This window comes from Trachurus japonicus, chromosome 17 (genome assembly GCF_045865225.1).
Source record: "Trachurus japonicus isolate A0001 chromosome 17, Traja_1.0".
Lineage (NCBI taxonomy): Eukaryota > Metazoa > Chordata > Actinopteri > Carangiformes > Carangidae > Trachurus > Trachurus japonicus.
In genome coordinates this window covers 25,361,738-25,505,406 of record NC_140923.1, presented here as the reverse complement: position 1 = coordinate 25,505,406, position 143,669 = coordinate 25,361,738, and the positions used below count along the sequence as shown (strand labels likewise).

Sequence of the window (143,669 nt, the reverse complement as noted above, 5' to 3'; positions counted from 1 at the left end):
TCAACTGGAAATACACCACAGATAAGCCAATAAAGTGGCCTTCATCACTTCCTCTGCTCTGTGTGTATGACAGCGCCCCTCTGGCTGTTTCCTACGTCCAGGCCCCTCGACTCCTCTCCCTTCAGGATGGGTGACACCCGCTCCCATCGCCCTGTCCCTCGTTTATCTCTTCAGCCCATACACATGCAGCTTGCGGCAGATAACGACTGGATGGTCCTCCACGTGGTCTGGGCGTCCATGAAGGAAACCGATTCGTACCGGTCGGGCCGGCAGCAGGGGTGGCTGCTGACCTTGCGCCGCGGCAGTGACCCATTTTCCAGCAGCGTCTTCAGTGCCAGGTCGTAATTTGTTCTTGAAGACTGGCAGGAGCCCACGCAAAACTTAAAGAGGACAATCTCATCAGAGTCAAACCCCAGGCCAAGGTCGCGAACTCTCATCTCTCTCTTCTCCACACGGCAGTCCCTGCTGCTCTGCTTCGGCCGCCTGTTTTTACCTTTACCCTTTTTATCTCTTCTTCCTGTCTCTTCTTCTTCCTCCTTTTCTTTCCTCTTCCTCTTCTTCCTTTTCTTCTGTGATCCCTTGGGTTGAGGTTCTGTGGGGTCAGAGGAGCGTGGAGAGCGCCCCGCCCAGCGACTGCTGGGATGGTCATCCACCTCATCCATTACAAATGGGTCTGAAATGAAGAAGAAAGAGGAGTGGTGAACACAGAGTAGGAGTGAATATCAGCATTTATTCAGAGTCATTTTAAGCAGCATCATTCAAATGCAACCTTTAACTTAAAGGGATAGTTCAACATTTTGGCAAATTGGCCCATTGCCATAATCGCTATAGTCATAGCAGTAGGTTCGTTACCTTTAATTGTAGGTGTAAGCTATTTTTAGTACAGCGGAGCGCAGCAGCTGGCTGCTCAGAGCTACGCTATGGAGGCTAACGGAATTTCTTGGTTTCCCTCATTAAACTCATCAAATACAAAATCCCAAAACTCCACAGCGCTTTTGTAGACAAGTTGTGACCTGCACAACCACCACGCTATGAGATAATGACGGAACGATACGAAACGGAGCCGTTTTCGAGGTAAATTCATACAAAACCGCTGATGCGCGTTGCGTTCAGGCCAGGGACAGTTTTTCAGCAAGCAGTCTCCGTATTTACCCTGTATTTACCTCGAAAACGGCTCCGTTTCGTATCGTTCCGTCATTATCTCATAGCGTGGTGGTTGTGCAGGTCACAACTTGTCTACAAAAGCGCTGTGGAGTTTTGGGATGTTGAATTTGATGAGTTTAATGAGGGAAACCAAGAAATTCCGTTAGCCTCCATAGCGTAGCTCTGAGCAGCCAGCTGCTGCGCTCCGCCGTACTGAAAATAGCTTACACCTACAATTAAAGGTAATGAACCTACCGCTATGACTATAGCGATTATGGCAATGGGCCAATTTGCCAAAATGTTGAACTATCCCTTTAACTTGTCACCTTTTGAATTACATGTAAATATATTGAGAGATGACTGAGCTACAATCTCCAGACACATGCCCTCTTTCCATTCTTATACTGCCTGATGAAGCGGGCGTGCTATAAATTACTGCTTCAGTACCGTATAGAGCATGCCAAGTAGAGTAGGGGTCACTGTCGTCTTCCTGCTCCTCGTCCTCTACCACCTCTGGCAACGTCACAGGAAGCTCTCGCTCCTCCTGGCCTCCCAGCAGGCCCACAGCGTGGCCCGAGTCCGATCTCACACCAGCAGCACCGGACCTCATGTGAGCTCCCTCCGATAGAGGCAGCAAAGAGAGGAGCACCCAGAGCAGCACCTACAGGACACAGACGGCACGTGTGAGCTGGCACAGGAGGATCTGAGGGATTTATTTAAGGGTCATTCCATTTCAAACTCACCCAGGACTACTATTCATTTCAATTCAAAACTGGTAATACCTATTGTAAAAGAAATGGCCTCTGTTACTACGGTACTCTTTAACCACTTAATGATGTGCTGGAAATAGCTATTTTTTTTGTACTTCTACCTGTTTTTTTATATTTGTACTATGTTGACTTCAAGGTTTTCTATCTGTGTCAATATCTCATGGGACTGAAAGTCTCATGAGATATCTGCAAGTTACAGCTTGTAGGCTAATGCCTGGTTTGTTGCTGACTGGATGTACCTTGTTGTGAGTGTCACAACTTCATCTATCCATCGATCTATCCATCGATCTATCCATGCAGGGTTCTGGCAGATTAGGTTGCCAGTCACAGTCGGAACACAGGACTGACATATAGAGAACCTAAATGCACACACACTCACATTCATGCCTACAGTATGGCCAGTTTTAGAGTCGCCAATCAACCTAGTATGTACTGTATGTTTTTGTGGAGTGTGGGAGGAAGCCGGAGGACACGACTAGGGACCACACAGGTAGAGGGAGAACATGTAAACCACACAGAAAGGCCCCAGGCCTGGGAATTGAACCCAGAACCCTCTTGCTATGAGGCAAGAATGGGTTTACTGGAAAATGGATAAAAACACATCAAGCAGTTTCATGTGAAAGTGAAAGTTTCTGGAGAAAGACCGTGTGAGTTAACAGGAAGAACAATGATTTGGCAATGACTTTTGGTAAGATGATATATACATGCTAAAACAGGCTCACTGATAACTTTGATTGATCTGCTATGTGCTGCTGGACGAGTTGTGTAAAGTGTATTTAGCAGACCTTGTTTTTTTTCTGTGTTTGTGTGTAATGCTGAAAAAGCAACAAGTTGCACCAAAACAGCAAATATCCAGGCCATAAAATCAAAACAATGAGCTGAAAGACACTTAAACAGTGTAGAGCAAGGTTCATGCAAATGTATCAATCAATGTCATATTATTTTAATGAAATAATAATTTGGCATTTCTTTAACGAGAACCAGAGTAACTGTTTCCGCCTACTCTCAGTTTTTATGCTCAGTTAAGCTTATTGGCTGTAGTTTTATATTTGGCATATTGACATGATGATATACACACTGAACTACCTGTTGAAAGGTCAGGATTATAGTGCGGCTTAGTCCTACATTTCTTCAGGGGAATCTTTCCTCTGTTTAGTCACATATTTATGTTACAATATCATAATGCCTTCACTACAATTGTGCTACGGATATAAAAACAACAAAAGACAATGAGATAATACACAGAAGATCTCATAAACCCCACAGACTTCTTCCAAAGATCTGTCTTAAGCCTATTTCATCAAAAGTGATCTAACTTACTCTTCAGCACGACCTAAGTCAAATAACTCTGCCGTCTTTCCGTCCCGGATCAAGCTTTGTCCAATGGCTTATAATTTAGTAATGAAAGCTTTGGTGCTGAGATGGACTTATGGAAAGCTCAGGCCTGAGCCTTGTGGGGATGGATTTCATTAACAATTTATACCTACACATAAGTCATCCCCTGGTTTATAGTGGCCGCTTGTACAGTGGAAATGAAAAACGATAAGGCTGGTGATTGTTTGCAGAGATGGTGATTTTAGATGGATTGATGGCAAATAAGCAGAGAAGAGAGTAGAAGTGACAGAAGATAAGAGCAGGAAAAAGCACAGAAAGGCTGTGATTTCTTGGCAGTGACGTTTGTGTCTGACAAACCTTGGCCCTCGCTGACATTACAGAGGTAATCTCCTGTCTATCCTTCCTCCGAACCCTCCATCTGGTCCCACCTGGAAAGAAAGAGAAAGAGAGGGAGAGAGGAATGTAAGACCAAGAACAAGCCTTCACTCTGTCAGCTTTTCTCCTCCCAGAACCCCCTTTGAAAAGGGTAACATAAACTAAGGGCACAACATGCGGGCAATATGATGTCTATACATTCACAATTGTCCATATACTGTAAAAGAAAACAGTCCCACGGGCCCCTGAGAAAGCCGACGTGTCACATAAATCACGTCCTCAATGCATGAGGACAGCATGTTTGTTGCTGCTTCAGTAAAAGACCAGTGTTTGCTGCCAGCCAGTGTGGCTAGTGTTGGCTTGTCGGTTCATACATCCTTGCAAACAGCTCCAGTCCAGCAACAAAAGGCAGCATCTGAGATATACTTGTCAAAGGCATTCTTCAGGGTTATTCCTGTGGCAGAGGCACAAGCACGGGGAACCAGGCATAGCGAGAGCACTTCGCGGAGGTCCCAGACAAAAACCACGGAGATGCAGGATGGGTGATAAGAAGTGTCACGGACGCAGATGTTTATATATAGTACGTGCAGGGTGGAGGATTGTGCTAGCGCTCGTAACATTAGGTCATCAGGTTCCATTGTGGCCAATGTAAATGTGAAAGTCAGCGGAGGTCAGAGCATCACGTACTCAGGGGTAGGGACTGCTTTAGTTCTGCACTGCTTTTGGAAAAGCCACTGTAGGACACATCCTCTGGCCGCATTAATACCTGTACAACATTTCATGGGAATCAATCCACTACTTGAGATATTTCAGTCTGGACCAATGTGGTGAACAGACCAACCAACAGACCACAGAGCTGTAATCAGTGTCTTTACTAAACAGATTCCTCTTTGTACAGAAGATGACTGGGTTTTCTCCCCAATTCCATTACAGTAGCATTGAGGTAAATGATTACAGCAACCGATCATTTTTACGATACTCATGGCCATGTCCTCAATAAGAAAAATCTGTTCTGAATCATTTCATCCTGGAGTTCCCAAGCATTTTGTCTAGTGATGGTGTTTACTTCTAAACCCTTGTCTTTGGTTGTAACCAGTGTCTTTTTTCACCCTTTGTTTGACTTGAAAACTTTTTACAGGTCTGAAGAAGTAGAGCGTTTAAGAATTTGTGGGGTAGACAGAAAACATTCAGAGATGTCCAACACAATTTCAAACAAAGGTACAAAGGAACACCTTCCAATTGTTTGATTTGTCCTAGTAAGTCCAAAACATCAAATACATCTATGGTAGAGAGAAACAAACTCAATCATTTACAGCAGTTGAAAAAACAACATCAAAGTCCATTAGTTTCTGCTTTGGAGCTTTTGATCACATATTCGGATCTTCCTGAGTAGATGGAGTTTGCCTGGTTGGCATGTATTTGCAGATGTTGAACCGGGCCTCTTGTCTATCAATCCTTATGCTTTAAAGGCCGTACCGAGCAAATGTCCATTTTACTTGATAACTGACTTGAATAAGAATGAAAACTGCTGTTGGTTCATTGTACATAAAGAGTTGTGGGGGCCTTTGGCAACTATGAGGCTCTGGAGATTTCAAGCCGTTCAAACGTGAAAGTTGAAAACTAGGAGTAATTGTGCTGTTGCTTTGGAGCAAGTCTAACAGACCACAAATTAGTGCTTAAATCCCACTTTCATCTTGCCTCTGATAGTGTCACAACTTTGTGGTTTGTTTGCTCTGTCCTCTTTGCCACTTTTTATTACCTCTTTCACTTTCCTTTCTCTTTGAAAAAAACTTTGTAACTTCTACTTTAAAAAAAAAGCAAAGTTAGTCAGGTGAAAAGGCCTTCTGCCTACAGATTACTCCACCTTTGAAGCCAGATCTGTCATCTCCAAGAGGCTTTGTATAACCTTGGTACTGAACTACAGCAACATCATATGCCCATAACAGCGTATTCGAGCGTGCTCTGTTCATGTGTCGGTAGATCTCACCGATATGTAGTGTACCATGTTTATTTAAAAGTCCAAAACAATCCCAGCAGTTCTGTCTGCGCGCTGAGATGGAAGACTGACAAGACGTTCAGGATCACAGGTCACGATAAGACCTGTTGATGCATTTATGCAATCCTGCATGTTCCAGCTGAAGCCAGGGAAAGTGAAGTTACAGACACTGAAAGAGGGGGAGAGCGAAGGAGAGGACTAGCAGAGACAAACTGAGCATAATTCAGACAGAGACACAGACAGACAGAAAGGCCACTGCTGCAACCTAAAACCAAACTGCGCTGACTCCTTGTCTGAGAGCTGATTTAAAACCTCACGGCGGTGTGAGGAGGGACGGAGGGCCACGGATCCGTGCCTGGTCTCAGGAGAGGTGCCATTCGAAATTGCTAATGCAACAGCTGGGAGTGTTTAGCCCCTTTTAGATCAGCAAAGCAGGGAGTCTACATGGGCCTATCTGCTGGTTCATTTCACCCCAGCACGCTGGAGCTGTTTACAGCCTGACGCCTCCAGCCTTTTCAGGGGATGAGGTGGGTGGGTGAGTCAAGGAGGGGTGGAGAGAGGATTAAAAGGAGCGGGACACCACCGGCCCTGAAGAGCTCCAGACTGACACAGGCCTCCTGATGATGTGTGTATGTACAGTTTCACATCCAGCGCTTGCATGTGGGCCGTTCTGTGTGTGTTTAGAAAGGTGAGCATGTGTTTCTTCCTTGTTTGGTTGATTAAAGCGTTCAGGTTGTCAGTCTGTGTGTCTGCAGCGGGGAGAGCAGAGTTCTTGTCACCTTCCATTTACATTGTTGCTCCTCTGCGCTCCAGTTGTTGTTCACAGTTAGTTAAGTGGGTAAGCCCCTCCTGAAGCAAGTAAAAGCCATAAAGCCGGAGTGAGCTTCTATTCCCAGAGTTTATTCTGCTGTTGAGAATTGCTTTTCCAAATAATGTTTAAGTGCTTGGAGGGGATGGACAAGGATTTCTTTTTGGGGATATTTATGAGGTAAAAGAAGCTCCCAGCACTGAAGGAAGTCAGCTCACTCAACAAAATGTGCACTGAGCAGGCGTATATCCTACAGCAGGGAGTTTTTATATATGATATTGTCAGCATTCAAACCTTAATCCTATCATGTGATATTATTGTTCAGACTGCAGGGCCCTAAAGCTCAAGTAGCCTACAACAAACTAAGACCTGAGTTAACACATGAATCACGTGTTTTGGCTTCTTACAACATGAAAATTATTACAGCATAGAAATGAGTGAATTGCCTGGAGGGGAAACGGCATCTTAACTGAGTTAGAAAAAAGGTTTTAAAATGGTAAGTTAGCCTTAGCTAAGAGCTTTATAGTCGTTCAGGACGTCAGAAGAAATCAACATTTTCAAGCTAAAACTGCTTTAGTCAGCTTCCTGTCATTTTGAAATGAAATCCGATGCTCCGATATTTTGATTATTGATTGACTTAAATTGATTTTCAAGGCACATGGATAAGGCATTTCACCACAAAGGATAAAAAAGTATCAGATAAACTAGTTTTGCAAAAAGCTTATAGCTTAGCAGAGGAGTCTTAGTAAAAAAAAAAGGAAACAAAAAAAGGAACATTAGAGTTGAAAAAGAAGCAGCACATCTTAAACCCTGTTTTCTCTCAGCTCTTTAGATTGACTCAGTCTAAATTCTGTATAAGTCTGTAACAATTATGCCCCAAAGGCACAAAATTCAAGTTGTACAACTTAAACATATGTCAAGCATTTGGCACAGAGTCTACAAACTTCACTGTCAAACTGTTTTTCTCACATGTAATGTTCTTTATTACTTTCAACTATGTTATTAAGATTATTATTATTGTCATTTCCAACAGAGACACATAAAGGAGGCAGAGCAAGGAAGCAAAATGTGTTTCTGATTAGTGATCTATGTGCCTACTGTATACTATTACTCCCTCAGACTTGAGCTTTGTCCTCAGAGTCTCCACAAACCTCTCAAGTTGTGAAAAAAAGTGAAAGCTATGAGCTCTCCTGTGTTTTCGCCTCCCTCTAAGAGCCCAACCTCTGTGATAATGACTCCTGTTAGAGACGCACGCTGCTCTCCGCTGGAAGCGCGTGCACGTACGTGAAATGTTCTGACCTGCAGCTTTAACCTGTCACTAACACGGTACCTGATTGCAGGAGCGAAGAGAAAAACAAGAGTACAGTAAATCACCGCTGGCTCAATAAAAGACACCTGCAGTGTAAGAGGAGATGCAGGAGAGAGAGGCAGAACACCAGGAGAGCCGTCTGATCACTACCAGACACTGGGAAATCAGCGGAGGTCCAACAAAACGAAAGCATGCTGATATCTGCTGTACATGCATGTGCCCCACAGCTCTGCATATATGCATCCAGAACAGTGTGGAAACTGAAATGGTTGTGTGACATTACTTAAATCTGGCTTGTAGTGCTCTGTTGACAAAGTTTAATGCCATTGAGATTTGTCAGTTGTAAAGCCAAGCCTTCAAATTCAGACGAGTTGAATCCGAGGTTGATTCTGAGGAAAAGCCCTGCAGGGCAAACTTGGGATTTGGAGCGATACAGACCTCATTTAACTTTTTAAGATACTAATATGATGACAGGGAGTCATGTTTTACTGCACCTTCATCCTTTATCCTCCTCTCCTCTCCTCTCCCCATTTCTCATTTTCATTACGCTTCATTTAATGTTTCACATTGAATGTCTTCTTTGCTAAACGAACTATCCTCCCCTTTCCCGACTAAACCAATTTCACTCTTCAGCAGTTAATGACAGCATGCCTTAAGTATGCAAGGCAGCCACAAAGTCAAAGGAGAAAAAGCTAGAGGAGGAGCGATAGAGGGAATGAGATAATAATAAAAAAAAGAAAATCACATGATAAGAGTGAGGAGAATTAAAAATAGAGAAATGGGTTATTGTCCAGGGGAAAGACAAATGAGAAAAAGATAATTGAACCACTGAATGGCAGAAGCCTGAAAGCAGAGACAAGGTGAACACGGGGAAGAGAGGGAATGACAAAATGAGAGTGCAGAAAGGGAGCGCAGACTGAAGCCCAGTCAGTCTGTAATCCCATAATCCCTGGCAGGCAGGCAGGATGTAATTGCTCGTTAGTGCCAGTTTCCACTCTGAGGCCTGTCACTGCTGGAAAACCACAGAGCTCCGCTGAAATGAGAAACAGATAGCAGGTCCCATGCCTCGGTTCAGATAGGCTTGCGAGGCCCCCTACCTTAAGCCCCCCTGAAACACACACACACACACACACACTGGTGCGACCACACAGTCATTCTTTCTGTTCTCATAATCCTTTCTCTGCCACAATAAAGTATATAAAGTCGCTATCTCCCTCGACTTCTCACACTCTCCAGCTCCGGCACACACACATGCCCACACATACACACACACACGCACGCACACACACAAGGAGGCAGCCGTAATCACTATCAGAGGTGTGGACACTATAGAGCCTGGAGGAGGCTGGTGAGGAGAGGGGGTGAATCTGTCTGACCTCCCCTCTCTCTACGTTTCTCCCACCAGGCTGTTTTATTAAACTATCTCGTAGGTGTCTGAGACTCTTTCAGGCCAGAAACAGAGTGAAGCAGGAGAGAGAAGCTCTGGTGGGCAGAACAACGTGTCAGGAGCAGGGTGAGATTTCTCAAATGTGCTGGTGGTTTGTGTAGAATAACTAAATAGGCTTGAATCTTTGGAAGGAGAGTGGGTAAGGGAAATGTTGTCATTGGTTTATTGTGATTTAATTATAACAAATTAGGCCTGTTGTTGAATGAAGAAGAAGTAATGTGTTACAAATTATTTGAATGATTAATCAATTATATTTAATGCTGCTCTGATTCATTTCATCTATTAACATTGCTAGTAACACCAGACTCTCCTAAGGCCAATTGGTATCTTTTCAGATGCAGTGTTCAGTGTTTCTTTGTGTTTTTTGTGCCACCTTAATGTCTTGCTTCCAGTCTATTAGCCTTGTTGTGACCTGCAGCAGGAAGCTGTGTTCAGTGAAAACACGCTAATGCACACAGTGTTCACAACCTCCTCAACAAAGTGAAGAGACTGGCTTTAATAGTGGAGCATTTAGCAGCTAAAGAAAAGATGGAGGCCAGTGACTCCACTGACACAGCTCCAAATGAATGCAGATGTTATTAACGAGGCGACTGTGTGCCGACATCAACTGTATAACATGACACGATTGAATTTATCAATGACAGGTTCATAGATACATCTTCATTATCACTGTGATTATTTTGCTGGTGACCAGCTTGTGCAGGGTTAACTATCAAGGAGAACAGTGCCTCTTTTAGGCACTGCCTGTAGGCTTAGATAGTTCAGCCTGGACCTCATTAGAAGACCCTATTAGAGGAAAACTTATTGGTTTCCTGATGACAAACCTGAGTGATTAGTGATTTACCTCACTGACCCTGAAGCCGTCTCTCCACACCAAAGAGAACTACAGAGAAACATGTCTAATGGCTCTTCAGTGGGCCAGATGAAGCACTTTTAGTGTGTCTGAAGAGGAACAGTTCTGGATTAACGCCCTCATATGTGCAGGTTCAAGTTGCCAAAGGTGCTACGGAGAGTTACTACAGGTCACGGGAGCGCTGGGATCACTGGGTCACAACAAGCACGATAAAATGGATGTTTCCTACGAGACATAAAAACGTCATCCATGACCGGCACATTAACCTCAAGCTGCAGCCCTGACAGCATCATTACCACGGACAGAGAGAAAGAAAGAGCTGCTGTCATCATTTTAAGCACCACAGACACCTGACTCCATGAGAGGATCTGAGCCTCTAATACAGCAGAAGAAATTCATTTATATATCACAGGGATATACAATGGAGTTCAGAGCACACACTGTGAAATATGTAGATGAAGCTCCACCCACCTTCTGGTATTGTACAAGTTTCAGATATGCAAATCAAATTCTTCCTTTCATGTTTACATGTTTCTGTTATGACATATTTCAATGCTTACATGCCACATATAATAGCTGTTATTGTTGCTGGTTAGGCACGCGATCAACTCCTGCCAAGATCCCTTGGTTGAGTCTCATGGCGTCATAGTTTCCATCAATCTGTCAATGACATTTCATTAGAAGAAAAAAGAGTCACTTTCCCACTAGTGGTTGGATTCACTGACACCAGCTAAGTGGATTATTTATTTCTCGACATCTATTTATATGTGCAGAACAATAAAAAAAAAATGTGTGTGTGGTGTAATACAGAATAAACAGCAATTAAAGTCTAACTGGGATTTATGCAACTTATTTTTGAAAGTCAAAGAATATTTTTGTGGTTATGCTAACAGAGACATTGCTGAAACAATTGTTTTGAAAATAGGTCCCACAGGGCAAGAAGCACATGTGCTAACACAGGTTTTACCAAACCAACACTTATCCCCATTTGATCCGCCTCGTTTGGAGGTAAAACCAAAACTGGTTGCACCTGAAATTTGATAATAATGTTGCTGCTGCTGCTGATAATAAGTATGTACAAAAACCTGCAGGTAGTCTGTCTGTCAACTTCAATGGAAATCATTTTATTGTTCAAGTGTAACAAGGTTTGAGATTTGGATCGACACTGATCTAGATTTTTTATGTAAACCGTATGCACTGTGAGAGATGATGATGATTGTAGTGATAAACAGAATTACACATTACCAATTATCACCCTCAGCTTCATGGACCAGTTTAGCATCTTTCATTCAACTGTTTTGGTTTTGCGGGCTGCACTTCCACGGTTTTGTTTCATTCTCAGCACTCAGCAGCCTCGTTTTCACACACAGTCACCAGCTGTTTTCGGTTAAAAAAAAAACAAAAAAAACCGTGAACCCTCTGTACACTACCTGCCCAGCACCATACGGCAGAAACAGTTAGCATCTCTCTGGTGAACATATTGTAGCATTTAGCAGCTAAAGACATGGATATTTCCTTAAGGAGCTGTTGGACAAAAAACAGAACAAAAAGGGTCTGAATACTAGACTGAATGAACTCTAGTGTTGCTGGAAAATTGAAATATCTCTGACATGTTTGCTACAACATCTGTGTCATTGGTTACAGCTTGTTCTCTTGCTCACAAGTTGCCAAAAACATCAGGGAATGCAAACTGTAATACTGTCTGGCTGCTTGTGTTTGTTGCCTCATTGGATCTCTTTGTATCAGTCAGAGGTTTTTTTTTTCTTGTACAGTGAGGCGGTGTAATAAACCTCCTGTAGGATTTTCCACATCAGCTGTAACTTCCACGATGTAACGGCCTCTACAAGATTAAGCGTGCAGGGTCACTGCAAAGTTTAGCTTATGTGCAGTTAGCACTAATTACCCACATAAAACCCCACAATTCAACAGACTTATACGTGTCTTGTGACCCGATCAGGTAAATTAGATGGGACACCATCATCCGCGGCCCTGGGCCTGTTTTTCCCATGAGCCCCGAGATAGAGACAGCCTCCTGATGCGACACATCTGTGTCCTCACCTTCTCGCTCTCTTTCACTTTTTTGTTTCTCACTAAGGCAACTTCCCAGTGTCCCTGACCCTAATAACCCAAATTCCTGCCTGATTAAGTTGGTTTTAAAAGGAAGCCACACAGAGAGCGGTTGGGTGAGCCTCACCTTAAATGGGAACACATTTGAGCCGCGTTGGAGCGATGATCGGGGGGTAGGATTTCACTTTCCGGTGGTTGTGAGGACGACAGCGCTTAAAAGGCCGCAAAAAGGAAGGAGGGAAAGAAGGGAGAAGAGGAATAGATAGAAAACACACACACACACACACACACACACACACACACACACACACACCTCTCAGTTTCTCCATCTTTCTTTCCTTACATTTCTGTGAAGCACTCTGCATCAAGGACGTTTGCACCAAGAACAAATTTCACACACACACACACACATATGAACACAGAACCGCTCACCTTTCATAAAAAGCCACACACACTCTCTGAAATCCCCTTTCCCGCCACTCCCCCTCCCACCCTCATGACCTTTTCATGCTCCCATCTCATGTTGTTATTTCTCCAAATTAAGCCCACACTGAGCCTGAGAGTAACACTCTGAGAAGTGGCCATCGGTGACACACACACACACACACACACACACACACACACACTCTCTCTCTCTCTCTCTCTCTCTCTCTCTCTCTCTCTGGCCATTAATAGTGTGTCTTGTGTCTGGGCGAACCAGCGCTCTCCAAAGTGTTTCCGTGTCGCCCGCTCGCGCCCCAGACAGGCTGGGTTTAATGACCTGGCCTGATAGTTCAAAGCAGCCCTCAGATGCTATGATTAATGAATCTGACCTGCTAATTTCAGAAGAATACAGCTTATTGTATCAAAAAACACTCTCACAGACACAAACACTGTGCTGGGCTAGTTAACATTCTTCTGCATTTTGAGAAAAAGTTGTTTTAAGGAGGGAGATTTTACGATAAGGACAGGAGTTAGCTTTATGTTTCATCAGCGGCTCCGAAAGTATTAACTGCTGCTTTGTTCTAAATAATTTAAGCTGTTTGAACTTGAAGAAGCCAAAGTGCTCAACAACAACAAAACAATTCAAGATCAGAGAAAGAAATAATTCCCCTAGCGTACTTACACAAGATTGTCCACTGCCATAAAAGCAAGGACCCAGAAAACAGAAGTTGCATGGGAAGCATTTGTCTGAAGGAATACATCTAACAAATTGAAATTCCTTTTTGTCAGATCATGCCTCCTTCAATTTGCCCTGAAGGAATCACTGTGGTTCGCTGCGTACTTTAAGCACTTCCAGATTGAAGTTGCCCTGCGGCACTTCAGGTTGCATAATCAATCTCTCTCAGTGCACTCTCTCCATTAGCGCTGGGACAAAACAACCAGAGTAACGTTACACACTGAGGCTGAGACACGGCCGAAGACAAGGCTCCCTGCGCAGAGCACACATCCATCTTTTAATGACAGATTTGCACTAATGTGAAAAGATTGTGCCCCAGTTTAAAGGTGGAATATTTTTGACTGCATCAATGTTACGATTGGAAGGAGCCAAAAGGTTGAAGCTGTAGAGTTGAAGCCTTTCGCTGTGTTTGATGATGCTCCATTGCTGTGTATCCACTGAGTAGTCAGTCCTTTTAATGATTTGTATTGTGTTCAGTTTTTTATCGTCCTCTAGTGGATAATTTTTTTCAGACAAAATAAACAAAGTTATATTACAACACTCACAACAAGACAGGTTTTGTTTTCACTTTTCAATCTACAAAATGTTAAATTAAGTTCAATAAAAGGCATTGCCAAATCATGAAATAAAGTAATTATTTTTGGATTATAGTCAGCAGACGCCACTTGACAAATGTGGACTGCATAGTGTATTACTTTGCACGATATGTCATAATTTATTCTAATTAGTCGAAAAGACATTACTCTTAAAATGCCAGAGTGCACATGACACATTGGATGAAAAAGTCCAGACTCAGGTTGAGGCAACAAATTATACTGTACATGTGCATTTTGTGGGAGCTCGCATTTTTAAAGAGTGACATCAAAGAATCAATAACAACATGTAAACGTCTTTGTTCATGATGTTTCTTACACATAATGTAATTAAACTGGTTATTTTTCTCTCTTTTTAAAAAAAATACAGTTACAAAACATGTATGAAAAAGTTATTTTCTCACACATATGGAGATACGGACAAGCCAATACAAAACAAAAACAAAACTAAGGATATACCAAAGCTGCGTACTGTCGACACTACTGTACGGTGCGGAATGCTGGAAGACCACAGAAAGTGACATACACAAACTATCCACTTTTCACACATCATGCCTGCGCAAAATCCTACATATATTCTGGCCCAAGACCATCGCAAACAATAAACTTCTCAACATTACCCAACAAGATAACATGTACAATATAATCACTAGGCGAAGATGGTCCTGGATTGGCCATGTCCTCAGGATGGACACCAACGCTATCCCAAGAGTCGCTCTACATTGGACCCCAGAAGGCGAAAGAAAGAAAGGGAGGCCAAAAATGACATGGCGTAGGACTATAGAGAAGGAACTACAACAGCACCACCAGAGCTGGGGAACCATCGAGAAGATGGCCAAAGACAGACAGAAGTGGAGGGACTTTGTTGCTGCCCTATGCGCCATCCGGCGTAATGGGGATAAGTAAGTCAGTAAGTGCTGATAGACTCAGATCTGACCTTCAACAGCCATATCAAATCAGTCACCAAATCAGCCTTTTATCAACTTAAGAACATATCCAGAATTAAGGGTTTTATGTCCCAAACTGATCAGGAGAAGCTGATTCATGCTTTTATCTCCAGTAGACTAGACTACTGTAACGGTCTTCTGACTGGTCTCCCCCAAAAAAGCATCAAACAGCTGCAGCTCATTCAGAACGCTGCAGCTCGAGTTTTAACCAGAACAAAGAGATCAGATCACATCACCCCGGTTCTTAAGACCCTACACTGGCTCCCAGTCAGCTACAGAATAGATTTTAAAGTTCTGCTACTGGTTTACAAATCACTGAATGGTTTAGGTCCAGAATACATGAATGACATGTTAGTAGAGTACAAACCCAGTAGAGCTCTGAGATCTACTGACTCAGGTCAGATAGTGGAGCTCAGAGTTCAGACCAGACATGGTGAAGCAGCATTTAGCTGTTATGCTGCTCACAACTGGAACAAACTACCAGCAGAACTGAGATCAGCCCCAACTGTAAGCACTTTTAAATCCAGGTTAAAAACATTTCTCTTTTCACGTGCTTATAGCTGAGAACTTAAAACTTTATCTATTTTCTTTTATTTTACTTTTATTTGCTCTTGCTTTTAACTCTGTTTTCAGTGTTTTGTTTGTTTTTATTCTGTCTTATGCTTCCTTTTTTTTTATTTTATTTTTTTTTATTTTATTTTTTATGTTTTGTCTTTATGTAAAGCACATTGAGTTGCCTTGGTATGAAATGCGCTATATAAATAAAGATGCCTTGCCTTGCCTTGCCAAGTATGGAGATACGGAGTAGGACAGACATGCTATAGGAATAAAATGTGACTTGCAACAGCGTAATTATCAAACTATAGCAGCTGAAGCTCATCTAGAGACATGCTTATTAAGATGTTTAAGGATGTAGTATGATGTGAGTGAACACCTATCTGAACGTTTCATTGGGTTGTAAGGTTTAAAGGGAAACATTAAACATTGGAGATGTGGGGAGTGAATGTTAGAGAGCAGCTACATCAGGCTGGTGGCCACTGGCCAGCTATAGATTATTAGCTAAACTTGGTCATCAAATGTGATCAAATTTTTTCGTACATCATTTCTTTTTAGTTTTCTTTTTGTATGTTAAGCTTCCATTCAAAGAAATATTACTATGAGTGACATAGCTACTACAACCCTGGGGCCATTTCAATAATGTAACAAAGTCTTAACTCGCAATGCAAGACCAAGAACCATAATCCTGAATATCAGGGATTTCAACCGTTATTGTGATTCTTTTTTATTTCTTGTTCGTTTCATGGTCTTTTTATTGAGTTTGTTATGTTTTTTTCCCTTTGATTGGCAGGTGTACTAGACTGTCTTTCTCTTGGCAAATCGAAAGATAAACAGTATCACGGAGAATTACACTCTCTGACAGTGAGTGGGTTTATCCCCAACATGTCTCAGTCGTCTCAGAGTAGTCGCCCTAAATGAGATACATAGAAGTAATATTTAAAATATCAGGCTGTGCTTAGTGAGTCATAAAGGCCGCTGGGAGAGAAAACAAACCGTTAGAGCCTGTTTGCTGCCACAGTGGCTCCAAATATATTCATGAGGATGTTTCTATATGAATGAGTAATGACAATGATTTATTTTGTCCTTTGGACTGTGAGTATTTAACTGGCTTTCTGTAAGCTTGAGGAGCAACAAAGAAGAGCATCAGAGCAAGAAAGAGTTAAACCCATAACACCAACAAACGGCACGCTAGCTCTCGTAAAGCCACATGCCAGTTAAAACAAACCAGACCACACATCGGGAGGCTGCTGGTAAAGAGAACACGCTAGCCCACAGTACCTGACCCTCGGTGGAGCCGCTGACCTTGTGACCTTTGACTGGAGGAAGTGAAAGCCGTGGCAGCATGACGGGGGAGTGTGAGATGCCTGAAGCAGAGGCCATACTCTCATGTTCGGCCTGAGAACAAACCTGAGATTTTCAAAGACACGAGCAAAGAAAAACAAGGTTGTTTCACGACATGTTTTCACACATTTTACAGGCATGTAGTGGGAGACGCCTGCTGGGGATGTGTGACATGTCTCAGGTGATGCCAAAGCTCTCGGACACACACACACACAGATTCATCAAGTGCAACAGCTTTGAAAAGCAGCGAGGAGACGAGACGAAATAAACATATAACACCAAAGCAAGATCCAACTCTGAACATCTGAGGCCGGCTGTCCTCTGACTGAGCCTCCACTGCGTGCATGAGTGACATTGTATGTACATGAATGTGTGAGTCAGTGGGTCACTGAGTCAGGGAGCAAGTATGAGGGTTCATGTGCGAATGTGTGAGTCAGTGATGCATCATGTGATAACTTCTACATCTCTGAACGGACAAAACCGGAAAAATCACATCGTTTGGGATGAAAAGACAAAAGAGTGTGACGAGGGAGAGACTTTTTTTAAAAGAAAAAAGAAAAAGGTAATGAAACAGCATCCCCGCCACCAGCTCGAGAGGCCAAGGCGATCAACACAGTTTCATCTGAGGCTGAAAAGAAACAAGCTTGACTTCCAGCACGTCAAAACACCTGAAGCTTAAAAGACTTCATCTGCCCTTGATCCCCACAGAGTCACAGGAGAGGATGGAAATGGATACAGCTCAGTGTGTGTGTGTGTGTGTGTGTGTGTGTGTGATAGAAAGAGAGAGAGAGAGCGAGAGACAAGTACTTTGATATTTAGATTTGCAGCCCACCACAGAAGAGGGTCACACTGGAAGACTTCCTGACTGCCACTGTTTCCCCCTCAGTATGAAGAACACACACACACACACACACACACACACACACACACACACACACACACACACACACACACACACACACACACACACACACACACACACACACACACACACACACACACACACACACAGTATTTCTCCACAGCTCAGAGTCACCTTCCCAAACCTGTAAACACCTCAGACCATAAACCTAAAACTTTTTGGTTTTATCACATCCCTTCATAAAACACAGATAACAAACACCTCCATCAAACACGGCCAATACACACTCCAAATTAAATCCAACAATAAAAATCCAGGCCATAGTGACCCTGAGAGTCAGATGAGCTTAAAACAGCTGGCAGGTGCGGGCAGGGAGGTTTGGAGGTTTGGAGCAAAAAAAAAAAAAAAAGCCACTGATGTGAAAAGAAATCAAACATCAAACAGTGTTGTCACAGCAAACACGAAGACAAGAGCGCAGGTCTGCTCTCACAGCAGCAGTGCGCACAAATATGTCCAACAATGTCCCTCTATATGGCACGAGATTCTTTTCAAAAAGACCATATGGAAAAGAGCTGAACCCTGAGCGGCGCCTTACCAGTTGTCCTGTGCGCAATCTTCTGCTCCCAGTGCGCACCGGAGAAGACAGCAGAGCCGCAGCTTCTTCTCCTTCTCCTTCTCCTTCTTCCGCGCTGTGTGCAACTCATGTCTTTGGCAATCCATGCGCTGGGATGTGTCATGATTTACACCTTACTGTCACGGTGACTCGCAAATGTTGATAGCAGGCTGACTCCCCTGAGGCTGGAGCAAACATGAAGAATCCATCTAAAAGCGGCACAACTTGAACGCGGGAGGCGCCTCCTTCTCGCTCTCCTTTTTTTATTTTTTTTTTACGCGGCTAAAATCCTTTTCCTCTGACCGGTGTCCTGTCACGGCTCCTTGCAGAGTCTCAGCACCCTGAAGAAGAGCAGAGAGGGTGGGCAGTGAGTACTACAGACTGTTAACCTGTGCGCCAAAAAAAACATTGCATCCTAAAGTTTTTCTTCAAGTTGAAAGTTGAAATATCACCACTGGTTTGTGGATCTCACTTATTGAGAACATTTTTTGCACATTTTAAGTCAAGTGTTTTTTAAACGCAGCTGCCAACTCTCTGCATCAGTCCCCTGTCCCCTTTCAAAATACATTTTTTTAATCAAAGGAAAATGTTGGAGATAAACAAAAGTGAAAGGCATGTGGAGAGGGGGTTACATTTTCCAAAACAAATTGTTAGTTGGATAAAAATGTGTATTTTAAAACAGAATGGAAGACCAAATGACATGTTAAGTTGGACATTGTGCAGACTGCAGAGCTGCCCAGGTCATAAACTTTACAGCTGACTGGTGCAGGCACTGTAAAGCCCTATATAAAATCTAATTAGGTGGCTTGTTTTGGGTGACACAAACAGTCCAACGCGGCATGAGAGACAGAGGAGGACACCCAAAGTGAGACGTGCATGTCCTCAATTTGTTAATTGTGCTGTCGGCTCGCTGACTCGGGTCCAAGCATCGATTAATGAAATGAAGCCAGTTTTTCAGGCAGGCATGGCTCCGCTCTCCTTACCTCAACTAACCTGTTCAGTCTTGTTTTGTCAGCCTGTTTAGTTAAAGAGTAAATAACACCGCGGGAGATTTCTCACAACACGTTCTGCGTCTCTTTAAAGTGAAGTCAAGGTCGACACGTTATCAAAACCTGCGAGGGGAGACTGTGCGCGGGCGCACGGGCTCATTTCTGACGCCTTGTTTTCTTCTGTCTCTCTCTCTTTTTTTTACGTGTCAGTTGATCTTCAGTGAATCTGAACGTTAAGTTGAACTTTAGAGAAAAAAAAATAACGCGGCTCTATCGGTCAAATATGTTTCTTTAACGTTACAAGTCCATGCGTCACGCCTTTACGCAGCTATACAGTCTGCGTCTCCAAACGAGCGCTTCTTTTATTTCTCTCTCTCTCTCTAAAAAAAAAAAAAAACTCTCTTACTTTTGGACTCAGGTATCCAGGTTATCAGAGACTGTTCCGCTCCGCTGTCTTCTCAGGAGTCTATACTACACAGCTACTAAACAATGTCTACAACGCCCCGCAGGACTGGAGGCTATGCGTAAAAACAGTGCGCCGCTCCGCCTGTCAGAGACTTTTGTGAAATCGGAGCACGGTGGCCGCGCTACAAAGTGCTGTGATTTTTCTTCCCCATCCACATAGCTCAGATGTCGGTTTTGTTCCTGCGGGTGGGAGGGAGGGAGAGAGGGAGGCAGGGAGGGGGAGTGACTGTCACAGAGGACGGTCATGGAGCGATTCTGGAAAAGTGTTCCAGTGGAAGAGTCTGCAAAGTGACATCTGTCCTTCAGTTTTTGTACACAGACTCATCAGTGTCCATGTTGCACTATTTTCCGTTTGACAGTGCAAACATGGAGAGACACATGCATGGAGGAGCTGAGACATCTAAAAGCCCCCCCTCCGACATTAAGGCATGTCACTGAGACTGGATGAAGTTTGTCTGTGGAGTGGTTTTACATTTCTTTCTTTACTTTTTTTCATTCTTTTGTTTCTGAGACAAGAAATATTAGAGTTAGGAGCTCTGACCCACGGCCTCCTGACCCCTTGGGTCTCTGCCCAGTAGGCCAGTTAACTAATCCTTTCATGCTCACATGCATGATTGAGTGCACACACCTGGCCTTTATTCTGTGTGCACACACACACACACACACACACACACACACACACACACACACACACACACACACACACACACACACACACACACACACACACACACACACACATCCATGTTTGCCACCCTGCTCAGTCAGTCCTGCCCTGGTCTCTTCAGCTGACTGTGTCACCTGCTGTCACAGGCCTGAAGGATGGACAACACCACATATCCACGAACCACACACCCTCTACTGGTGGAGCTCCTGGACCTTCTCCACCCTCCAACTTGTCGCTTCACTCCACCCACCCACCCACCCTCTGACACAGGGAAAGGCCCTCCAGCTGAGGCACTCCCTGCAGGGCAAACACTGAGGCCTGGCGAGCACAAAAGCTGGGTAAACAGCTCCTTAGCTTTCTTCTCCAGGCCCACTTTCTGCACCGAGGCAGAGACAAATGCAGGGAGGATCCTGGTCTCTGCCACGGTGCTATTTATAGTAGGGACCAACAAGGCAACAATGCACACAGCTGAGGTGCATGACACGCAGGAATGTACGGTCAGATAATGAAGATGAGCTCAATAACAACAGGAGGGGAAAGAGATCTGCTGGGACCATAAACATCCAATATTTGTGACAGCGATTAAAACAAGATGACACCAAAAGCTTTGAAGCATTATTATGTAATATCAACCAAAACGCAGGCCTGTTTTCACTCCTTCAAACACACTTCGAACTACTGCACACATTAAAAACTAACAGCACTGCCAAATAATGCACCACTCAAAGAGATGAAATGATCACCTCCAGGGTGAGACACGTCCTCAGTGGAACCAGTCACAGTGGAAGCTCTACGTCATCAGCCAGGTGGCAGAGACTCAGCAGAGGGCACCACACATTTAATAAGTGTGTGTGCTCTTCAGGAGTGTGTCTACATCATCCATCACAGCCAGCGATGACGATGAGCTTGTTCGGCTTTGTGAGAGGGATTTACAGCATGACACTGTTTGTACAATCACAGTTAAACCCCATGCAAGCACAACACACACTGTATATCTTCAGCTCACACACACACACACACACACACACACACACACATGCATGTGTGCACGTTTAGTCCCTGGCAAGCTGCAGAAACGCAATGGCTGCTGTGGAATTTTTCATTTCCTTGCAAGAATATAAAATTGGACATATGAGGAAAGATTTTTTTTCTAAACATATGAGATTTTTTTTGATTTTTATCGTTTGTGTCCAGCCAAAGTCGACTTGCTGCTCTCCAACGACCACAGCTGTCCCTTTGGGACGTGTACACCGGTTTCCATGGATGCAGCGTGCTGGTCTGTGCTGTTTGCACTGTCATGAGTCCATCCAAGTTCAGGACCGGATGGGGAAGAGGGTGGGTGGGTTTGGATTTTGGGTGGTGAGACTGAAGGGAGGCAGAAAAAGAAGAGCGCCTGCTCCAGATGTGAAGCTTATAGTTTAACTGTTTTTTTTGTTTTTTTTAATTCCCTGTTAAGTTTCTCAAGTTCTTCTGCAGAAACAGCTCAGTGCCCTCGCTGCCTGTATCCTACCTCTCTGTTTTCTTTGTGCTTTCTCCATCCAAAGGTGACTTTCTTTTCTTGGGCCTCTTCCAGCTTTTAAGTTTGTTTTCATTTTTTTTTCAAGTGGAAACTCCCCTCATCCAGCACACTGTCCAAAGCCCCCCAGGCCAAGTCTGTGGGACAAAGTCGCACTGTAGCTGGAAGAGCAAAACAGTGAGCTCCATAACAACGCGTTTCCACATTAGCTGAACAAATATAGCACAAATAAATCTGCGGTAATCAACGCTTCATCAGAGCCTCTCGGAGCTGCATTCCTGCAGGCCTCGTCCAGGTTTGTTGTATCACTGTTCATACAAACAAATGATAAAGCAAAGTGTCGGCATACAGCCTGATTAGAGGTGTTGTTATGAAGATGTATAACTGCAGCGCACAACATGGGCACAGCACAGCACAGCAGAGGAAAGCAGCGGTGAAACTTCAGAGCTTCACTCTGACCCCTGTTTTATCTGAAGGAAGTAGCCTACAGCTAAAATAAGCAAAATAATAATAAAAAATTAAACAGCAACTATTTCTATAATCAATTAGTCGTTTAAATTATTTATCAAGCAACAAGACTAAAAGTCTAGAGCCATGCTAGCAGCTCTGTGAGGCCGTATATTAGGCACACTATATTGCTTTGAGCTAAATGCTAATATGCTCACAGAGACAATGTTGAGCAGGTATAATGTTAAAGTCCTGTTTCTATCTCAGTTTAGCATGTTACTGTGCCAATGTTTGCTAATTAAAGCAGAAGTAAGCGATCCGGTCGTTTTGGCTAACTTCCTGTCAGCCGATGGAGTTAGCAGCCCCCGCCCTCGTCCCTACGTCACCACATTCACGCGCATCCCTTGGCTGCACACACACAGAGAGGACCGCCCCTTTATGCCGTTCTCTCTCATCATTGGATAAAGGTTGTAGGATACAAGGAAAGTTTTCTCCTCGGCTTACAGCAGAGCAGAGTGACTGACAGACACGTGTTTCGGACCAAACACTCTATGTAAGTGATTGCTGTCGGAAGATATAACTATTTAAGACTTATATTAACACAAATATTCCGCTTACTTCTGCTTTAACATGACCACAAAGCAAAGCTCAGGCTGATGGGAACATCATTGGTTTTCCACAAACCAGTGGTGGAGCAGTTGAAACTCTTGACATGATGATGGAGAAAGAAAAGTGAAAACAGACATCCAGACTCCAAACCACAAATGTGGACCTCATGATATGGCTAGAGTTGATCGCTGCTAGCGTAGCTAGAAATGCCAAACATTCACTGGTGTCAGAGTGGGGATGTGGGATTTTTTTTTTTACTGTTATGTATCAGTTAAAACTGAATATTTTAGGTTGAGACATTCTGCAGTCTCATTCACCATCACATGATCCACCAGCAGGATGGAGTTTATTCAGAACTGAAAAACTTCTTTCAGATTTTTTTCAAATTCCACATCCATGTTGCCTTAAAACTGAGACGGTTCATTCTTGATAGTGGAAGCAGCGGCTGGCAAAACAGTCTCACCACATTGTGAGTTTGGTGGTAAATTACAACCGCCGATGACAATCATGTGATATAATTGAGAGCTCCACAACAGCAACTTCCAAGATGAAGAATGAACTTGAATCTTCACCTGAACAGCTACTTGATGGTGATATTTTCTCAACCAAATCTTGGATGTAAAGCAGCTGGTGATACCTTAGCCTTTAGGAGATTCCAGTGGGTATTTCAGACTATTTTCATGCTTAAATTAAGTCGGATCAAAAACAAAAACTGAAATTTCTGGTAATACAATTATTTTTGGAACATGGGTTGTATTCTGGTCATAAATAACTACTGAGATAAATGCATTTTCTTTTGTTTTCTATGAGCAAGGTGCTATAAATGGTCTATTCTTAAGTGTATTTGCACTGTCTCATCCTTCAAAAGTATAAATTTGACAGAGCGAAATGTTTTGTTTCCTCCTGTCTAGGCCCCTTTCTGTGTGTTCATGGAGCTGCAGGGTCTTTGTGTCGTTTAACAAATTAAATGTTTTATGTCACCCTGAAACGATCTTTGTCAGTATTCAGTATGACTTCAGAGGCTGACAGGACAAGAAGAAACACTGAGGGCCCTCCAGTGATTCAGGTCCTTGACAGCTCTGTAGGTGTGACCCATCCTCAGACAAAGGTAGACTGACAGAATGTGGGACACGGTGTGGAGAGGGGAATGTTGTTTCCCCTCCTCTCAGCTGACCCGGCATTAAGTAAACATAGGGGGGAAAAAAGGGTGTTTTCTCTCTTCATTCCAACTCTTTTTATGAGGAGTTTAAATTTCAGGCCCGGAGGTCATGGCCTCTCCGTTCCAACCCCAGAGAGGAGGTGGGGCGGGGAACCTGTCGCCCAGAATAAAGGGCCCACCGGCTGAAGAGGTGCAGGCACGCTCATACCTCTGTCTGCCGGACAAACGGGAGCGACCGCCTCCGGCAGGCCAGCTGCCTCGAGGGGAGATCCCTGGTGGCAAATATCCTGCAGCCGAGGGGGAACGAGCGTTCAATCCCACCCAGTGGAGGCCAGGAAATCTGTTGAGTCAAGAGTAGCCAAAGTTCGGTGGTTTTGGCGACCAGCGAGGCGTGACTTGTGGGAGCTGAAAAGTTTCTGGCACCCCATTAACGGCAGGATGGGACGGTCCAGTGGTGCTTTTTAGGGCCCAGAGCATCTCGTCCTCTTTCACCTCACACCAGCACCGGTTTAGAGCCGCTCACAGCTGGACGGCCGTCTCTCGCTCATTCTCAGCAACACTCCTCAGGTTTATGGTGATGTTGCGGTGTGTCAAAGTGAGTGAGAGTTTCACGGCTGCAGCTGAATAGCCTGTGTGTCAGGGCTGTGCCTTTAGTGCACCCACATGCACGTGTGTGTGTCTGTGTGTGCAACAGGTTTTGAATGAGTCCCTTAAGGCTACAGCAATGAAACAAGATCCACCGCAGACTTGAGCAGGTGAAGAGAAAGAAATACACGGCTCAGAGACGGGAACAGGAGGCAGAACAGAAAGAATGAGGGAAGGAGAGTAGGGGAGAAGGTGAGGGGAGAAAAGTGAGAACCAGAGAGGGGACACCCGAGTGGGACAGACATAAACACACAAGAGAAAAGGAGAGTACATTAGGGAGGAAGTCCGGTGGATGGAGGATTGAAAAATGATTTCCTCTGGCTCTGCAGGTAGGAGATACAGAGTACAGAGCAGCAGAGGAAATCCCCTTCTCCACTCAGTCCCTCCTTCATCTTTAGTGTGAGCTTCCTGCTGCTTGTAACTATCTGAGAGTGACAAGCCGACTGTAGAAAGCCAAACCAACCAGCACTATAAACTCACTGCACTGTGGCACCGACGGCCACCCTGCTCTCACATCATCTGCAAACATCTTCAGGCCACTGTCACATTTTGACAATGATGATGATGAGTCGGAGGACGAAGGCCTGAAAGTTGAGATAGAACAGAAAGTCGACTAAATACATCAAAATATTATTTACTATGTATACTGAAAATTCACAGTGTACAGAAATATGTTTATACAACAAAACAAATACAAAAAAGAAAAAAAAAAATCACTGTTGAGCATTGGGAAAAATATATCCAGTTGCTCCACAGAATTAAACAATGCAAACATGCACAGGCAAATATCCATTACAAATTTATTTATTGAGATGCATAAAGCCATTTATATATATATTTATATATATATATAAAAAATAACACTATTGATCACTTTAACTTCCCACTGATGATGTTGAAAACAAAAACAAAAAGACAATCAAAATGCTTTATAAGTATGTTGAGCTAATACATTCTGCTGTTATTATGTTAACAGAAATAGATTTTGAAAAGAGACGATTTGGGTCCAGTCCATTTGAACTCCTCCAGCATTCTCAAAATGAGGGGCGTGGGGTTGGATTTTAGATCAATTTCCAATCATTTCTGTACACTTTAACAAAAATATAACTTGTTTGTGATACATTATCAATGAGAGCTGCCTTCACGTCCTGTCAAAGGTATCGTTGTACGGTGCTGTGGCAGTCAGTGGGGAACATAAACTCTCCTGGCTGGTGCATTCAAGGATGCTCAAACATTCAAGCATTAAGGTGACACTCCAGTGATGTAGCATAGCTCCTCCACAAGACAGAATGAAAAAGACTGAAAATCAGAGCAGCAGCAGAGGTTGAGTTTAAATCTCTAGTACAGATTCAATTATAAAATCCTCAGGGTTATTACTTTTAAACCTTGGAGAGCTTCCTCCAGAACAGCATTAGACAAAAAGGCTGCTGTGAGATACTGCTCATAATTAGTATTCTGTAGTAAACTTGCGTAAAATCAGCGGAGCGCCCCTTTAACAGTCAGCTGGCAAGACCCACAGAGGTGATGAGCTGTGATAAACAAAAAGCAACAACCACACATGAAATGAAAAGTGAATCTGGCCAGTTTTATAATATAATGGTAACTGTTTAGCAGCGAACATTTAATTAACTTATGAACATGTAGTTTTATGGGCTAAAACATACGGAGCCTCACACTTGATATAATGTGCATACAGTATAGATATGAAATGAACTGGTCCCAGATGACACGAGTGAGGAGCGACCCGTCCTGACCCGGAGCTGACCGTACAGTACATACTCAATCAGCTGCCGTTACTTTCTTGCGTCAAACTCTTCGCTACAGTTTTCCAGGTGATGAGGTGTAAGGCACTGACAGCGCCTTGTGATAGTGCAATGGTCAGCTGTTCCCTGTACACTAGCTCTTCAAAAAAAGAACTCCTAAACAGCGTAGTTCTCCAAAAAATAATGATACATTCCTTCAAACCCAATGGAACTGCTCTGAAGAGACTGGGTAAAATACGTTGGTGTCCGATTCCAGCAGTGTTTGTGGAAACTTAATCATGGAAAGTACCACAAGATGGAGAATTGTAATAGACAGTAATAACAGCAGCTTATTGATTGCAAGCACTGGAAGTGGATCTAGTATATGAGTACAACGTACAGTAAACATGCACTTCCAAAGAAGAGAGAGTAACAACAGAACATAGGTGAGTCTCCCAATGATTATTGTCTGAACCAAAAAAAACAAACAAAACAATACAATTTGTTTTGAAAATGTACCATGACTATATAAAGCTGATTTTTTTTGCATTCATGTTATAAAATCACGATGAAATGAGGGAAGTAAGAGAAGAAGCAAAATGCTTACTTCAACGTCTAATGCTGAATACTTTCTAATGTATGTCAATGTAGATAAATACTTAGACGCATGTGACATGACCCTCGTCTGCAAAGCGCAAATGCCTGATCAGCACATGTGATTTTCATTTGTGTGTCAGCCTTACCACCTCGTAGATCAGGAAATTATGCTTATGCAAGTTGCACAACAGACAAAAATAAAGGGCTGCTGACATTCAACACAAAGCCAGTTTAAAACAGACTCTTCAGTCACAACACTGCTTCTGCTAGAACATTTTAAAGATGCAGTCTGAGGAAGCACATGGTGGTGAAATCAAAATACAAACTCTAACTTTTGTTTTCTCTGAAGCAGGGATGTCACGATGCCAAACACTTGGTTCCCTGTAACAATAACCAACGAGTTCCATTAGTCACAATACAAAAAGCACGCGCACTGGTGCACACAGCCTGTTGACACACACATGCAGACACCTTTATACAGTATAGTCATTGTGCAAGTAACTCTTTAAATTGACCAACATGGAGAAAAGATTCATTTGTCAGTATTATATTTTCAATGATATACTAATTCTGCAAGTAGCCACATCATGATAGCTGTCGCTAACTTAGCCTCAGTGAGCTAACGTAACCTTTATGAACATTGTGCGTGGAGCTTTGCTACAACAGATGCCAGCTGTCGCAATTCACAAACAGTAACATTTCATGTTGTCAATGTAAAGCTAACAACTGAAACTCACGCCCCCTGAATTCTGTGTACTGATGTGGATGACTGTCTCTGAGGTGTTTAGATAAGTTTGAGGTGTTTTCTCCTGCTCTGTTCTGGCTTTTGGTTGTCTGCAACTTGTCCCTGCTGAACCACGTCCAACACAAACACCTCCATACACTGGTCTGGGGTGATTTTCCACAAGTCAGGGCAGACCTGCACCTGCACCTGCTTCCATTCAACGTGTTGTTGTTCACTGTGGCTGCCTTCTCGTTCTTCTTCTTAGGTTTGTTGTCAGACTACAACACTTGCATGGTTTTTATACAGTTCCTGTTTGTTAGATAAGAATCACATCTCCAGTACCCATGATATCTACGGTACCTTTGGTGCATAAAGTACTGCAGAAAAACAAGTATCATTGCATTTTCTGAATTTTGGCATCGACTTGGTATCCAAGTATCGGTTATCGTGACATCCCTCCTCTGAACAAAAACAATGGAAAGCAGGCCTGCCTGTGACCAAAACACTGGGACTTTGTAACAAAATAAATTATTAAAATTAACCTAAAAACAAAAAATATATATTTATATTCTACAATCCAAGATTTCACCAGATAATTTAGAGTAACAAAGTCTGCAGCAACCGGAGGTTGGGATCCAACATAGTCTCTGCTCTCCTTGACCTGTGCGTTTCTGCTGCAGCTTGAGGACTCACATCCCATGAAGTAATCAACACAGTACCGTGACATGAATCAACCCAGGGGCGGAGGGATTTGCAAACAGACAGAGAGGAGTAGGAGAGATGCAATGTCCAATTTTGACCTCAGGGCTCACCTGCCAGAGCTTGTTAAGGTGTCAAAAGATAGACCCCATCTTGGAAATGGTTGTAGTAATGCATGTTTTCAAGGTAATGTAGTGTAGAAAATTTGAAAAGCTAAATCATAATTACAAATTTAGAGTTTTGATTGAACTCTTTAAATAATGTATTCCCATCAAGCTTTCCTGTTTTCTCAGGGATGGCCTCTCACCTGATATAACACCAGCCACATGGAACAAAAACAAAAAAACAACAACACAACCACTCGGTGTGGAGCCAGAGCACCAAGCACCTACTATGTGAGTCACTATTACAATTCCTCGACAGAGACTTCACACAGAAAACTCATAGTGTCTCGAAGTGACACCAGGCTGTGTGGCAGGTGACCCTCACTGATTTATCTGCCGTCATCTGGCAAATGTTTATTTTGGACCCTGGACAGTGAGTAAAAAAAAAACTTGAATGAATGAATGGACAAATGGCAGGTGTGGGGTGGGGGAGAGGATGGGGTTGATGGTGCGGGCGCTGCTGCAGCTTGTTAAAAAGCACAGTAAAAATCTTTGATATTTACACTGAGGAAAGTGAATACATTCAGGCAGCAAAAGGAGAGGCGGGCGTCCTCTCCCCTGTACGAGGTACGTTTGGCACTGCTAATACTCAACCCATCCCCCCGCACAATCTCTGCGACAGTCCTCCTTTCATTTCTCACTCTTATGTCCCTTGGTCATCTGACGGCTGCATGTCAACATGCCACACCTCTGCTCTTACTATTAATTCATGTGATACTCAGGTGTTTGACGTGGTAAACGCTGAAGCGTGGGGCTGGCGGAGCTTCTCTGCGACTGTCTTATGATAAAGACAGGAACCAGGCAGATCCAGTCCTCCCCAAGGCCCCTCGCCACCCCCGCTTCAATCAGCAGGAGTCTTTGGTTCAGAAGGCACATGTGTGCATCTCTCAACAGAAACCCTCCTGTACCTTTTTTTTTTCTTTCTTTCTTTTTTTAAATAATCTCCTTTGATATAAAAAACCCCGGCAGTGTGCAGGCCACCCGGATTCTAAAGGTTCTTTCTCCCCAGGACGATCCATTTCCCAGCTTCCTGTTTTGTAGTCCTTTGGGAAAGGTGGAGGGAGACTGTGGGTGGGTTGTAAACTCAGATACCATTGGTCAGGTCTGCGATGACTCTGGCCTTCACCAGTTTGCGAAGGAACTCCTTCTCCTTGGATATGTTGTGTGTCCATGACTGTAAAAGATCAAGAGACAAGATTCAGCTCAAGTAGAAGGACAACTGCATACGCCAGACTCAATAACACTTATTACAAAAGCATTATATTCACTGAGCTACAAGCCCGTGTGTTAGGTTAAGATTTTCGTATTCCAAGTGTCTATACATGTGTACATTTATTTAATGTACACATGTATAATGTTTAAATGTACACAGTGGGTCACACTGGGTCAGCTTTCCCCTGCTGTGCTATGAGGATTTGGTCCTATGGGTCAACATGTACAGTAACCAGAGCTGCAAGTTCCGGTGTGGTGCTTTGGGATGGAGGAACGAAGAACCGGCCAGAGAGCAGATGAAGGAGGAAAAGGGTGGAGGAAGAAGGATACAGGAGGGAATAGCAGGAAGAAATAAGCGGAAAGCTCAGCCGGGCCCTACAGGACTTGGACTCAATTTAAGACTCTTCTGCAGACTCTGGGCCGTTCAGAGTCAAACCTCCTACCACTGTATGATGGGTCACACCGGGACCACGAGGAACAATGAGCTACAGTTTTATTGGAAATTAGCATTGAAACAGGCCTGCGGCGTTTGATTTCCAACTGAAATCCATTTGGAGTCGAAAAATCTTGTCAGATTCATTTATGAACTGATATAATATGTAAAGTAAGTCTTAAATAGTTATATCTTCCGACAGCAATCACTTACATAGAGTGTTTGGTCTGAAACACGGGTCTGTCAGTCACTCTGCTCTGCTGCCGAGAAGAAAACTTTCCTTGTATCCTACAACCTTTATCCAATGAGGAGAGAGAACGACATAAAGGGGCGGTCCTCTCTGTGTGTGCAGCCAAGGGATGCGCGTGAATGTGGTGACGTAGGGACGAGGGCGGGGACTGCTAACTCCATCGGCTGACAAGAAGTTAGCCAAAACGACCGGATCGCTTACTTCTGCTTTAAGTGAATGAAGACTGGGATAAATAAGCATCAACTGTCAAGTTTTTAAGCTTTTCTAAATGCTAGCAGTGACCAGCTAATTATCTAGCTTGTACAGCACAGCAGGTGACCTCAGCAGCACCACTGTCTAATGCCTGTCACATGTGTGACATTTTATTATTGATTTTTTTGTACCTTGACGGAAAGGAAACAAGCTGTTTCTCCAAAGCAGTGGAATCATCCACTGGTCAGATAATCAAACGGGCTCAGGGACTGGCAGTGGTTAAGGCCTTCCAAACAAAAACGTCAGACGTATTCCCATTAATTAGCCATGTGTGGCTGATGATGACAATGTTGATGAAGATGGTGATAATAAATGCCAAAGGTTCGCTGGGAGTTTAGACAAAGGTTATCGTCATACTGAGCTCATGGTTTACAACCATCAGCACATGGGTGACATCTTTGATTCCACTGGGTTGTAGTGTAAACACAGAGAGGAGGACTTGACCGATGGAGGGGAGAGGGGTCTGTCGTGTTGCTACGGTGACTGATGACAGCCTAGTGGCACTTCAATCCATCCATTTCTTGATGTTTTATTTTGTATGTTTAAAAAAAGGATAATTTATCATCACATTTTAGTCTAGTCTCATTTCAAGTTTTAAATATGAGCTTTCTAATGTGCGCTGAAAGTTTTTGTTTCATGGGTTGGGATGAAAAGAAGTTTTGATTTGTTTCAGTTTTAATTTAATACCTTCTTCACCCGCATATCCTAAGGACTTTTGAGGCAGAAGGAAACAGCAAAAGAATACAGATGTCTATTTGTCCATAGCGGCATGTACTGTCTTAAATATATACATTGTGTGATTACGCAGATAACACAAAGGGAATCTCCAAAGTTACTGAATGGGAACATTTTGAGCCCAAATAGTGAACGCTTTGTAGTGAATTTATTTTGGCTGTAAGCCATTTAAACTCCCCCTCAACCTCTTACAGAACAGGTGGTCCCTCCTCATCAAATACTACAGTTTTGTCTCTTCACTTCTTTTTCAGTGGGAAGGGAGAAGCCGTAATATATTGCTCTCAGGATAGACATACTGTCACACTGATTATTCAAAACATAGGGCAATGAGTTCTGCTTTCAGACATTTGAACACTCACCTCTTTAATGGCGGACATCTTGACAGTCTCATAGTAGTGCAGGGGCGCGTGGGGAGTGTTCATGTCGTAGCCGAAACCTGCCACTGCCACTTCGTCACAGTTGTGCAGCGCCATCGTTATAGCAACTGTACCTAACGTTGGAATGTTCTGTGGTGAAGGCGGAGAAACGGGCCGTCAGATCACAGCAGCATATAGACACACACACACACACACAACAGGAGCATTTATCAGTGAAAGTGCACATGCTGAATAACACAAGGATTAATACTGACTAAAACATGCAGTATTTATTATCATTATTTCCAGCCAAGTCTGAAACTCTAGTTCAGAGACAGACGTCCACTCCCTCTCATGTATCTGCCTTCCTCCCTCCTTTATACCTCTGTCTTTGTTCTGCCCCACTGCTGCTAACTGACTTTGAACACTTGGTGATTAACTATTACCTTTAAGACACGACCCCTGCAGACCCCTGCTATGACACAGTGATCTACAGGGTTGCACCGTGCTTCCTAACTGCCCTGGGCTGCCAGAGATCTGGGGGGTAAAGGAGCTGTGTGTGTGTGTGTGTGTGTATAAGAACAAGAGAGAGGGGGGGAGTGTGTATGAAGGGGAAAAAAGCAGGTCCTGAAGAAAGAGTGGAGGGAGGCCCCATTTAAACCATTACCCTGATTTGCAGCCCTCAGGGTAGGTGGAGCTGAACTAGCAGCTGGCCAACCCCCTACTGCGTGCTCTAATACAGATTAATTTACACACACTCAGATACACACTCCGCATAAACACTTGGATAACAAATAGACCTTCTCATTATTTTTCACATACATAAACATACACTCTGATAGTCAGAGGACAGACAGGAAAGTGTTTGAGGGAAATAATGCGCCAACTCATACAACTCTGTGGCTTGTATTGCATGAGACAGCACTGCAAACAGACACAGACACAAATGACCACGCACTCTCTCCCTCTCCCTCCCTCTAACACACTCAGGGGCCAGATGCCCACATGTTGAACACATGTTGCAGAGGGGAGTTCATGCTGGGGTGCTCTGGTGGCCCCAGAGGGCAGAGCAACACTGATGCACTCCTCATTTCTCTAATAATATTCCACTCTCTAGCAACAGATCACATAAACAATATGTGCATATGGAACCATGCACATACACACACACCGAGGATTTGACTATAATCTCTGACAAAATGTTCTCTTCATACTGCACACTCGGGTCCAAACAAGCATGATTCACGACCAAAGTACGTACATCAACTTTTGAAGCATACTGTAGAGTTTAGAGTGAACCAGGTTTGCAGCAGGTATCCAGCACCTTGGCAATGCCTTGGCATTCCCTCTTTTTCTCTCTCTCTCTCTCTTTATAATGTGATAAATGGTGGTGGTACGCAGCCTTCCTGAGGTTAAGAACCTCCCAGAAAGGCTTCAAAAGCTAGATTTGAGTACAGAGTAAGAGTCATATACATCTGAAGAGCAGATCATCTCCTACATGTCGGAGGAAACCTACAATTTTGACAAAATGGGACCCATATCTTTGGTACAAGTGTTCCCTAATCAAAGCTCCTCACTGGTCTTACCCCTTTGCCCATGAGGCCGTTGTTGAAGGGCAGGCCGATGAAATGGAAGGCGGCCTCCTGGATGAAGTAGGGGTTCAGGATTCTCATCTCAGACGGCTGCCGAGGCACAGAGTCAGCCACTGGCTTCCAGAAACCCTCTGTACCCCTCTGAGGAAACAGACAGAAGGGACGGTGGGAACAAAAAACAGAAAAAAGAGCATTAGTTATGAATACCGGTCCGTTTTTGTCTCTGCACGGTCAAAGTTATGTACATAAAACACAACTGTGACACTCACATGATGACTCCTCCATTGTGAACAGCCAACTGTGACTTACCACCAACATCAAAGCAAGCTTATCCTCTGCAACACTGACATAAAACACAGAAGCCAACCAGAGGCCAGACCCCTACTAGCACTGATTAGGAAAATGGCTTTTGGGCCTTTAATGGATAAAGTCAGGGTGAGGGGCTCGCAGGACATCGGTAATTATGAGCCCTGGTAGGAGCACAGTGGGTGAGGGGGGCATCCGAGAGGGAACTGGTTAACACACATTTTGTAGCATCTTTTAAAAGTGACAGCAAGAACAAACTCTTTTTTTCATTCTGTTTTGTGTATTTAAGGGATAAAAAACTCTTGTGCCCTTGATTTACAACTAAAAAACAGAAAACCAATCATTATGGTCATGGAGCTGGTGATGAACATTTAGGAAGTTCATGTTTTGCACACTGACGCAGGAACAGGATTTTCCCTTTCCATTACTGGGTTGATCTTTCCTATTTTTTTCCCCTTCTGTCCTGATAAGATTTCTCTGACTTTCCTCTCAGAGCTTTCTGCTTCTAGACTGTGATAGAGCAAAAGTTGTTCAGATGATAAATGGTTATGTTTGTTCGGTGTAATGGCTTTAGTCTATTAGTTTGTTACATGCTTTTAATTAGAGAAACATGTTGAGAAAGTCAACTCTGATTTGTTATTTGTCATGTAGTTGGGAAATCACAAACCCCAAAACAGTTTTGCTAGCCAGCATCCAAGGTTAAATAAGGCATTTGACAGGAAATGGTTCAAATCACACCTTGACCTGAGGGCGTTCTGCGAGACCTCAGGTCTTTTTACACAAGGCAATCATAATCAGTCGCCAGGGCAACCTGTCAGACAGGCCTGCAGCACCACCTGTATAAAATTATGTAACTTTAATGAAACACATTCACTCAGCCACAGCAGAACAGCTACTGATCCACTGAATTGTACGAAACAGAGAAACCTAACCTTCAATATAATTATGCAAACAGATACCTATGAATTACAACTCTTACAAATCACCCCCCTTGTCAGAATGACTTTAAATGATAAACCTAAAGACATGCAATGGACTGGCAGTGCGTGATTTACTTGCCTGACAGTGTGACTTCCTACGAGGCATGAAGCCAACAGGGTCAGCAAATGTAAATGGGAATCACCTGTTCAAATAGTCAAGCACCCACCCGGTCGCCTTTGATACAGCAATGCATGACTCTGTGTGTCTGTGTCTGTGTGTGTGTTTGTGTGTGTTGGCAGAGGCAGTAGCAACAAGTCTGCTGGCTTTGTGGCTTCAACGGTGGCGGCTCTTTTTGAACGCGGGCCCAGCTCTGTGCCTTCGGCAAGCTGCAACAGGAACAGCAGCTCATCTCTCCTGTCAACACAGCTTGTGTTTGCCAGGAATCTATTTAGCAGCGCTGTTTGGATGTGTGCGCGTCTGTGTACGCTGAATAAAGAGAGTGATGCATTTTTTTCTTTATTCTAGGAAGGAGAGGAGCTAATGACACACACACACACAACACACACACACACACCCCTGGCTTTACACAGCTATGACCTGACATGTACATAGACACAAATGTCACAGGGTGGGGATCTCTTTGAAGATATTCAGACGAGTACAGGTGGCTTTGACAAATGTAAGAGCAATTAGTATGTAAGGATTGAGGTCTGGTGGGTGGGAGGGAATGGCAAATGCTGTTGCGAGACTAGGAATGTCAGAAATTGCTTACATTAAAAGGTTTCCAGCTTATCCTTCAGCAGTTAGGATGATCAGTGAAAGTTAATGACAACACTCAACCCTGCTTGGATAGAGCATTTAGCTGTACAGTGTTTGCAAAGACAACAGAGTTACTGGACATGAATTGAATGATAAAACTGCAAAAAGGGTGAGTATAAATAAGGAGTTCAGTCTTATGTGAGTAAATAAAGTTAAAAGCACGACTGTTCAGTCACTGCACTATCAGTCACGAACACTGCAGTACTCAAACCTCTCGCAAATAACCTCCAGAGAACAGGATGTGACTTCCACTGTGGACTGACCGCTGACCTCTCTGCGTGAGTGTGTATTGGTTTGTCAAGAGAAACAGCGGTGCACCAGTAGCATTTGAACAGTGACAGAACAGGAAGCTGCAGAGTAGTCCTACACCACTTACTCACCGAGCCCTGACACACACATGCTCAAAAGGTGAACACAAGTGTGTAGCTTGGCTGGTTAGGCTGTCGCTGGGCTGTGGTCAGAGAGGAAATGGCTGTTTCCCTTCTCCTGCAACAGCTTTATGGTTAAATTGGTCTGGATTATTAGATTTAAGTGTGTGCACAAGGCAGTGCACTTCAATAAAGCACCTGTTAAAACAACCTTGAACTTGGAGACTTAATTGTTTGCATTGCAAGGAGGGGAGATGGACGATGGAGTGGCCAACATAATTTAGTTCGAAGTGGTGGTGAAGTGGAGTGTAGCAAAACATTTTAACTAGTTTACCAGAAAATTTGCAAATGAAAATGTAAACACATTTTCACATCCGGAGAAGCTGTTGATGGCACCAATTTGCCAGGCAACTGCCAATGAATCACTGCAGAAGGAGACAACACTGAGAGTTTATATAATTATAGTGTCAGTCAAACCTCAAACAGCAGGTTGATGGTTGTTGTTGTTAAAAGCATCAGGTATGTGTGGAAAGATGAGGAAATGGACCTTCAAAATAACACATCAAATACTCTCCACCATGTTTTCATCTGTTGTGTTTTCTTTAATTGATATGTTAACCAAGTATAAACATTTTTTTCTTTTTGGAATTACCAGTGTTTCCATTCAGGTTTTACATCTAAGTGGGGAAGCTGATAAAAAAAGAGGTGGATGGGAGCACTTACTGTCCACATCTTCACAATTAACTATGAAATAACAGCGGAAATATAAAATAAAAATCTTTAAAGACAAAACAGGTGCAAAAAGCACTTAGGTGTGTTTTGGAAGTTGACAAACTTTTACCTCTTAACGGGCATCTTAATTTGCGGCGTTACGAGTGGTACTGTTGCATATTCCCAGTGGCGCCCTTAATGAGAGCCTGGTATTGTCAAGATGTGACAGTTCTTGGCAGTGCCTCTGAGATTATGAGTCAATGAGGAGAAAAAATAGTTGTGATGAACAACATGGCACAAGAAAAGAACAGTCACAGTGCCTTGCTTCAGACATTTAACAGAGCCTGACCAAACCTGGTAGGCCACATGAGTACAACCATTTAGAAGGGACTGTATTGTCAAAATAAAGGTCCTACACCACTGCATCATCAAAACACAGAAGACAAAGCTCACAGGTTTTGAACAAGTTTCAAAAAGCAGGTTGGGTAAGTGAATAAAAAGGAATGGTCGTCAAAGAAGTACACCTATTCATACATTACTTGATATCTGAGTGGCTAGTGGCAATCTGCTGTACATTGCTAACTTCAGTAAACATGTTCTTCCATACACAACGAGCTGGGAAGTTGGGTTGTGTAGTCGTAGGTGATGTAATGTGTGAACAGATCTACAGAGTATAAAATGAGCGATACCGATGCCAGTCTACAGTGATGACTCCTGTTGCTGAGAACTTGAGGTAGTACCATTACTGCATTTGCCACAAACAGACTAAGACCATGACAACACTGTCTCTTCATGACAGTGTTGTCGACTACACCAGAAGCTTTGTAAAGGCTAAGTGTATTTGTCTTGTAATTGTACAGCTGTAGGAAAAAACCCAGCTATACAAACCAACACCAAAGGAGCTTAAAGCACAGGATTAGATGAAGACAGTGTTAAGAGGGCGAGAGGAGCTACTGTAAGCCAACAGAAGTGATGGATCAAACAGATGGAAAAAGTGATGCAGACTGAGAGATATTGTTCAGGATGGTGACTAAAGGTGTGCTGAAACGGAAAATGTCAAAATTACTATGATGGGCCCTTATCTCCTTTACAAAACATAGCCTATAGCCACAATGAAGATGTGCAAAACCTATAAAAATAGAAAATGTCAGACAACCAACTAAGGGTTAGTGCTGGTTAAATACTTATATTTGCCTGGTCATAAACAGCATGACATGAATTCCTTTCCAGTTGCATAAAACTTAAAATACACCTTAGTTGCACTTCACTCCATAAATGTAAAAATGCCCAAATAAGAAACAGCATGGTTTAGAGTCTTGCATTTATAGTTTTCAGTGTGGTTTGGTTTCAGTGTAGCGTTAAGCACAAACCAATGAACCTTATTCACCTTTAAAATAACAGGTCTCTCTGTGTTGAATGAAGCTCAGTTTATAGCTCCCGCAAGACTGAATGTAATGTGTAGCAACACAGAACACTGAATGGAAGTGTAATAAGAGGAGGGGGAAAGGGAAGAATAAAACGTTTCACATCTGCTTGGTTACTACAGGTGGCCTTAAAGCCCCTCAGTGTAAACAAACACAAACATAGTGAAGCCAGACCGTCTCTTCACAAGATACAGTGCATGCTGGGTATTGTCCACAATAACCTCATGATACATCTGAAATGACATGTCGGACATCTCTTGATAAGCGGCTATCATACAAGTGGCTCTATCCATAAGTCGCTGTGTGAGATGTGGTAATGTTTGATGTTTACGAAGAAGATGACTGAAATGAGGGTGACTGGATTCCGGAAAGTAGACCTAAGCAATTTAGAAGCAAAAACAGCAGCCACCAAACTGCCAACAATCACAATTAAGGTTGTCTGGAGGTCATTAGCACTGTATACATGTAGGACCTTTGAGTTTACAAGTTGCAGTGTCTCACCACATAAGTGCTCCACTGAAGAGGAACCGTATCAGCAAGAATGTTTGAAAGACAGAGAGGTTTCCCTGAAGTAGGTGGCAAATGGTGAGGTGCAGGGTAGGGGACTACGGTTTCTTAGATCCACAGAGGTAAAATTGTGGAAAGCTTTGGTTATTTTATAGGGGTGGGAATATTTTACTATCTCACGATTCGATGTGATTCGATTCTGATTTTTGGGGCTACGATTCGATTCAAAATCGATTTTGGATTCAAGATGATTTGATTCATAATGATTTCTGCTTCAGTCTATCGCTGTGCAAAGGATCCTCATGATCTACTCCAGTCTGCTTTGCAAGACAGAATGACTAAAGTGTCTTTTTCACATATATTGAGTTTTAAACATGCATCCATGCTTAAATGGAACTGTTGAAACTGTTGCATAAAAGCAATATCACATATTGCTTAAGTAACAAAATTATAAGTGCCAGCAGATTTGTTTCATATTATTATTATTTTTTATTGATTTTGGGACATTTTATATCGATTCTGAATCGTATTAAATGAGAATTGCGATTCCTATGTGAATCGATTTTTTGGCACAGCCCTATTCATTTATTTACCTATGTGCCAGGAATCTGAAGCACTCCCCGGTTTGCTTTAACACAAACCGTGACCTTTGCCCTCATTGAGGTCGCAGCCGCTTCACTTTCCTTTCTGAGGTAAACCGCTGTGTTAAACCCTTGTCTTCATATTCCCATGATTGCAAACTCAAAAACTGTGCCAGCACTGTGACCTCTATGTGCAGAGTGGCCTCGGGCTACTAACAGGTGACATCTTGGGAGATCACACAGTTATCGCTGCTGACGGGACCTGTTCTTCTTGTATCTGGCTAGAAAACAACAAAGTGTTTCTTTTGGCCATTTTGACTTGTCAAAGTCCTCAAACTTCCCTTCATCAGATGACAACGTACTACTAAAGAAACAAAGTGTACACGTCTGAGTGTTAATCACTGCAAGGTAGGTAGGTGACTCATTTCTGAAACACAACACCCGCAGTAATCAGTGACATCCGGACACCATGTTAGTCATTTGGTTCATGTTCAGAATCCATGTTTACAAGTATATAAATGTTTATGAATGCATGTATGCATGCTACTTTGGGCTTCTGCACAGATGTTTGGGCTTTAAAAAGAACCATATAGCTGTTATTTTTGTCTCACAGTGTGTTCAAGTTACAATAAACTTTTGGGGCTAAACTGGCATGTCTATAAACTGAAAAAAATGGGCATTACACAAACTGTAACAACAGGAAACACTTCCTAACCACACTCCAGCCGGATAGAGTTGATTAGGAAATTTGTCCGCGATATGAAGCAACAGGCTATTTTAGTCATTTCTCTCGCACTATCAATTTCTGGAAGTGGAGATGCGCAATGTTTTTAAAATATTGGCTTTGCTACAATATTTTGATACTTCTGAGTTGGAACCCTGGCTGTATTTCTATTAAAGGAGAAGTACTCTCTTCCTCAAATTGTCTCCATCCATCATTTATCTCTCTGGCCTGAAGAGAGTCAGGGAAAGCTCCTGTAAACAAACAAGAGAGATAGAACACCGACACTCCACCTTCGAACCCCGTGTTTACCACCGGCTGTATATCCTTCACAGGCTCTGTTTGAAAAGATCCCCGCATATACAAACAACTGCGGCTGTGTGTGCATGAACCGTGAGCGTGCGCTGTGCATGAGGGCAAAAATCAAAAGTAGACACATAGGGAAAAAAGGACATATCAACAATCGTTGGAAATCATGTTTGAGCACAGTTGCAAACAGCATGTAACCGGGCAATCAACCAGGCTGCTGCACATGTGGGGTCAGACTTTCAAGCAGAGTGACAAAGTTGAATGGTATAATCACGTAGGTCTGCGGTAATGAGGGATTACAGGCATTGGAAGCTTTGTGATGCTGCAGCACTGCGAGGGCTTCACTGAGCTAAAAGATGAAAGTTGGGGAGAGACCCATACAAGTCTACAAACTGAAGAGGACCAAAGTCAAGTTTTCAAATTTAGACTTCATCTTAATGTTGCCCTGATGTTTATGACTCGGTGCGCGTGTGAGTGAGTGGGAGGCCATGTGTGTGTTTGTGAGAGTGTACAAAACACTAAATAACAGATTGTGAAATTGCCTCGCTAATATCTATTTAGTTCAGCCATCCAAGACTGCACTGTAGGCGTTTGAAAAGCCACAATAGTGCAGGATAGTGAAGCACGCTGACCACAGGCAGGATGAGTCACTTGCGGCTGCACTACAAGTGTGTACCGCCCACTAACCTTTAAAAAGAAGACGGCGAAGAAAGACACTTGCTTTCATAACCGCAGTGGGTTGAAAAGGTTTTGCATCCCTTCCAGCTGTGAGTGTGCAGGTTACACAAAGAAACCCCCTTCTCGGCCAGCAGATGTAAAATCTCCCGAAGGACAGCTGTCCATAGTTACATTATGTCTCGTTCTGGGGCCGACTAAATGGACAGAGCAAGAAGAGGAAAGCTTCTTGCTACTCGGTCCCACTGTGTATCCTGGAGTCTACAGTATCAGTCTCTGAAGCAAATGTCTCTGGACCGTTTCATTCAATTGATTTAGCTACGGATTGTCTGGTAATAAGCGGGAAATTGAAAGGAAACATTTGGTTAGTGTTTTTGGAAATGTCTCCCTAAGTTCACCGGTGGCACATATCAGCACTTAGTCTAATGTGGGTGTGAGTCAGATACAATGAAGCTAGTGTAACAGCCTTTTAACAGGTCTTCAGATCCTTTCATGTTGTTGCTAAGACTTAATATCCTCTTGTAAATAGATATCGTTGCTCTGGAAACACAAGGCAGCAAACACTCATTATAATAAGAAAATGGCACTTTGTGTGTTCTCTTAAAGTGATCCTTTTCACTTGATATGAAATAAGCGCATAAGTGCAACTGCATTTTAAGTGAATTCAAACGGTCATTTATGAAAAAAATGACTGAGGGAGTCACACAGTGGGTTGAAAACCTTCTAAACACCAACATGCTCCCCCAACACCTAAAATCTAACTGCACAACAGTGGGCGCCAATGAGCCTGGACTCTTACTAGCAAGGTTAAAATAGCTTTTGGATCATTTTGGACTCCGAGTCCACACACTGCTATTCCATGTTTCATTCATCTGTGGTAATGTATAATATTGCAGACACTGAACTAAGCTTATCTTCAATGCCAAAAACTAATTCCAGTGACCTCAGCCAGCTATTAAAGTGAATAAACTGCCCATGAAACATTAACAAAAGGGTGATATACTGTATTTATGTGGTAGTAAATCAACTACTGCAGATGTATAAAAACAAACTAAAGACTAAAGACTATCCAGAGGTCAAACACGGGTCTTTGCACATCTGTCAGTTCTCTTCTTCCATATTATCATCAAGGCTTGGATCAATGGACACTGATGATTTTTTTTCTTTACTTTTTGTTCCCTGATTTTTAACCCATGGGAAACATTCTTCCTTCCTCAGCAGATCAAAGAGGGGCTGAGTCAGATGCCAGGGGCCAGATCAATTATCCCAGGCAGCCATTTCCACTGTCCTCTCCCTCTGACACACCAGAGAAATCTGGGCCCTATCAAAGGCTGAAGGGGCCATCAGCCAGCCAAGCAAACTATTTTCCTCCATTTTACTTTACCGTTACCTTCCACTGCTCATTTTCTTTTCCCCAGCTATTATCCCTTTACTCTATTTAACTTTATCTTTTCCATCTATCTTTCCTCTCTTCTCTCATCCTTTAATCCAATGTCACAGCATTACTTAGTTTCATCTTGCCATTCTATGCCCTTTCTATTGTCGACTATAAAAGTATTGTCCTTTCCTCTGAATTTTCATCCCCATTTTCTCACTCATGACATATTCCCCCTGATCCCTCAAAGTCACACAGCTGGGATGGAAAATAAAAATTGATTGCCCGACTGAACAGATGCACCATAAAATGAGCAAATGTGTTATTAAGTTTTTCTGCCTGAGTAAAAGAAAAGCTTAATGATGGTTTAGCTGCTTATGCATGATTTAGCTCATTTGTTACAACACTTTTGAAGGTCAAGTTTCAATCTGAAGGTTTTTTTTGTTGGTATAACTAAAATTAGATATAGTATTACCCAAGTACTGTATAAGATGGGTTTTTTTTGTTTTGTTTTTTTACTTAAATCTTAATTAACCATGGTTGATAAGGGTTCCTAAATGATGGTGAGTAATTATAATTGATAGGAAACGGGCTAAGACATAAAAGAAAAAAAATGATGGTATGTTTCTTTAAATACCACCAATTTTATTTTATGGACACGTGATGAGCTTTTACTAAGTGTTCCCATTGTCCTTGAGTTGAATAAGCTCAGAAAAATCTTGCAGAGATACTAAAGACTGTTCAAGAAGAACTGAATGAGAGTGCTTATGAAAGCTTTTTTTCAGTGACAAAGGTTTTCAAATAGGGAACATCAGAGCCATTAAAAATGAATGCTTTCTGAAACACATTAAGAGATATGGGAGACCCTCTTCTGTCATTCATTCTGACCCTTGTGATAAGAGGCCAATTCACAGCCTGCCAGTTAACTGTGGCAATGAGAATGTTTCAAAGGACACCCAAGAGATTTGTTATGTGGTGAATTAAGCCATAATTATAAGTGTGGCGCTACACAAACATGAGTGAACAAGTGAACAGGAGAGAATGATTATTCAGGATAAAATTAAAACATGGTGTGAAAAGCCAGGGCCAGAGCCGGGGGGATGTGTGTATACATGTACCAGTCATTGGTTTTTCTCATCTGTCCTTTCCACATTAAGTATCTAAACCATTCAAAGCATTTAAAACATCCACACTATATCGTAGAGATCTGTGTTGTCCTCTGAATCCCTTTACTAAAATGGCTTACATTTCAACAGAAAGGAATGTACAGAATGTGATCAGAGGTTAGACTGCTGCACACTGCTAAATATTAAAAAAAACACATCACAACTCAGATATTCAGGCACATAGTAGTAAAAAAAATACTTTTAAGTGGTTTAAGTCCTAGAACCGAGCTTTGTTGTGCAGCAGACGCTTCTCTCCTTTTGGACCTTTTTATATTTGAACACCCACTTAAAGTGTCTCAGATTTTTCCGCCGAGAGTCATCCTTCTGTTATCTTTACTGGTGTTGTGTGTGTGTCAAATATGTTCTTTTTTCCCACTTTCCTTACTTAACAATGATCTAAATACAAGCTTACCGGTTTCTCCTTGAAGACCATCTGTCGGAGCCACTTGAAATCCAGTGGTTTGAAAGCCGAGAAAACAAAAAGTGAGTCTTTTTCATAGTTTGCAGGTTTCTGGATAGCCCCCTCTGGATAGGTTATCCTCATGGTGGTTTTGGTCCCTACGTCTCTGCCGTATCCGCTTACTGGTGCCTCGTTTAACCTGCCAGCAGAGAAAAAGTTTTAGTCAGCGGAATTCTTCAAACAGCCAACAAGGTCCATGGCACAGAAAGTGAGGTGTCAAGATTTTAGATTCTCATTTACACTTAACCAGCTACAGATTATGCACTCATCGGAGGAGTTGTCTCACCTCACTACGACATCGTAGTCATCTATGCGGGAGCCCAGAGATTTATTGAACAGGATGCCCCCGTTTCCCACGATGATGCACCTTTTACAGCTGAGACTGCAAGACAGGAGGGTCAGATGTTAGTCATATTACAAAGTGATAGAAAGATGAAACGGGACTCCCTGGGGATGTGGTTGAGCAGTGGTAATTACCTGTCCAGCTCCTCTCCAAGTCCATAACTTTTTGTGGCAGTTAATATGCTGTCTATGATTCTTTCTGCAGAAGGAAAAAAAGAAATAACCACCATGAAGAGGACAAATAAGGTTATCACTTACATTGCACTGCAGCACATCATACAAGACAAAAAAAACTTGAGAATATAGCGGAGATTATTTTATTCTCCTGTATAAATACAATGGTGGACAGTTGCTTTCTTTGCAACAAAAGCAGACGAGCTTCAAACCACAAGTATTGCATTCTCTCCATCAAAGACAATGTCACATAATCTACTACCGAAAAATGAATTGTTATCCTCAGGGTTCGTCATGTCAAGGACTCACTCCTTGTGGAGCAGGACAGCAGAGTAACATCACAGATTAGATGTTCTCTAATAGTGAATATGATATATTTGAAAAGCCAGGAGTGGGGGACCTGTTCCTTTAGATGTATAACCTGATGAAAGCTCCAACATACCACTAGAAATATAGCAATCTAGGTGGTCTTTAGACAGTTGGAGGAGAGAAAACGCCTCTGTCCATTTATCCAGTCAGAGATAAGGACTGATCAATCAGCCCACAGGAATAGCGGTGATAGGAGAAAACGGAGAGGAGTGAATCTGGGAGAAGCAGACGTACAGGGTTCAGCATGGTATGCGTGTGTATGTAGAAACTCTCCCATAAAAGCACTCAGAGAGGAATGCTGTTTTCAAACAAGCACATTCTCCTGGTTAAGTGGGCGATGTTGAGCTCGTCTCCCTGCGTGGCCAGCACCCCTCTGATCGCAGGGCGAAAAACGGGGATGTTTAGCCATAGCACACATTCCTGCCATGTTCGACGGGGCATTCTGCTAGAGTCATCCTTCCAGTGTTAGATATTTCAATTATTTCTCTTTCCTCTTGACCATTTTTAGACCTCTCATACAACATCTCAAAGCCATCACTGTTGCTATCTTTAATCCAGGTTTCAGTTGCAATTTGGAAGCACCTTAGATGGGCCACATGGATTATACTATTAGGACACTCTGCCTACCTTTGCTCAATCTGCCTCCTGTATGAAAAGTTATTCTCAAAAAAATGAGTGGTATTTTCATTGCCCTCTGCTCTTTAAGTATATAATCACCATCACCATATAGCACATACTTCACAAAGGGGGTGGGGGGGCAAGAGGAATTGTAAAAGCGAGAGTAAAGGGAAGAGTGAGAAGGACAAAGTTTAGACTGGGGCCTCAAAGCAGTTTGTAAGACATATTACAGCCCCATTCACCCAGGCTAACGATCCTAATGATTAACCTGCTGAGGAGAGGCGAGCAGAGAAACAGCCCATTGTTTGGATGTGGTGTCGATGTCTGGCGTCAAGCATCACCCCGAACAGCATAAACACAAGACCGAGGACCACACCTGGATCCAAGCGAGTGAAAAGTGAAAAATCACAATGAGCAGGACTCTCTTCCAGAGAACGGCATGGAAGCTAATTGTTATAAGTACGCGGGGTAAACATTTCAGCAAAGTATGTCTCGTGGTAGAGCCGGAGACAGATGGCTGTAGGTTCAGACATTAGTCCAACATGGAACTCTTGAAATGACAAAAATCTTTACTGGCAACAGAGAGGAACGGCGGAAGCACCGCATAACACATAAACACAGAGACACTGTCAGGAAGAGTGTAGCCTAAACAATATAAAGAAATCATGTGATGAGGGAGTGGTATTTATTGTGGTATTTTGTAGGCCTTAACTTAGATAGGCTTAGCACTCATCATTAACTGCCATGGGGAAAAAGACAAAATAATAATTTGATATCATATTTTATATTTGAACGATCCTAAAAAAATATATGTGGCCTGTGGACCACAGATGTGAGGTGTGCTGAAGACTTTGGCACCAATTCACTATGTCTTACTGTCTAAATCTTGTTTCATCTCAACTTTGTGTCAAGTTACATAACAGCCTGTGTGTCTTCAATTGGTGGGCATGCTGAGAATGAGAGAACAAAACAAAAACAACTGTGGCCCAGTGATATCATTCATCAGTTTATCAAACTTGTAAATAAGCAGCTGAGGACATAGCATCACTGATTTGCTACAGTTGCTACAACAAAAAGAAATACTAATACAAGGAGGTTTCACACACCTCTGTCTCGACTGGCAAAGGTCTGCGAGAGCCTGATGTTCACATTGGGAAGAAATGATGCAATTCTACACGCAAAGATAAAATTACCTACAGAAAGAAACATTTTACTTGTCCTGGCCAATAAAAGATCGCCATCTCAAGCTATTTATTCTGATTTTATCCTACCATCTGTAAAACTCAATCAATCAAAAGCTTCCAATTGGAAATACCTTGGGAAGGACTCTTTCAGTTAACCACACACCTTTTCTCTCCGGAGTTGGTCAATCCATACCATCTGCTATTCTGCTTTTAAAAGCCCAGTGCAGTTGTGGACACTTCATGCAATGCTGGTACTGACTGAGATTATTTAAACAGTCAACATCAGCTTTGCAAGTATACATAAACCTCTGTAATCTTGTGTACACCACACTGGAGGATAATTCAGTATTACGCGCAGCTTGCTGGCGTTAAACACAACTGTCTCTGCTGACATCAGGGGAGATAAAGACAAATGGTGACCTGCATGGAGAAGTATCAAACAAAGCAGCTGAAACAACTCTCAACAAGTCTCTAGCAATTTCTGTCTTTCCTCCTGACAGGTTTGCTAAATATAGCTCATGAGGAACATATTCCATATTCCTGCCCTGGTATTGCAAAATTCCCTCAGTTTATCAAAAGTTCAGTTTATCAACATAAGTTGCAGTAGGTGGTGAGATAACATAGATAACCGGCATCTGCCTAACTGAAATGGAGAACATGAGGGGGCGAAACAAAGCTACAACTTAAACGTATTTAATATTATTAATCACATTTTTTGTCTCTTCCTCTAAAGTTAATGTTTTTGTCAAAATGGGCCATAAAGACTGAGTGCGACCAACTGACTGAGTTTTAAAAAGTATCTCTGCAAAGTTCGCTTAACACTTCCGAAATAACTTATTTCGAAAGAATAACATTTCATTTGTGGTTCAGCATTTCACAATTAATGCAAAGTATAATCAGTAACACATGTCGACCGTTTAGTTTAGTGTCTGACTGGCATCCTGACAGCAGCTATTCTCTGAGACCGAATCAACACAGCTTTACTGTTCTCAGGCTATGGTTGATGTGTGCCAAAAGATACCTCCTGGCAGGAGAAAGGGTAAAAATAAAACTCCCGCCCACCACCGCCTCCTCTCCGTGTTCCCAATTTGGAATCCTTTGTGGCGTTCTATTCAAGATCCACACGTATCATCTCTCCACATGGGTACCACTAAAAGGGAAACCCCACTGCCGTCGCAGTCCATCGAAAAAACAGAAACCAGGTGTGACACTCACACAGGGAGTGCTCTTTTGATAGTGATTGAAGGTGTGTGTATGTGGGTGACTGTGTGTGTGTGTGTCTGCGTGCATATGTTAATATGACAGCAGAGAACTTGCCAGAGCACAAAAGGTATCATTCAGTGTACCTTCTGCCTCTAGGCACTGGAAAATATGTGACAGAGCATGTCACTGAAGGCAAGTTAATGTTATCTCTTTGCTTCCCATGATATTATGCACTGGTTTGATATCAGAAGTGCTGAAGCATGTTAAGGTCAGAAAACAAGCACTGTGTGTGGAAAGAAGACAGAGGGCTCATCACTAAAAAGGTTGTTATTATGACAAACAGACAGCAATATGTGGATTCTAAATAAATAAAATCTACAATCTACAGTAAACCTGTCATGAATGGTCACCAAATATTTTGTTTCAGCCGGGACAGAGGGTTACAAAAATGGAGCAAAATTTAAAAGAAAAAGATAACCATATTAAACAGTAAATTATGCAGACTGGAACTGGAAAGTGTTTTTTTCAAATGGGCTCAAAAATACAGGAATAAATCTGATTTGACAGTTCCACTCACAATATCCTTCCTGAAATATCCTTTGCAGTGTAATCTGTTGCACATTATGAGCTACTATGTCTGCAAATAAAACTCAGATGTCAAACAAGAACCAAGCATGGACGATTTAGTTATAACTTGTATTTAAAAAAAAGAAAAAAAAAAGAAAGCTAATTTGTGGGGACTGAGGCAGTCCATGGATAAAACAAAAGCACCAGTTTTCAGAAACAAACTTTGTTTGCATTACTATTTCATGATAACACAATTTCAGGGGAAAAAAATCCCAATGGTCACTGGATGTGCACTGTGATGGATTAGCCCTCTCACCTTGTCCTTACTCACAACAGGACACAGTAATAACCCTGAGGAAAAATGTATTCTGCCAAAAACACCAGCCTCGTAACAATGACAAATGATGAAAAGTGCGCAAGTGGCAGAACTTTGGCATTCTCCACAGCAAAACCATCAGAGTGCAGCCTTGATGATGAAAAGCGCTGAAACGAGCAGGTATTCGGACAAAATAAGCATATTGGTTTCATACATGTGAACCACTGTTCGCATCTAGGGTATCTTTCACAACGGAAAGAAACAAACGGCAATTCTATAAAATAACTTATCTCATAAGAGATGTTGACAGCCTGTTGATTGGCCTAGATTGGATAAGTAGATACAGTATGAGAAGCCAACTGATTCCTGGTGATAAGAGTTGGCAGCCCTTACTTTTCCTTTCATCACCTCCATTGACTCCGGGGGCAATGTTGGCAACGCAGAACAAGACCATAAAAAAAAAAATCTGTGCAATATTGAAACCACACGAAGCCGAGCTTGATACCAACACAATCAGATGGTTTATTACTTTAAGATAACAGGCACCACAGGCACAAAGCACTGTACAGTGCAGCAACTGTTACGCTCCGACACAGCATCTAAACCTTCCACACAGGTTGAGCAGTGAAGGAACACTCCACTGATCTTACACATGAGGTTAGATTTTGCAATATTATCTGTGGCTCTGGCAGGAGCTTTTCTAAGTCTGAGAAAATAACTCTGGTGATGTCATTAGGGTTATCTCAATTTAAGCTCCAGACTATTATTCAATACAAAACTGCAGTGCTAACTTCAACGTTTTGGAGCTCGAACCGTACTAGGGGCTGAATGTCAGTAGATCTCAGCTGATTCTTTGGTTTTAATTTGCGTCTTGTGAATTCTCAGACTTTGAGGGGCGCAAAATTCAGTGTTGAAATAATCCTTTAACTAAAGCATGCCTACATATAGAAAGTCAAAAAGAAGCAGCATGAACTTCACTGGCCTTGAGGTCACATATATTCACTATTGGGAAGGGGAACTGATGTAATAAATAGAAATAGAAAAACTGCGTTTCTCCCATATTCTTTTTGTTCTAGATTATTTAGTGTGGATATACTTTTCTTATTTGTTTGGCATGTCCTCATCATTTATAAACATAGCTCTTATTATATTTTTTTGATTATATTCTTTGACTATTATATTCTTTGGTTGATACACACACGTTATTGTTTAACTATATTAATTTATCACTATTGTTTTTGATTAGCAGCCAGCCTTTGGCCCACCCACAGAGTCTATAAGGGACTCCCACCTGTCTCTGATCCCTGACCCACGCCCTGAAGAAGACCCTGTCGGTCGAAACCAGTCGGCGTCTTTTTTATCTTTATCCATGCCCTGATTAATTAAAGACCTTTTACACAACACCTTGTCTCCGTGCGCGTGACTGCCTGAAGCAAGCCTTGTGCTTTTTTTCGTCGTTTCTCAATTTTTTCAACTTCAAGAGCACCCCGCAATACCTGGAGCTTACTCCTTTGTTTCCACCACAAGCACTCGATACCACCCCCCCCCTTTTTGATGTAATAAATATTTCTTACCTTGAGTTTTAAAACCAAAGGGAGGTAAGTAACTGGTGACTTTAGCTAGACGTTTGAAGTTCCGATCAAGAAACATGGGCGCTGGTTTCATGAACCTGCAAAGGCAAGAAAGGACGGAAAGAACAAGGTGACACACAGAACAAATTCATATCTGCAAAATCAAAGAAATGCATCATGTTGCAATAATGACTTTCCTTAGTAAATCTTCTCTACCATAAAGAATTACTTATTCTGCTGTGTATCCCCCTGCCACATCTTTGCCCACATTAACACAATCCTCACAGGTGGAGTCTTTGGTGAAGGGAAGAGTTTATGCCACCGAGTGATTAAGAATTGAACTTGGTCTACTGTCATTAATGTAATAGCATCCCTACCTCCCGTGCCCTGCTGAAGCTTCTCAAAACAAGCACACACATTAGCAACATGGCTTAATACTAAGCAAATAATATAAGCTAATGCAAAGAGGCATGGGGAGAGACAGAAGGCAGCTGCAGTGCGTAACCCATCAACATAACCTCTCCACCCAAGTCTAAATCACATCAGACACACAGTTTTGATAAATCTGCCGAGACAACGTGCTCGTGCCAGAATGCTTTTCCTCGAATGATCTGGGGCAGCAGTGTTTGTACAAACTGAATTAGAGTGGAGGAAGTTGTTCTCTAACAAGAAACTTCTCAGAGACTTGACTCTAACATATGAGATGTCTGTGTTTTCTCATGACAGAGAGCACACAGTTTCAACAACTCAAGCGAGAAGCCATTGTGCCCCATTAAAAAACAAACAGAATCTGATATTCAAAAATACGCCTGTGTGTGACCAGTGTTTTTATTGCCCCATGAACTGCTACTTTCAGCATCGCCTCTTCCTTATCCTGTGTGTGTATGTAGAAGCGTGTGTGTGGGTCCCTCTTTGATTAATTGCAGCACTAAAATCAAAAGAAGCCATTTCCTCTTAGTCACGCCTGCGACCCGAGTGCTGGGCTACGTGCCACTTGTGCGAGTGTGGCTTCAGGATGGATGTGTGTTTTTATGACCCGCTGTCAAGCTCGGGGGGACACACGAGAGGAGAGAGCTGTCTCTTTTCTGGCGTTAACATGCATGGATCATCCTGGACATATTTCTCCAGTTTCTCTAAATGTTGGACTGGAATAATCATTCAGGACAGGAAAGTCAACGCTGGGCGCCGTGAAGTGATCTAGAGAGCTGGCGCGCATTATTTTGTTTATGACAGAAGACAGTTACAGGGATTGTTGTACTGTCTCATTAACTGGAGCCAGACCACCGGCAACATAATTCCTGCATCTTGCCGGGAGGCTGATGGTTGGCTTGCCCTACACACACACACACACACACACATGCTTCTCTTCTCTCACCATCATAAATTATGGGTCCAACAGCTGGCAGACTACACTAACTAGAAAAGGCATTTTAAAGTTTGGAATCGAGAGAAGACACACAACTACGATCACACTCTGGTGTTTTCTGAGCAGGAGGCTGGAATGGTTTGTTACCATAACACTGGTGTGGGTTCACAAGAAATATGTGGAGCTCCGAGGCACAATGACCAAACATGGCTGACATTATTGGGAGGCCTTCCGGATAGCTTCAACTCTTCTAAGCACCCTAATCGGTCTTTGATACCCTCATTATCCTCCAGCTTTAAAGCATGAGATGGGAGACTCAAGAGGAGAGGGCATTATGTATGGCTCTCTCGCCTTCTCACATCACCTGACAGGGGCACACACGCTCACAGACTTCTGTCCTGCCAAAACAAATGGAGATTCATTAAACCCAAGACTTTTGAGGCCAGAGGGGGCTATAAATAACACGGGATCACTGCGAGTCGCTGAACCCTGACCGACAGTCAGTCACTGACATCCTGACAAAGCAGAGAGACGGGGGCTGCTTGTTGTTAAATTAAAAGTGAGGCTTCCCAAAACAGCCAACTGGCAGGGACGCATTGTGCTTGCTTCCTTTGCTGGTTCCATCTCTCACTGGCAATATTTTCATAACCGTGCTGCTTCAAGTTCACTGCCAACACTTGATTTAGGGCTCCAATGCAAACAGTTTTGGGTAAAGCAGAGGGGAGGGGAGGGGAGGTGTGGAAAATGAATTGGATTCTGCAAGGGCAAGGGGCTTCAGAGAAGACAAACAAGGAGGAAGCAGGAGATGATTAGAGGGAGAGACACAGGACCTCACTGCCAGAGGTTAAGTAGGTTTTCTCTAACAGCTGAACTGTAGGCCACTCCTATTTAGACAAAATGCTAACAGGAACATTTAAATTGATTTGTTTTAATGCCCGGTAAACAAATAAAGCAGGCTGAGATAAAGAAAAACAAGATGTTAATTGGTTGACTCCCTTTCTCATAGGAAACAATTAATCACAAACGCACGGCACACAGCACCACTGTGTACATACATCTATACACTGATGCATACAAACACATACATGTGTACAAACTTACACAAAGCTCAGCCTTAATTGTGCTCATTGACCTGTGTGTGACTGGGATGAAGGTGGTAGTAATCACAGGACTCCCAGCGGGGGTTCTGTTCGCACAGAACTTTGATCCGACACGTGCGGCTGATTAGAGGAAGTCATTATGAGGGAGGACATTGTTAACACGTAGCCACTCAGAGAGGCAGAGGGCAGTTGCACAAAACTACTTGGTATGTCTTGTTAAACAGCGCTGCAATTTACAGCCAATATGATGCCGATGATGACGTTTGTGTGTAGAAACGCACACAGTCAAATGATTCAGTATATCAAAGTTAAAATGTTTCCTTATGTATTTGAATTTGTTTGACTTTTTCCTCGTCTCCGCATCTTCAGGCATCAGATAAATCGGGTTCAATACTCGTCCCAAAACTGAGTCAATAATTGCATTCAAGCGCCATTGGCTATCATTCAGCAATGTGGAAAATTGGGCCACTATTAGCTTAGCTCCAAGAATGCTAATGTTACAATGTCCTATACTGTAGATTGAACTGAGGCAGCACATTGAGGCTCAGAGGAAAAATCAAAGCAGCCATCAGAGAAGGCCGTGGAAGATCGTGTGGACAGCGTGGGCTGGGCACCAGGACGTCCATGGTGAGTCAGGACAGGAAGTGTAGTTCATAGAGGACGCCTCTAAGGCTCTAGGATTTGGTGGGGCAGAGATGGGAGACCTTGTACTCGGGTGACAAAGGTTCTTTTGTGCGACGGGGGGGATCACAAGGACACAGTCAAGTTTTTGTGGCGGGGGAGAAGATGATAGACACATGATTGAAAGTGGGGGAGATTGTATAGGAATGTGGCGGCTTCTCTGTTTCTGAGTCAAACCCCTTAAGGCCAAGTTGGAGTGACATCATGCATCTTGGTATGCTCGAGTAAAAGTTTAGACTTTTCTTGTGCTGACGGCCAATTAACATGATTTGTTTCCCAAGCTGCTGATTGTGTATGTGAAGTTATTAAGGTTTAAAAAAGAGTCTGCCTCCAAGTTTAGATTAAGCACACTCGAGCATACCGACGCATTTCCACCGCGTTTATCTGAAATTACGTGTTTAAGAAAAGGCAATCCTCCTCACTTAGGATAGATGGTTGTCATCTTGGCTGCTGCATATCCTGGCTTGCACACTCCTTCGCTGAGGTTGCCATACTTGTATGCCAACTCCAGTGGACTATACATTAACAGAACAGAAAGAGAGGGATTAATCAGACACATCATGATAAGCGAATATCAATTACACTGACACATTTCGCAGCCTCAAAGCTGAGCTTGTCAAACAATCTGCTTGAGAGATAGGGAAACGGGTTGCTTAGGAAGTTGGGAGACCTCAGCAACAGCTCAGAATATCACCTGTGTGTGTGGCGAGACAAAGCAGAGAGGCCTTGTTCAAATAATCACACTGGCGGTGCTAAAACTAGAACCTCCCGAATACTAGCACAATCATTAATAACCTGATGAATGCCATGAATCTAGTTCAAATAAACAAGGAGATGGGAGAGAGGCCCGTGTCTTAGCACTATGTGAGGCCCAAAATCAGGAGAAGAGGCTTGACTGAGGCCTACGACGGCACAACTGGAAACTCTTCTCTGTAATACATTTCAGTCCCACTAGAATGTCGTTCACAAAGTGATTTGGTGAGAAAGAAATCTATGTGGGAATAAATAACCAGTCAGAAAAGTAATTACTGGCTTTAAGATGAATTGCACTATTGTATGCATGTGCTATACCGGTGTAATTAATGACACTGTCGCTATAAAGTAAGGAGCCGTATTAGACAAACTCAACCCATGTGAAAACCACCTTAAAGTGTGTGCTGACATAGTGCTTACAGTGTGTGTGCAGAGTGCGGACAGACATGCCCTGTGAGAGCCAGGGTGATGATGGCAGCATATGATTATGGTCTACATGGTAATAGTGGAGGATGGGGGGCAGAGAAAGGGTCTTATCAGTGCAGTTTAGAGCAAGAGTGTCAAACCAATTCAGGGAATTATACACATATCAACGGACACGCTGACACAATGACAGCTGCATAATGACTCAAGGTAGCATGTTCTCACCCTGAAAAAGCACAGCCGCTCGTAAGAGCAAACTGGGGGAAAAAAACTCACTACATCTGAATTCACACCAACTTCTAAATGTATTACCCTGGCCACTAATCAAATGTGTGTATTTGTCACCGGGTTTTGGTTAGGACTCAAATGAGATGCTGTGTGTTTATTTAAAAAAAAAAATAAGTGAGATGAATTGGCTGAAGGTTTACATTTTCCCATTTTACCATGGATCAACCAAAATGTATGACTAAGTATTTAATGAAACAAGCTGTAAAACACATCTAAATAAATGGGAGTTCAAGTCTGACAGGGAAACTCAGCTTGTCTAATTATAACAACTTAGGAATACGCCGGCCCGTACATGACGGAAAATTGCTAAATGTGCTAAATTAAATGACTTGGTGTTTACTATAAGGGGATCTACTCACAGTTTTGTGTCCAACTGCAGCAGAAAGCCCTGCTTATCATACACTGGAAAAGAAAAACAGAGAGAAATGAACTGTTACTACACATATATATAGTATACAAAGGATGTTGATAAAAGAAAATGTCATATTTGGGATGGAAACTTGATAGAACTGGATCATGAGCACGGCTCATCCAGTCTACGTAATTTCAACTATCAGCTCATTAGCTGTAGTTAACAAATTGGTACATCTTTCACAGGAAAACCAAAATGTGGTACATCTTTCACAGGAAAACCAAAATGGCAAATGTAAAAGCAAAAGCATTAGAACTTGTGACAAAAAAGACAAGCAAGGTTAGGGAGAAGCCAGCCAAAACAATCTGTTGAGTTAAAAAAAAAAAAAAAAAGTTAGAAAAGAAGTTAAGAGATCACCTATGGACAACCAAAGAGGCAGCCAATAGGTGCCTGTTGAAGCGTTGAAATAGAAGACAAAGAAGCACAGAAAATTAGGAGAAATATTTATGGTGAAATGAGAACTTTATCTTGGAATATGTCATTGAAGCATCTACTGCAGTCTCATTTTATAACAATGCACACAGACCCCATGAAAACACTCAACATTCTGCATTAACTTTTATCTGTAAACTGCTTAGTATGACTCGGATTAACATGAGCATTAGTTAAAAAGTAAGAAAAGCGCAGCATTACTCCTGTGGTTGCAGATCTTGTCTTCAAAGATAAGCTGGAGGAGAAAGATGAGAATGCATGACGGCTGGTTAAAGAGGGGTCCAAGCACTGCCCTGGAGGATGACGACTTTGCAATAACAGCCAAAATGAGTGTGTGCGCGCGAATGTGTGTGCATTATGTTTCTGTTGAGAAGCATAAGGCAGCCAGAGGGACGACTCAAAGGAAAAAGCATTGGAGAAATTAAAGGGGCTAGGGTCCACCAGTAAGAAAAATGTTGGTTTCCCTAACCCTTCAAGCGTTATGCACCCGGGCTCTTACAGATTGCTACACTTGATAACCATTTGCTATCAACCCACGCCAACAGAGGGCAGTGTTGTATCACACTACAGCTGCATGAGAAGCTGATGGTTGTGCAGAACTTCAAACTCTTCACACATATCATTATCTGTGAGTTTCACAGTTTTATAACTGAAACTACTTCAATTTACTTGGGCAATTCTCCCTGTTAGTAAAAGATCTGGTTGATAATTTTTTTTGTTCCCATTACAAATTCTGCTTCTGTATTGCAGGGTTTTGAAAGCTTCTGTAATTTTCTTTTAAATGGCAGAATGACAGCAAAGGATCGGATCATATTTGGCATTAACATGCATCTTGGATGAGTTAAGGTGTGGCTGCACCTAGGCTGCACCGAGGACTCATTGAAATCTGATCACTTTTAGCAGCATCTATACATGTTGTCTTTGTAAGCAGAAGTACAGAAATACTCATTCATAATTGATCAAATCTTGGAATTTGATTTTGTCCACAAACTCTAAATATCAGATTCAGATAAATTAAATGTGCATCAAACATTGTTGGTGATGCGGTTTGCCTGGAATACACCAAGGAACAGACAGTTTATATTGTATTGATTTATTCTCCTAATGTACTTCTTCTGATCTAAGTTCTGTCTGACCAGGCAGAAGAACTGCATTTACTTCCTCCCAAGAACAACAACGTACTTGATCCTTGGAATGCAAATGATGTATGTTCGGGATATTGATATCAAGTGGTCACTCGAGATGCATTCAAATGCCAGGTGTCAACTGATATACTTGAGATCGGATCACCAGAGATGCATGTTAATGCCGGGTTGAACCGGGCCAAGGCTGAGGTCGGGTTAGGTTGGTGGGGCTTCAGATGTACCTGAGCCTACTATTCGTCCCACGCTGATGTCTGGTTCCACCTCTGAAACACAAAAGGGCCAGTTAGCACCGTTTGAGGTCAGTTTGTTCATTGCAGAATTGGACTTAAATAAAGCAGAAGAGGAGAGGAGGCAGAGGACGAGGGGAGGTTAGTAGCTTTAATCCCAGAAGGTTGAATTATGATTCCACGTTTCAGTCATTATTCAAAGATGAATAGCCCAATGAAGTGGAAAATTAACTGCAGAAAACCCTCAATGCATTTTTGCCATTATTAGAGTGGTAGACCAAGTTACCGATGAGGACTGAATGTGTGAATGAGTACAAACATTTGTGATAACAACACACGTGGATAGATGGGTCAAAGTGGTAAAAATGGAAAGCTTGCATTGTTGAGTTAGCAGACATTTATATTCCATGAATTTTTCTTAAAAAAAGAAGAAAAAAAACCCTCTACAGCCCAGTTTAACGTCACCCACTCCACAGTCACCCAGTATAAAGGCAGAGTCCCATTGCCTCTACCTGTCATTCTTTTCACTTCAGCCCCTTTAGTCAGGACTACAGTTGTCTCTGCTGCATCACTATCTGTAAAAAAGGGGGTTAAGACACTGAAGTAAGACCATTATCACTGTAGAACTGTGGAGGCAACTATGAAATCATAAAACTATTACACAAGTCCAAAATTTCTCAGAATATATAAGAAAATAAATAAATCAACATCAGCTTCAACAAAAACACAGACAGTGGCTGCGCACAAGTACAAATGCAAACAAACAATAGGCAAAGACAACAGCAAACCAAAATTACCAATATATATCCTCTCTGAACATGCTTAAGGGCTTTTGTCAGCTACTGCACATTACAGCTTTCTGCTTCCCCTGTTTGTTAAATCATTTGTTTTCACAAAGAAAGCCTCTTGCTTCTATAAAAAATAACCAGCAGACAGCTGTTGATGAAAAAGCTCAACAAAACCACAAAATCCTCTTAAAAACAGTGAAGGAACAAAGGGTTCTTCTTTTAACAAAAAGACAACATAAATGGAAATTACACCAAAAAAAAAAACTGTCTTGTCTACTTTTATCATGGTCTGCCTTCTGCAAGTGCAACACAGTCTATCCACGTCAGGGCTACTGGTGGCAGAGCATGAATCCCAATTAGTAAACCTCAAACTACTTTTGTTGATTCTGTAAAAGCATAACACTACGGCTCTGAGACAAGAAAACCCCCCGTGTTGAAAACCAAGCTGGAGTCCTGAATATTGAGAGCATGCTCTTTAAGCAGCCGTTGACCACATTGCTAAAGAAGCACCGAACTATCAAAAAATATTCCTAAAAATCTATTTTGAAAAATGACAAGAAATAAGTCTATTCATCATGAGCTACAGTACTATGTTTTATTTGACAAGGGTTGTATACAAGTGAAATTTAAGGGGTTAAAAGTTCTGTCCTATAGGGTACTACAAATAGTCACGAAAAAATGAGCCACTTGGGTGGTGGCTCATGTTCTTTTCTCACTCTTCAGGTGTTAATCTGAAGTGTGATTCAACACCCAGACGTGTGGTGTCCCTGTGGCACCTGGCAAACAAAAGGAATAAGATGTTCAAAAAAATGCAGAACAAAGAGCAAGAGTCTTTTCGTCCCACATTCTCACCCTCTCACAACATGACTACAGATCAATGACAATGGCTGCATTGTTATGTGATATTTTGGCACTCACAACTGGTAATTAAAGAGAGAGCTGAAGGTGACAGAATGACAGCTTGAAGACAGCTCCTGATCAATTCATTACTTATACAGCTATGTTCTCACTTTAATACAGCGAAACAGCAGACTTTGTGAACTTATTTGATCATGACTGATGAGGCTTCAGTTGTGGTTTTAGAATTTAATTAGACTGAAAACAAAAAAGCTGCTGGAGAAACAGGTGGCAGGTAGCCACAGCAGTTCTTAATGTTGTTAATTGAGACAGCAGTGACAATGAGTGCAACTTAAAGGTCCAGTGTGTAATATTTGGCAAGGTTTATTGGCAAAATCTATACTACCCATGAATATATTTGTATAAGTGTATAATCGCTATAAAATTTGTTTGGTTTTCGTAGCCTTATAATTATTCTTTTTATATATACAGCAAGGGTCTTGCTTTAGAGAGTGTCGCCATCTTGTGCCGCCACGTTGGTACGGCAGCCCGAACGGATTCCAGCCAGCCAGAGAGTGCATTTCGCGAGTGCCGTTAACTGGTAAGATATAAAGTGCTCTATTGAGTGTCTGTGACTAGGCTTGTGATCAGCAACCCGATCCTCTATAGCCGTTTTCCCACTAAAATTAGCGGGTCGACGCAGGTTTTTTAAACGCGGGTCGACCCGCTAACAATCAGCATTTGGCCCCTTTCCCATTGACCAAAATGAGCCGAGTCTGACCCCCCACTGAGGAGTCAGACAGAGCATAAACCAGTCGCCCCGCTCTCATCCGCGGTGCAAGAAACACACACAGTGTCATGCCACAGCCGCCCGCCGCGGAGTATCTTTCTGCCGAGGCAGACGAGGCGTCTGGCTGACCTGAGCACCAGGACCGCAGAGGACAGCGAGTCTGCCGCGGCCGGATGACGGACGTCCGTGGCACAACACGTCAGTTAAACAGACTGTCGCTTCTTTTCTTTTTTTCAATCGTTTTTGGTCAGTGTTGTTTGATCTTTTGATCCCAGTCTGGAATGAGAGCAGAGCTTTGTTTTGGTACGTGATATGAGACGCGACCGGCACGACGACATGGCGTCACGTAACGCTCAGCGTCATCACGTAAATTAGCGGGTTGACCCGGGTCTGGCGTTCCCACTGCAAGCCGATCGGAACCGAGCCGTCGCTTGCTGAGTCGTTTGACCCGTGGTATCCTGTCCTCGGAGGCCACTGTCACTTTACCGATGGGAGGGGTGAGTGCGAACGAGCGCTGCAATCTATGAACGCCAGATGTCACGGTCTTCCCCCCCTCATTTTACACACTGGACATTTAAAGGCTAATTGAATTAGGTGGACAAAGGAAGACAGGGTTGTTGAAAGCACACAGGCAAAGCTGACCTGGGTTTCTGTGAACCGACCACCACAGCTGACAAAGGATGACAATGGTCACTTGAACCTGCTCTGAAATTGATACTGTTGTGTACAATAGCAAAGCAGAGCGAAAGAGTGTAAAACAAATGACCACAGGAAAGACTGCTGCGGACCAGAACCCCCCCCCCAAAAAAAAAACAATAAAGACATTTTCAGTCAAAGCAGTAACAGAATTCAGCACTGATCTGATCAATGACTGCAGATGCTATTTAAAAAAAGTCCAGATTAATCGAGCAGGACTAGGTCCAAACGTTTTGGATGTGGTGACCATCTGGTAGACCTCCACATAACAGCTGGTTAAACCCAGCTCCTGTCACAGCCCACTGTTATAAGTACTGCACTTTCTACAGGAGGGAAGCTTATCGGGGCACTACGACAAGATCAGAAAGGCTCTGGTTCTGATGCGAGTCATCCTTCAGTAAAATCCTAGTGCTTCCCCAAGCCTGTGTTTTCTTCTGTAAGCAGACAGAAACAAAGAGCCCAACAAATAAGCACACACTGGTGCTATAAAACTTGGTAGAAAAAAGGCACATATGTACTGATACTTATGTACATAATGAGCAGGGTATAAGCATGATATGCTGCATTTGTTCCCGCAGCAGTGACCTAGTCTTTAGCACTATAAATCAAGAATGAGGAAGAGAGATTATCCAGATTTGATCCTCTCAGCGAGACAGGGAGGGGAGTGGGGGGTTGGGGGTGGGGGGGTTGCAGGAGAGACTGTCCACATGCTCATCTTGCCCCTTTGACCCTCTTTAAGCCAAACATCTGGCACCACAGTACTGCAGAAAGCCAATATTTCTCACTGCAATCAAAGCTCCTCTCCGTTTTGTACTGCTGAACCGTGCGCTGGGAGAAAATAAGCCACATTCTTTTGCCTCACTTCACATCAAAGGGTATCATGCAGTTATTAAAATAAACTGATTACGAATCATTTCGATCCAGTGCAGGTGAGTACAGGGTTGAAAGCATTTTACTTCTCTATTTCCTAACAATAGCCATTGTTATTGTTCACCCTTGAGTTACGGACCACAGAGAAGATCAGCAGCTCTATCATGCACACAATTTTTTTTTCCATTTTTAGCAGTTTTGGAGAAACAGTTTAGTTTCGCAAACCCAGTTATAGGAGGAGGTTAAAGGCCTCATGGACTTTATATCGACCATAGAATCTATAGGGTAGATATGAACTTGCATTTCGACTAATCGCAAAAAGTGCAGCAATAGATCACATATTGTAAAAGGGCAGGGAAAGGTCAAGCTGCATCTGTACAACCCGTTCCACATGCTAAATCTGACCAAGATTTATGCACTGGACAAGACAATGTCCATGAGACCAAGAACAGGCATGAGTGGGTTAAATATAAATAACATGTATGATATAATTATCTAGATGGAGGTTGGGAATTAAGTAGTAGAGCATGGGGAACCTGAAAGTAAACAGTAGAGTTAAATCTGATTCTATGCAGGCCTGATGGCGCTTTAAGACAGTTACACTGGTTAATTCCTTTATGTCTTTTAGCTTTTACACAGGTTTTATGGTAGAGCTCCTTCTTCAAATGTAACAAAATACGTACAGATTGAAAATCAATCCTTGCACTCCTGGCAAATGAGACAGTGGAAATCTGAAGACCTTTATCTCCTCACATTGGCCCTCATTTATCAAACTTGCGCAGGATCTGGTGTAGATTCTGGTGTAAATATCAGTGTACGCCAAGTGTCACGTGTGATTTACTAAAAGTGTGTACGCTGCTGATTTCGGCGTAGAACCGGCGTGGTGGTGATAAATCCGGCGGCTGAAAACGAGCTTAATTTAAATGTCACGCCCCGATATATTCCTGCTTTAGAGGCGTCGCCCTGCCCCTTTTACGACATGGAGACACGGAAGACGGCCAAGAAGAGGGACTTTACTGACGTTACCGCGTTGAACAGGGAGAGGGCGGCAACATTAAATATCTGGACATCGATAGACTGATAGTTTTTGTGATTAAGCGTCATCCCGGTGGATGGAGGCTGCAGACGCACGTGTCACCGACCACGTCAGGAAACCCAGCAATCTAATGAAATACTCCTGCAGTTTACTAAACACAAGTGACTGAGGAGAAATCACAGGCATATTACTGCTGCGAACGCTGCTGCGAACGCTACAGGTCCCGGTGACGGGAAAAAAAAAAAAAAAACACTCCGCCGCGGAGATCAGCTGCACCTGGACAGGCAGCGGAGCACCCCCCCCCCCCGGCGGTGTCCGGTAGAGAGAGAGACTGAGGAGCCGTCCGGTCATGCTCTGGTGCTGCAGATGTTGGACGTTTGTGTGTGTGTGATCTACAATAACAGGTCTGTCTGTCTGTCATTGACTGTTTCTATTTACACAGCTGATTAACGAGCATCTGTCACGTCGTGGTTTTTAATTCATCTCAGTTGCTCAAAATAAAAGTCGAGTTAAATTTTCAACACGGACTTGGTTTTATCGTTTCTCTTTTTTTGGCAACTTTTTATCTTTTTATCAATATAAACAACAACAACATGTGGTCCACATCGCTGCGTTATTAGACTATGGTTTAATAATCATTCTGACACAGCAGCACTCGTTTCTGCATGTTCTACGCTGGTTCCAAATGTGCGTACACCTGGTCAGAGCTGGCGTGAGATTTGTGCGTACCGTACGCTCACGCTCAGATTAATAAATGCCGATCCTTGCGGTGAATTTGGTGTACACCCATTTTTTTGGTGTACGCAAGTTTCATAAATGAGGGCCAGTGAGAGCAATGATGACCAACAGTGATGAGACACCAAGAAACAAGAGCATTCTCAATTCTCTCACAGAGATCCTGAGTCACAAACGTTGTTGTTGTTTTTTGCAGGAAAATGTTGAACATTTCAGGAGAGAGGTCAAAGTCTGAATGGATTTTACGACAAATATTCCTGATAACAACAGCAAAAGCCAAAACCAGCTGCTGATACTTAGCACTGAGGAAAGAGTGGTGTGAATTGGTGGATCCATACCAGAGCAATAATCCTGGTATGAACAGGTCATCCTCATCAGGAATCCTCATTTTACCAGCCAAAAAAAAAAAAAAACCTTTTCAGAATAAAACTAATCTAAACTGGTTAGGTCTTGAGGTAGAAGACAAAAAAAATCCATGACCCATTCCACTGTAAAAATGTGCCTCATAGCCAGAGTGAGGATTTCAAGGACACAACACACGGGATATAAATATTGTTCCCCCAGCTTAACACTTTCGACAGCCCGTCGTCCCTCAGGCAGACTCTCAGTCTGTTTCAAAACAGTTAAGTTTTTGCTTTCTGTGCCAAATGCCTTTTCTTGAGAATGTTTCCCCATAAAATGTGTGTTGTAGGTCGCATAGGCAAATCATTTTAAAACATTTTTAAGAGAAATCTTCTAGCCCCCTCTGCTGGATTTCATTAGCCATTTCAGGGTGCTCACACAGTGCTATAACCCCCCTCCCCCAAAAAAGGACAAAAAAAAAAACCACCAGCTTGAATATACTGATTCCATGTAGGCTACATGTTTGAGAAGTATTTCCTATAGAGCTACAGCTACATAACAAAGCCAGGGCTGTAAGCTTTTATTTGAACTAAAAAACTGAGTATACCGGTAATCAACTTTACTCAATCATATTTACTCGAGACAACGCGTCATGAACTACATCCACACATACCATGGGTATATACTGTATGTGGATAGTGGAGGACAGGGCATAACAAAACCACATTTCAAGTTTTGTCTGTTACTTTTTCATCATCCAAGTGTGGAAATCTGAAAATACCATGTCCTGTCAACAAATGCAAATGAGATGTCAGTGATCTGTGAGATGACCTACATGGGTGCACCCGCTAATTGGACGTAGCAGAGATGGAGAACTAATGTTGGGTGGACAAGAAAATCTAATTATACTCTCCCAACAACATCCGGTGGTCTGTTAAGTGGAAGAAAAACTCATTTAATACAGCACAGACAGGTTTTGTGACATCAACACACAGCTTGATATCTGATAAAGGTTCAGCAGAGACTATAAAACAAAATTGAAAAAACAAACAAACACTGAATAAACGCACAAGTAGCTGGCAGTCAGCACACAGAGGCGAACAGAAAAACAGACACAGATGCCTCACAGACTGGCTCAATAAAAACAGATGGATGATTGATCAGGTTATGAATAAATGATATCAAACTGGAGATGTCACTTACGAGGCTTCTGGCCCCATACTTGTAGATGTAGCTTCCCGTACGAGTAGCAAATAAAACCCAAGACCAGGCACAGGACGAACAGCAGCAGCTTGTGTGCGGGCTTCATGGTCTTCAGTCATTCACATGGCACCATCCAGGTCATCACCTGACGTATCACAAGAGGGGAGAGGGACGCTGGATTAGTACAACCTCAAATACATCATCCATCAGCAGCAAAAATACAAAACTAATGCTGGAATAACATATAGTAAGAGCCATTATTCAAATTGTGTCTCAGCAGATTACAGTATGTCACAACCCTTACTGCAACAATAAAAATAAAATGATGACTAAAGAGCAAGTTGTAGTTGTTTTCAGGCACAAAAATACTCAATTCTTTTTTCTTTTCTTTTCTTTTCATAATCAGCTTTCATTAAAAATTAAAAATGGGACCTGTTGGAACAAAACATAGCTATGCAGTGAGCAGCACTTCTCTGTTTTTGACATGTATGAAATTTCATCCTGGGCATCTATGTTGTATGCTGAGGGCTAATAGGCTACATCTTCCAAACATGTATCCATAAACATATTAACTTCATAGACTGATTTTGTTTAACACACACATACACACAATTTGTTGAGACTGTGTAATCCCTCTTACTGCAACTTGTTGACATACATACGTACATAACATCAAATCCAACGTGTTAACCAGTGATGCTTCAGGTTAAATAATAACTGCACACAGGTCATACTTCAATTAGTCAGGTTAGATTGATCACTCAGGACCTTGAAACAGTAACTCACATGAAAAACCGACCTATGAAATACATCCAGCAGTAACTACAACAGTAACATCACTGTACATTACAGTGTGTCTATATAACCTAAAGGCAACACTTGGGGGTCCAGTCAAAACACGCTGAATGCTCATAGTTTACACGTAGCACTATTAGACATGTGACATGTGACTGTGCATATAATAACCAAATGGGAATTAGGAATCTACGTTAATGGCATAAGTGAGACAAAACAGAAAACAGAAACATGTTAACCCTAAACGGTACGTTTTAGGGCATCAACAGAAAGCGTCACCTCACCATTACTCATTTTCCTCAACCTTTAGTTGGCTATTTCAACCTATGTCGAAAGATTTTCACTAATACGTCACGGGGTTTACCTGGTGAGCCGTTTGGCCCTGCTCGCTGCAAATAAAGTTCAGCACCTAGTTAGCAAAACAAACATAACGGAACTTTTGTAGTCCTGTGATTGAACTCTGCCTCAGTGTGTCCACATAACTTACAATGGCCATTTCATGATAACTTGGGCTTCGTCTCACTTTAAACGCTGTGTTTATTTTGGAAACGACCCAGCGAACAGGGCTAACGGTCACGGGAGCCGTTTGAAGAAGCGGTGTCGGTGAAACGGCAGAGAATGTAACGTTACCGTTAACGTTAGCTCGGACTAGCCCGTCGCTATGCTAACAACGCTACGTTGGCACACTGGAGTTTTTTTCTTGATCGCCGTCGGCAGGCCTGCAGCTCCGGAGCAACACGGCACTGGTTCGGAAAAATTCTGTGAAGCCAGACGTGGGCTTCGGTACCACTGCGAGAGCAATAAGCGTCCAAAGCTGTGCACACATGTAGGGCAAATAAAGGTATGTAACAACAGTGAGGACAGTGAAGTCTGAGCAGAGAACAATACTGAGGTAAACCCGACTGATGTTGGGGGAACCGTAGACCTACGATTCGCCAAAAAGAAAAAGAAAAAAACCACACACACACACAACCACAAAACCTCTAACACGACGTAGCAAGGGGTTTCATCTCCAATAACTGTGGTCGTTACCTTTTCTTCCCACTTGAGTCCTTTGGCCAGAAACAATACCAGGCTTAGTTTAAATAACGGGATGGTCCATCCAAAACCACCGTGTGCTTCCCTCTCTCCAAGCCATCTTGATGAAATCCGTCTAAGCACCCCGGGTCTGTGAGAACAAGACCACCAGTCCGACTGCGTGTTTCCTCCACCGTCTCAACAGCTCCAGCTCACATCAAGAGCAGCAGAAGGAAGACACCCCCTCCATCAACACCATCATTATCATCACCCCCAGCAGCAGCAGCAGCAGCACCAGATAGCTCGCTGGTCTTCTACAGCAACACAGTCTCTGCCACCGACAGTCACATGGGGTATCTCTGTGAATTACGATGCCCCCTCCTGTTTTAGCAGCGCAAAAATGAATGCACCTTTTCATCTGATTCCTCACGTGGTGTTGCTGTCTGCCCGTCAGCTGTTAACATCCCATTGTAACTGTTTTTGTATTTATAGCCAACAGACACATCGAGCCCACCACCACCACCACCTCCACCACCCCGACACCGAGTCGTAGCAGTCCTTGCTCAGCACCAATAACAGAGATCATAATGTAGTAGGCTACTATATGGCTTGTTGAACTGGCCCCCCCCTCGCCACACACACACACACACACACACACACACACACTACAGTGGTATGTGCTTGGGCAGCACTATTTGGCGATTGAATGTATGCGAGAGCCACGTTTCATCCCACCGTCGTGGTTTGCATTTGTTGAAATCCAAAGATCTAACAGGCTTCTAGTGCTGTAAAAAGTGGTAGTGTGATTAACAGCTCTTTCTAGGTTTAACCCGGTTTGTATGGAGGAATTATAGGCAGCAGGTCTTTGAGATAAACACCACGGTCCAGACAGTCCTTCCTGTCTTTGTTTAGATACTGGTATCCCAGTGTCAATATTTGCCTAAATCAATATGCAGGAGACCTTCAGTATTGCTGACCGCGTATGAAAGCCTGTTGTCTATAGAGTGCTTACAGAAATGTTTCTTATTATCCCCTAAGTCAATTATCAGGACTCCCACAGGAGTGAGCCCATTTGCTTTATGAGTCACTCAAGTAGGCTACATTCCTAGATGATAATGCACCTGTCTACAATTTCCAGGAGAACCCATAGTCATAGTATTGGTGATCAACTTCAATCACTGCTGTACACTCACTTCAGTGTACGAAAAAAGAGACTTCCGGAGACAGTTCTGGAGTTGCAGCATTGAAGAAGTGAAACATTATGTCATCACAGTTCAACACCCCTTTGACTATTATCAAGTAATCACTTAATAATTTTATTCCATTAAATATCAGTTACATCGTGCCTAAACCTTTGGCCTATTTGACCATCAAATTTCACTTAATCTTTGAGTCAAAGTGAATGTTTGTGCCAAATTCAACCAAATTCTCTCAAGGCGTTACTGAGACATCACAGTCATGAGATAGGGACATGCAGTCTAGGGACAGACAGCCCTGAAGCCTGAAAGCATAATGCCTCCAGCCACAGCTGTCGCTGGCTCAGAGGCATAAAAAGATGAAAAAGGGTGATGATGAGTCAAAGATGGTGACCTATTTAAAGTTTGGATTAAGTTTCTAGCTAGTATCAAATTTTCAAAGTAGGATGGGTTCAAACATTTCTTTCATTCACTTTCATTATAAATGACATTGAAAATGTGTTTTTTAAATGTGAGGGGGAAACTCCCAATTGATATTTTAGGTATGACTGAAGGTTCACTGTTGATCCCAGATAACCCTAGAGAATTCCTTTGGAAAAATAATCAAAATGCTTATATTGTAGCAAGTTAAACCACAGTCTACCATCTATAAAAATATTTTAAGGAAGAAAAAGGTAAAAATTTAAGTGGCCCCCAATAAACCACCTGACTTAAAATACATGCTGACAGCTCATGTTCCTGTGGACACATGTCCAGTCAGGCTCAGATTCAGTTGTTTCTACAGCTAGTTGTTCCCTGTTAATGTGAACAGACACCTTTGTTTTTGATGCGTTTGAAAACAGAGGTGGTGATTTGAATATGCTAATGACTTCTGCTCCACTAAGATGCTTGATAAACATGGGCCCTGCAGACTTTGTATGTCATCCACAATCCCAGCTAGGCTGTTACCCTATGGTTGCTCACAGCAGACTGTTACTGTATATGGTAACAGATCCATAGTACTACCCTTCACACCTGCACAGATTACACTGTTAATTCACTTTTCCTCTCAGAACATGCATCTTATTTATGCCCTGACATTTACAAGGCCTTGTATCCCACATAAGCAGTGGCTGGGCTCGGAGCCAAGGTAAGAAAGAGTGGCTGGGGATGGGGGAGGGGGGTGGGGGGGCTGTATTCAGCTTTTGCCCTGCAAAGATGGGCAGAGCAGCAAACCGATCTATTAATATTGAATCAAGCAGGAAATACAATATGCTCACCTACTGTTCTCCATCTGGGGTCAGGAGATTACCAGGAGCTGGAGAATAAGATACATACACAAGCAAACAGAAACACACAGAGAGTGTAGAGGTGTGAGGAAAGTGGAACTCCTACTGAGTTGGCAGAACTTTGTGGCCTTTGGCACAGAGACCATTTGTTTACATTGCACTTATAAGATGGAATGACAAATGGCCAGGGGGAATAATGCAAGCGGATGGCAGTTTACATTTTCTGACCCTGTCTTTGAAGCGCACCGTAATTTATTTGTTTGTCAGGAAATTTACAGGCATCTGAAGGGGAAGTAGCTGTTTGACTTATACATCCACAGATTGTAACTCACTTGCATCACTGTACATCCTATACGTCTCACTGCCAAGATAAAGCCACATCAAAACAATTTGATCCTCTCTGCCTCAAAATGTGATTCAGTCAGTTCACAATGCGTTTTTCCTGCTTCTCCTTCGTCATGCCCCATTACTCTGCTTATTGTCAAACTAGGTCAGTTTAGTCTTGAGTGACATATCTGTCATGATAACAGAAAACACACTCCAATAAATATGAAATCCTTCAGCCAGTGCATATTGTCGAATCAGCAGTGGTGTACCATCAGGTCCATCACTAAAATTAACATTTTATCTTTTCTGCCACACACAAGCTCACATTTAAGCCCGCTCCAGGGGCTTAAAAGTACAAAAGAGCAGAAGGTGATGGAAACAGAAAAGTCACGTTGAGTCATTTAATAACACTGTATAGTTTACATAGCCTAAGTGATAATGGTGGGAGGTAGCAGCTAGGAAGAAGCTCAACAGAGATTGTGAACTTCATCATAAAATGTGTGTTTACTGTCACATCTAACCCCTAATTTCCTGAACTATAAATCCCTCTTGCAAGGACCTCAATCTCTGTTCCTGTCTTTCAACTGTGTCACAAACTCCTGTGTAATCATCTAGTGGATTGCACCATTAACCAGTGTCTTTTTTGTCACTGCCTCTACAGTGCATTCACTGAATCATTAACAATATCAGTAAAATTACTTTCCATGTTTTATCAATTCATCTCTGCATGAAATTCCTACATTAATTCTAAGCTTTACTGCAGCAAAATAAGCGATTGATTGTTGCATCATCTGAATCATAGATGAGCTCACAGCTTAATGATCTGCCCTTTGCTGTAATGGGCAGGCAGCAGGAAATGAATGTGCTAATTGAAATCTATTAGATCCCTTGCATACAGGATACGACAAGAGTGATTGTATCTAAATGACCATATTAACTGCACATCTCTTCATCACAAGTGTGGACAAACACCTAAGCACCTGAGCTATAATCACACACAAAAGTTATAATCCTTTAAAGGGTTGGGGTTTTAGTGTTGCAATAATTGTACAGCTTGGGCTTCTTTCACATAACAGTAATTGAAACAAATACACTGTCAGGACTAGATCATGCAAACAAGATATGGTGCAGAGTCAGGCTAGCTGATCTTAAAGCTAAGCTAATAAACCCTTCACATTTAGCGTTAAAAAAAAACATTGGTGTTGGTAATGATCTTCTGCAGGGGCAGGAACATGCATATTCCCTAAATGTTGACTGTTGATTTGATGAATGGCACTTAGGCATACCAGACAAACTGAAGAAACATGGAAAAATGATAATAACAAACTGGTACAAAAATTGGTAGAAAAAAAAGAACAGAAAAGAAAAGCGTCATAATCCGCTTCTATTTATCTCTGCAGGACTGTTGTTTATTTCCTCTCCTACACTGAAATCACTTACCTTGTGTGTTTCTTGCTTGTTTTACTTCGTGTCTCTTTGTTTCCTTTTCCCACTTTTGTGACTGTCAGCCCAACATTATGTTTCACCTGAGTCCTATTATCCCACTCTGCCCTGTGCATTTAGTCTCTCTGCTCCCATCCATCACTGTCAGTTCGTCTGTCAAGTTTCCCTGATGTTTTCTTGTGCTTCCATGGCTGCTCTTCATTTCATTTGGATTACTTTGGTTTGATTTCTGAATTTTGTGTTCCTGCACCTTCAGCTTGAACTTTTGTGTTCATTAAAAGTCCCTCTTTGCACCTACTATTTTGTTATTGTCTGATTTGGGTTCAATTGTCTTTGATTACTGATAGAACAAACTGACCACTACAGACCCAACAGACAAGTCTTTTCTCTGTTTGCCATAACTTAATGTTTCAATGGACTTTTTTCAAATGGACGTGACCTCCCCTGGCCATCTTCACAGGGTTTAATGATGACACAGAAGAAGATTAGGACATCTGTGGGTGCCGATCAACATCTTGACCCCAAGTTGGTGGTTTCGTCAAAACTTCTTCCTTGTTACCAGTTGGCAGTCAAACTTATACAGGTCCTCATTCTCTGGCCAACATCTGGTCCTGATCTACAGTTAGTGGTCCAGCTGACTCCAGTCCTGGTTTCAAATCTTCCATCCTTGCTGACCCACAACCAGATCTCCAGTTCATCAACATTCAGCCTAAAGCTCCAACTTACTACCTGCGGCTTACTTTCTTTTTGTATTCTTTTCCCATTTTTGTGATTGTCTGTCTTTGTATTTCCATGACCTGTGAGCTGTGATGTATATTAGTCCTTGTGCTCCCAGTACGACGTTTTTTTTTTCTGCTGAGTTTTCCTGATGTTTCCTAGGTTTCCCATGTTTGTTCCTGAGTTTTGCGAGGGGAGGAGAGGAGACTACACTCTGTCTGTGATATTTAAAACTTATTCTTTGCACTCTGTATATCTACGTTATCTGTGTTTGGGTGTGATTACTAGCTGAAAAAAGTAAAGTCTATGGCATTCAGCTCTGGCACTACAATGTCATTGGTTATTGACTGATCTCATACCAGACACTGAAACACTATACTGCATGGGTGTTGCTCTCTGGACTTAATGTCACCGTGGACTAACTAATTTGTATCTTATAAAATACCTAAAGATGCCTAAAAACTAGTGGTCACATAGGCTTGTGTGGTGATATGCAAAGCAGCCGTTGACAGTTACAAAAACAGAATTTGGCAGTGGTCTCATTTACATTCTTTCCTCTCTCCCTGTTTATCTGTCTCATAGATTATCTGTTCTCTCCTATTTGCACACTTGAGTTTTATCTCTCTCTCATGCATGACTTCATTAAACACCTGTAATGTGCTTATTCAAGTTTTGGATTCAAGTAAACACAAGAGTGCAAAGGTCCTGGGTATTCAGTAATGACGTGGCAGATGAAATAGATTCAGAAATGAGCTTTTATTTCTGTTTACCTTGGTTAACCCTTCATCAGAAAATATAACTGTTTATAAATCAATAGTTCATCTGCAGATATCGTATAATTTGTAACAGAGAGTTCGATGAGACTATTGTCACCACTTTCATGTCTTTGTTAAATGTGAAGCTACTTCCTGGGGGATGGTTCCCTTAGCTTGGCATTACTGCTGGAAATGGGGACAAGGCTAGACTAACTCTCTTTAAAGTTTACCAAAATCTGCCCGTAGATATCTCTATAGCTCACAATAAATAACACTTAATGTCTTGTCTGTTTAATATGTGCATAAATACACATGTGTCATTTCAAAAGACAGTTTGATCAACAACAAGACAAGATATGACAAATTGTCTTTCTTTGGTGAGTAATGTGTAAAATAGGGTATAACTGCACTTCATGAGTAGAAGTGAGAGTTTCAATCCTCACCTTCATCCCACTTCTAAAAACATTCAAAGAGTCTGTCTGAGAGCCTGTCTGTGTCTGTTTTGTCAGATCAAAGGTTACAGTGAACAAAATACTAAAAATAGATAAAGTAATAATTATAGTTTGATTAAAAACTGTAAAAAATAAAAAAATAAAAAAACATAACCTGTATATTGAACAAGTTACTGTAAAATACTGGACACAAAACAAGTTGCATTCATGTGGCTTTATGACTGGAGTGCTAACAGCATCAAAGGCTATCTTTCTGGAGCGGACCAAAGCTTATTCTAAGCCCCACAAGGCCATGGTCATTGATTCATCCTTGAGCCACAAATAATTCCTGTTTTTTGACCCTACAGATACTCTATCTCTATATAGATAAAGACCCTATGAAAAAGACACAAATATATAGTCAATATTGGCACAACTTTGTTTAAAGACTACTCTTACAAATGGCTCATAATTAGATAATCATTTGAGTTGTTAACACTTTACAAATCATAGATGAACAACTATAAACAAGCCATGATAAGGTTTCTACCAGCAATACACATTTCTAACTAATTAACAATGTAAAACAAGATGTCAAAAAAACATTAAGGTGGATGAGGGAGAACTATCTTAGTGAACAACTGCCACAAATCTCTGAAAAGTGGAACAAATAATGCATGAACAGTTCACCAAGAAGCAACTGTACCTGAAATAGTAAAGCTACCACCCCGCAAAGGATTGGTGTGCATCTCCACACCAATCCACTGAGTGTATGTCATATCCAAACAAACACTGCCGGTGACAGTATTTCAAGATAAACCATATTACATGTGATGATCTATATAACCGCTCTGCAAAAGGATGTGGTTTTTAGTTAGCTTCCTTTAACAGAGATATTGATCTGCTTTATTTAGTTGTGTTGCATATTTTATTGGCAAAACTTTGTGGAGAAATAAAATACAAAAATAATTTTGCTAGAAAATTATGACTTATGATGATTCTTTAAATCTTGAATAGAAACAATACCTTTTCGGCAGCTGCTGTCAAGCTCCTAATCCAAAGAATCAAATGGAGAGTATGAGTAGTGGATGATGAAATGATCAAACACTATGCTGCGATAAAGCACTGGTTTCAAGAGAGAGAGAGAGTGACATCACAACACCAAAGACACAGTTTGATCTCGTCCTTGTCCTTTTTGTACTCTCTTCAAACATTAGTTAACCAATAACAGAGCGGATTGAAAAGCAAAAAACTGCTGATATAGATTATCTCAATTAAAGTCAGCCCACTACCGTTCTGTATATTCAAACATCTGTCAACTGGTAACAAGATGGGCAGCAAAATCTACAATATGTTCTACATATTGGTCTTAAAATATGGCAAACTATCCTTTTAGGAAAATACTGTTACTTGGCTATCCACTATCATTTCATAACATGTCTGGGGTCCAAATGTAGTAGGACAAAACAGATAAAAAGAGAATTTTGGTATGACCTTTGTACCAGAAGGCAGCAGGCATACTGCCACTTGTTCCAATCAGCTTATATTGTGAAAGGTATTTTGTGGGATTTGGATCTTTTACACAATTATTAGCTCATTTGTCAAAACAACAGGATTTTGTTAAAAATTAAACACATTTCCTTTTTAATTCAAGGGAATTAACTATCATAGAAAAAGCTACATGACTGTAAAAATGCTCTGTGTATGTTTGTGTATTGGGTTACTATTGTGTATTTTGTGAAAAAACAAAAGGTTTTCAGGAAAAATAGTATGTGTGATTATTATAACATTTGATAATGGCTAAATAATCAAGACACAATTCCAGAGCCCACGACAGCATGTTTAACGTCAAGACACAAAGACTAGGCAATGGTGTTTTATTTGTGTTAGAGACAGGGGAAGACTGTGTGCTGCTTGCAGACACAAGACTGCTTTGACGATTATGGGCTCAATAATCATGTGAGAGTGTTGGGCCAAAGGGGAGCCTTAGGGAAACATATAGGCTTGTTGCTGTCTGCTGCTTAATGAGGTGGCAACAATAGGGGGTCCCATTAGGATAAAACAGAAACATTTCTGTGCATGATCCCAATAGCAGCTCAGTTCGTATACGTATAGGTTCATAGAAATGGCATCTGTCTGGCACCATTTAACAGACAGACTCTGATCATTTACTTAATGTGATAAAAACAAAAGGATACAATGAACAAGAAACCGCAGCACATCTTCATGAAAATGGTAGCATAACCATGTGAGAAGGAACTTATGAGCAAACATGGTAGACCGTTGTGTTGAGGTAACAACGCTCGAAATAGACATCTATCTATGTGAATCTTCTTATCAACTCGTGTTCTCACACCCTCAAACTCAGACTCTCTGTCTCTGGTGTTAGTGCAGATAAACGCCCTCATTGGTGCAGCTGTGGAGGACTGCAGATCAAGAAAGTGGCTGCTGAAATGCTGTAATCTTTTCTCTCTTTTTTTTGCACATGTGTGCGAGTGGGGGTTTGTGTGTAGGAGGAAGTAGAGCAGCAGTGGAGCCAGATTGTGACAAGTCTGCATGCACTGTGGCTAAAAGACAACATGAAATGCAATTTAGGAAATTGGCACATGCCAATCTTTTCGATGCTATATGTTCTACTGAAAACACTGTGTTCAGTATTGTTTTGGCAAATTAATAATTGGTTAGTCAAAATCAACTAAAGCCACAGAGATATACAGTATTTGCTTTTGGTTGCTCGTGTGAAAATTGAGCACAGCAGCATGAGCTCATCTTTTCAGAAACTCTCCAGACCATAATAAATAAGGATTTAACATTTTGGTTTTCTTTGTGTAACCACTTTTCACATTATTTGCTTTGTTGATTTATTTATTTAATTTTGTGAAGAATAATCCATTAATGCAGGATTAATAGAATTTTAGCCAGACAAAAAGCAACCATTATCAGCCTAGACAGCACGGGTTTACTCACTCAGGTTTTCAGCAGTCCCTTTTAGCAGTAACCAGTCATTCACCTTTGATCAGTGTGTGGGGCTATGCACCCATGACAGTGGTCTCGCAGCCAGCTCAAACTCAGCTGTTGACAGCCTTAAACGTTAAGGTATGAGACACTGTATGCCACTGTAAATGGACAAGTGGTATACTGTATATGTGACTGCACCTTCATGAGGGGCTCATGGGTAGAACAGTCCACTGTCACTGACTGGGAAATGATTAATGTGAGTGCAAACAGTTTCGACAAGCACGGAGACCACATCCAAATCCTGAAAGATTAAATAATAACCGTAATGGACTTGGATTTGACATCCACATTCACCTGGGAAAGTCGACACAGCAACTCGTGGTAAAAGGAGAATAAATGTCACAGGAAAATACCCACTGTGCAGAAAGGTGCCACTTCTTGGTAAAAAGATTTTTTCTCTTTTTAAAGGCTGTGAGCGAAACCAACCAAAGAGAAATGGATTTTCAATTCTAATTCTATCACAAGCTCTAATGAATCTCTACTCTGAAGTAGTTTCATTAAGGAAGGACAAGGTTTCCTGTTTTGCAAGAAAAAACATCCCATGACAGTGTTGTCACATCAGCACACATCACTGTTATATGTAATCTGTCGGTGTTAAGCACTGATGCAGATCAGTGTTAAGTGACGCGTACAGTTGTGACCGTAGATCCAGCGAATGAGTTGGTATCACAGTCATTTCAGGATTCAAGTTATCGAGTCTGATCTCTCAGACAGCTATGGACTCAACACATCTTGACACATCACAGGAAATCCACCAAAACTTTTTCTCACAGAAATCAGCTAGATACATAACTAGATACAATACACACTGTAACTTGAAACAGCAGTAAAAGGTTGGCTGACGTATGAAAAGCAAGCTCACTGTTGGTTGTGGTCTCACATTTAATCATTTATCTAATCTCCGTTGCTCCCCCCTCACCGTCACCACCCCCAACGACCGTTTCCAGTATGAGCATGGAAGAAAAAAAAAAGGTCGTTACATTTGACAGTTAGCCAGGGGCGTCTTGCTCAGGAAACATCCATGCTGAGGTTGGTGGGTGGAGTGCAGACATATCTTTACAGAAAGGCTCTTGTCAATAATAACTCAAATCTCCCCTCCTTCTCTCGGTGTAAATGAGTGCTCCTGACTCCTGTAAGACCACAGATAAAGAAAACACATGTTTCATTATTTATAGTACTATGTTTTCCTCAGGCTGTTGTGAGTTGTTCTCCTGATGTTACTTTCCTAGTGTTCCTTTAGTGTTGCTTTCTCTGCACTGTAACCATGCAAGACGTTTTAAGAGAAAGACGATGTCTCGTTATGAATAGGCTTTGAGGGAGATGTTCATGGGTGTTACTTCAAGGTGCTTTGATGTGCAGCTCTTGCTCTTATTTGGCTGTGGTGTCAAAACCTGCACTGCACCACACTCTCGGGGTGGTTATCCACAAACAAAGTAGGCCTATGTGTTTTGCAGCTGTTGCTCAATCCAATTTTTTTATAATACTTAGTGTAGGCGCTATATGATGTGTGCTGGCAATCACTCCTGTTTATGCACACTGTACAAGCAGATGCCCTCCAGCTCACAGCATTCTGTGGTGCATCAGTAAAGCAGGATTACCATGAAGAATGTAAATACTGTAATCATGTTAGAGATGAAACGTTATGGAGACATGCTGGTGACTCCACAAGCTGTTGATTGTGTGATTGTGGGGACAAGCTCAGTAATTGGCAACAATGTCTGAAAATCAAACATCAGTGGCACAAAGTAACCTGAGCTGTGTCACTTGACTATCATGTGAGTGGTCAGACAATAATACCCTACTAACAGAGGGGCCTGAGGGAGCCACAGACGGGTCACAGACGAGGGATGATGGATGGTGTAGGGTTTAGTTAGGGAGGCTGAGAAACAGAGTGGATGTGAAGGCAATTATTGAGTCTTTTGCTTAAAGAGACCCTTACTTTAGCATCAGTGTCAATCCCTACCTTATGGATTTTTTGTCCATCTCATTGGAATTTATTTAGAGTAATAGTAGAGTTCCAACTCTATATGTCTGTTAAAGCGATAGTTTGTAATTGTTTTTTTTTGTTTTTTTATGTATAGTTGCTACAATGGCATCTGGTACAATGATGCAATGCAATGCAATGTGCTACGCTACGCTATGCTACAATATGATATTAAATTAAACAGTACGATACGAAACAATATACGAAACAATGCAATAGGATGCGATATGAAACAATACGATATGCGATGCAATACAATACCATACGATGCAATGGCATACAATATGATACGATACGATACGATACAGGGCCAAAGGAAAAAGTAAGTTTTATACACTTTAAAAAACCCTACAAGTTGAATATTGTCAGCAGTTGATCTTCCCATGAGAGCATCGTTTTTTCAACCACTGAAATATTCTAATCCTATGCACAAGTGTGCCTTCAGTAGGTGTTAAACAGCATAATACAGGAGGATAAACTGATAAAAAAATATTTGAAACAGACATTCAATTGTTTGGTGGCTGTTTTTAAAAGTGTCTAAAACACCTTTTTTTCCCTGTGCACTGCAACGTCTGCCACTCCACTAGTGCTGCTAATCAGATCTCCCAACTGGGAGTGCACTGATCAGATTCTACTGCACATTATTCAGGTTCAGGTTACTTTACTCAGGTTCTGGCTTGTTTACAGTCTATATAGGTCTACCTCACACAATCACCTATCAAAAAATCAAAACTATCCCTTTAATGTCTTCTCGCCAGCTCCTAAAGCATTTGTGTTTGGTGGTACAGTATGTACTGTGAAGGCATCCTGCAGCGTGGGCAGTGACAGCAAGCCAAAACAGAAATGTTGTGGGCCATCAAACTGAACAATCAGCTGAAAGCCATAAAAAAATGTAGGGTTTTTTGTGGGTTCATGACTATCAGAAATGATGCTTCCTGTTATCTGAGCCCCATATATACGTATATGTCTTTGTAGCAAAGCATTTTAGCAGTATGTAGCCTACTGTATATAGATGGACACTCAATCTGAGCTGAGCCTCTGCACAAGTCAAATAAACAGGCAACACTGAGGAAACTGGCACAATTCTCTGATGAATTCACATGACCCTGATGTGTTCAGTCATGATATGCCCTTCGCTATTGCCCCACATAAAAATGACTTTGTTCCCTGTGATGATCTACTTCAGTGCGTCGCATTTGAGTAGCACTTACCCACACAGTGGCTCTTTTATTGCATTTTAGCTCCCACAGACTCACTGAAAACACCCGCTGGTGACAGAAAATAATAGCACAGCAAACCAAGGAAGAGCAGCTAATTAAATATTTAAGCATGCAGCACTGAGTCATGGAGTTCTGGATCCTAAAAATAAGAAACCAATTTACTCTCACAGTGAAATACTTCTAAACCAAAAAGAGGCCTGTATTTGACTGGAAATACTCAATGTCGGTGTTGGAAAGCGCTTTTCACTTTATTGAAATAAATCCTCATTTAAGATGGAAATTCTGGCTGTTATAAAACCTCAAATGGGAGGAAATGGAGGGATTGTATATTTTTTCCTTTAAATCCCTCACGTTACTTTTTATAGCATTTACAACTTTGTACATGTCACCACTGACTTCCCCACACGTGGCAGAAGCTTAAGGGCTGAATGCAGGCAAAGCAGCTCGAGCTGGCACCCACAGTGAGCAGATGCAGCCGGAGCCCGGGTTGGCTCGGCAGATGTTATGATCCTGTTTTCGATGTGGAGCATGGGAGGAAAAGCACAGAGCCAACAGCGGCGCTCAGAAAATGACTCTGCAGGTGGTTTTTACTGACTGTCTTTGTTGTTTTCGGTGAATGACGTAGCTATCAACCCACTTCTCTCTCACCACACTTTCCTGCCATCTGTCTGTCTTAAAGGACTTTTCTCTGATGTCATTCCCCCATGCCTCACTCAGTTTCATTTCATGCCATACTGGAAGTACAGTTGAATAATACATAGTATAAAAATCCATTTCTGCCAGCACTTTTTGTCAAATGTTGAAGAGTTTGATTAATTGAGCCAACACTTAGGATAGAATTAATATTGAATTATGAATATTTAATTTATTTAGAATAGGCCTAAAAAAAACCTCCAGCTTTTGAAAATGAAATATCATATCACAACAGTCGATACCACAACAAAAACCAAGATAAGATTAAAACAGAGAATTCGCAACAGTGACGTCACAATACTGGGTAGTGCCAACCATTGGTTAAAAAGCAGAAGGGGAATGCCGGTCATTGAGGTTTAAAGAGGAAGTATGAGCGAAAGTCAAGGTGGCTGGATGTTTGCAACTATTTCTTACAACCAGACCACATGTGAATGCCCCATTCTCACAGTTTAGACATTTTTACTGAAATTCAAGCAGAATTTTACGGTAACGTCAACCTGTTCGAACCTGAAATTCTTCAACATGGGCATTTCTTCCAAATAAAGATGACTCAGCTCAAAAACTCCCCAGAGACATTTCACTCAAGCAAAAAAATAATTAGGTCGGTAACATGATTCCTTTTCATAAAATTTCAGGGAAATGGTAACTTCCTCGGGGCAAACAAAGAAAGCACTGTGCCCGTAGGTAACGTCACTCAGTTTAACCTGTGTGTGTGTGTGGTTGTGTGTGTGTGTGTGTGTGTGTGTTTGAGAGAGAGTAGTGAATAGACACTAAAATTAAAAGCATACTAGAGTACACCACATCTAACTGGTTCAATTAAAAGTCCATTAACCCTCTGAGGATGGTGGGTGTTTATATTGATATCTTTATGGGGATAGTTTAGTTTGTAGAGAGAAATATGGTTTAATTTTTGTTCAAAATCTTTGAACTCTCCAATCTCCGTTCCATATACTTGTGACATTGTGCATGACTTGACATGACATGACCAAAGCTTCCACTCAGTGATATTACAGAATTTTGTTTAGGGCATTTATTATACATTTATGTTTATCTATTATCTTACTCATATATTGCACTATTTCTTAATCTAAGTCTTTGGTGCACTCCATTTCGATTCATCTGCTTCGGTAGTTATGTTTTTTCAAGAGAGAGATTTTCAAAAAAGGTGGGCGTCAATTGTTCAGCTTTTTGACCAATCTTTTTTTTACAGGGCATGCAAGGTCAAAAAAAGTGGCTTCAGTATAGAAAGAGATGGATTTGAAAATGTATAGACTACAAAGAACATGAAAAGTGAATTAAAGATAGATAGACATAGATCGATCGATCTATCTATCTATCTATCTATCTATCTATCTATCTATCTATCTATCTATCTATCTATCTATCTATCTATCTATCTATCTATCCATCCATCCATCCATCCATCCATCCATCCATCCATCCATCCATCCATCCATCCATCCATCCATCCATCCATCCATCCAGACAGACAGACAGACAGACAGACAGACAGACAGACAGACAGACAGACAGACAACTTTATTTAATCCCTGAGGGGAAATTATTTATTATTATATTAATAAAGTATGTGAGGGTTAATAGTTGTTTATGCCTTATTGGAGACAGAGGGCAGAGGGTTGGTAAAAAAAAAAAAGAAAAGAAATCCTGAAACTATTTGTCAATAACAGTAAAGTTGATGTTTGCACAATACACACATGATAATAATTCACATTATTTTAATGTTTAGATTGAAAAAAAAGTCTGTGAAATTTGTAAGTTGTATGTTTTTAAAAGGTGAATGATTATTCTGCTCACCTCAGTGCACCATATAGATTTATATGATGATGAAATAAAAGAAATGGAAATGACTGGAAAGTGTGGGTTGTAATAGACATAATAATAATAATAGACATGCAGAATGTAAGTAGATGTGATTAGATATACCTGTATAGATACAAAGAGATGTTACTGACCAGCCATTATACTGTGAGGTTGGGGCTTCATGGATGTATTCTGATGGGATGGAGCTGAATATATATCTGTATTTGTGTTATTATGGCCTCAGTCATCTGTGATCTGATCTATTAGGCCTTCGAGCTCTAAAATACGACTCCTGTCAAAGCAGGAGTGAGAATCCGCTGTGTTGGAGTGAGAGTTGGGATGATGACTGTCTACATGGGCAATGTTCTGCTTTTCGGGAATGCAGCTTTTAAACTTTCAGATGATTGATGGCCAAAGCTGCAGCTGTTAACCTGTTTTTACAAGTTAACGACGGCTTAAGTATTGGTGTGCAAGAAGTTAATGGTCACATACCAGCACACACTAGAAAAGTATCAAGTTACTGTCTCAAATAAGCCTCAATGTTTCTTGTAAGATCAATAGTGGTCAAGTGGATCAAAAGTAATAAATCAACCACTGTCTTCACGGTGTGCAATAGAAAAAAGGTGTATGATGCGCGGGGGTATCAAGAACCAGGAGCAAAGCGTCTTATCAAATTCCAGCAGTGGACTCCACAAGACTCATCCTGCTTTGGCACAGCTGCAGACCCTCTGGCTGAGACATCCAACATCAGCAGCTCAGAAACACGAGAAAGGTTAGAACAAAAATGCAGATGAGACAACTCCAGTAGAAAACACTGCCTGAATCTCAGTGGTTTAATAAGCTCATTTTCGAAGTGTTGGCAAAAAGTGAGAAAGTGAATAGTACAAGGTTCTTTTCTTAGCTAAAACTTTACTCAAACAGTTGATGTTTACAAAGAGTATACAGATTTAATGTTGTCATGGACATAGGCCCTCTCTACACAAAAAAACTACTTCGGCGCAGGTACAGGGGATTCGCGACAGAAAATTTGCTCAAGTCTGAACATTATCCTCTTTGACGGCTTTTATTCATTTGGGATCACACTATAACCTGCTACAAGATTCATAACTAGAACTAGCTTTTATCAGAAACACACAAAATCTAAACTCTGTGGACTTCTTATGTCTAGAAAATGCGTTTTAAGTAAAAAAAAGTCTTGTGGCAGGAGGCTACAAGAAGTGCTTTTGCTTTAAGAGGGACTTAAACTTCAATAAATGAGAAGCGGGCCTAAAAATTTAAACAGGATGCCTGTAAACCTATCAATATAATAAATATAAATACATCTGAGGTTTTCTACAGCTTGTGAAAAGGACATGACAAAAATAGCTTTGTTGTCAAATGTAATGCATAAATAAAGTTTGATAATAACATTAATTACAATAGTAATAATAAACCTTAAGCTTTAGAAAAAACAAAATACACTTGGCCCTTTCAAATGTAAGGCTTGGGCCTCTAAAGCACATCTAGTTTTCTTCTATCTTCACAGTAGACGCACATTGTCACTCCTATGGGGAAAAAATGCATCAGAACCATGTAATGCAATTCATGAAGTAACCACTACAATCTCATGGCCCTGACATAATTTCTTTGGGGTTATAACCTCACAACGTTTTTGCGTAATCAATTTGAGTCACATTTTATTGTAGTTGAAAGCTGATTAGCTCAGAGTGAACACTTCTGCCTGAAACTTCATGGGAGAGAACAAAGACTCAAAGATCACACTTCCTCTAAAACCTCATGACCACGCACGGTAAAATCTTAGGATAAATTACTCTGAAAATAACTTGTCTGCAAGCCTAGATCAAAAGGTTGAAAAAACATCACAACTAGAAAACCGTCCTATGTAAAGTTGTGACACAGCTAATGTGGTGGTAAAGAAAAAGAAAACGTCTTGCCCCAGATAGATAGTCCAACCTTTTCCATATTTAATAATTCATTGATGGCTTCTTCCTGAGCAAAAGAAAAAACAAAATGAAACGGAAGAAGAAAACAATCTACAGAGTGTGATGGCCAATTGATAGATCTAAGAATATTTATTCAATGCACACAAGTCATTTTAAAGTCCCAGCCGTAGTTTATAAATATGTAGCCTGACAGGCCATGGAAGCGGAGCAGGAGCAGGAGGAGGATGGGGTCGTCCTTTGTATCAGCAGTAGCCAAAACCAGAGAAGACCTGGAGCTCTCTGTGGTGAGTTGATGGGGTGGAGAAGGAGTGGCGGGAAGCAGGAGAAGAAAACGGACGTTACTCCATGATGGTTCGGTAGATGACGGGCTCAATGTAGTCCTCCCTGTATCGAGAGTTGATGATCCGTTGCCTTTTGGAATTCTGTTTGACGTTGCTCTGGGAGAAGAGCTCGAAGCGCATGTCTGACGCCACCGACTGGGGAACAAACAACAGCAGGTTTAGAAATCAGTGCTTCACGATGCTACAGATCTCAAGTCATGGGTCACAACACTTTCTTAGCATAAAAAGTGGATATTAAGTTACCATTCGTGACTTGACTCGCTTGGGAAGATCCTCGTCCAAAGCGTAGATGTCTTCTCGCTTGACAGTGATTTGTGATCCATCCTCAAACTCCACCTGAATGTGCAGGAGCACAGCATTGCTTTACATATCTATTTTATTACACTGCAAATGTAACCACTAAAGCCATATGCTCCAGTTAAACAAATGAATTTTGACATCACACACACACTGAGGAGCAAGAATGTAGTTCTACATGAGTCATAATATACCAAAATTTAAGCACGCTCGGGTCAACCACATTTTGAGGTCAAGAGAAAAACCTCTGATGTGGCAGGATGAAGTAAGTGAGCCCTTCGGATGCGCTGTATGCACGTCAAGGCAAGTGAGTCATGAAAGAGAGACAGATACAGGGATGGTTTACCAGGTACATGGGGATGGAGTGTGATGCTACAAATTTGGCTCCATATATCAACCCATCAGTCCACCGCACTTGAACAGCTTCTCCTTCGGCCGGTGGACCATGATGGACGCAGTCACGGTTCTGGAAACACAAAGAGAGTGATGAACTCTGGTTGTGTGTCAAGATTAGGAAACCTTTTGTTTGTGTGTACATCCCTAAACATTGCAACAGTGGATAAATAAAATGTGTTAATGATATTGGAAGCAGCTTTATTAACCTCAATATCCTCAGGGAAGAGGTTGTCGCTGTAGGATCCGTCATCGAACACCACTTCATAGAAGGTGGCTGTGGTCAGTTCCACCACGTCGCTTTGGTAGTAGCGGCCGTTTTTGTATTTACAGATGACCTTCTGCCCCACTGCCAGCTCTCGCATGGACGCCTTGTTGCGCTAAGAAAAAGAAAACATGTGTTACAAACCCGATTCACACTGCATTACACCACAGTAAGGACAGGTCAGTGTTTGTCTGTAGTGGCCAAAATGATACTCAGTTAACATGTACACAAGAAATAATGCTGCTCTCTCTGTGCCTCATTGTACAAAATGCACTCGAGTGTCAAAACTGAGGAACTACTGGGACAAGTTCAGACTTGTTCTCAAAACCACAACAGCAGAAAGCTCATAATCAGCAGTCGGCGAACATGCATTTTCGTTGAGGCAAACCTCTTGACAGGAGTAAACAGATGTCTGTCTCTCCCAATTAGTGAATTACCAGAGGTGTGCATCAAAGGAAGACTCCCCGCGGCACTTTGAGAGCTATTAGTATGCTCCGAATCCAAGATAATACTGTAGTGAGTGCATAATTTCCTCTCATGAACTGAAAAATGTCTCATGTTTTCAAAATACCATTATGAGGGCATTCAAATAGCAATCGAATGGGAGGTGCCCTCAAAAAGAATAGGGTTTTTTATGCCAGACAAAATCAAGATAGGATAAACTTAGCTTCCCATAGTTTCCCATAACTAGGGCTGCCACAAACGATTATTTTGATAGTCGACTAGTCACCGACTATTTTTTTCGATTAGTCGACTAATCGGATCATACGTAAATTGAATGTAAAACATAAAGCTTATCGCACCAGCATGCAGCTGCTCTTATATTATATACCATCATTAGCTTTCAGCTTGAAGTGTTTAAGGTATATGCTAACTAAAAATAAAGACAATTAAGATGATAGTTCATTAAACTTTTAATGAAATATGCAGCTTTAACTGTACAGCTGAGTAAAATAAGGATAAGGCACTGGCCTAAACAACACCAAAATAAATACTTAAAGGTTTTTTGTCTTTCCTTCATTTGTCTCTGGCATTAAACATAGCTACATTTAAATAAAATGAGGTGGACACCTGAAACTAAGGAATTGTTCACAATAATAAAGTTTTGGTAGGCCTATCAATCAAATATAACTTGTGCTCATTGTAAATAATAGTCGTTCTGTTAAAAAAAATCGAATAGTTTATAAGACAATCGTCTTGTCTGAAAAAATGTAGGATTTGTTCCCTTTTTACTGTCACAGAAGGAGAAACATAGAAAGACTCCACCAGAAAGTTCTGTGTGAAACTGTCAAATGAAAACAAGTGAAACTGAGGTGCAGCTCAAACTCTGCAAGGTGCAGACTGTGATGAGAAGCTACCGGAAAATGTTGACGTAGATTTACGCCGGAGAGAAGACTTCCTCATTAAGACGAGCGCTCATTACGTGACCAGGACGCTGTGACCAGACGCGGTAACGTTCTAGTTCTCCAACACCGACTCTCAAAGTCCGCGGTTTTACTTTTAAATGACGAACGGCTGTTTTTCAGTCCGTGATTTAAAACGGTGGAGCGGCGGTACCGCTCCTAGTAGCGCTTCTCATTTAAAATGACAGAGAGAGAGAGAGAGAGAGAGAGGGAGAGGAGCGGCAGCGGCGGCGGCGGGGGCGGGCGGGGTGTTACACCGGTGCCGTTTGATGAGGGACAAGGCAGGTAGAGAGAGAAAAGAGAGAGAACACCTGTAAACTCACCTTGAGTGAGTGAGTGCACGTGTGTATGTGTGGTGGGCGGCTGCAGCGGTGGGTGCGTGTGTGGAAGGTGCCTCAGCAGTTTTGAGAGAAAAACAAAGTTTAAAAAAAAGAAAAGAAACGACGCATCGACTATTAAATTAGTTGTCGACGATTTTAATAGTCGACGTAGTCGTGACTAGTCGACTAATCGTGGCAGCCCTACCCATAACAAGCATTTCAGTTCTCAATAGAAAGTGTTTGTGGGGAAAATACCAGGGGCCTGTACTGCGAAGCAGGATTTGAGCTTAGCGAGGTAACTTCAGGGTTAACCCTGGGTTTTCCGTACTATAAAGGTAGTTCACTTCTTACCGGGATACATCTCCGCGGCAACTTATGCTGAACGGCTAACCTGGTCGGGAGCAGGTTCTGTTCCAGATTGAGATCACCTGACCCCCCCCCACACACACACACACACACACACAGGGGGGGTCGATATAGATAGATAGGCATAAAACGCATCTCTCTTAGAGATGTTCATCTAAAAACTAAAAATACGGGAGTCTGATCCTCTGACGATCAGCGCTCCAAGTTTTTTTTTTTTTTTACATGCAATATTCACACACCTAACTCTCTGCATCAAATACACACCACAAAATTAAATGTGAGCAACAGGCCAGTTTAGAGGAATATAATGTGATTCCTACAGAGCCATCAGCCATCATAATGACTGAGCAGTGATTTTATTTAATTTTAATCCCATGAACTCTAAGCATTGTCGCAGTCAGTAATTCTCTGTAGCACTTTCTGCACTTTGCTGTAGGCTAGCGACTGTGTTTCTTTCAGTTCTTCATGTTGCTGCAGAATGATTTTCTGCTCCTCGTTAGTGAAACACTCCGCTCTGCTGCTGCAGCTGCTGTCAGACCTGTCCATGTCTGTGATTGGTCAGATGCCGCTAACTCCGCCCTTTCATGTGAACGTGCTCTGGGAAACCCTGGGTTGATTTACCGAGTTGATAACCACCGTCGTGTGACCGCTTAGCGCGATCGCGATTGTCTAGTTAATTGAAGCCGGATAACAAAGATACCCTGAGTATGTTGAACCTGTTTCGTAGTATAGGCCCCTGAAGTCACTATGGTGCTGGATTTTCAGATTAACAACATAATCATAGCAAAGCAATGAGCTCAGACACAGAGTAACCAGTCAGTCTGTATGTATGGAAAATGTCAACAAAATGTAAAAATATTTCACAGAATAATGTACAGAAAAACTGTTTTGCACTTAATTCATTAGCAATGGCCCGACTGGGTTTCTATTCTGTTACCTCGGGTATGACGGGCGATCTGTGTCTGTGGCAGGTGATGTAGACTACAAACGGCCAGTCGTCTGGGTGCATGAGGATCCCAGCTGCCTGAGCGCAAGTTGGGTGAAACGCCGTAGAGCAGCGTCCATGGGAGCACTGAACACAGCAGCCCGTCACATCCCTTTTCATCCGTTTCCTGCAGTACACACACTTCTACCAGGGGCGACAAATACAAAAGGCATGGAGGGGTCAAGAGATAAGATTAGCAGGTTAAAGTAAAGGAAGTCCAGAGGAAGGAAAGGAGGAGAAAGGAAACAAGCCAAGAGGATGAGGATGAAGATCACAAAAAACAAGGTATCAAAGGGAGTTAAAACACTAGCAGAGCCAGACATGAACTAAAACAGATATTAGAAGGAAATTACCCTGCTTCCTATTTATTAACATGTGTTATATACACTCAATGAAGTTGGTCTATTGAGATATTCCACAGGGATAAGGATATAACAATGGATACAAGGCCAATGATTGTGACCTAAGCTCGGCATTGTTTATTCAAGTCATTACACAAGAGAAAACAAGTACATGCGCCGCCAGCCTTTCACACTGTTTATTGACAACAAGTTCCAAAGCAGTGTCACTATGAAGAAATGTGTGACTGTGTGAGAGTCACAGACAGACACCGTCAGAGCACAGCGCTGTTTGCCAAGAACACTGTCTGTGCACGAGTCACAAGAGCTTTGACGGATGCTTACAAAAATAGAAGTGACTAGTAATAGCATGAGAAAAAGTAGAATGACGCAATATCTAAATCAGTGTTTCCCACAAATTTTCAGGAAACTGTGGTGCAGTTCATTTGAACACATTAGTGCAATTTAGTGCATTTGTATATCATGTTATTACACGGCTCTATGGTCGGTTGTTATGGAGAAATAAACCCCTTCATGTTGTATGTTCCATACAACCTATCGGGGTTTATTTCTCCATAACAACCTCCGAACTATACATTATCCCTTACAGCGCGATGTGTCCATGTGCCCATGTGCCCGTGTTTGTGTGTGTGTGCACTAGCGTGTGAGTGTGGCGGGCCGCCACAGACTCATTAATTAATGGGAAACACTGGATGCGCTGGTTGATATGTTTTGTTTTTACCACGCACCAGGGGCCTGTTGTTCGAAAGTAGAATAAAGATAACCAGCATAAGTCCATCCTGGCTTAATTGGTTGTTTGAACGCCGAGCCAGGCTGAGGAGGCGCAGCTTTGTCAAGCCAGGTGTAACTAATTCTCTGGTCAGTAGACCACAGAGATTGATCACAGATTCACTGATGAGAGGACAGGTGTGGCTACTATCCTCCAATCAACAGCGGATCTTGACGTAAGGTGACACACCTTTTAAAAATAAAATTTTTTTTTTTAAATGCACCGCCGCTGTCGTAAAGCTCAGAGAGAGCGCGGTCGGACAACTGTGGACTGATTGAATGTGGAAGTAATCCAAAACTATAATCACAACTTTCCTTTCACAAATTAACAGTTGTGCACTTTGCCTTAATGATGAGCAGTGGAAGTTGATACATTGCACAAATCTCTTATCATCTAAAGTAGAGTTCATACAGCACAAATAAGTTGCCAAAAGTGTAACAGGTGAAAATTAATTAAATATAATAACATCATGCAGTCTGGTGCTTCAATAAGTTGCTGATAACAATGTTCAAATGAGGTGTATAAATCATTTAGAAGGTGCCTGCTCACACAATTTTATTCTTGTTTTCTTCCCTCAACCAATATTTAGGCCAATATATTTTGTAACATATTTTATAAAAATAAACATAAATCTATTGCTATTTTTGCTCCATTGCTTTTTATGAGAAGCCATGTAGTACTAGTGGTCATAGAAAATATCATAGATGGGTCACAGATAATAAAATAGTGAGTATTGACTGAAGAACAGTGTGCACAATTCTGTGCTAATGTGTTTTAAAGATTTCACAAACCATCAGACATATGTATGCCCTTCATCTGAAGAAGCAGGCAGCGCTGGCAGATGCAAAGATTCAGTGTGAGAAGCACATGAATAGGTCTAATTATGAAAAAAAGAAAAATAGCCTAATAAATATTGTAAATGTTTCATGTTTTTTAATTACTGTAAATGTATGTTGTTTGTTTAGAAATCAGGCTAATATGTAGGGTACATAAGAAATCAACGTGTTTCATACAGTTATTCCATGTTCTTCTCAGGGTGACTGCTGACTTGACAGATAAAGACAACAGAATCAACTTAGCCTGGCTGTTAGCCTGGTCTGGAGCAGGCTAGCTGCAGAAAATAAATCACCATAGTAACTTGACCAGGATAAAGGTATCCAGCTTTCGAACAACCGACTTGAGGCTAAATTCAGCCAGGATAACCAACATATCCCGGCTCAATCCCTTATCTAGGTTTCGAACAACAGGCCCCAGCACACCAAAAAAAATCAATTTGAGGCACTTCATCTTGATTCTGTGGCGCTGCGTCACACATTGGTCTACATATGGTAAACACTGAAACTGCTAGCCACAGTAACAAAGCAAATTGCTGCTAACTGCATTTTTAATTCAAGATTCTGGTAAAGGATCAACAGGAAAAACCTTCATGCCTGTGGCTGTAACACAGGTGTTTGCAGGTGTTTGGCAGCCTGTGAAATTGCTGCAATCATGTCAAAACACACACCAAGTGTAGCAGTCATAGTTCTTACCAGTCTGAACCGTGGCATTGGTATGGCAGAGAGGTCGACGGGGCTCCGCTCGGTGATGTTGACAAAGCGAGCCTCGAGCACGGTGATGGCACAGAGCACATGAACCCATCTGTGTGAAAGGCAAACATGAAGCACATTCAGGGCAAACAGTTCAATGTCGAGAGAGCACATTGTTTCTACAAGTGCTGGGGCACGTATTCGGCAAAGTGGTCACAGTGTTAATGCAACGTGTGCAGCCCTATCTACTGTCAGGACAAAATGTCATTGTGCACACATGAAGCATAAGAATCCATTACTTTCACAACCAGGTTGGAACAATTACTGACAGTTATTTAGGTAAAAAAAAAAAAAGTATCAATATAATTTTATATTAAGTAAATCAGTGGTCAGAAAATTGTGACAGAACTTCTTTTGAGAAAACTGCAAAAACTTCAGTATCACAGTTCCACCTATTGGACAATGGTAACAAAAACAACAGGGATTCAGTAGCGTTCACTGCTGGGGCCAGTAATAAATATTGGAAACAAGTAAATTCTACTGTATAGTTTACTACAGTCAAGCCTGTAGTGCATAGAATAGCATACCAACATAATGAATGAAAATACAAATTCTAAAAGTAGTAAGCAAATAAAACTAAATTGTGTCTCAAGAACTAATAATTAAATAAAAAATCTATGAAAAAATTAAAAGAGGTCACTGATACTGCCGGCCTCATTTCTTCAGGCAGCTTGTTCTATGGCTTCAGGGCTCTGACTGAGACTATGTTACCTCTTGTTTTCAGCCTTGGAAACCGATACTAGACCACTGCCCGAGGATCTCAGGCCAGTATGTCCTATCTTCAACAATAAAAAGGAAGCTACTATCTAGTACATTCACACTAGTAGGTCACGAGATAGTTGAATGAAAAAAATCGTACACATATTTTCTTTCTTTTTAAGCAAGGAAATTGAGTTGCTGTCCAGATATTTACGGACGCGACTGTTAAGTGTGACCAACAGCCATAGGTGTGTAAGAACTGCACGTATCCATGTGCACTATAATGTGCACGAGTGTGTACATGTTTGCATTTGAAAAGTGCATTTAGCTTGAGGGGTTGCATCCACCAGATGGATGTGAGCAGTAACAGACTGAAGAAACAGACAGACTTAATGCGGTCAGAGCAGAGTGAATGGTAGCCATGGGTAGCAATCTGCTGTGCACCAACCAGACAGATAATATGCACCGGCTGCTTTGTAAACACCATAAATCCATGTCAAATACGATCTCCTGCCATTACATTCATAAGTTTATGGGCATGATGATGATTTAATTAAAAAAGGAACAGAATCCTATTTTCTTAGAAAATGTAAATGTGGAAAAGGGTAACATCTTTCAAGCTGAATGGAGGTTTTCCTACAGTCCACTTAAGATCCAATGACCATAAAGACCACATAATAGCCTTGAAATGCCCAAGAGAACAGTACATCTTCAGTTGTTCCCCCATGCTGCATTAGTGAAAGGAAATAAATAAATAAATAAAAACATTCTCCTCTACAGTGGCAGCACTTGTGTCTGCTGTTGTACTCACTTGTCATTGTTGGCTCTCTGCAGAGCGCCGCCTCTCAGGGAACACAGACAGCAGTCCTACAGGAGAGAGCACACAACAGTGTCAGTTATTGTGTCCAACAATACCCCAACTATATCTTATAGCATCTAAATCTCATGTTTGTTGATTATACAAGGCTTTGATGTACATCAACAGCTAAAACTGACAAAAACAGAGTAAGTAAACCACTGAGTGGCACTCTCACAACCATAAATACACAACCACCAACAGGTTCAGTAAGAGGAAGATGTGCAGTCGTTGTCTGACAGCAGCTTTGAACTGGCATAGCTGTTCCTGTCTAATGCCTTTCTCCACTGGCATTAAACAAAACACTTACAGGAGGACAGGACACACTTTAAAGACCGCTGACTGACTGAGTATATCCTGGGAAAGCAAGAACTGGTTACAGTTTGCCCAATTCCTCACTCATGCCTGTGAGTCTTATCAATTCCCATTATCAATGTTGCCATGTTTTCATAGGCAGACTGCCCTGCTCTCTCATTACCCAACAGCCCCATGGACCAAATTAAATTGTTTCTGCTTTCCAGCAGAAACATCTTTGGGCATCAGTCCACACAGTTTACAACTGATTTTAAACAGTCAGTCAGGGTTTAACTCTAAATTCATGCAAGATGGAAAAGCAATGTAGTGCAGTGTAGGATTGAGTTTACTGTCTCAGTAAATGATATGCAGCAGGTTTTCAGCCAAGCTGTAGCACTAATAGTATTTTATATTCAAAGTTGTATAAAATTAATTTTGGTGGTTTCAGTTTGGATGAACCCGATGCAGCTAATAAATCAATAATAAAGATACAGCTTACAGTATTGTATCTCTGTAGATGTCCTCAAAAAACAGATACCAAATAGTCACAATGTACAATCACACTGAAGACAGGAGCAGTGTTGAGGCATCACAGTGAACTACACAGTGGCACATTGCCCACTAGTGGTGAGGTGTTTGTGTCAATATTGGGCCACATTCCCAGAATATGTTCTCTATTGTTCTGAGCAGTAAGGAATGCTGAAAACAAAGGAAATATACAGATTCATTCACACAAACTAAGTTGGGGGGAAAAATTCCCCAAACAATAACACACGAATGAAGGGAACACTCTCACAGCCTTAGAACAAAGGAAATGATCCCATAGAGAGCCCAGTTTATTTAAGTGTGACAAAAGGAGAGCTGCTGCTCTAACTGTCAACAGGCTGGCTTTGCGGTGCCAGTGAGGTGCATGGTAGTTTAGATTGTGCTTTCAGTAGTGCACATCAAAGTCCAATTTTTTGTGATGATTTGATGCAGTGTTTCTTCTACATTCATTTACGAGTGGCAGGCCGCCATTCCTAAATCCTAGCCGCCTCTCCTTCAAATTTCTTTCTTTAAAAGATTTTTTTTTTTTTATTGTCGCAAACACACCACAGCCGCATGTCTCCACCTTCACAGCAGAGTCCTGCACTGGGTTGGGTACTCGTGAGTAGGTAAACTACAGATAACCATCTTGCTCAGTATCTAACCTCGTCTGCACTTCGATGAGGGACCACAGCGTGTTTGTCCACACAGTGACAGAATAACAACAGTCTCAGTACAGATCAGTGGTCGCTGTTGCCACACTGAAGATGTCATCATGATACCCACAGGAGCACCATGATCTCAGCTGCAGCAACATAAGTATGTTCTACACACTGGTCACAGTTACCGTCAACTATTGCCACGACCGCTGCGTGTTTTTTTTTTAGTTTCTAGCCCAATTTTGTCGAACTAGAAAACAAACAGCTGCAGGCATGGTGCATGTAAGGTCAGTGCACTCACTTTCAGTTTTGACTGAAAATCTATCAATAAAACATCTCTGGTTTTTACAACCACTTTCTCTTGCTTACACTTCATGATGTGTGAGGCTGCTACTGCTCTCTCACCACCACTGCTGCATCAGTGAGGTCTGTTAACATGATGATGAGCAGTGAAGATGATCCGTCTCACAGAAATGACTATCTGCTATATAGGTGCCCAGGCCCAAATGACTGACCTCGGTGACTGCATCAGCCTCACAGCGGGCACACAGCCAGTCGTCCAGGTCTGCTCCCTCGTCTGACACACCATAGCAACCTGAACAGGAACAGAAAACGTGTCACACATTCACTTCCCCAATGCTTCATGTGTGATTGAATAAAAAGTTACGGATTCTTTTTTTCCTTGCCTGTACCCTGTGTTGTCAGCACTCATACCTTTTGTTATTTACTGAGAAGAGAACTTTAATTCATGAATATTTAACCTCAAATTATTTGTAATCTGAGGTCAAAACATTGTAAGACATGCCCCGAGAATATAAAGGGGCTCTTGCCATGAGAGAGCAGTGTGCTGGGATGGACCAGTGGGTGTTTGTGTACCGCTGGATTTGACCGTCTCAGATTAAAGCAGAAGTAAGCGATATTTTTGTAGTTATATCTTCCGACAGCAATCATTTACATAGAGTGTCTGGACCGAAACACGGGTCTCTCAGTCACTCTGCTCTGAGCCGAAGAGAAAACTTTTCTCGTATCCTACAAGTTTTATCCAATGAGGAGAGAGAACGGCATGAAGGGCTGTGTGTGCAGCCAAGGGATGCGCCTGAATGTGGTGACGTAGGGACGAGGACCAATAGATCCATGACGAGGGCGGGGGCTGCTAACTCCATCGGCTGACAAGACGTTATGGTGCGTTCAAGGCAACCCGTAACTCGTGTTTTTCCGACCTATTAAGTCGTACCAGTTCGATCTGGTACGAGTTCACGGCATGGTTCACGGGTCAGAAGTTACGAGTGGCCATTATAGTGCACTTTCAAAGGTAAAACAGGTCGGAAAAACACGAGTGGGTTGCCTGGAACGCTACAAAGTCGTAAGTTGTGACTTGAAGCTGTAATTTACAGTTTCAAAAGCCTGCCTGGAACGCAGCATTAGCCAAAACGACCGGATCGCTTACTTCTGCTTTAAATTGAATGGAACTAAACAGATTCGACTATAAAACGACCAGGCCACGGAAGGATCACATGAGAATAAGACATTCTAGGAAAATACTGTTAAAATTAAACCGATACAATGAGAACATATTCCAAATAAGACTCTTATGCACACTTCAAACAATTCATTTCAACAGCCTGTGTGTGCGAGACTCTTAGCAGTGCTGTCTGAATCATTTAATGCTTTGCAGGTGTGTCTGTGTACTCATCCATAATGCAGTGAAGGCCTTTGCTGATGGCCATTTGTGTGAGTGGTGCTTTCTGAAGAATAACAAACGACCTGAGTGTACTGTATGTGGGATATACTTCATTTTACACCATGCATTGTTTATCAGCTACTTGACAGTTAAGTAAAAAAAAAAAAGGGGGGGCCTTACTCGTGTGTACACGGACGGAGCACTGAGCACAGCTGATGAGCCGACTAGTCCCATCCTCTGCTACGCTGGGGTTAGACAGCTGTCCCTCTTCGCCATCGTTCCCCGGTTTGCAAGTTTGGGTGTTGAAACACATTTCTGGGATGAGTGGCTTGGACCACTGGTAGCCCCCTGGCCGGTTCACCAACATCACATCGGAGCTGCCATCACTGGACTCGGACTTGCGGTGGAAAGAGAAAATCCAGAGGCTTCTTAATACATTATTTCATTCATTCATTAATTCCATGCTTTTTATTATTTGCTGATAAGTCTGGGTCAAAGGTCAATTGACATAAATGCCTGTATATTGATAAACTAGATTGTAAAAACATAAAATGCTTGTAGTTCTCACTTGGTGGTAAGTGTGGAACATCAGGCAGATGGAGCAGTAGGGGGCCTGCTGACCCATGCTCTTGTTGTACTCTCTCTCTGCCTCAGGGTTGTATGGTCGACACTGCCATAGCTGGGTTAGCGGCTTTGCCCACTCCTCTTTCTCCTCTTGTTCAATCTCCATGTCCATATACACATCTACAGAGATGCACAGAGGCAAAGTTGCAAGAAAAATATTGTGTAGTGTAAACCGTGCTAGGACTTGACATTGTAAACTTCAAGATGCTTGGGAATGTGCCACTCAAATGCTACCATTACATTAAAAAGGAACACAAATGTGGCATCTACACTGATAACAGTCAACAAGGTTGTGTTTACCATCGTCACTGTGCACCTCTCTGATGAGAGGATGGTGGCGAGGCAGCTTACGTAGCTCCTCCTGCTGCTGCTGCTTCTTCGCCACTGACTTGCAGTACGACTGTTCTTCTGCCACCTGCTGGACCAACCAGTGTATAGCAAGACAACACTTCAAAACAAGAATTACACCTGAACTGCCATGATGTTTCTCTGTTTTGAGGCTTATTGGGAGCTCTGCACTGGCATGCATATGTTGTCTGGTAAACACTCGGTTCAGTTATTGCTGTGAGAAGTCAATCACAGCTATTAGCTACTTACATGATGATTCTGAGCGATCACCTTCGTCTCATTGTGATTTGGTTTCGTGACAGGAATGGTGTCTTTCAGGATGACAATGCCACTATCCACAAGGGGACATTGGTTGCTCTGTAGTTTGAAGAGCATGAACAACATCGAAAGTTCATGACACATTTTAGAATAATGTCGGATTAATCTGTCACCAGCAGAGAAATCATCGAGAATTGTTTTGTGAGTAAGAGTTAGTAATGATGCTGAGCTCAGAGAGATTAGTAAACCAACACATGCAAGGAGAATACACCAGTACAGAGCCACCAAAAAGTCTTAGTCCCCACGTACACATCTGTACTACATAGACACCTGTTAACAGATGTTTAAGCTTGACTGAAATGACGACGCATGCACCACACACAATTATCTGAGTTAAAGCATGCATGTGCCACTGATAATGATGAAATTATAACAGAATTATAAGAAGGGAATCAAACCAGGCACAGTTAAAATCAGGGACAGTAAAAACTAGGGAGAAAAAAAGCACGTTTTGAGGTCACATTTAGAAAATTCATAGACAAAGAAAAAAAAGACACTGACCTTTCGCTTGTTGTTTTTGGGAGATTCAATCTCTGTTTGACTCGACTCTTTAGGTTCTGTTTGAGTCTCTAATGACACAGACGTGCTGGTTTCCTCAACTTCAGGTTTCTCTTCTTCAGTTTGAGCTGCCAAAGATGTTGATATTACAGGTTTGTCTTCCTCTTGGTACGGCTCCGAAGGACTCTGTGCTTCCGATTCCTTCTGTGCTACTTTGGTTAGAACGACTTTAGTTTCTGGCTGCGGCTCTGCTCTTTCACATCTCTGTGCCTGAGATGAAGACTTAACCTGTGTGTGAGACTGTGTAAAGGTTTTGTGCTGGAGATGACGGGGTTGATGCTCTCTGGCGTAGCTGTGCACCTGGAGCTGTGTGTGAGGTTGTCGCTGCCGTTCCAGAGTGTAGCTGTGCACCTGGAGAGTGTCTTTTGGACTTAGAGTCCTGTGGAAGAGCAGACTGGCTACCCCCATTTTGCGGGCAGGCTGGGTCGACGTTTCTGTCCACGTAGGTGCCACAGATACCGACAGATGTCCGTTTCTGCCCTGGGACTGGGATGAAATTGCAGGTGCACGAGTCTTGGTATAATGAGGGGGGCGGCCTCCATCACTGTGGCTTTGGGTCAAACCCCGGTGAAAAGGATCCATTAAAGTGAGCTTGGTCGGTGTGACAACCAGTTTTGGTGGGCCTGTAATATAAATTCAAAGTCTGTCAAGAAGTGAAGGTTAAAAAAACAAAAACAAAACAAAAACATTCCACTTCATTTTTCTTCAACATAAAACCCAACTGTGTCTGAAAGTTCATATGCAGGGAACACACAGTCCAAACAGTACATGTAGTGTGTTGTAGTAAATGGTTATTTTGGACAGAGCCTTTATATTGTTATCACCCTATAGGAAACTAGTAATACACAAGTAATTGTACCTTTATTCCTCTTGCCATCTTGTGACATAGTACGTGGAGGTATAAGGCTTAACCGGGGACGCTTCCCATACTGCTCCTCTTCCTCATCTTCATCCTTGGGAAAAACCTCTTCAGGCAACTCCAGACACACCCTGTGTCTCTTGGTCTCTATCCTCTGTGTACTGCTGAGGGTTGACCAAATAAAAACATGGGACAGTTTATTGGAAACAGCTGAGAGCACCTTGGTCTTGTCCTTTTGATTTTCATAACCAGAGACTGTATACTCATTCAAAGGTATAGTAGGTTACACCCTTAAATAAAAATACATGTTTTGTTGCCTTGGCATGTAATATCTATGAAAGCACAAAATAAAAACAATAAAAGCATAAGTTGGAGATTGATAATAAATACTGGTTAAAAATAAAATTGATTATGCATCTTACTAAAACTTGAGTTAAGTTGAAAACAGAAATAAAAAAATCGTACAAAATAAATTCAGAAAACAAATTCCCATCAGCTGCAATCCCAGAAGAGAGCCAGAGCATCTCAAATGACTTACTGAAACAAACAATATGAATATCACACTATATATATATTCCATGGAGTTTTTCCTCAGTCGATGTGAGGGTCTAAGGGCAGAGGATGTTCTCATGATGCTATGTGAAGCCCTTTGAGACAAACTGTTTGTAAAAACGGGCTATACAAATAAAATTGCCTTGCCTTGCCTATGACTGGCCAGCTGTGAAGTGGTGATATGGTACAGGGGGTTTTAACTTCTTCCTAGCGCTCTTTTTTAATTTGTACACATCTCAATGTGGCACTTGTAAAACCAAATTCAGCACTCTGAATGTCTTTTTTCTTAAGTGACTGTCTGAAAATGTGCACCATTATCCCCACATTTAAACAATACTGGCTCTTCACCCTCTCAGAGAAGAAGGTTCCTAAAAATTTTGCATTTGCATACCCAAGTGGTACTTCGAGCTATTAATAAACAGTTACTAGTTTTGTTGAGGGTAATTAGCACAGATGTCACAAAGAAGTGAAATAATCCTGCTTCATTAAGAACTACACAAACAGAGAAATAAAATCATCTGAGAAAAACATTAAAACTTGATGAACAATTAACAATTGACAGATTCAAGCTTGACAATGGAGCCCTCAAATTCTTGCAGGTGTCTCTAGTCCAATGACGCTACAAGACTTTCCATGGCTGACATATCTGCAGGTATCCCCAATAGGAAGAGCAAAATAACCAGAAGCACTGCCTCTCACTATACATGTACTACATTTGACTATATAAACTATTCAAAACAGCTTATATGATAGGGCACTCCATCCTGCAGTAAATAACTCACCTCTTCCGCTCTCCGTCCTCCCCACAGCTCTCCACAGAGCTACTGTTACTGTTGCTTGTGATGTCATTGAAAGAGTCTCCCAGGAACTCCTTAGCCTCTGGGGTGGGCCGTGAGTGGTTGATGGGCAGCACATCTTTCCCTTTGAGCCACTGTTCATAGCGATCAGGCTGGAATTTCTTCACAAATACGTCCATGGAAATCTTCACCATGTCCTTCCGGCATGAGCACTATAGGCGATAAAAACAAAAAGGTTTTAATTCAACTTTTTAAATATTGATTATATATATAGTTTCAATTCTCAAGTTTAAGTGTGTGTTTTTTTTATTATGATCTTCCTCACCAAAACTGCTTGCTTGCCGTATTCAATCCATCTCTCTGTCGCAAAGTTGGTGGACTCAGCACAGTTAAAGCCGTGGTTGAAACCAGCATGATATGCGTAGGGGAACGTTACCATGAACTCACCAGCCTCCTGAGTAATCTTAGCAAGAATTTAAAAAATAATAATTAGTGACTGATGTTTAAACACTTCACTTGTAATAAAGAGATACTCTTCACTTACCTTTTCAAATGGAATGCCATATTTCTTTAGGATAGAGGGAGAGATGAGAGTCATCTTGTGCCTCAAAAAGGCCTCACAATTTTGGGAACTGCCAGGAAAGAACCCTAGAAGAATAAATAAACAGATGTTAATAACTTGTAGGTTATAATAACATAGCTTTATAATAAAATTAAAAAATCTACAGAAATTATTCTACTGCTTTTGTACCTTTAGCCAGACGCTCCAATCTTTTCCCATGCTCCGGGGGAACACAGTACCTGCAGACAGTCAAATGACTCTTCTCAGACACAGTGAACAACTAGCTGTTATTCTTTTCAGCCAGTCATTAGCCACATCATAGATAAAACACAACAGACAGTAGCCACATATCTTGAGTGTTTATAAACAGTTAAATACTGTTTAATGGACGGATGTTAAGCATATAGTTTTACCATAGCGCCTGCATGGCCAGTTATATGATGGCATGTTATATAAGAGTATGAAATGATGTACAGTGTCCTAGAGGCCTGAAGGATTTTTCATCAACATTGGGAGTGGCATTTGACAGTTTAGGGAAGTTCAGACTGATGACAACCGGGGTGTGGTACAGATTACACCAGACATTTTACAAGAGTATCTGTGGAGCACTACTTTAGTCTAGAGAACTTTAGACCTTCCCCTTACTTTTGAACAAAATGAATGTTTAGAAAGAGTCTGTTCAGAATAAAATATAAAGATCCATCTAACAAGCAACAGAACCTATTAACATTCTGATATCTCATCATATCAGAAGCAACTTTTTGACCTGTCTCAGCAACAAATTCTCACAAGAGCTCACAGCAGGTCTCTCTGCTCTTTGTTGGTTGTGGTTTCACTGCTGCAGGGCTGCAGATGTCACTTTCCGACCACAGAAGTTCAGAGAGACTTGCATGTAAAAATAAAACCTGAACATTTCTTTGCTGAATAAAACTATTAGCAATTTAACTGTTTTGGGGGGAAAACTGTTCTATTATACTGATATGATCTTGCAATTGAGCCAATAAAAAGCAGCAAGATTGGGTGCAGATTAACACTGTATCTAGTCTTGTACATTGTTGTTGTGTCTTCACATAAACAAGAAATCACACCCACCTAGGAGATGGAAAGTGTATTTCATATCAGGGCACTGCATGTGTGGTCTCTGACTGAGGTCTCCTACTGCTCTAAATTGTGTTACTAGTGTTGTCCCTTTCATGCAACTCACTTTGGATAAGAGTTTCTGCCAAATTAGTAAATGTTAAGTCTAAATGTAAATGTAAACCAAAGCCTCTGGAATAGGATGTGTGCCTCACAGATGTAGCATCACTGACACAAAACAAAAGGTCTGCTATTTAGGTGACAAATGGTCTTTAGTTATGTAAATGACAAGAAGACAAACTTTTAGTATTGACCTGTGCAGACATCCTTTACTGCAATATAGGTTTAAAGCAGATGGGAGAAATCAATTTCATAATATTTATATATGAGTGTTATGCAGTTATGCAAAAATGTGTATGAATTAAAAGCTTTACTTATATGTTTGATGAAGAAAAACACATGTTGCATCCTTACCATGATTTGGGCTCTCCAAAGTGCAAGTAGTTGATACTGTAGAGGTCCATGTCCTCCGTGTGCCAAGCGAAGGTGGTCTTCCACATGCCGAAATACAAGTAGGGTGTATTCACACCCTCAATAGTGATGCCACTTTCACGCTCAACGGTATCCAAAATGGTGTCCAGGCGGCAGATGTTCCACTCTTTAATGTCCTGCAGGAGCGCAGACAATACATGAAACCATTACATACAGCAGTATGATTGGTAATGTTATCAGTATCCTGTTTGGATACTGATTGTCCACAGATGCACAGTCAGCAATAATAAAGACCACTACTGACGGATATTTGAGACAGCAACAACTTCCAAATGTCAACTTACATGGTCATAAAGCGTTCCATTGACATCGGCTCCATATATAGGAGGGTTAAACGTCACATTTTTCCAGTACTTCCTCTCCAGCTCCTCAAAGTCATCATAACGTGGACTACAGAATCTAGAAAAAAGGTATTGACAACAGTTAATTAGATCCTATACGAAATTAACTTTTAGTATTGTCATTGATTGTATTCATCAGCAGATAATACAGATTTTCTAATACACAGATGGTTTAAATGTCTTTGATTTTGCACTTCTTACTTGTCACTGTTGGCAATCTTGCGAAACTCTTTGACAGTCATTGCCTTTTTCTGGATGTTATATTGTGTAAAAAGGCCAGACTGGCCCGTCACCACCTGCTGGATTGGTGCAGGAATCACCAATTCATCTATGTCGTCATACGATCCTCTAGGCTTCCATTCCTTTGGTGGGACAATCTTGAAGAGGTAAAGTGAACAGTGAATTACTGTTTTCTTAATACTATTTGTTAGTGACATCACATTGACACATTTATGAGCAAAGCTTAAGAGGGTGTATTGTACACATGTTTGCAACATACAGCAAACTAAACAAATAAGATGATGAATAGCTTTGTGATTTCAGAGAGTAGGCCAGTCATTGATATATTCAACTCATATTTACATATAATTTCATTCCCACAGGTAAATACAATCACTACAAAGGCTGTGACTGCACTGTATCAGTACTTACTTTAGCCAGGCCAGCTTTGTGTGCACCCTGGGACTCCATATATGCAATGTAGCGGCTGAAGTTTTTAAACTGCTCAGCAGAGGGGTAAAAAGTCATGATCCCCTTGGAACCATTTTGGGAAACCACATCTGACGCCATCCTAAAAACTCAGTGGCAGCGCCTGCACAATGTAAATGGGGAAAAATTGTGGTTTTATTACATGGTATTTGATTTTGTATGGTTATAAATAAACTACTGCATGACTCATTTTTTCTGGATCAAATGTTATGGCCTAGAGGCTTTATTAATTACCTGCCAAAGAAATCAACACCTCTATATTAAAATAAATCTAAATGATGTGTTGTAGTGATTAGCTGTAATATGATCACAAGGATATTTCAGAACATTATTTTTCATGATTGATGTGTTAGGCTTATGTTTAAATAACAATTCTGACATTACAGATGTAATCCTACTATCTTTTGCTTTACATCAATATGCAACAGCGATGTACGCTATATAATCACACATGTTACGAGTGTGTATCATCGTTGTGGCGGGGAACAGGGCTGGTCTGGACGGGGCTGGGAAAAAGCTTTGGCCGCCCCTGATTGGTTAAACCCGCGTCTCTTTAATTCGGCCCTACTGTTGAAGCCCAGGTAGTTAGCAGTAGCTTCAATGGAACATAGCATAGCATTAGCTAATATAGATAGCAAAGCACTGGTACCGATATCCTGCTCGGCCTGGGCCACCAACATGACACTGCAAATGAACGTACAAATGACCACTGATGATGAACACTGTCACCGTCTTTCGTTGGTGTCTCAAAGGAAAGAGCAACAATTACAAGACAGTTGACGTTAGCTAGCTAGTTCATGCTAACACCGTGATGGGATGCGACTATATCCTGCATCACAGTATCCACCATGGCTAGGTTGCATCCTTTCCAGTTTAATTTTTGTAGTGAGCCCTCAGCAAACTTAGACTAAAACAGCACCGATTGTATGGTCGCAAGACTTTTTAAGTATTAAAATCACAGCTACCTTATTCCTGAAAACGCCACCCAACAAGTGCTGAGTTTGACAGATGATACGAAAACTGAAACTATCATTCGCCAAGTCAATGATGCCTGTTCCAGGAAATAGACGGCAGCCGACCCCTTCCACCGACATTAGCCACAGACGGTTCCGGCTAAGTTTAGCCACCAGACTAGCCTTGTGAGTTGGGGAGCTAACACTGAGGGACGGCCGTTAGATAACTCGATATGCTGATACTTACCACCTGCTCTCTGTTAATCCAGAAGTTGTCCTCGGCTTTCCAGATACTTGGAGATCAATAGAAACGGTAAACGAGAACAGAAAAGAAAGAAGACAGCTTGGAAACTAAGCCCCCTGTGAGTAGATCACTATCCTCCATTACCACTTCTACGCATGCACACGCACCTCGGATTTTGTTTACCACCACACGCATGGGACACGCTCAGCCAATCAGAGGGCGGCCCTGGTGGCTCATTAACTTAAATTTAGTTTTTTATAATGAATGTTAATAACTTGAGGAACCACACTACTACTGTATTGTCCAGATTCGTATTTTAAGTGATATAGAGGATATGGCGGTTTTCCAATGTAACAGAAATTATTATATAATAAATGTCTCATCTCAGTCATTGTTAAATGACCCAAAGGACATCTGTTTCATACTTAAGTTTAGAGAAATACATAGCCTATTATGTGAGCATAGGGATTAACTCTTGTGCTGATAGGCTAATACATTTGATTAGAAATGGTTACAAAATTTAATATAATAAGTTTCCAGGTATAGTAGTCCTTGTGTAAATATCTGAACAAATAATCTGGTCAAACAATTTTTTTCCTCTATATTGCCTATAATTTTTGTTTGATTTTTAATTTTTCTATTTGTAATGAAAGGCAGATCACATTACAAACAAACAAGAATCATCTGTAGACAGTGAACATATGTTTTATTTCATGCCAGGAAAGGCACATTCATACACAGAATCCAACTGTTTTCATAGGCTATATAATGTTATATGCATCTACACTTGGCAGTGCATAGTATGATTCCCATGAATAAATGCAACAATTACAGTAGCACATTTTTGTTAACCACAAAAAGATCTAGCACATATGAGCACTGACAATTTGAATATGCACACTTTTAGCATAAGAGGAAGTACTTGTGCACCCTGTAGTCCATACAGTTTTACTGACCTTTTACACCAAAGGAAACATACAGTACATTGCATCAGCAGCACTTGTTGGTTTTTGGAAAGTCCATAGAGAATATATAACTTTTTAGAGGCATCATTGCCAGGTCAGTTTCTTCTCATTCTATGTCTCTCTATTTTGTTCCAGTTGCATAAGACCAGTCATGTTGCATCCGCATTCTGTCAAAATGCATATATAACAGACCAGCATGATGAGCACAGATGTCCCACTTTTTAAGGGGACTTTCTCCTTTGGCCGACTCATGTTTGACTTTAAGCTTTGGACACCCACCTTCAAAATCCAACAGTTTATACCTTCTACAAACTATCCAGTCAACCGATAAGCACAGTCCAGGAGCATAATAGACTGTGCTTTTACTTGCACCTTACTGTCCCACTATGAGACAAAGCAACACCCATGAATGAATGTCTTTTAGTGAGTACCCATTGTTAAACTCATTCTTTCAGTCTGACACTATTCGATAAATAGGATGGACTGGAGAGTAGTAGGGGAACACACTTGGTTTGCATTTATCAGCTTAGAGACACAACAGCTTAAAGCGGTAAATACCACAATTTGTTATGGCAGTTGCTGTTATTTCAGAATACAGGCAAAATAATACTTACACATTAAGAGGAACACTCCTTTGATTAGAGAAGAGTGCACTGGGAATTTTTCAATATGAGAATATATTGCGACTGTCTGTATCAACCCTCATACCTTTACATATTCTGAACTCATGCAGGGCCTCGGTACTCTGTATCCTTAGGATATTATATAGTTTCGAAGAAATGGCTGCTAGAAAAAGGGTTACATCTGGTTTTTTTGCAACCATTTCCCATAAAATCTCTCGCTGAATATTACTTAATTATCATGCATGAACTGATGAATTGGTTACATTGTGCTTAACATAGTCACACATAGCTTTTTGGATTTAGATTTTACATTAGAGTTCAATATATTGAAAATAAAGTGCTGTAATTTGGAAATAGATGAGCCAATTTCACTGACAATAGCTGTGATTGTGAGTCCTCACGTTTGAAACAGTGTGGGCTGCACTGTGTGAATGTGGCTAATAGGTGACTGGTTTGCTGGTGAACAATGGATTTTTTAAAATGTATTTCCTCCAGGCATCATGTCATTTCATGAATGTATGTTGTGCAATTATTAGTTATACTTTGAATGTACATCAGTATATATTTAATGCTGTGAATCAGTTTCCCCCTGTCATCCAGTCAGTATTTGATAATAGTTGAATTTTATTCAAATTATCCTTCATCATCACCATTCTGGAAAATAGGATCTATAATTCCTCAGTCCAACACCTTAATTTGCCAACTTCTCACTGAAAGCAGATTGATGATAAGTTAATATTCATTTCATAAAGGTAGACCAGAAGCTCTGTGGTTCTTTACAGAATATTTGAGATAAAGGCAAGGAAATTCCAACACCATTTCTTGGATTTTATACGTTTTGCATCTTGAAGAAATCAGTTCTTCACCAGAAACATTTCATACACATATCACAAATGGACATAGTCCTTTTGCTCTCCATGTATTGTGTCGCTTTGCAAACATGACGTGATGGAGCACAGACTTGTATCAAAAAGCGAAGCACAAACTGTGTATTTGCATCCGTTCCTCTCATCTTTGTGTTTGTTCCATCATTCCCTAATTGGCACCATGCCTAAGTCCTGCTTTATCTTGAAGCACCAGTGGCCGCCAGCATCCTTAAGATGTGGCCCTGTATATAACAGCTCTCAGCCTTGGAGCAGCCTTAAGAACACATGCCAACTGCCAAAAAAGGCCTTCTGCTTGGTTCTGCGACAAAACTCGACTTGTTGGTTATTTGTCCATGTGGTTATTGATTTTAAGTGTGTGGATAGTGTCACTGACAGCAACTGTCAGCTCTGTGTCTGTCTTGCAGCTGTCTTTTCTGGAAATGTCGGGCTCCCATAGGAAGAACTCGTGGAGCAGGGTGTTGACGGTGTCAGGACACTCCATCATGACCATGTGACTTCCTTCCTCAATGACTTTTAAGAATGCAAACAGGAGGATCTACAAAAGGAGATAAGAGTTTAGAACGTTCCAATAGCAATAAACACCACAAATGCAACATTTTGTATTTAAAATGACATGACACATCAGCATTCATTCACGTATGAAGTTGTAATTTACCTCGGCCATGCGCTGGTCCTCATCCATGGGCACAAACTTGTCACACATGCCATGAACCAGAAGGATGGGCACAGTGAGCTCAGCATGATAGACCTCATCCCCTTCGGGCCAGTACTGGCCACTCATCATGGCTCGCAGGACAAACGGAGACACATTGAAGGCATTGCCCTGCTTCAACAGCTGCTTTTCTTTGGCACCCTGACGGGCAAATCCAGCTCTAAAGGTGTGAGAGACAAGAGGTGTCAGTTATCTGTGTCCCTTGTAACTGTTACAAGAAATGCTTATCATATACCTTGCCAGCAATGAGAGAAGTTACAGTGGCGTATCATTATTTTGAGGCAATTTTTGGCAGCACACAAATGCAGATCTTACTTGAGGAAGCTCCAGGCCAGACAGGGTGACAGACAGTGAAGAACGCAAGATGGCAGCTGGAAGATGGAGCAGAGGCTTGGCTCCAGAGCTGTGGGACCCCCACCATTGATCATCACCACCTTATGGACCAGATCAGGATACTCATGGGCCAAGAAGGTGCAAAATGACACTCTGGAAGAAATGTAATAAGATGGATATGTTATGGATGTATTACACTGGGAAAGAAATTTGGTGGTGGTGACAGATTTTGAAACAAGCATCTCAGAAAGACTCACCCATAAGAGTGGCCAATGAGGATGTTGCGTTTACGAGCGTATCTCTTGAAGATGGCACGTAGGTCTTCTGCCAGGGCGTAAAATGTATAAGCTGCTGCAATCTGTGGGGCAGTGCTGGCTCCATGACCCGCCAGATCTGGCGCAATGACCTCATAGCCCAGCCGAGAGAAGAAGTCCAGTTGGCTGCCCCAAATGTCCAGAGAACCACCCACGCCGTGCACGAAGAAGAGCGCTACGTCCGAGTGCGTCCCTTTGCAGCTTGAGATCACCCTCTTTGAGTCAATGAACACTGTGCGCTTGGGCTTGCGACGGCGGCGGCGAGGAGGTGGAGCAGGTTTCTGTTCCCCAGAAGGCGGAGGAACCGGAGGAGGAAGAGGGTTGGGGTCTGGAGAAGAGGCCATTTCTTTGTAGTCAGCCAGCTCCACCTCCACAGTGCTACATGGCTCCAGATCCCCATCCTGACATTGCAGGATCTCTGAGTGCAAAACATCACCGAGATTCTCAATCACCAGCTGGCCGTTGCGGTAGACTGTGATCTTCCTCTTGCAGTGGACACTGCTGCTGCTGTTGCTCTCATTGTCCTCAGGAGAGCTGTCATCGTCGCATTCGCCGTCCGGCTTCCCCTTTCCTGAAACTTGGTCTTCCGTCACTAAGGGCTGACGCTCGGGCACGATGTGTCGCACTCGCAGGACTCTCCCAGGTTTCACCTCCACAAACTCAAATCCATCAGAGGGCTCTGATGACTCCAGGGGCAAGACCAGGCTGGCAGCCTTCCCAGTCAGGCAGCACAGGATCCCTTCGGTGATGCTGGTCAGCATGGCGCCTCCCTGCATAAACAGCATCACACAGATACAACAAAGCTCACTATGGGATATACAAAATTGAAGAATGGACAATATATAGATAGGTGGGTCTGTGAAGTTTGTCTCCCTACTCTGATTAGTGTTTCTATATTCATGCATTCCTCACGGCTGCAAGCATATTACGCATTATAAAGGGCCCAGGGTTGCAGTGTTTGCAAATGTCAACAGCTCACCAGGAAGAAATTGAGTCCCAGCTTGATTCCTATAAAATTGGACCCAAGCTGTTTCCTAGCAACGCAGCTACAAGGCAACAGTCTTACTTTATCCTTTCATCAGGCAGCGTCGGTTGAAATGAAACACACCAAGAGCATGGATGCTATCAGTTTAACAGGCAGCAAAACCACTATGCAAATTCAAATGACCACAGTCAGTTTAAGTGCAGCACCTGCAGCCTTTGTGAAGCTCCACCAACACACTCACCTGGGTGACACAGCAGCTCAACATTCAGAGATTCCACCATCATAAGCAGGCACAGAAAAACAATACTTGTCCCCGATGACAGTGGAGACTGACCACTCACATGCAGACCTAGACATTTGCTATTAATAACCCCTCCGTTTCACATGGTCAGAATCAGATATACTATAAATAGAAAACATCACTCATATGGTTTGACTGCATACAATGTCTCTTGCCAGTGTGATAGAAGTTCTTCCATGCTATACCCCAACCCCCCAAACCTCCATTGTTTCCTTGCACAGGTCCAGTCGCAGCTAAACCGTATATTTTCATGTTGTGCAAATGAGGCATCATTAGTCCTCACTTTTCATACAAACACAGTCTGATTATCTCAGGGAAACGGGGTGGGAAGAGACATGTGTATGTTTTAAGTCTGTTTCCTGGTTACAGAAAAAGGGAAGGAGGGCTCAGTATGCACATTATTGCCCACAGTGCAGTTACATCACAGCTCATAATATGGCAGGCAGCTCGGCTAACGTTAATCAAAATAGACTGCCCTGGTGCTCCATTGAGGGGAGCTGGTCTACCTAGGTCATGTCTGTGTGTCCACAGGAGGGTTTATGTGTGCATGTGTCTGTGTGCATGTGTTGTCGTTGGCAGGACGGTCTGAAGGTCAGTGCATCAAGAGATATCCAGTTACACCCTGGAGCTGGGTACATGTTAACTGGCTGTCCTGTCTTTCTGCAAACATCAACACCAAGTGTTGACACACAAAGCAAACATACGCAGTCAATCACCACAAATGCACCACTATCTATCTATCTATCTATCTATCTATCTATCTATCTATCTATCTATCTATCTATCTATCTATCTATCTATCTATCTATCTATCTATCTATCTCTAGTGGTAATGAGAGGTGGACAGCACAGCAGGATGTCACTTAACCTTGTTTAACAGTTTGAATTGTCCTGGCATAGAGATACCACTCCCCCTCATCCAACAGAAAAGTGACTACAGCAGCACTGATCAGCAGCTCTGTCATTTAAATCAGGGATTCTCCTCTTGACCTACTATCCCTCACAAACGTCAACCACGATTTCGATATGGCATCTTGAAATCCACCTACCCTGAAGTCAAACAGGCAGAAGGGTACTCTCTGCCATTACCTTTTCTGTCTGCACTGCAGAATATGTAGGTTGATATATCTGCCAAGTCTTACACTAACACACATTTGGTACACTGTGTGCTGCTCTATTTTCAAAGCGTGGGTTTACACACAGTACAGTGCTGGGGAGTCTCACATGATATCTGCACAAGAGATGAATGCATATGAAGGCCTAGGCTAATGCACAAATGTCCTACATGACGTTGTTGCTGATTGTGACCCCAAAACCAAAACACCAAGCCACAAAACCAATAGGCTGCAGATTTCTGATACTTTTACATAAATAGATATCATGTTTCACAATAATTAAAGTGTAAAACACACCAATCAATAGCTCTACATTATATATGCAGGATACAAATCTGTCGCAGGCCAGGATGGCAACGTTACTGAGATTTTACATTTGAATATGAATGAATAACAGTTGATCGACGCATTATTTTTGCACTGTCACAGAACATTTGCATGCAATATCCATGCAGCTGTTAATCAATTTTGATGACAATAAGTTGCTAAATAAACATAGGCTCAATAGACAAACATAATGCAATCAAAATCGATTCCTTACCTGCAGAATTACAGATGATTGAGCTGATTAGGAGTCTGCACCAACAGATGACAGTCAAGGGCCAATGAGACTGAAACGAGACAAACGTTGCATTTGGTGCAACAATTCGTCTACGCTAGAGACGCTGCAAGATAGTGAGAGCGTCTTATTAGCCTCGTTAAGCTGCTATCACAGAAGACGGAGGGGTTTGCATTGGTGATAAAGCATGCATCTGTAAAAATGTGCCGATTGCATTTTAATAAGACACCCATTACGATTGCAAACGCCAGTGTTTTTCTCCCTCAGCATCCACTGCGCATCCAGGCCGGACCCTACCCACCCCTGTTGCCCTTGTATCCGCATCAGCCACAGCAGTCTTCGGGCATCTTTGCTGCTGACTGGCAGTGAGCAGGGCGAATGGAGGAACTGAGCGTACTGGGAAGAGGCCAATGGGAGAAGCTTGCTTTCCTGTTGCTAAGGCTGACAGAGTAGCAAGACGCGTGCGTGCGTCCGCGGCGCGCGCGCGTGTGCAACCAGGGAGAGTATGTGATTATTAGTCCAGCTATTTATCCCAACAGGCTGATCAGGTGTGAATATGCTGCTTTCAGATTCGACCTGATATGAAATAAGCTGATCTGAATCATGAGCTGACCTGAAAATGTCTTCTAACAGTTTCTCCATCACTGTAAGGAGAAAAGAATTGACCAGTAAGTTTTAATATTGTCCTAAATGTGCCGTTTTTCTGTGTTGCCCCTGAACTCATATGAAGAAGTGGCACTACTGGGACAGTCCGGTGCCTGTCACAGAATAGACAGCCATGACGTTTATGGGGCGGGGACCGGCGGAGAGCCAGTGAGTCAACAGCTGTGTACTCACTGTCTGGCGGAGAGTGTGAATAACAGTTATTTTTTCTATTCATTACAAGTAGGCACTGTTGTTTGAACATAAATTCAATTAAACCCATCAACATGCCAAGCCCATCTACTGTATGTGAAACTTCCCCTACCACATTCATCATGAGGACAAACTTGTGAAAGTCATCAAAACAAACAACCCTCATGTAGTCATTCAGGTGTAAATCTGTGCTGAGATGAACGCAATTTTTTCGACCGTAAGCAGCCTCATTTTTGTTAAAGGGATAGTTCACCCTAGAATGATATTTCGCTCATTATCTACTCACCCTCATGTTGACTAAGGGCTGGAAGAAGTTTCAGATTCCTCCGTGGCTTCTCTGAGTTACAGGGGGTCTTGGCGTAGCAGTGCATGTCCATATAACGGTTGCAAAGGGACACCGGAGCTCTTCGTAAAAAAACACACACAAAAAAACATCCAAATACCTCCATGATGCTCGTATGTAATGTCCGTCTTGTGCTGAAGCCCCAAATTGCGTAATTGTCCCGAAAAAAATTAAATAAGTCTATATTTTAAGCTTGTTTGTAGCGGAAGCTCCTCGAAGCTCCTCTTCCTGGTCCGTCCAAATCTCGCGTGATTCGCAGTAACCGCACTGACGCATGCTGACGCCGGCGCAAATCACGCGAGATTTGGACGGACCAGGAAGAGGAGCTTCGAGAAGCTTCCGCTACAAACAAGCTTAAAATATAGACTTATTTAATTTTTTTCGGGACAATTACGCAATTTGGGGCTTCAGCACAAGACGGACATTACATACGAGCATCATGGAGGTATTTGGATGTTTTTTTGTGTGTGTTTTTTTACGAAGAGCTCCGGTGTCCCTTTGCAACCGTTATATGGACATGCACTGCTATGCCGAGACCCCCTGTAACTCAGAGAAGCCACGGAGGAATCTGAAACTTCTTCCAGCCCTTAGTCAACATGAGGGTGAGTAGAATGAGCGAAATATCATTCTAGGGTGAACTATCCCTTTAAACATTGTTGTATAACCTGTGTAACCAAATCTCTCTTATTAAAAAGCTCAATGTGCAATCTCACATTGCCCACATTCCAGACCAGACAGGTTCAAAACATCTGTGAGGATGTATTCAGCAGATGTATGAAGAGGATGGTGTTGACATGCAAAAAGATAATTTGCAGTAATCATTAATGTCATTTAAGCTCTATCCGTTCCTAGTTTACAGTATTGTAAGGTTCTGCTGGAAATGATACATTGGCCTCATATAAAGTTTGTTTTTTTTGTTGTTGTTTTTTTTTACTGGAAAACCCTATGAAATATCGTTTTATACAAACCTACTCTTCAGCAAACATAGAAGATTAATTTATATTGGGTGATGGTACATAAATCTGAACATATAAATAAAAATGTTGCAAGTTTTATGCATACTTCCAGTTATATATTCACATGTTGAAGAGAATTACACTTTGGCAGCAGCAGCTGATTATAATACCCATTGTAAATGAGGTGTGTGCTGTAGTGATTGTTGACTACAAGTTATGAATTGCGAATGTTGTGTTTTGCAGTTTTATATGATCAAGAATTGCAGCACTGTATCAGAAGATGTTTTTATGAAATTGAGGACAAACCATAGGGTAGAGTAGCCATATAATATGCCCTGAATTTAAACTTCCAGGCAGAACGTCCGCTCAGGCTGCTAACAAAATCTGATTTTGGACCTTCTTTCGTGTCTCCTGTCTGACACTAACCTGAAAACCAGCAGGCTTTAAGTCAAGATCTGAACACTGCTAACAAATTGCATTATTGATGGTGCAGTATCGATACACTCTTTGAAAGGTACAGCCTTGAAGGCGTTGGGTAGGGGAAAATAAGCTTAATCCAGTAAGGAGCATTTCAATTGGTCAACAAGTCTGAGCCAATAACATTGCTTCATATACGGCGGTGGCAAGCAGACCTGTGACATTCAATGTTCTCATGTCTGTTGTTAACTCCAGAAATATCGCAACATGAACACTATACTGTCGTCTTTTTCCCGGCTGCGTGGAATAACCTATATCAGCAGGTAACAAATGTTTCACTTGTTCGCAGTTTAGACAAACGGCAGAGCCAGCAGTGCTTGTTTACGGTGCTAACATTGACAGGCTAGCTAAGCAGCAGTTAGCAGCGTGGATAGTTGAAGGTAGCTAACTGCTGCTGCGAAATATTTACTTGGTGATAGATAATGTAACTATAGCTTTATTGTATTTGATCGATTGATTGAGAGAGAATCAATTATCCACTGTCCACATAATTCATATGCAGGCTATCCCGCCAGCCAGTGTTTTCTAAGCCTGGATGAATACCTGTAGCAGCTCCTATTAGGGCTGGTCAAAGACCTAATAATGCTGTTCCCTGAATCATCTGGGCAGCACATAAAACAATACATACAATTTCTAAAAAAGTGCTTCACAGTTGGGTACATTTAAATAAACAAAGAGTTGACTAACACTGTGCCACTGAAGCAGCAACCTCAGTCCATCATTGTAGGCCACTATTTCCTATAGTTGCATCAGAGATGAGCTGTATACATAGGTGTGCAGAGAGATCTGAATAGGGAACATTTAACATCCACTGAGCACATACTAAACCTACGAAGGAGCATATTGCTTAGAACATTGCCTATAAATATCTCTTTCATCGTGCCAATCATCAGTAAGAAAATGCCGAAGATACTTTGTCTTCTTCTGACATGTCATGTTATCCTTATTGTGTGTTATTATGTTGAAGGTACAAAGCAAGATACTTGCAGTACCATAGATGCATTATAACCCAAATGTTATTACAGCAGTTGTGTGGCATAATATTAGAGAACAGTATTTCTTCTTAACATCTATTTTCTGTGCTCTTCCAGCAGCATCCCTGCGGGAAACCTAACAACAACGGGCATCTCTCCTCTCAGATCATTCAGCAACTGGATTGTGTCCAGAGGAGCTGAAGGACCTCAGGTTTCTAGGTCTGGGCTGCTTTCTTCACAAGCTGAGGGTTCAGGAGTGTTTCAGCAGCTTCCATGGCAGTACCAGCAAGTCCGAACACGGAAAAGAGGCACAGAGTATCAGCCGAAGAACATCAAACGCAAAAGGACCCATGGCTGGATCAAGAGGATCAGCTCACGAGGAGGCATAGAAGTCATATTGCGGCGCATGTTCAAGGGACGGAAATCACTCTCACATTGAAGGATCCTCTTGGAAAAAAATCTTTAGACTTTCAGGAAACTGACATTGGTTCTGGAAAGCAGGAGGAGACCAGCAAAGAGGAAGATGGTGTAAACTGGAGTGTGTTGGGAATTTCCTTGAATCTGTCCTTAAGTCTGGTCATTTTGCCAATAAGTTTTATTGAGGCTAATCATTAAATGTTATGGATTTTTTTCTTCTGTGGTTGTGTGATATTTGTTTAAAAGACAGAAATATGACTTTAATAAAACAATCTTGCAAAATCATTGCCATCTTAGTTGTCCACTTCTGTTTGACTTGGAAACAAATGGCTTCCCTACAGAATATGTTATACATGCATGATTGAAATAAGTGCCTAGCAGTGATGGTTTGAAGACAAAGTCTTTGTCTCAAGAAACAAAATCTTGGCGTCACAGTTGCCTGTCATTTATTACTAATAGAGTTGTGGCTTTTTTCAACTGAAGCAGTATAAAGACAGCATCAATTATGTACCTATGCAGTATTTGAAAAGCAGGGAGAGAGGACTTTTGCAGACGTGTACAGTGAGTCTTTCTGGCTCTTGGTTATCTCAAGAAAAGTGACAATTCCCTCAGCAGGATTTCTTATATAACTTAAACAAAGCCATAAATCACAAGTTGTGATGACTTAAAATTAGACAAGAGAAACTGGCATGAACTTATTTTATATGCCAAATACCAGAAGATGAAATAATATATGTACATGGCATGCATACAAATATTTTATAGTATGTGTTTAAAAGTTCATTTGAGAGCAGGTGGTTTTAATTAATTAATTAATGTATGATTCCCCTCTAATTTACACATTGCATATTTTCAATTTTGATACAATATAATACATATACATTTGTACCTACAGTCATCAGGCTTTTAATTTTTCTGCAAATGGTAGAATTCGTATTCGTAAACTTTATGGGGAAATTGCAGTGCAGCTGATTGTAAAATTAGTACTCTTGATGGTCGCTCATTGTTCTTCTCCGCTTATTAGTATAAATTACTCCTGTAAGGTAAGCATAAACCCATAGCACACGCTACACTATACACGTAAATAGACGGACACTAGGAAAGTGCTTGTGTTGTTTTCACTCCTAACTGCATGCCACTACCGACCTTTACTGGAGGATTGGTCTGTTACATAATCACTTTTTAACCAATCAGCGCAGAGCTTTTTCTCCCTCGTCACGCACCGCTCGCTGTTCGACCAATCAGACACGTCGAGTCTCGGACTGTAACCGCCCCCGAGCAGCCGAATAACAAAAATGGAGTTGTGAACAAGTAGCAACTCAGCTACCGAGGACGTTCATTTTCAGGTTTTTATGTGAACACCTTTACGCGAGCGAAAGTTTCTACTCGACTGAAGAACCGCAATGCGACCATATCAAAGTGACACGTAGTTTGTATTTTGTAGCGGCTGTACGACGCTGTCGAGCGGGTAAACAAACCGGTATCATAGCTACGACAAAGACAACAAGGTTTAGCAGCTAGGCTAAAAGAGTAGCATCTGCTCGTTTTCGCTCTCGCTGTGCGGAGCTAGTCAACAAACCAAGAGCGTGACTCGGGCAAAAATGGAGAAGGTGGGTCCATACGTGGTTCTTTATTTAATTGTCATGTCAGATAGGTTGTTGTTTTGTTTTGTTTTAACGCTGAATGTATAGGAAATGACAGACATGTTGCTTGTGTGGTGGCTAGTCTGTCACTGGTTAAATGAGTTTCTCTGCCTGTGATACTTGGCCTAACCACCCGGGACTTTCCATGTGTTACCTGTGGGCAAGAAGAATAATCTTTTGCTCATATTGTTTTGCATTGTGGCGTTCACAGGGAGATTTCCTGAAGGGACTACCAGTCTACAACAAAAACAACTTCAGCAGGTTCCATGCAGACTCTGTATGTAAAGCATCAGTAAGTGATCCTGTCTGTTCTCGATGTGCTAACATTACAATACAAACACATGTTGGCACATTATGGTTTAATTTGAGTCATTCACATTTTGTTACATGGTCCTACAGTGCTTCTTTTTGTCTGGTTTAATTGCTGTTAGTTTACACACTAATGAGCATCTTAATATTGTTTCAGAACCGTCGACCCTCTGTGTATCTTCCAACACGGGAATATCCATCAGAGCAGAGTAAGTACATGGAACAAGAGGATGCTCATTGGGCTGGAGAAACTACACATTTGTTAAATGTTGGTTATATATGTTTTGTTTTATCTGACTGAAGCACTACTCTCCATCCACACCTATGTTTTTTGCTAAATCATGGTCACAATTTCAAGGAAGTCACTCTCATTTCTAGACCGATGGTGTGACTCAGAATGAGTAGAAAATCTAGAGTACCCACAAAGATAAACAAACTAAGTCTTTTGCACCAAATACCTTTTTGTGTCTCTCATGATCAAACAAGTATCTGTTGTTTCTCCTCAGTAATTGTCACAGAGAAGACAAACATCTTGTTACGATATCTTCATCAACAGTGGGACAAAAAGGTAATGATTTTTTCTGGGGGCTCATAAGTGCTGGTGCTAATTGCGTTATCTGTGAAAGGAGAGATCCTTTGTGTTGTTAATAACTTGTTAAATGTCATCTTTGTTTTCTTGTGTTTTCAGAATGCAGCAAAGAAGCGAGAGCAGGACCATGAAGAGGGGGAGAACACGGCGCCTCCAAGAAAAATTGCCAGAACAGATAGTCGAGAGCTGAATGAGGATTCTTAAAGCAATGTGCTGTCAGTGCACACCCAGCAGAGACTGACCTGCATAAACGAAATGCACACACAGATTCAGGAGTTATGTTTGCAAACCCCAGCCTTGACACTGAAGCACACAGGATCGACATATTTCTGACCACAGTCGTCATGACATTAATATCAAAAGCAGAGAGATTTCTGCAACCAAAAGCTTTTTTTTTCCTCAGTTGATTTACAGCTTTCACTCAATATCCTTTTCTTCCAAAAACCTATGCCTCAGATTTTGGTCTGTAGTTTTAAGAATAACATGCGTCTACCTCCTTATTCCTAAACCCCACTGGTTTTCATTCACGTATGCTCACAGTTTTCTTTTGAATATGCAGGGAGTTCAATCACTGCTCCTCTGCTGCCATTTAAGTTTACACTTATCGTTATTCAAACCATCTCTGAGATATGTTTTTTTTTTTTTAAGTCAAGGCAGTATATATATATGAAGTGGTGCCATCTTTAATGGCTTCCACTCGTTTGTATTTTTTTTTTAGTTTTGAATTATGTAATGATACAGTGATCCTTTAAAATATTATTTTAGTTTATCATCGTTTATGTGATTACTGTCATTACAGTAGCAGAAGGAAAGAAAACCAACTTCATTTTGTTCCATGCTTAGATTATTGATAATCAATTCAGTGTTTGTTAAAGACTGTGTTATGGAAAAAGATGAGAACAGAAAGAGATGTTCTCACGTTTTTTCAATGAATAATGGTTTATTGCCTTAAGTGGATGTGAGTGTGTTTTCACAATGTCTTAGATTGTCCCCTTGGTTTACATTGTTGTTTCAGTGAGAAATGATCCACTGCTGAGTTGAGTGGATATTAGAATGTTCTTTGATCGAGGATGCATCTAAGCCAATACAGTCATGGTAGAGGAAACAAAAATTTTTTGTACAGTTGTGACTTGCAGATTTTGTAGCCACATTCATGACTTAATGAGCAGAGCTTGTGTCTTTGTATTTGCATGGTCAGCACAGTGTTTTATGATGGGTACACAGGTATGTGTAAATATACACTTTAGCTCTACTCCCATGTAGACTTCTTGAAAGGGCTGCTTGTTTTACCGTAAATGTGCCATTTGTGTTTGCTCATAGATGGCCGATCAGTCGAGTCTGGATATGTTTGGACATTCAAGCTTTTGGTAGCAGGGCTAAGGAAACAGTCTGTGTGTGCTGCTCATTAAGGTGTCGAAGCTCATCATAATGCTCCACAAGTCCTGTATATTTGTACAGTGTGTATATTGTTCAGACCCTTTTACCAGGTAACAAGACAACCACTCACTCATTATCTTCCCCCACGGCAGCCATATTGTTATTTCACTTTGTTTAGCCAAGTAGTTCTTTTACATGGGAGGGATACAAGCCAGAGTTTGAAGAACAGAACACACAAGAGTATTTTACTTCATTTTGCTTTGCACCTTTGGAAAAATCACTCTTTGCAAAATTATAAAGAGTAATCTTCTGCAGATTATGTTTGTGTTGTCACTGTTTGGCATGGTTCAAAGTCTAACTTGTAACCGATAAATGTTCAAAGGTTTACAGTGTGTATTTGCAGTTTTCATTTTTGCTGCTCATGTAAATCAAACAAAGTAGACGCACTGTGAGCTCCTCAAGTATAACTTAGAACTACAGATTAACAATGTTTTGTTTTCCCAGGCTCTCCATAGGAGGGTGTGGTAATTCTACTTATGGTTTGTATCACATCACCTGATTAAGTTTGGAATGTGTTTATTGTTTCAACCCGTTCAAGTTTATTGTATAAATGCATTTTTTTTGTCAATTTCAGATCTTGTTCTGTATAGACTACTATATGAATACAATACAGTAAAAGTTGTAGCTCACAGTTGTTAGAAACTTTCTGGGGTTTCTTTGGGGGGTGAAGAAGATCTCCTCTTTCCTGTGAGAAATAGTCTGAAATGGTAACGGGAAATTATCTTTTATTTTTTAATGTTATGTTTTTATTATTATTCAAGAGTGCATATACTAATTTAAAAACAAATCAATCCAGCAACATGGCTTATCATCCAGTGATATTTATTAACTGTTAACAAAATCAGCCAGTGCATTATCTCTAGATGGATGTTTATTCAAGTGAGATTTATTTGCATCAGAAGTACATTCACTAATTTATGTAGTAAAATAATTCATAGAAAATCAAAGTTAAGAAAAATAGAATATTTTTCATGGTCACAGTGAGTATAATCTGACCTATTGCGGAAGAATACAATGGCTTTGAAAGTGCTTCACAACTGAAAAGACATGGTGGACACGTAATGCATGCACATAACGCAACGTGCATTCAATACAGGCATCGGAATGAGAAACAAACCTAGGATGGGAAGCTGCTGTTCATGTCCTTTTTTTTGACAAAAGGGCTCATTGATGACTGGGTCCTTGTTTTGTTCTGTTTTTTTTTTTTGTTTGTTTTCTAAAAAGATCCTTCACATCAACATATTCTGTTCCAGTGCAGTTGAAAACCAGGCAGTCTCATGCAGAATTTCAACCCCAGATAAAGGTTTCTCAAGCCCTGTTCAAGTAGATACACTGACTGTACATATTTAACTTGGAAGCTAGATAATCAAGTGTTAGATACAGTATAATACTTTGTGTGAAGTTAGTTGCATCGAGATTGAACGTCTAATGTCACTGACCTCAGGTGTGGTCCTTGTGACTAACATGTTCTCCTACAGTACAGGTGTGTCACTGTATCGGACTTGTTGCCTGAACATTTGTACATTGCTCTCCATTCAGTATTTTAACATTGGCATGGCTGAACGTTTATTAACTCTTTGAGCCAGAGTTTTCTGAATCGGTCGTTTGTCTTGATTCTCCTTTATCCGACTCATTGGAGGGTAATTCCTCCACGGTTGTGTTTAACTCATACCTGTTGGGCTGAGTGTTAGTGGACTGGGTTGGTGGTTGTGTCCCATTTGCACACACCACGGTGCCCTCTGACTTGCTGAAGCTGAACAGCTTTCCAGGACTGAATGTCCTGTTGGGTGACTGTGACCTCTCCTGGCCACTAGATGGAGCTGAGGAGGCGACAGTTGACCCCGGCGTTGCTCCGACCGCCACTGCCGGCTCTTTCTTCACCTCAGGCGACTTCAGGAACTTCAGAAACCCTGGGAGCTTTGCCTCGCCTCCTGTCGGTGACTGTGCTGGTGAGCGTGTGGTGCCGGAGGAGAACTTCCCCTGGAGAGGGATGATCTGTTTTAGCTTCATTACGTTGTTGTTTCCCAGCAGGGAGCTGGGTCTCTTGGGCTTGTCCCCTGCCTTCCCCCCCGATACTTTGTCGTGGTGATGCTGGTGCTGGGTGTCCGCCTTGTGGTAGTCGCTCTCCTGTCGGGCCTCGGCCTGCAGCTCGGCCTGACGCTGAAGCTCCTCCTCCTCGCGCCGGCGTCTGAGCTGCTGCTGGAGGTGCTGCTGGGCCTGCTGCTGCTGAGAGGAGGAGTCATGGGATGAAAGACAGGAAAACAAAGGAAAGTCAGAGAGAGTAGTATAAGTAAAAATATACATGTGTAGTATTAAAAAGAACTAAATATGCTGGCTCACATGGTCACATGGTCTTTACTATTTCAAAGACACCATTCAGACAAAGTGGCACTGATGTGAAACAACACACAAACAATCAAACAAACACGTTTCTCAAGAAAAGGCTGCACTAGTGTACATTTTTGGACAATGCACACTAACAGGTCGAGGGAGACATAGGGGCATGTAGTATGTAGAAATATGATAGAAACTGTGCAGCCAGCATCAAACCCAACGTTGGCTGAAGGTCTTTCAAGATATGATACAACTATACCTTGAAAGCTTCCCTTTGTCGGTACTCTAGCTTGGCCATCTCTTCTGCTACCCAGCCAGGGATATCAGGGATGGCAACATGGATGACGTACTTTAGGAGGATTGCAAAGTGCTGTAAACCACCGAGACCACAAAGGGACAGGCTCAACACGCAGTTGCATCGAGGCACACAATCACACTCTGTTTCTTATCCTGTATTTTCTCCATAGACAAAACAACATAATTCAACATCTCATACAGTACACATACCAAAAACTCCTGTGAGGTTTTGTGGTCATTAGGGATGTCACGATAATAGATTTTTTGGTATGATTATTGTCAGAGAAATAATCACTGTATTACGATTATCACGATTATTATACATTAATTAATTTCCAACACTATTAATGTGTAAAATCAAATATAGTTAAAATATACATTACTAATTATAAAATATTTTACATATCTATTAAAATATGGCCAATTATTAATCCGCCAGGGGAAGTGTTTGAAATATTCAAGTCATTAATTGTCATCGATACCAAATAAGTTAATTTTAACCTTTTTTAAAAAATTACAAATGACACTCTAGCATTTAAATTCCTACCAATTCAATGCTATGTTAGGTAAATAGACCAGTATCTGTGCATTTACCTTTATTTTGGCGCACATCTGCCGACATGATTCATACATAATCTTTTTTTGGAAAGTGACGGTATTTAGGAACCTCAATTAATTGTGACGTTTAATACCGCGATTAATTGTGAAAACAAGTAATTGTGACATCCCTAGTGGTCATTAATGAACATAGTTCAGAAAGTCACAACAGGAAAAAGCAGGCCATGCACATATACGTATATGTACTTCTTTTCTTTTTGTGTCATATTGAAAAGCTGTCATTTTACGAGTAAAACTACATTTTCTTAGAACTGCAAAAACTCCCGAGGACAAACCTGCTCTTGTACACAGGACAGTGCATACCTCCAGTAAGACGATGGAGATGATGGTCATCTCAGGACTCAACCAGGGGAACAGACGCTGGAGCTGCCCACACTGACCTATCAGGTAACAGTTCACCATGATGGCTATCAAGCCCATAGCCTCCATTGCCGTCTGTTGTTCAAAATAAAAGAGAGTGAGTCTCATATGCAGCAGGTACACTGTGCACACTGCAGCCTTGTCTGACATTTTCCAAAACACAACACCCTGACCTGCCACTGTCCGATGTTCCTCACTCTCCTCCCAAAGGGCCTCTGAAGGCTGGTGCACAGCTTCAGGGCATCGCTGCGAATCTCGATGATGTTGTTGATAAGAGCGCACATGGCCGCTAGGGGAAACGCCGAGGAGAAGAGCACCACGTAGCCAAACTGAATGAACATCTCCTGGTAGTCCTGAAGTGTGTCCTGTTGTTGGGGACGGACAGACATGAATCGGCAAAAGCAGATTCATACGTAGACAGACTGTTTTGAATTTGAGTATGCAGTCCCACCTCATAAGTCTGCATGCAGCTCTCAATTTCAGCCTGGGTCAGAGAGACGGTTTTGGGTTCTTCAGGTGGATCAATCCACGACTTCTTGTCCTCTTTCCCCTCACCGACGTTCTTCCTTCTCTGACAGAGAGAGTAAGATTTCTTCGGAGAGGACGCAGTGACGTTCTCCCTGGTCTCCTGTTAAATTAAACATTAGATACTTTCTCTGGTGACTAAGACTTTAGATTAATCTACAGTCTAGAACGTAACTCATAAAACTACATTAAATACTTTGTCACATGAAAGCAATGATTGGTGATGATGATATTTCCAGGCTAAATCAGTGAGCCAGACATGTTTTCAGTGCAGAGAAAAAAAGACTAGACCACAAAGCTGCAGTGTGGGGTGATTAATGGTAATAATAATAAGCCGACCACATACTTGACCCAGCAATTCACAGTCACTGTCCTCGTCACAGCTGTCAAACATAGATGGATCCATGCCTTCCTCTACCAGAGTCGGGCTGTCCTCCAGGGAGCTGCGGTCACCACTTTCTGTTGTGACATCCTGGTAGTCGACTTTCTCTGTGAAGCTGACTTTACGATGTTTCAGGACACTGTCATTCATATCCCACTCCTCTTCCGTGAGCCTGAACCCAGCTTTCAGATCCCCTCGTTTCTTCTGTTCGGGGTTACCGTTGGCGCTGTGACTGACAGGGATCCCTCTGGGACCCAGGAAGGAGTATGTTTTCATGGAGGCTTGGGCCTTGCCCAGAGCCAGGCTGCCATATTTGACCATGATGGCTTGGAGTAGCTCCCAAAGCACCTTTGGGGTGAAGACACCCAGCTTGTTTTGCTCATAGAGATAGGGCTGGAGGACCTCTTTGATGTTCTGCAGGAACTGGCGAAAGATCAGTAGAGTGGCTAACATCTGTGATGAGGAGAGGAACATCTGTTACTGTGCTAACCACAGGAAGTGCAAGAGCGAAAAAAACAACAACAACATGCATATCCAATAATTGTTTATCAAGCACAACTAATGTTAAAGGGATAGTTCAACATTTTGGCAAATTACTAGTTCCGAGTATTTGCTTCATGTGTCTTAATGTTACATAATTATACATGATATTTCATAGCATGGCAAATGTGCAGGTCACAACTTCTCCACGAGAGCGTTTTGGAGTTGTTGGATTGTGTATTTGATGAGTTTTGAGGGACAGGGGACCGTTCACCTCCATTGTGGATCTCAAAACAACATGCACCGATAATTAAAGGTAATTAACCTACCTACTCTTATGACTATAGCGATTATGGCAATAGGCAAATTTGCCAAAATGTTGAACTATCCCTAGTGGTTTTTGTGACATGATACAGATTTTGGATGGAGGCAGGTTTAGAGAATGGTCAACAAACTTTGACTCAATGTTTCATTTTGTCTGTGACTGTGAGTTGCTGCTACCTCCTTTAGTCGCTCCATATCCTTGAGGTAGAATCCGATGTAGAAAAGGCTAAGGTAAGAATTGATGAATTCAAACTGTAAACAACCAGAAAACACAACAGGATGTCAAACAATTGCTCAGTCAGCATGAATTATCTCTATTTATCCATTCAGCTGAAGCATGACTTACAAAAACCATCTTGATGATGAGATTATTCTCATAGGCACTCGGAAGTCTGTAGTTCTCTGGGTGAAGAAATATGAGAAATGTTACTCAATATGCAGATAAATGAGAGCAGAGAGGCTGTTTCCTTCCTGTTTTATCATTACAATTGTTCCATAAACTTCATCTACAATCATCATAGCAAACGCTCCACACTAGTAGCATAAAAAATATATTCACACTGCCCTTAGTTACAATCATTGGCAAATGTGGTCCATTTTAATTCAACATTTTTTGTGGTAATTCCTCTACAGAGATCATTTAGATAGTTATGTGTCTCTCACCCATGTCATTGAGCCAGTAGGCGATCTTCTTATATACTTCATCACATATAGTTACAGTAATGGCCAGAAGTATCTTAGGAATGAATCTTGTAATACCAGGTAGCTCCTGAATCTCCATCACCACTTCCTGCAAGGTGAATTAGAAGCATGATAAATATTTAATGAGTCCTATTCATATTCGTATCTGCTCTCACATCCCAAAGCTATTTTTAAAAGACTATTAAATGTGTCTGAAGCTCTTTTATATACAGTCTATGGTCTGAAGTGGCGAGACTTATATATTTGAATATAGCCATTTTAACCAGGTGAAAATGAAACAAATAACAAATCTTCAAACACAGATTGTCAGGTGAAGACTGCATCATTTATCAGGTGAAGACTGTATTGCCTGCATTTCTTTTCAATTGACACGTTTGCTGTGTTATCTGTTCAGACCTGCAGTTCCAGGCAGAGGAGCATAGCGAGGAAGACAAAACACAGACAGAGGAGGCAGATGGGCAGGCTGACCAGCCATCTGAACACGGCTCTCTTCCAGGGCGGGTAGTAGAACTCCTCGCAGCCTGTTATGGGACTGCAGCGCTTTACACCCTGCAGAGACAGCAGCAGACAGAGAGGGTGGGTATTAGAGACTTTTTTTTTCCTGGATTACACTCATCTACAATCACCTAGAACTTAGCTTGAAAATATGCAGAGGAAACAGGCTCAAGGAAAAAAGACATTTGCTTGCTTTGATTGTTTAATAGCTGCATTCTTTTTATCTGACAAGAATCCGTCTCGGCCTATCAGAAAATAAAACACAAATGCATTTCTAACATGTTTTCTTCGGTGTTTCAGTTGATTGCAGAAAACAGGAAATGAAGATGATGCACTAACACCCACTAGACCTACACCCTGAGGAGACATTTCTTTAACCTGGATAAAAGTTGTTCTGTCAAAACATATTAAACTAAATCTTGATCCACTATATGTCTAGTCTTGACTGATACCACCTTGTTATGTTCCACATGTGCCGACCTGTGCCCCCATCGCTTCTAACTCCTCCCAGAAAAGTTATGCGCCCAACGTGGGGCTCGAACCCACGACCCTGAGATTAAGAGTCTCATGCTCTACCGACTGAGCTAGCCGGGCTTGGAGTGAGGGCCCCACATGTTGCATAAAATGGGCCAGTTCTGCCCCCCCTATTTCCTTAGTCACCTATTCACATGCTGCCCCTCCCCCCGTCCTCCACTACACACAACACGTGGTGACCCATCCCGCTCCACCCCCGCTCCCTTTCTCAGACAACACGTGGGGTTTGAAAGACGCTTCTCTTGTAAACACACATTTCCTGGTATTGTTGCAGTGAGTGAGACATGTGCTCAGATAGGACAGCAGATCTCAAATTTCATCTGAGGAAAGTCTCACTATGTGACTTAACTCATCCAACTCTGGATTTAGATTTTCACTGTCTTCACACAACACGCGACACAGCAGAGACAACTGCACCGTTTGGCCTGGGCCTCACCCTGAACTGTGGCCTGGGCTCCTCCAAGGACTCGGCAGGCGTGTCCAGAGTGCCCCACCTGTAGGCCAGTTCTGCCTCTCGCCTCTTCCAGCGCTCCAGGAACAACGTCGCCCACACAACGTTGAAGAGAGCAAAGACCACACAGCAGATATCCTGACTGGTCTGTGCCAGACCGTAAGACAAACAGAAAAACTAATACAACTTCAGAAATTATTATCACATTACAGAGTTTTCAGTTGTTACAGTTAAAGGATGACACACTTTGGCGAAACCCTCAAGAATCTGGATCCTAGGTGGAGATTTCTTTGTATAATATCTTACAAAGTCCTGATCAGAACATCCAGCCCAGATGTTATTATTATATGTGGAGTCATAGTTTCAAATATCTGGCCAAGTATACAGTATCTCCAAATTCTAGGGCAGTGGTGCCCAACTTTTTTGGCTTGTGACCCCATTTTGACATCACAAATTTCTCGCGACCCCGCGATCATGTGCAGTCACATGATTGCGGCTGTCAATCAAGATGCGCCAGCAGATATTTTTATATGCTGCATTTTATTTGAACTCGATTTATATTCAAGAAAGTGAAATTATAGAATACAGTAATCTTTTTTTCAATTACTAGACATTTCAGGCGACCCCATTTGGATTCCAGGCGACCCCATGTGGGGTCCCGACCCCAAGGTTGAAAACACTGTTCTAGGGTATTTTGCACAGTGATGTTATTTCAAGAATGTTAAAGGACAGAGGAAGCAACTCTTGTTATGAAGAAGGTTTCACATACCTGGTCAGCCTCTGCTAGTATCCAGAGCAGAAAGCCAATGACTGCAGGGTAAAGCATGGAGTTGGTGTAGAAACCCAGCCAGGCAAAGTACATGCCGATCTTCACTCCAAAGTAGTCGGAGATATCGTCTGGAAAGAAGATGAAATTGTAAACACTGTGGCTTTGGGAAGGATTATATGGTATTAAACAAACAACTGACAAACTGCATCAGCAGTCTCACTCAGGTCTGCTCTTTACTGTATTGCTAAATTTCCTTCAAAATAATACTGTGAAATGTTTCCTACCCAGGGGCTGTCTTTCACATACAGCCTGGACCCAAGATGTCATCAGCTGCTTGAGGATCCTCTGCTCATGGAGAGGAAACATTTGATTGATCACCCCCCGGGCTATCAGCTCTGGAACTAGAAATTACGAAATGAACATTTAGTATCTCAGGTAACTTTTGGTCGATGTTGGTATACATTTGTTTTTATGTTTCTTTCTTTTACAAACCGACATCTAAAAAGTTACAATAATTAGCTGATAAACTACCCCGATGGCGAGGGAACTTTTTAATGAGGATGAGATTTTAAACAGAGCAACCTAATAAACAGCAGTTTTTGATAAAAGCATCATAATCACTGAATCAAAAGTGATTGAAACTGAACTTACATTTGCAAATACGATTGGGGGTACTGATGCTATTTCAAAGGCTGAGTTTAAGAATGTAGGTTTCAGAGGTGAAACATTAAACTGCATAAAAAAGGTCACTTTCTCATAATAAATAACTTACTGATTGGCTGTCCCTCCAGGAAGTGAATGTTGTGAAGCACCTCCCCCTGTTTGGCTCGCAGGTTGTCAAGCCAGTATTTAATGATGCTCTGACGTTCCTGAACGTATTTACAAATAGAGGGTGAAAAGGGAGAATGAATGATGTGATTAATACTGAGATCAAATCAAAATGAATATGACCCGGCAACACTGACATACGACTCGCATGAACCACAGTTTTGGCCTCTCACCTGTGAGGTGAAGAAGCAGGGCTCGCTGTCTATGTTCTCATAGATGTTGGCCTCCTCACAGGAAAAGCGACGCATCCCACCACCGAACTGTGGTTTGATGGCCTTGTGCATTTCCATCTGTTCTGCTCCACGCAGCAAGCTGAGGGCCAGGAGAGAGGGGTAAATGGAAAGCAGGATTAAACCTGCCCAAGCACACACATTTGGCAGCAGATGTGTGACATATGAAGTGCATTATGGGCATACAAACAACAAATACACACAAACATAAGTGTGGGACGACTTGTGTGGTTTATACACTCTGAAGTTACTGACTAAGTATAAGCAGTTGAGTGACTGCATCTACAAAAATGTCAAAGAAATCCTTGTAACTTTTAAATTAGAGACACCGATACAAAACAAAACGAGACTAAATCAAAGATGTAATATGTGGTGGCCCCACTTCAAATCCCAATTTCATCACCCCAAGGTAGTCAGACAAAATCACCAAACGCAAGGATGAAAGATTATGCTGTATTTCTAAATAAATAAACATTTCAAGAGAAGGTCAGAGGAGATACATTATCTTAATTTAGGTTTTTTTGCTATCATTATAGTAAAGGCAAGTGTAAGACAAATCAGGGTGTAATGCAGCAAAGTGCCACAGGCTGGACTTGAACCCAGGTCGTCCTGACAGGGCCTAACCAAAGCAGCTGTACTCCACCAGGTGAACCAACAGGGGGCTCTGAGGCAGACTTTGTCTCTCTCATACTGTAGTTAGCACCCTGCGTCTGGGGCTCACCGTCATCTAGCTTTTATTTACTTCAAACATCAGAATGTAACAGGCTTTTATTAGAAGCAGGGCTTCATATCCGACTCCAACTGTTTTCAGTCTGTAAAGTAGCCTAGTTTATTTGCACTAATAGAGGCGCGGCTCAGTGTATTGGAAGTGCTCCTCGTCACCTATCGGGTAGACTGCCTGTAACAAGTGGTGTAGCCCAGACCCTGGTTTTCACCAGAAACTACATCTGGTGAACATACAGTCAGTCAAATAGTCAGCTACATTCAACATTATTTCACTATTTTGTTGTACAATAGTCTAAAATGTTACCAAAAAGCCAATAGCACTAATATTTAGATTTTGGCATTTTTAACCAGCATTCCAAGATACTGTAAATGCTCGAATCAAACACCAGTGCTGATCAGCTGGAAGTGAAGACCAGCCAAAATATTTTCACTCAAAGCAGTTCAAACAAAGACAGGAACACAAGTGCCCACACACCCACCCACCACACCACACCACACACATCCACACAGTTTCAGAGACCTACTTCTCGAACGTTGTCGTGATGAAGAAGGCATGTGCCTGTGTGTGTTTATGCTGTCGAATCTGAATGCTGACTTGTGGGATCCCCACACGAATCTGGTTCAGCAGCCACAGCAGAGTATGGTCATCTATGGAATCTGGGGGGAGGGGGGTAAATCTTTGTTTTAACTTTTAAGATTGAGAGAATACTTATCAGACAATTAATGAACAACAAATGTGAATATGAGCATCAAAATCTCCAAGTTCCTACGGCAACAATCATTTAAATTCTTCACATATTTGCAGGCAAGTTCGCCCAAGGCAGGATATGATGAGTTTGCTGCTGCATACAGAAGCTGATCCAAACCCATCAGTCACCAAAGGGCCAAGCAGCAGCAGGGAGGTCAATCCACTTCAATCCCTGTCCACATATATCACACTCCTTCTATTTCCTTAGGTTAAAAAACACCGTATAACCCACACTTGACTCTTCTAGTTCAGCTGAGTCCATTCAGAACATTCCCACAATTATCCCATTTTATATTCTTCCTTTATAATTACAGTAATAACAGCATTTCATTCCTAAAATTAAAAACAATTCAATTCAAATTTACCCAAACACTGAAACTAGAAACCTAGAAGGAGCACAAATGAGCTATTTACATTAAGAGGCCTGGTGATCTTTTATATGCAAAGCTTTAAAACAGATTTCTTAAATATGTCATGAAGTTAGTTGATGATCAGCCGTCAATCATTTACATTTGCGTCAGCCACAAAATTAATAATTATTATATTTGAGGTTTAATACAGGACCTAACAGTGCCACCATATTTGAACCCTGGGAGGTTAAATTATTCCAGTTTTTTCATCGTATTTTCTTCACATTGTCTTGAACATTTGTGGCTGAACTGAAGATTGAACAATGTTGACACATTTCTGTGCCATTTAGGCTTCCTGAATACTAAAAACAGCAAACTAGCTGTGTTTGCTAACATTGACATTTTATGTGCAAACACTAAAAAGGTTAAAAGCTTCTGAAGTCTTAGTTTGCATGTGAGTGTTGCGTTGTGTTGTATGGAAGGCCGTCCCAATGAAAATGTGCACACACTGAAAACTTACACAACATACACAGCAAAAACATGCATACACACACTCTGCATTTACACAAGCCACCATGTTAACACAACCTGATATCGGCTGCTTGTGTATGTTAATGTACTGACTTCTGGATACATACACGCTCATTGCGCTGGCATGGAGAGCTGTGTGTGTATTTTTCAGTGAGCCTGGAAGTTGTTTCAGGGCAGTAGGACGACACCTGTAACCACTAGAGCCTACCATCACGCTATGGAGGTATTTTTATGGGCCTTTGGTTCACCAGACTTCATGACCTGTCTGAGGTCTGGTAAACAAAGGCAAAAATACCAATTGTAGAGATCTGACATGCATAATTATGCCAATGTCCTGAGAAACACAGACACAAACAGGTCAAATTTACAGAAATAGAAAACACCACACACCCTGTCCTTTCACAATAAAATGTTTTTTTTTCTCATCACCTTCATTTGATGCACTTCATTTCTTCGCCTACAAGTAAAAGCTACTATAATGCACCTCATAATCTACAAAAGGCAATTGCTGGCTAAATAAAACCAACTACTTATTAAAATTTAAGACCCATATGTGAATACTCATGTTTTGAAGTGATGAAATGCACAGCGCTCAATGCCAGTGTATACGTATCCAGAAGTGAGTACTGTACATACCACACTGTGTTATGATGGTGGGGTCTGTAAAAGCTCAGTGTGTACAGATATGCATGTTTTGGTCTTCAGTGTATATGAGTACATTTTCATTATGCATGTGCACATTTTCATTGTGTTTCACCCTGATCGGCCTCCCATCGAATTGCAACTGTCAGTACAGTGCATTCAGACAGCCAGACCACTGCACATATTGTCATGTTGCATAAAAAAAAATCCCTCATCAATCTTCACTCAATACTCCATAATGACAAAGTGAAAGCTGAATTTTTTATTTTTTCCTTTTTACAAATGTCTGAAATAGGTAAAAACTGAAATATCACATTGACATAAGTATTCAGCTGTAAGACTTCCTCCCATTTATATTGGGTTGTATCCAAAATCACTCACTCATTCACTGTTTCCTATTAAATATTCAGAGATTCAGTGTAGAGGATTTATATATTGAGCTCATCAGTAAAATGAAAAAACACTTTCATAGACTACTCGGGTATTTCTCTCCACACCATTTTTCTGTCTTTCAGCGTGAGTGCAATGCATGATGGCATGTAATTGCTTGCTTAGTGACCATCGGATATACTCTACTTTTCACACTGCATTGTGCGATACTATGACTCCACTATTTAGGGCATAATAATTTTCTCACTATACATTACAGCACTACTAAATGGCAAACTCATCACAAAGTGGCTAACAATGCAAATCCTTGCAAAGAGCAAACACAATGAGAAGGAAAGCTACCTGCAGAGCGCAGAGACGTGACTGTGTTAAGACAAGGGGAAGAATACTCAAGTGATCAAACTTGTAGGGAGAGAAGGGCCTTGGTAAGAAAGGTGACCGAGAAGAACCTGATGGCTGCTGGCTGAGCTCCAGAGATCAGACTCAATCTTCTGAGTCAAACTACAATGTTAGTTTTTTTTATGCAGTCATTTATTTTACAGTATACAGAGGAAGAAAAATCATAAGAAAAAAGGCACAGATGGGCTGATTCACAAATCATGTCCACAGCTGCAGCGTCTTTAACAGATCCTGGAGAAGGGGCACAGGTACTGTACTGTCTGTAAATGGATGAGAAGTAATTGTCCCCAGAGAACATTTTTTAAGTCCCAGCGATACGCCTGAGTGGCTGGCTGCCCACCAAAGACATTAAATGAGGATGCATTGCTCTCTCTACAGTGAAGGACAAACAAGGAAAACAGGCAGGAGCTTACCGCACCTGGGAATGTCATCAGGATGTCACAGTTTTCGGTGGGCACCATCTTCAGCCAAGACTTGCGAGACATAATGTAGTGTCTGGCCTGAAGAAGGCGCTTACCAAATAATTTATCTGAAAGGTGGGAGAAAACAGTGGGGAGGGGGTGGGGGAGGGGGAGGGCGAGGGCACAACAGGGGGGAGAAGGTGAGACTGAGTCAGATTGGGGTTAATAAAGTTTGCAGTGATTACAATAGGAGAGAAGGCTGAGGAGAGAGTGTGAGAGAAAAGGGATGGGCAGGTGGTGAGATTTTCTCATCAGGGTGATCAAGGACACAGATGACGGGTTAGTCATTAGTACATACCACTCTTTACTGACGCTATTTCTTCACCACATTTTCTATCCTTTCCTTTTTTCTTGCTCCAATCATGGAGACAAAAGGACAGAAATGTCCAAAATAATCGCTCAGTCAGCGTGAAGGTTGACACTGACTGCTGCAATGGTCATATGACTGAGCAAATGCTAGAAAACAAACAGACGATCTGTAAACTGACTGCAGTGTAAACAGCCACCGACTGGCTGTTCAAGTTTGTGTCTAAAAACGAAGGCAAAGCGACAGGCCGAGGTTTTTCCAGCAGTGAGATCCCACTTATCACAATACAGGCGCAGTGGTCATCATTCTTGCTGCTTCGCCTTTCACACATTGGTCCTCGCTTTACAGTCGCTCTTAAATTCACACGCTGTTTCCACAGTGACTGACCAGTGTCTTCATTGTTCACTGAATCGTACTGAGACCGTGTGTGTGTGTGTGTGTGTGTGTGTAGTCAGGGTTTCATCCTGCAGCATACAGTAACTGCACTGTCACCTTATTTCACTATGTCATCATCATTGCTGCTGTCGCCTCCTTGTTGTAGTATCACATTTTAAACCTACATGACACTTGATAAACTGTAATACATGTCAGAAAACAATGCAAACAGGGCCGTGTTCTTGTTCTCATGCATTGGAGCTGCAAAGAATTATGATGTATAAATCACTGAGCAATACTGCTGATTAAACTGTGTGTGTGTATGTATGTGTGTGTGTGTGGGTATGTATGTGTGGGTATGCCACAGACTGTGTGTGTGTATGTAACACAATGATGAAATCCAAGCCAAATCACTGACACCCAAATGCTTTCTTTTTCTTTTGTCTTGCAGGCGCTTTATGTTTCCGAGTACTTCAGACTGATTGTCTCTGATTGTCACTGACATGATTGCTCATTAAAGGTGGATCCTCCACAAGACAAGCAGATACAGCTGCCATGCAAATCTCTCCTCCAGGAAGCAGCAACATACTGTACACAATACATTCAAGGCCACATTCTCGTGTGTGATGATAGGATTTAATGCCCAACTGTAGACGAGTATTTTCTGCACTTTTCTTTTTGTGTGAACAGTTATGATGAACCATAGAGACTCTGCCATCATTTGAAGTTTTTCAGCATGAGCCAGGGAATCAATATTAGCTGCTACTGAAACATGCATAAAAGTGTTTTTGATTCAGAAACAGACTCCTCCGAGAAAGAGTGAGTTCTGAAATGCAGTCTATTGTGGAAACATAGCATATAATTTTCTATAAATACCCATAAAAACTGACAATGACAATTATCCAGGGGTTGAATCCACCAATCAGCCAAAAGCCCATTAACTGTGACTGGCCATACAGTAATGACAGGGCAGAAATTTACATTAAAAAGCTCAGTTTTACAGTAGATCACCCGTTGAGATTCTCCATCTGACAGACCCACGCATTTCCACCTGCAGGGAGTTACACTCTCAAGCTCACCTCACTTGCATCTTGTGAATACAACACAAAGTGCACTGCACACAGAAAGCACACACATGCACCACAAACCAGTATAGGCAGGAAATCAAGCCTCTGGGGTGACAGTGGATAGACTCATCATGAACTGTCATGTCCATTTCTCAACACATGCAGGCAGTTTGCCTCATAAAGCAAAGTAATGAAGGCCATCAGCAAAATCATCATTCACATACCATAGCTTGGCTGAGCGGCTACGGCACAAGGATAGAATTACAACGAGAATCATTAATACTGTTCAAACAGATGTAGATGAGGGCATGGCACGCTAATGTTTCCAGATTGCTTCGGGCTGTGAAACTGCTCACTTCCAGTTAAGATGGTGAATTGTTATCACTATCACTGCCAGAGGCATTGCTGGCACACTCCATAGTGGTGCAGGAAAACTCACCTTTGCAGTCAGAGAAGTGTCGGCCCATTCATAGAGAGCCCACAACAGGTTCCCTTTACTGGCTGTACCAACCTTGAATGTCAAAAGTCCATTTGTTTTGCTTCATAACTAGGGCTCCTGTCCTGATCCATCCTTATATTTTCTCAAATTGGTTTCAAATTTATAGAGGCAAACAAAAGCAATTGCTGCAGTGGCACTGCTGAAGCTACAACAAAGCATAAATGCATGTGGTCAGACTTTCTCCTGGATGTGCACGGTCCAGGGGGCCCAAAGATGGACATGGGCCCTGGACCACCTGGACCAGGTCATAGTGAACTCAACAAAGGTTATAGATATGTCAAATGCCTTTTAATAATCCTGATAATCTAATCCCAGCACTAGCCAATTGTTTACTCACCACAGAGAGACATTTGTCCGGTGAAATCCTCAGTAACGCCTGGAACAAACACCGGACACATGTGACACCTGAGCCTGAAACACAATCTGTGACTCTCCTCGGAGTGGCTTCAGTGTGCCACAGTCCGTCGGGACATGCACCTCCGCCGCGTACAGGGACTCCCTGCATGCACCTGTGGACCACAAAGCCCATACTCTTCCCGGGCCTGTCTGGATCGGAATGCGCACTATGTAGCGGGAAGATGCAAAAAAAAAAAAAAAAAAAAAAAAAGGAAAGACAGAAGAAGACTAGCCGAAATGAAAACCCTATCCAAATTAGACTGACCCTTCGCGTCCACAGTGAAGTCTATTAAGCATCATTGGCTGCACCGTGTCGGTCATGCACAGTAGCCTAATGTCCCTTAACCTCGTCGTTTTAAATGAACATTAACACTCAGCTCTCCCCCCGTCCCGTAATTTACCGTCTTCTCCTCTGTGACACTCACCGATCACGGCGGAAGGTGATGAGGACGATTGTTGCTGCTGCTGCTGGTTGTTGTTGGTCCTGTGCTGCTGCTGCTGCTGTTCGCCTGACACCGTCCTCTCCATCCTCTCCCCTGCCCCGTCGCTGTCGTCGACGTCTGCCGCGCTGCTGCTGCTGCTGCTGCTGCTACTGTTTACAGTAGCGTCGGTATCAGCTGCTCCGGTGCCCGCCGCCTGCATGGTGCTGTACAAGGGTGAAGGGAAGGGGCGGGTGGTGGTGGTGGTGGTGGTGGTGGTGGTAGGGGGACTGTTGTGTTTTTACTGCATGGTCGTTGCATAAACCGGGGATACCCTTAGTGCTTGGTGGTGTGATGGATGAGCAGGAACATGATCATGGCATCTACACGTTACGCGCACCAGTCGTGACTGGGTAGTGACGACAGAGTTGAGGGGAGCACCGCGCAGGCTACAGGTCTGAGAACAGTGACTCACACACTGTGTGCCGTGTATACTGCTGCACATGCACAGCTGAGTGGGGATCAATCGCCCTCCATAGGTTACTATAGGCTACTGTGTCCCACACTAACATTTCTGCACTGTAGGCTACACTTTTCTGTAGATACATTAATTCATTTTTCATTCATTTTGATTTATTCCATTCATGGTATACATTCTACACATGGTTGCGCACATATTTACATAATGTACACATTGTCACCATGAATGAAAAGGAGCAGGATTAAGAAAATGTATAGTAGGCTACCTGCCCCTCTCTGTTGTTATAATTACATTGGCTTACTTCACCAATATTATACTCTATTTCAAAATATTAAAGATTAAAGATTTAAATCATACATACAATAGCTACAATCATACAATACATTGAAATCATAAGTCACATGTGAGGCAGATGGCCCTTTAGGGGGTTTAGGATTACAATGGACCTCTGTCGAGCGTAGAGAAACAATCATTACTGACAGAAAATGGTAGGCTAGGATCAAAATATGTTTGTTACAATAAAATAGAAAGAGGGTAATATGCTTTTTAACTATTTCAAAAGGGTGACACGCACTGAGGAGCCACTCTGGTCGAGGGTCGAACCAGCAGGTACCGGTATGCACCATGTCATTACACCAAAGGACCAGCAGGGGTCGATGTGCAGGATGCCCAGGTTATACACTGAGATATGATTGCAGCATATGAAGTAGATGATACTAACAGAGATTTTTAATGTCTTCTCACCTCCAAAATAATTTATGCATATTTCATAAAGTCAAGTAAGTCAAGTCATGTAAACTTGTCCCACAAGGGGAAAATTTGTTTTGGGCACAGTACAGTAGTCTGTGCTTCAAAAATGTTAAAAAGACATTATCACACTATCACAAAATATTGTCCCTAAAAACCAAAAACAACACACATCAACAACATCACATAAAAGGTAGCATATCCACACTGACACAGAAGACAATTGTATTCATGTCTTCTCATATTAAAGCAGAAGTAAGCGATCCGGTCGTTTTGGCTAACTTCTTGGAAGTCGGAAGATATAACTATTTAAGACTTATATTAACACAAAAATTCCGCTTACTTCTGCTTTAACTGAAGAAGTGAATGAAGTTTCTTTAGACTACTACTGACACATGGCTGCAGCCAGGCCCCTGGGCCAAAATGTCTCCCAACACACCTAACATGCTAACCTACAGTGTCATGTTGAACAGTGCAGAAAAATACAAACACAATAGCAAAAAAGAAGAGAGAAAAAAGCACAAATTAAGAAAGTCATTGCACCCACCTCTAGAAAATAAAACAATACTTTCATTTGGTGTTGATCAAACTAATCACTAACATGTTCCTCTCCATACATGTTTTTCACTGGCCTATATAAAGTACTCTGTCATGATTAATAGTGTGTTAACATAGTTTTCCACATAAAAAATGGAAAGCACCACTACCCTGACTTCCTCGTGAGACACTGGGGATTGATTCTGGGCCCCATTGTTTGTGCTGTAGGCTGACCAGAGAAAGAAACTAGAGTGTATCTAGATAGTTAGCATGAGAGGAAACATCAGAGAGACTCAGCCACATGTCTGAGCTTCAGTCAGATCCAGGCTCAGATATGAAGTAACCAAAACCACTGACTACCGGATGTATGAGGGGTTTGTGCAGTTCTCATCTAGTATTAGTTTATTTGTTGTAAATGACAGACACAGTGTTAGTGGTGCCAGTGTAACCTCACTCTGTTTCATGTCTTTGTCAAGCTATAGCTACCTGCCCTCTGTCCCCACAAGTTGACTGTTTCCTGAGGGTATGTGAATCAGTTTTATGAGGTCTTGGAAACACACTATTTGGACATGTTAATAAGGTTAAGTGATGTTCAGCAATGGAGCAAGCTGTTTCCTCCATGTTTTCAGTCATTGTGCTAAGCTAATTTACCCTGCTACTAGCTATGGCCTCAAAATGACTGCAGCACAGTGGTATAATGCAAAAGAAATGAAAAAAAAAAAAAAAAAACTCAAACTTTTACAGGGCAGTTGTCTGCTTTACTTGGCTGGTCATCCACAGCAAGATGCTTCAGCAACCTATTTTGTATTTTCCTTCTCAGTAGGTAGACATATTGCACTCACGAACTGTTCCTTCATACAGTCTATTGTTTCAACACAATGAGGCTACATACAGTAGGCTATATAAAACAAACCCTTTGAACATGAGTTGTCAATCAGACCCATTCCATAACAGTGTCTTTAAAAAGTATATTGGGGAGTCCAATGAGAGTGTAATCACCTTATCACCATAAGGTACTTATATGTATCATTTCTAGTGCCAACATGCATAAAAAGTCTTTCTGTGCAAGTGCTTGGCCTACAAGTTTAGGAAGACACTAATACAATTTCTTTGGCTCAATTATTCATCCACACCTTCCGCTGGTGCCATCACCCAAAGGCACATCTGTCTGCCTGTCACTGGTCCTCACTGTCATGTCAACACAGGGACAGATTGTCCCTCAGCTTGGTCTGTTTTTAGAGGCTGTGTTTTGTCTGAGCACAATAAGCACTGATGACAGCCAGACACACCGATCATTGTGACTGTGGACTGACATCTGAGAAAATGAACCACATCACTCAAAGTAGTGACTTGTGTTGTAGTTACTTCCCCTGACAATTCTCAGTTAAATATGTCCTTTATTTAAAATTGAGAGAGAGAGTAAATTTATTTTGTATGTACAGTATTTTGGGAGTATAAATACTTATTGATCACAAATTTATCTCAATTCCAGTGCAGCAATACACCACTGTGGTCACTAGGTCGCAGCAGCTTGCAGGTTAAGGCGAAAAAGGCATCAAGGAAGGTTCCAGCTGCTGTTGATATTTAGAAATGTGAAGTTAAAATTACTTCATTACATCCCGTAAAGTGAAGTGTTAAAACATTTTTTTCCACCGAGTCAGTTGAAACAATGGGCAAATGTGTCATTTGGGTATAGGTGATAATGAACGACATAAGAAAAGCTTGTCAACATGACAGGAAACATATTTGCACAGTTCACTATGATCCTGATGATTTTCCAGTCAGCCAAAGACGTTTTCACACTTCCTGTGTCTCTTTCAGTCTAATAAAGTGATTCCAAAGACAACCAACCAACTGACCTTTAATATCCTCACCGCTTCTCCTGCAGTAAGCTGGACATCCCAAATGTGGAAATTACTTCATTACATCCCGTAAAGTGAAGACAAAAGAACTGAATATGAATATAATATGAATATGAAAAAAAGGGAAATACCTTCATGTGGTTGAACAACAACAAAAATATACAAAGTTACAGATAAAATCTATTTTCAAGGACAGATCGTTTAAAAAACGGATACACTGGCAAATCAAAGGTGAGAATCTTGTCTTGTCCTTGGATGCCTCTCAAATACAAACAACAAAAAAGGCCTTTGACCTGCAGCCCCACCTCTGTCAGAATGTGTTGGGAAAGTTCATGGTAAAACTGCTGAACTTAAGAAATTACTGTGACTAAAATAAACTAATGATGATTCTTGGTTTCATTTTCTGTTCAAAAGAGAATCAAATCGAAGGAAACGGATGCCTGGTAAGAGAAGAGATAACCTCCAGACAATTTATTAAGTACCTCAGAAGAACAGAATAATGTTTGGTATCACGCAAAGAGATGTCATTTGTTATTTCTGAGTATGACAGGTCTCGGTCAGAGTGGACATCCTTCTGTTGAATCACAGAGCGTCCTTTCACCTAGTGTCCCCAGAAACAGTTGAATGGCTCTTAACTTGTTTATACATACACTTGGTGGAATGACTGATGTCTCTCAGTGGGTGTGACAGGTTGAAGTGGCCTTAGCTGTGTTACTCTTTTAGCACACTAGATGATCAGTAATCTCCTCTATATCCCTGTCTGTGGTGTTGCACCAATAAGGCTATCTGTGTGATGGATAATCAATGACATAGATAAACTGGACAGGGTTGTAGCCAGTCTGGGCTCACAGCAGCTCAGCTCATCACATCCAACAAAAGACATTTGAGGAAAGTCATTTGTTACTCAGTTGTGTCCAGTTTGACAAGTTTTTTTAATTTTTATTTTATTTTATATTATTTATGACAACATCTTCTGTACTGTGTTGCTAATTCTTATTGAGATAAGATAAGTATAGTTAACTTACCTGATAAACCACTGGTATATCGGCTTTGTCATTTTGAGAATATGACCAATATGCTGGCATGACTCAGCATTTAACTTGAAACGCCATTGTGCAAACCAAAGGATACCGATGATGGTCTATCCCTGGCTGTCCTCACAGGCAGATGTGTCCAACCAAAAGTTATATTGAGCTGTAGCAAGTTATTTGGGTGGGGATATACACACATCTTTCCATGCTGCGCTTCTCAGGCCATGCACTGAACTCCAGAGTTTGTCTCAGTTAGTCCTAGATCTGTGAGAATGTTGCTCAGATAATCTGTTTATGAAGTCATGAATATTGCTTCCTTTATGTTCAGCAGCTACAAGATCCTGTGAGTGAAATAGGTGACATGAGCCTAACTGTCATGAGGCCATTTTAATCAACCAGAGAGTTTTACTTTGTTAACACTTTGAAGACGACCATGTGGGTTTAAAAACCAGCAAACAGAGTCTGCAGACAAAGGCTCCCTCTCTTTAGAAATCACAATTTAAAACCTGTCTTCAATTGCAGCACAGCAACAACCTCACCCACCAGCATGGCTGTGGAGTATTCTTTGGTACACCAGTGCATAACAAGATAACACATTGATTCTTTTTTTATTTTTTAGATTGGTTGAAACTATTCCAGTTGTTTGTAGATTAGAGTGAGATTTATTTGATTTGTCGAATTTTTTTTTTTTTTTTGTAATTCAAGTTTTTATTTCTTTTATCTCTGGTGTATGACAGTAGAACATTTTACATTTTCAGACATCTTATGCATGTGAGGTGTCAGTGGCATAGCAAAACAAAAATAAAATAAGAATACCACATCAACGATGTAAATGATATAAATGGTGCGATGATGTAATGATGTATAGGGGACATATTGATGCATTCATATAACTGGAAAACATATAGGCTACATACAACAGGTGGATACATACATGTTGGATACACTCAGAAAACGGTGTTCAAGCTGTAGGATCATCAGTCATAGTGATGTGAGTCCAAAACAAGTCCCAGACTGGTGCTTTGACCTTATTGTTGTTATTCATCTTGTCGAGCATAACTTCATATGAAGCTGTTTTAACCATAATGTTTATCCACTCTTTTAGTTCAGGGGCTTTAGGTGTTTTCCACAGTTTAAGTATTGCCCTGGCAGCCGTCGTAGTCCCTGCCATGATTACAGAGAACTCTCCACTTGATATGTTTACTATTTGGCTTCTGTCTCCTAATAGACATAACCTGGGAGATAACGGTATGTCACTCCCCAGCCATTTGCTCAAATTGTCCAGGACTGTTCTCCAAAAAGGCTGAATGACAGGGCACTCCCAGATACAATGTAACAGAGTACCTACTATGTCTTTCTGGCATTTCCAACACAAATTATCGTTCATTATGCTGGCTGATTTGTCGAATTTTTGATCCAATATGGCATTCATGTCAGAACCGATTACCAATTCAAAATCAGAAAGTTCAGCCAGTATACTATTAAAAAAAAAAAAAATTAAAAGCTTTTCATACAGTATGAGTTTGGCACATATATGTTGATAAATGCCACTTTTCCTTCATTATAAATACACTTAATGAGTGCAACTCTACCATCTTCATCACCTCCTTTACTAATGATAGTTACTTGTAGTGCTTTAAGTATTAGCATTATCACCTCTTTTGTTTTATTTAAAGCAGATTCAGAAGCACATACTTTATAGAGGTGGTTTTCCAATCTGTTAACATCATCTCTATGTAGATGTGTCTCCTGAATCATAGATAAATCAATTTTGTTTCTTGCTAATAAAACAGGCTACTCTTTTATAAGGATTAAATCATTAAAGCCCTTTAAATTGCAGTAAAAAATATTCAAACTGGTTTTCTGACCAATAACGTTTAGGAGACGGCAATCTATAAAAAGACTCTGAATTATAGACATAGACACATTACTTTTAGGTAATTCCTGATTTTAGCCCAGCATGAAAGACACAGAGAAGATTCTGTACCACCCCAGCCCTTTGACCTATCCACAAAAATATCATCAAAAACAGTTGTGACATATAGAAAAAATGTTGTCCTGGTTGAAACTATTCAAGTGAAATTACTTCAAACTTTCGACCATGACATAAAATAATAGATTAAAAGCACAGAGTCATGTTTCATGTATGATTTAACACCTGGGTGTTTGTGCTACACAATAAACCAGAGAAGTTTTGCTTTGTTGACATCACATGCACAGTGTTAGTGCTGCATGAATGCCCGTAAAACTGAGGCTGCGTGGGTCTACTTCCTCAAACAAAGGTTACATGAAGTCAAACCCAACCTCTTTAAGCAGTTAAACTGAGCCATGTTTTCCTTTCCATAACTCCCCTGCTGATAGAGGTCAAGGTCAAAGTCAGCGTTCTGCTGAAGGACTTTAACACAAAGGATGCCTGGGGCTGGAGGGAAATTTTCCCCTTTGGCTGTTTCCAGCACTTCTCTCTCCCCCCTCTAACACTGCAATGTCTGCACAAGAGAAAGGGTATTGCCCCTTGATGTCATACCAACGTGGGCAGCCATCGGACCTCGAGGGAGGCCAGACAGAGCGGAAATGCAATTAGAAGTCACAGTAAGAAAGGGGACATTAGCAGCCACAGACAAAGGAGGTCACCATCCTGCAACATCAGGTGAGGAAGGAGGTTGTAATCACCCGTTCCTTTTCCTGCATTGGTCCACGGCAGGACAGGGTGTGACCTGCGACAAAGTGGCCCCAAATCGTTCTATGTGGTCTCAGCACCCATGAGAAAGAACTCTGAACTCTGAGGTCACTTCGCCTCAAACTGACAATGTACTGGCAATCCTGATCCTGGTGGCACAATGGGCTTAGTAATTAACGACCGACTTGAAAAATACCGATGGGTTGACGAACAAATGATGGCAAGTCTTACTCATGATAACATCGTTTTACTCATATCAATTACTGACTAAAATAATCATTTTAATTGTCATACTAAAGGCATCTCATACAGTATGGGGCAGTTAGCCCAGTGTTTTGGAATGAGATCCACTTTGTATCAAGATAAAAACCTAACTTTAAATTCTCAGCATCTCTTAAAAATGTCCTATTCAACACTAAATGCATTTTCCAAATCTTTTTATTGAGGTTTTCCAACAAGATGACATCAAGTGATATCGTACAGTATGGGAAAAAGACATTCACAACAGTATGTCGGTTTAAACTGCTTTTTTATTGTAAGGTCAAAACAGAAGTGTAAAAGTGTTAAAACATTTTTTTCCACTGAGTCAGTTGAAACAATGGGCAAATGTGTCATTTGGGTATAGGTGATAATGAAACGACATAAGAAAAGCTTGTCAACATGACAGGAAACATATTTGCACAGTTCAGTATGATCCTGATGATTTTCCAGTCAGCCAAAGACGTTTTCACACTTCCTGTGTCTCTTTCAGTCTAATAAAGTGATTCCCAAAGACAACCAACCAACTGACCTTTAATATCCTCACCGCTTCTCCTGCAGTAAGCTGGACATCCCAAATGTGGAAAAACACTTGATGTTAAACAAAGGATATCCTTTAGACGGGAAAGAACTCTCCCTTTGCTCAAGCTGAAGTACTGCATTTATTAATTGGCGCCAACACAATACACACTTGGTTCTTGAATTAACAGTATGTCTCCGTTCTTTCACAGGGCAATGAACAGGATGTTTGTGTGTTCTCATGGTTTGTTTTCCTGCTCCATTTTGCTTCCATAGTAATGTTGTTGTTGTCAAAATGGGATAAGTAGGCTACCCCTGAGCTTTTCTATCCAATAACATTATCTATTGCAGTCATGGGAGGAAATGTCCCATTTATATTTCACAAAACTTAAAGTTTCCATTTGTTTGCCATACATAAAACCCACATTTTCCCTTTTATTTGTTCTTTCTTGCAGATATTAGAATTAAGGATGTCTGTGTTCTCTATGGATAATTGAGGCAACTTTGTGTTTTTCTGTTTTTAACAACAGCATGTATACAAGAGCATTTCCAGGTTCCTCCTGTCTGCTTCCACTGGCCTGTTGGCAGGTAAACATAAACATGCTGAATGGATTAAATGGCGTTGCCAGTAAATCTTCCATGAAACATCACAGACGGGGTCGAAGCAGTCATTTGCAGACAATTAGCCACACAATAGGTGACGCACACAGGGACAAACAGTTATTTCCGGGTCTGAATAGAATAATATCATAAATAGCCTTGTTTATAAATAAAAGATAGGCACACTTGATGTGTTTATGTTGAAACAAAGCTTTTATTTTTTATTTACATTCAATAAGTAAATGGTTGTACATGTGCTTATTCATGATATGTGGTTACTGTTGTTACAAAAATTCACATTTTACATTTCAAAGTGCAAAAATTATTCAATTAACTTTTGTATATGCAATTGTATAAACATAAAC

The 143,669-nt window shown here is 41.7% G+C and overlaps 8 protein-coding genes and 1 non-coding gene across 35 annotated transcripts in view; 2 read left to right on the top strand and 7 right to left on the bottom strand.

Annotated features, from left to right (window-relative positions):
* The window catches only part of LOC146970696 (uncharacterized), a 19,851-nt gene extending 74 nt beyond the window's left edge, over positions 1–19,777 (bottom strand). The window contains exons 1-5 of the mRNA XM_085804310.1: positions 19,572–19,777; positions 18,159–18,517; positions 3,606–3,676; positions 1,591–1,804; positions 1–673 (exon numbers count right to left, since the gene is read on the bottom strand). The exon at positions 1–673 is cut by the window's left edge and continues 74 nt beyond it. Of these exons, the coding sequence (XP_085660436.1) occupies positions 171–673; positions 1,591–1,804; positions 3,606–3,676; positions 18,159–18,300 (930 nt within the window). The 5' untranslated portion in view covers positions 18,301–18,517; positions 19,572–19,777 and the 3' untranslated portion in view covers positions 1–170. The remainder of the gene's footprint in view (positions 674–1,590; positions 1,805–3,605; positions 3,677–18,158; positions 18,518–19,571) is intronic.
* A 9,768-nt stretch (positions 19,778–29,545) lies between these two features.
* st3gal3b (ST3 beta-galactoside alpha-2,3-sialyltransferase 3b) lies at positions 29,546–75,324 on the bottom strand. 14 transcript variants are annotated; one of them, XM_085804289.1, is made up of 13 exons: positions 75,157–75,324; positions 64,241–64,385; positions 57,456–57,518; positions 56,938–56,979; positions 55,087–55,129; positions 53,686–53,778; positions 50,120–50,214; positions 44,250–44,313; positions 44,059–44,154; positions 43,725–43,911; positions 33,424–33,570; positions 31,841–31,987; positions 29,546–29,773 (listed from the first exon to the last, which is right to left on the bottom strand). In XM_085804289.1, the coding sequence occupies exons 2-13, from the start codon at positions 64,344–64,346 to the stop codon at positions 29,684–29,686; spliced, it is 1,173 nt and encodes a 390-aa protein (XP_085660415.1). In that variant the 5' UTR covers positions 64,347–64,385; positions 75,157–75,324; the 3' UTR covers positions 29,546–29,683. The 14 variants fall into 14 exon arrangements, with proteins under 14 accessions (XP_085660415.1, XP_085660413.1, XP_085660414.1 ...); XM_085804287.1 differs by lacking the exon at positions 75,157–75,324 and adding an exon at positions 73,216–73,358; XM_085804288.1 differs by lacking the exon at positions 75,157–75,324 and adding an exon at positions 66,068–66,403.
* Positions 75,325–82,867: 7,543 nt separating this feature from the next.
* On the bottom strand, positions 82,868–103,316 carry kdm4ab (lysine (K)-specific demethylase 4A, genome duplicate b). 7 transcript variants are annotated; one of them, XM_085804248.1, is made up of 23 exons: positions 103,163–103,316; positions 101,906–102,065; positions 101,456–101,631; positions 101,198–101,312; positions 100,836–101,029; positions 99,474–99,523; positions 99,267–99,370; positions 99,048–99,185; positions 98,708–98,934; positions 97,374–97,537; positions 96,458–97,137; positions 95,888–95,995; positions 95,591–95,708; positions 95,235–95,410; positions 94,847–95,063; positions 93,501–93,580; positions 91,463–91,518; positions 89,896–90,004; positions 87,191–87,382; positions 84,109–84,279; positions 83,853–83,972; positions 83,453–83,545; positions 82,868–83,344 (listed from the first exon to the last, which is right to left on the bottom strand). In XM_085804248.1, the coding sequence occupies exons 2-23, from the start codon at positions 102,041–102,043 to the stop codon at positions 83,207–83,209; spliced, it is 3,564 nt and encodes a 1,187-aa protein (XP_085660374.1). In that variant the 5' UTR covers positions 102,044–102,065; positions 103,163–103,316; the 3' UTR covers positions 82,868–83,206. The 7 variants fall into 7 exon arrangements, with proteins under 7 accessions (XP_085660374.1, XP_085660375.1, XP_085660376.1 ...); XM_085804249.1 differs by having other exon boundaries at positions 95,591–95,705; XM_085804250.1 differs by having other exon boundaries at positions 97,374–97,534.
* Positions 103,317–103,848: 532 nt separating this feature from the next.
* Positions 103,849–110,345, bottom strand: LOC146970693 (protein ABHD8-like). Of its 2 annotated transcripts, none has more exons than XM_085804279.1 (5): positions 109,936–110,345; positions 106,937–107,763; positions 106,662–106,832; positions 106,290–106,506; positions 103,849–106,169 (listed from the first exon to the last, which is right to left on the bottom strand). In XM_085804279.1, the coding sequence occupies exons 2-5, from the start codon at positions 107,752–107,754 to the stop codon at positions 105,957–105,959; spliced, it is 1,419 nt and encodes a 472-aa protein (XP_085660405.1). In that variant the 5' UTR covers positions 107,755–107,763; positions 109,936–110,345; the 3' UTR covers positions 103,849–105,956. The 2 variants fall into 2 exon arrangements, with proteins under 2 accessions (XP_085660405.1, XP_085660404.1); XM_085804278.1 differs by lacking the exon at positions 109,936–110,345 and adding an exon at positions 108,220–108,327.
* Positions 110,346–112,717: 2,372 nt separating this feature from the next.
* Positions 112,718–114,260, top strand: mrpl34 (mitochondrial ribosomal protein L34). Of its 2 annotated transcripts, none has more exons than XM_085803966.1 (2): positions 112,718–112,847; positions 113,679–114,260. In XM_085803966.1, exons 1-2 carry the CDS (start codon positions 112,792–112,794, stop codon positions 113,995–113,997), a joined length of 375 nt encoding a protein of 124 aa, XP_085660092.1. In that variant the 5' UTR covers positions 112,718–112,791; the 3' UTR covers positions 113,998–114,260. The 2 variants fall into 2 exon arrangements, with proteins under 2 accessions (XP_085660092.1, XP_085660091.1); XM_085803965.1 differs by having other exon boundaries at positions 113,676–114,260.
* A 998-nt stretch (positions 114,261–115,258) lies between these two features.
* Positions 115,259–119,159, top strand: LOC146970691 (DET1- and DDB1-associated protein 1-like). 2 transcript variants are annotated; one of them, XM_085804245.1, is made up of 5 exons: positions 115,259–115,585; positions 115,830–115,910; positions 116,085–116,136; positions 116,434–116,495; positions 116,616–119,159. In XM_085804245.1, exons 1-5 carry the CDS (start codon positions 115,577–115,579, stop codon positions 116,718–116,720), a joined length of 309 nt encoding a protein of 102 aa, XP_085660371.1. In that variant the 5' UTR covers positions 115,259–115,576; the 3' UTR covers positions 116,721–119,159. The 2 variants fall into 2 exon arrangements, with proteins under 2 accessions (XP_085660371.1, XP_085660372.1); XM_085804246.1 differs by having other exon boundaries at positions 115,830–115,895; positions 116,616–118,584.
* A 6-nt stretch (positions 119,160–119,165) lies between these two features.
* On the bottom strand, positions 119,166–135,163 carry ano8a (anoctamin 8a). 5 transcript variants are annotated; one of them, XM_085804243.1, is made up of 18 exons: positions 134,599–135,163; positions 131,482–131,597; positions 128,533–128,665; positions 127,226–127,364; positions 126,997–127,093; positions 126,509–126,625; positions 126,225–126,352; positions 125,441–125,602; positions 124,372–124,524; positions 123,937–124,063; positions 123,620–123,675; positions 123,451–123,525; positions 122,434–122,922; positions 122,014–122,190; positions 121,736–121,927; positions 121,506–121,637; positions 120,547–120,657; positions 119,166–120,179 (listed from the first exon to the last, which is right to left on the bottom strand). In XM_085804243.1, the coding sequence occupies exons 4-18, from the start codon at positions 127,340–127,342 to the stop codon at positions 119,523–119,525; spliced, it is 2,790 nt and encodes a 929-aa protein (XP_085660369.1). In that variant the 5' UTR covers positions 127,343–127,364; positions 128,533–128,665; positions 131,482–131,597; positions 134,599–135,163; the 3' UTR covers positions 119,166–119,522. The 5 variants fall into 5 exon arrangements, with proteins under 5 accessions (XP_085660369.1, XP_085660364.1, XP_085660366.1 ...); XM_085804238.1 differs by having other exon boundaries at positions 125,441–125,632; positions 131,487–131,597; positions 134,599–134,862; XM_085804240.1 differs by having other exon boundaries at positions 119,166–120,176; positions 125,441–125,632; positions 131,487–131,597; positions 134,599–134,862.
* trnak-cuu (transfer RNA lysine (anticodon CUU)) lies at positions 124,992–125,064 on the bottom strand. Its single transcript has one exon. It is a non-coding gene; the product is annotated as a tRNA-Lys (tRNA).
* Positions 135,164–143,554: 8,391 nt separating the features above from the next.
* The window catches only part of plvapa (plasmalemma vesicle associated protein a), a 5,123-nt gene continuing 5,008 nt past the window's right edge, over positions 143,555–143,669 (bottom strand). Inside the window, exon 6 of the mRNA XM_085804247.1 lies at positions 143,555–143,669. This exon is cut by the window's right edge and continues 192 nt beyond it. The gene's annotated coding sequence lies outside the window, so the exon portion shown is untranslated.

Coding starts and splice junctions, on each gene's coding strand:
- st3gal3b (XM_085804289.1), bottom strand. CDS start 64,346: ATGAAGCCCGCACACAAGCTGCTGCTGTTCGTCCTGTGCCTGGTCTTG. Junction 43,912..44,058: donor GACTACGATGTCGTAGTGAG/GTGAGACAACTC, acceptor CTCTGCTGGCAG/GTTAAACGAGGCACCAGTAA. Junction 29,774..31,840: donor AGATGTCCGCCATTAAAGAG/GTGAGTGTTCAA, acceptor GATCTTTTACAG/TCATGGACACACAACATATC.
- LOC146970691 (XM_085804245.1), top strand. Junction 115,911..116,084: donor ACTCTGTATGTAAAGCATCA/GTAAGTGATCCT, acceptor ATATTGTTTCAG/AACCGTCGACCCTCTGTGTA. Junction 116,137..116,433: donor GGAATATCCATCAGAGCAGA/GTAAGTACATGG, acceptor GTTTCTCCTCAG/TAATTGTCACAGAGAAGACA.
- mrpl34 (XM_085803965.1), top strand. CDS start 112,792: ATGAACACTATACTGTCGTCTTTTTCCCGGCTGCGTGGAATAACCTAT. Junction 112,848..113,675: donor GGAATAACCTATATCAGCAG/GTAACAAATGTT, acceptor GTGCTCTTCCAG/CAGCATCCCTGCGGGAAACC.
- ano8a (XM_085804238.1), bottom strand. CDS start 134,815: ATGCAGGCGGCGGGCACCGGAGCAGCTGATACCGACGCTACTGTAAAC. Junction 122,191..122,433: donor ACTGTGAATTGCTGGGTCAA/GTATGTGGTCGG, acceptor TTAATTTAACAG/GAGACCAGGGAGAACGTCAC. Junction 121,928..122,013: donor GCTGCATGCAGACTTATGAG/GTGGGACTGCAT, acceptor CCCCAACAACAG/GACACACTTCAGGACTACCA.
- LOC146970693 (XM_085804278.1), bottom strand. CDS start 108,243: ATGTTGAGCTGCTGTGTCACCCAG. Junction 107,764..108,219: donor TGAGCTGCTGTGTCACCCAG/GTGAGTGTGTTG, acceptor CTGTTTATGCAG/GGAGGCGCCATGCTGACCAG. Junction 106,170..106,289: donor AGGACCAGCGCATGGCCGAG/GTAAATTACAAC, acceptor CTCCTTTTGTAG/ATCCTCCTGTTTGCATTCTT.
- kdm4ab (XM_085804248.1), bottom strand. CDS start 102,043: ATGGCGTCAGATGTGGTTTCCCAAAATGGTTCCAAGGGGATCATGACT. Junction 95,709..95,887: donor TGATCGCTCAGAATCATCAT/GTAAGTAGCTAA, acceptor TGGTTGGTCCAG/CAGGTGGCAGAAGAACAGTC. Junction 93,581..94,846: donor CTCCGTCCGTGTACACACGA/GTAAGGCCCCCC, acceptor GTTCCTGTTCAG/GTTGCTATGGTGTGTCAGAC.